The sequence below is a fragment of the Corvus hawaiiensis genome, chromosome 8 (genome assembly GCF_020740725.1).
Source record: "Corvus hawaiiensis isolate bCorHaw1 chromosome 8, bCorHaw1.pri.cur, whole genome shotgun sequence".
Taxonomy (NCBI): domain Eukaryota; kingdom Metazoa; phylum Chordata; class Aves; order Passeriformes; family Corvidae; genus Corvus; species Corvus hawaiiensis.
Window position 1 is genome coordinate 27,686,135 of NC_063220.1, and position 117,897 is coordinate 27,804,031.

The 117,897-nt window shown below is 43.0% G+C and overlaps 4 protein-coding genes and 1 long non-coding RNA gene across 9 annotated transcripts; 3 read left to right on the top strand and 2 right to left on the bottom strand.

The window, feature by feature from the left end:
• The first annotated feature begins 3,802 nt into the window (after positions 1–3,802).
• GHITM (growth hormone inducible transmembrane protein) lies at positions 3,803–14,050 on the top strand. 2 transcript variants are annotated; one of them, XM_048311464.1, is made up of 9 exons: positions 3,803–3,896; positions 5,268–5,427; positions 6,944–7,043; positions 7,270–7,381; positions 8,647–8,788; positions 9,833–9,941; positions 11,037–11,225; positions 11,795–11,966; positions 12,791–14,050. In XM_048311464.1, the coding sequence occupies exons 2-9, from the start codon at positions 5,299–5,301 to the stop codon at positions 12,876–12,878; spliced, it is 1,041 nt and encodes a 346-aa protein (XP_048167421.1). In that variant the 5' UTR covers positions 3,803–3,896; positions 5,268–5,298; the 3' UTR covers positions 12,879–14,050. The 2 variants fall into 2 exon arrangements, with proteins under 2 accessions (XP_048167421.1, XP_048167423.1); XM_048311466.1 differs by having other exon boundaries at positions 3,827–3,897; positions 5,264–5,427.
• An 8,592-nt stretch (positions 14,051–22,642) lies between these two features.
• LOC125329712 lies at positions 22,643–34,820 on the top strand. Its single transcript, XR_007205239.1, has 4 exons — positions 22,643–23,137; positions 25,219–25,278; positions 27,819–34,079; positions 34,604–34,820. It is a non-coding gene; the product is annotated as an uncharacterized LOC125329712 (long non-coding RNA).
• Positions 34,821–39,914: 5,094 nt separating this feature from the next.
• Positions 39,915–85,632, top strand: CDHR1 (cadherin related family member 1). Of its 4 annotated transcripts, none has more exons than XM_048311421.1 (18): positions 39,915–40,142; positions 40,427–40,429; positions 40,927–41,022; positions 49,186–49,331; positions 50,160–50,210; positions 51,026–51,115; positions 51,608–51,694; positions 53,383–53,499; positions 55,074–55,217; positions 57,543–57,621; positions 60,440–60,540; positions 62,270–62,473; positions 65,792–65,944; positions 70,084–70,248; positions 72,335–72,402; positions 74,899–75,127; positions 76,045–76,299; positions 82,861–85,632. In XM_048311421.1, exons 1-18 carry the CDS (start codon positions 40,052–40,054, stop codon positions 83,410–83,412), a joined length of 2,631 nt encoding a protein of 876 aa, XP_048167378.1. In that variant the 5' UTR covers positions 39,915–40,051; the 3' UTR covers positions 83,413–85,632. The 4 variants fall into 4 exon arrangements, with proteins under 4 accessions (XP_048167378.1, XP_048167381.1, XP_048167380.1 ...); XM_048311424.1 differs by having other exon boundaries at positions 82,078–82,952; XM_048311422.1 differs by lacking the exon at positions 40,427–40,429 and having other exon boundaries at positions 39,916–40,142.
• A 1,365-nt stretch (positions 85,633–86,997) lies between these two features.
• Positions 86,998–91,954, bottom strand: LRIT2 (leucine rich repeat, Ig-like and transmembrane domains 2). The gene is made up of 3 exons (XM_048311425.1): positions 91,762–91,954; positions 90,590–91,371; positions 86,998–89,157 (listed from the first exon to the last, which is right to left on the bottom strand). Exons 1-3 carry the CDS (start codon positions 91,869–91,871, stop codon positions 88,349–88,351), a joined length of 1,701 nt encoding a protein of 566 aa, XP_048167382.1. The 5' UTR covers positions 91,872–91,954; the 3' UTR covers positions 86,998–88,348.
• A 3,861-nt stretch (positions 91,955–95,815) lies between these two features.
• On the bottom strand, positions 95,816–108,421 carry LRIT1 (leucine rich repeat, Ig-like and transmembrane domains 1). Its single transcript, XM_048311820.1, has 4 exons — positions 108,144–108,421; positions 105,188–105,654; positions 101,558–101,863; positions 95,816–99,216 (listed from the first exon to the last, which is right to left on the bottom strand). Exons 1-4 carry the CDS (start codon positions 108,263–108,265, stop codon positions 98,231–98,233), a joined length of 1,881 nt encoding a protein of 626 aa, XP_048167777.1. The 5' UTR covers positions 108,266–108,421; the 3' UTR covers positions 95,816–98,230.
• Between the last annotated feature and the right edge of the window lie 9,476 nt (positions 108,422–117,897).

Sequence of the window (117,897 nt, forward strand, 5' to 3'; positions counted from 1 at the left end):
GAGTATCTCTTAGCAGGCAAATTTCTGTGAGAAGGCTTCAACTGCTGAGTTTGCTGCAGGGTGGGCCCTGTGTAGATTTGGGTTGCTTCTGACAAAATTATCTATTTAAGAAACAGTTTGGGGAAAAGCTAGGATAAGTATCTTATTTGAAAGTCTCAGGAGAGTTCTTTACATGATTATATGCTGTAGTAAAAGAGGTAAGTTTGATTCCTTGCATAAATTATTACTATTAATAACTTAATTATAAATTTAAATATTAATTATTATAATGAATCCTTTAGTACCTAACAATTATAGAGTGTTACAAACTCTGAAATAAGCACTACAAGTCTCTAAATAAACAACATATTCATGGCCTGAAGCTGACATTTTTTTTCTTGCATTGTAGGAGACCTCAATACAATAGACACCAAAGCTCTGGATTTTCACTTACTCCAATAGAAAGCAAACAAGTGTCAGAGTAAGAATCAGATCTCAAACCCCAGTAGGTTTGGCCCCCTCTGATGGAATTTTCACCCTTCTGTCATGTATTCTTCTGCTTCATTCTTCTGAATTCAAATTCTTCTTCAAGATCTTACATGCTGGTGCACTTTCAGACCTCTTCCGTATCTGATCTCTCTTATCTTGACTTTCATTTTGTGAACTAGCAGGTCACTGTATTTCCTTTCTTATAGTTTAAACAAGAAGGCTCTGAGATACAGAAAGGTTAATCTCACAATTCTCAAAACCATATCTGTCTTATTCTATTTCTGGCCTTAATTCTGTATTCAACACATCTTTTTTATTATATTTGTCTTTGATCCTGCTAAAGACTCTCACAGTCTGTTTTACTTGGCAGTGAAGAACCACGGCCATATTTAGCGTTAAGGCTGAAAGAAACTACAGAGCTGTGGCTGGAGTGGAGCTGGAAAAGGGCTCCCAAAGTAAAATTTGGTATAAATTTGAGGAATTGATAGTCCAGGGAAGTGCTGCTCTGTCCTTCCTAAGGCTCAGTTTAGGATTATTTTAAACTTGGAAAAAATCTCAGAGCTCTATTTGGAGAGAGGCTGGAAGGAAGCTGCCAGTAGAGAAATAGTTTAGGCCAAAGGGGAATTCTTAGCCCCAGGAAGGGCTGTGGAGCACCCCTGCAAGCCTGGGATTAGAGTCGGCATCATCCATTTCTGTAATTTATGTACACAGCCCTGTATTTTGTGCTCATCTGGCATGTGAGCGCCAGCGTTAGAGCATGTACTATATCCACAAGGAAGAGAAGTGTGTATCTCCAAGGAGAGGTTACAGAGGGGGAGATTTACCTCCCGCTTCTAGAGTGCTGTGCTGCAAGGGAAGGAAATGCCAAGGTCCTGAGCTTTCTGACACGCTGGGAAGGACAAATTCACACGCAGCGAGTGGCAGAGGTGGCGGAGGCCGTGAGCTGGGTGCAGGCAGTGTCAGCGAGCTGGCACTGTAGCACTCCTGAAACACTCACCTGCCGTGTCACACCAATCTACTGCTCCACTGCTCCTCTCACTGCCATGTCACACCGATACACTGCTCCACTGCTCCTCTCTCACTGCCGTGTCACACCCGTACATTGCTCCACTGCTCCTCTCTCACTGCCGTGTCACACCCGTACACTGCTCCTCTCTCACTGCCGTGTCACACCGATACACTGCTCCACTGCTCCTCACTGCCGTGTCACACCGATACACTGCTCCACTGCTTCTCTCTCACTGCCGTGTCACACCGATACACTGCTCCACTGCTCCTCACTGCCGTGTCACACCCATACACTGCTCCACTGCTCCTCACTGCCGTGTCACACCGATACACTGCTCCACTGCTCCTCACTGCCGTGTCACACCCATACACTGCTCCACTGCTCCTCACTGCCGTGTCACACCGATACACTGCTCCACTGCTCCTCACTGCCGTGTCACACCCATACACTGCTCCACTGCTCCTCACTGCCGTGTCACACCGATACACTGCTCCACTGCTCCTCTCACTGCCGTGTCACACCCATACACTGCTCCACTGCTCCTCACTGCCGTGTCACACCGATACACTGCTCCACTGCTCCTCTCACTGCCCTGTCACACCCATACACTGCTCCACTGCTCCTCACTGCCGTGTCACACCCATACACTGCTCCACTGCTCCTCTCACTGCCGTGTCACACCCGTACACTGCTCCTCTCACTGCCGTGTCACACCCATACACTGCTCCACTGCTCCTCACTGCCGTGTCACACCGATACACTGCTCCACTGCTCCTCTCACTGCCCTGTCACACCCATACACTGCTCCTCACTGCCGTGTCACACCGATACACTGCTCCACTGCTTCTCTCTCACTGCCGTGTCACACCCGTACACTGCTCCTCTCACTGCCGTGTCACACCCATACACTGCTCCTCTCACTGCCGTGTCACACCCATACACTGCTCCACTGCTCCTCACTGCCGTGTCACACCCATACACTGCTCCACTGCTTCTCTCTCACTGCCGTGTCACACCCATACGCTGCTCCACTGCTTCTCTCTCACTGCCGTGTCACACCCATACACTGCTCCACTGCTTCTCTCTCACTGCCGTGTCACGCCCATACGCTGCTCCTCTCACTGCCGTGTCACACCCATACACTGCTCCTCTCTCACTGCCGTGTCACACCCGTACACTGCTCCTCTCACTGCCATGTCACACCCATACACTGCTCCACTGCTTCTCTCTCACTGCCGTGTCACACCCGTACACTGCTCCTCTCACTGCCGTGTCACACCCGTACACTGCTCCTCTCACTGCCGTGTCACACCCATACACTGCTCCTCTCACTGCCATGTCACACCCATACACTGCTCCTCTCTCACTGCCGTGTCACACCCATACACTGCTCCTCTCACTGCCATGTCACACCCATACACTGCTCCTCTCTCACTGCCGTGTCACACCCATACACTGCTCCTCTCACTGCCATGTCACACCCATACACTGCTCCTCTCTCACTGCCGTGTCACACCCATACACTGCTCCACTGCTCCTCACTGCCGTGTCACACCCATACGCTGCTCCACTGCTTCTCTCTCACTGCCGTGTCACACCCATACGCTGCTCCTCTCACTGCCGTGTCACACCCATACACTGCTCCTCTCTCACTGCCGTGTCACACCCGTACACTGCTCCTCTCACTGCCATGTCACACCCATACACTGCTCCACTGCTTCTCTCTCACTGCCGTGTCACACCCGTACACTGCTCCTCTCACTGCCGTGTCACACCCGTACACTGCTCCTCTCACTGCCGTGTCACACCCATACACTGCTCCTCTCACTGCCATGTCACACCCATACACTGCTCCTCTCTCACTGCCGTGTCACACCCATACACTGCTCCTCTCACTGCCATGTCACACCCATACACTGCTCCTCTCTCACTGCCGTGTCACACCCATACACTGCTCCTCTCACTGCCATGTCACACCCGTACACTGCTCCACTGCTCCTCTCTCACTCTCTCACACCCGTACACTGCTCCACTGCTTCTCTCTCACTCTCTCACACCCATACACTGCTCCACTGCTCCTCTCTCACTCTCTCACACCCGTACACTGCTCCACTGCTCCTCTCCCACTGACCCCCCGTCCATCCCCGTACCCCCGGCCCCGCGCGCGCGCCCCCTGCCGGCCCGGCCAACCGCGGCCTTCCAGAACCTTCGCTGCCCTGGCCAAAGATGGCCGCCGCGCGCCGCGTCACCGCCCCCGCCGGCCAATGGCGCCCGCGGGCCCCGGGGTCACGTGGCGGAAGCGAGCCAGTCGCGGGGGCGCGCGGGGCGGCCTGGCGTCACTTCCGCTGCCGGGGACCGGGCGCAGCGGGGCCGAGCGCGCAGGAGGCTGCGGGGACTGCGCGGGGCCGGCCCGGGCCAGGTGCGGGGCTGGGGTGGGGCTGGAGCCGCTGGCCGGGCGTGGGCTGAAAACGGGAGAGGGCCTGGTCCGGGCTGAGGCGGGCACCGACCGTCGCCGCCGCCGCTCTGCCGGGGCTGGGAGGGGTTTCCGCGTGCTGTGGTGCGGCAGTGACTCTGCAGCGCTACGTTACGCATTTGCCAGTTAATATGTGGGAGTGTTGTTCTGTTTTTAGCTCTCGGGTCTCTGCCCTCCTTGCTCTTGACGAAGCGCTTGAAGTTACCTTGCTCTAAGTACTAGTTTCCAGACAGAAAAGTTAAAATCACTGAGTTGGCCCTGTCAGTTCCTGCAGGCCGTGTCATCCCAGTGGAAGAGCTGCGTTTAGTGGCACAATCAGGATGTACCTCCTAAACTACTTCCAGTTACAAAAGTAGCATTTCCTAACTGCGCCGCAGAGCAAAGTGACTTCTTAGCAGCCGGGTTATGTTCTCTGTCGCTCTTCTGTGATTAATGCGAGCTGAGCAGCGCTGTGCGTGCTTGTTTCTCACCCGTGCTTGAATCTGCTTTTCTTTAGAATACTCTTAGGTTCTATTGGACACTGCACACGTAAGGAATGATCGGTCGTTTGAAAAAAGGCACTGGTAGTTGGGGTGTTCTGTGAGATCAGGGGTTGTGTGTAATTGTAGTTAAAGTACACGTGCCTCCAAGGCCGTGGGGTTTTTCGTATTACGTGCACCATTTGTGGCAGTGAGCTGGCAGTTTTCGTGCTCCCAGTGGAACACACAGGCTGGTTCTGCTGGTGCTGCCCATTTACCCTTGAGTGATGTCACTGTTCTCTTTGCTCAGGACGACCTGAGCTTATGTTCTGGGCTGTGACCCTGACTGAATGCTGTGCCCATAAAGCTAACCGATTCTTTAAAGCATGGCTTACAATCTCTCTCCAAGTGTTTTTCCACCACGTATATTGTGCTGTTTGCTCATTTGGGTTTAGGCTTAGATAGAGTTTAAGTAAGTTTGGAGAGCAGAGTAGTCATGCAGTGTTGTGTCTCAAAAAGAAGGTTAGTTGCTAAAGTAACTCAAATGTAAGTATGTAAAGGGTGTTGATTTAATTCATATGTATGAAAAGTGGCATGTTCTCCTCTTTTTGAGTAAATTGTGAGAGAGGAGTCTCTGATGAAACTGGGAGACACACAGGTAAAGCAAGGTTAAATAGTGTATTTAAGAAGGTTCTGCCTTCTATTATAGTACTTTAGCGATAAAACTGATTTTACTACAAGTTTTTGTTTGTTTGGGATTTTTTAGTACTTTTATTGTAGTTGAGAATGAGTAGTAAGTGTACCTTGTCTGAAAACCCTGTAGCAAAACAGTAAACCACATTTTCTTGTGCCTTTGCAGGAACACAGTGTATTAAGTTATCTCAGCAACCATGCTGGCTGCCAGGCTGGTGTGCCTGAGGGCACTGCCATGCCAGACTATCCGCCCCACCATTACTCAGGCTCCCCCAGCCTTGAGGAGCTCCACTATAAAAGCATACAGGCTGTGGCAGCCTAGCCAGGTAAGGTAATTCTCTTTCTGATGGCCCTGACTGCACGTATTTTAAAGGGTTGAATGTATTGCCAAAAGAATCACTTTGCGTGGAGTACCTGCTTTGAATGAACATGAGCCTTCTGCTTGTTTGAGGTACCTGCTCTAATTTACTGAAGGAAGAATGTTGCTCAGGGGTTTTAGAGCAATTGAAGTGAAATCTTCTGTTCCAATGACTGACCTGTGTCTTGGAAATTAATGGGCAAAAGAGCTTAAAAGAGGTAGTTAGGGATGGACAGGCCTTACTAAGTAAGGTGGGAGGAACAGAAATTCTTGTCCTGTCTCCCTCTTCCCAAATTAGAGTCTTAACTATAACATTAAGATAAACACACTTCAATTGTTTTAGTCCCAGTGTGTGTTTAGAGCTGTAACCTAGGTTAGAGCAATTTCTGAGCTATGGCAGGACAATCACAGGTCTAACCAACTTTTTTAAAAACCAGACTGTCGTTATCCTGAGACACTGTTTATTCTTCATTGAGAGAGGAAGTCACAGACCTGCAACTCACAACTGTTAGGGGCTGTTGTTGCTCTTCTGTCTCTGTGATGGAAGTGCTAGTGGCAATTCTTCACCTCCTTTGTGTTTTCCTCTTAAGCATTTTAAGCTCGTAGGTGCATTGAGGGTTTTTTGTGTAAGTTTTCTAGCATTGGGCTGGATTTCATTAGTTGCTAAACACAACCAAACTGAAGGGCTCTGGTAAACCTCCTGAACTGTAGTGCTCTAATGGCTGATGAGAGTAATGCTTGTAGGTTTTGTGTTTTAGTGTTGAAACAAACTCACAGCTTGATGTGAGTCCTTGGCTGCTCAGATGCAATTTTAGTTTAAAAAATCCTGTAAAAAATTGTCAGAAGACTTCAAAAGTTGTTCTTGGAGTTAAATATGAGTGTATTCTGTGTTGCTCTTGCAACTCACTAAGACTTTGAGTAGAATACTATAATTACTTGGAGCTTGTCAGCCTTAAAAACCTTGAGTTTCTAGGCCTTTATTCAAGGTTTGTTCTATAAATCCATCTTAGACTTGAAAGCAAAAAAAATTGTGCTGCTTTTCCAGCTGTAGTGTCTGTAGAGCATAAGTATTGTGCAAGAATATTTTTTACATTAAAGTGTTTGCATGAAGAGTGTTTTAACATAGGAAACAAAATACTTTATTACAAACTAAAAAAGTAAACGTTATGTTTTCATATTTAACAAAAAGGCTTGTGGCAGTGTTTAGTATGGTGGGACTAGAGTAGAAGAAATGCAGGCTGAAAATTCCAGCTTCTGGAATTCACTACACTGGTTCTGTACTTCTAGAATATGTGGATGTTTTTCACTAAGATTCCTAAACTTGGATGTTCACTTGTTTTCCTTGGGCACAGTTGCTTCGTATATATGAAAGTAAGCACAGATTAATAAAAGATTAACAATTTTAAGTGTAGCAAGTAAGTTGATAAGAATATCTTCTATTTTATTTCATTATATATTTCTTAAGTTATTTCTGAATTTAACAGAGTTATGCCACCAGAGTAAGAACGGGTGCAAGGCGTGGAAAACTCGGCCAGGAAGTGAAAGAAGCAGCATTTGAGCCATCTGCAGAAACTGCACTTAAAGGTTGAGTAGCTCTGCTTTAAATATTGAGAATCTTTGAAACTTAAAACTTCCTCGAAGGCATGTTTCCTTCATACCGTTGAAACTGACTTGAAATTAAAGTGGAACTTTAAGAAAAAGACTAACATGGATCAGCTCTTGCAGATAGATCAAAATTCACATGAGGATGTTGTTAACTATCCAAGGAGGAGCCTAAATGAGAGTGTGTATTTTTTATTTCTTTATACAGCTGATCGCCTGGGGAAATTCATTGTTGCTGGAGGGGCTGCTGTTGGCCTGGGAGCCCTCTGCTACTATGGGATGGGCATGTCCAGTGAGATTGGAGCTATCGAAAGAGCTGCGTAAGTAAGATGGCTTACTTCTCTAATGAAGCAAATCTCCTCCTCTTTATCTGTCTCTTCTTTAGCTGCTATCACCCAGTGTACACTCAGCTTATGCTTTTCTAAGCTGTGAAGAGAAGACCCCCCACCTATGTTTCTGCAGGTTTTTAAAGCAAAATTAGAATTATTCGGCCTTAAATGGATAGTAACCTGAGTGAGTTTGTTTTGCTAAATCTTACACGAAGAGTATATGAATCTGTCTTACGAGGTGTGCTCTAGATAACTTAGGAAGTGTGGTCTTCTGAAAAGCATTGCTGAGACCAGTTTCCCCAGTGTTCCTGTAAGACTGCTCATTAAACTTTAATACAGCTGTTGGAAAAAGTTTTCATTAAACACAATATCTTGGCTTAAGCTTTGACAAACATGTTCTTCTTAAAATTTTGGTGAATTGCTTTTTGGTCAAAAAAAACCTGGCTGATGGCAAAACTATACTTAGACTTAAAAGATGGGTAGTAATAAGCATGGGCTTGGGAGAAATGTGTGTTGGAGACATTTTACTTTATTTTGCATTTGTATTTGGAAGTGGCTGTCTGCATTTATACTGTGTGTGCTATTTGTGTCTATGAGAAGCTTGTCATAGAGCTGTGTCTAATTTTTTTTCTCCACGAGGTTTGAATAACAGGTCAAAAGAGTGAAATGGGAAAAAATGTGTGCACTATGTTTAAATCTAGCATTAACAGAGAAGTTTTTTGTCTGTAGTGTGAGCAAATGATACTGCAGAAACTCACTTATGTCCAGGTCTATTGCTATTGTTAGAGCTCTCAAAATGACATTTGTGTCCTGTGGTGTCAGATAATCATGTGCACTGTGACTCAGCAATTTGTGAGCTGCTCAGCAGGCTGCCCGTACATATTCTGTAGACCTTTTTCCTGAAACCAGTTTGTTCTATTTAAACACCAGTCTCTTCTGGTGAGAAGAGATTTTTTCTGTAGTTAAAAGCATTCATTATTCTGTTTTCAATGCATGCTTCTTCCTTCAAATTGAATTATAGTTAGCATTATTTATCATTTTTAGTGTTTCTACTGAGTTAACATTAGACTAAACCAGCAAGATTGACAAGTTCAGTCCCCATTTTAAACTCATGGCAGAAGTTGCTAGACACACTATTATGAAATCTCCCTTATATCCATAGCTACAAATGCATTTAACAGCTTGATTGTGTTTTTAGCTGCTCTCCATCCTGAACCTGGTAACTGCACAGCTCTGTATGACTGCTTATTTTTCAGTATTTGGCCACAGTATGTGAAGGACAGAATTCAGTCTACGTACATGTACTTTGCGGGCAGCATTGGCATGACAGCTCTGTCTGCTGCAGCAGTGAGCAGATCTCCTGCACTCATGAACCTCATGACAAAGGGCTCCTGGCTGGTAAGCTTTGTTACAAAAACAAAAGTATTTATTGAGAAATGCCCCCTAATGTAATGGTTGGTATAAAAAAAATGCAAAATGTAAACTACTTGGTGGAAAGTAAGGCAAACTTTACCCTACATTAGCATCCTTATCCATAAAGACTATTCAGGTATCCTAATGATACTTTGTGATGTAAGAGTTGGATTCTAGTCACATTCTAACATCCTTTTTCTATACTACTTTGATGGTTTGTCAAAGACAAACTACATGAGAAAAAAACCGCTGTGCTATCCTTAACAGCTGTATATATGGAAGTAAGAACCTCTTAGAAATAGCTACCTAAAGCTAATGGCACAGTTTCTGTTGCTGTCTGTAAGTAGAAACGGAGGTCCCTGTGCATTCTTACTCCTCCCTGTGCTCTCCTATATAGCTCTTTGAAAGCTGTCTACTGTTTGCCAGGGATGAAACAACATTGGTGGGTTTAGTACATATTCAGTGTGTTAAGTGGAGTGAAACAGTAACAGTTAAATGCCAACACCTACATAACTTAGGGAGATTTATAAAGCATCATTGGTGATAAAAGTTGTACAATTCTGACCAGTTTGGTAGATGCTGGATGATTCTGCTTGAAATCATCAGTAAGAAGAGGCAGTGAGGTTAAAAAAATCATTGGTAGCAAAAGCCTGTAAACTAGGTGTTGGCCTTGGGTGGAGAAACATACAAGAAAAGAAGGAAGGCTAACACATTTTAGGTGCCTTCATGAGAGTGAGGGGCAGAACTATGGGTTTTCCTTCTCTTACTTTACACAGCCAAGAGATTGTTGCCAACTTAACCATTAAATTTGGATTTCTAGAAAACTGGGTAAAAATAAAATGAAAATTACTGCAAGCTAAGATCTGCAAAGATTTGACTGTAACCTTACAGGAATAAAATCAGTGAATACTCCCAACTGTGATTAGGTTGCTGTTTTCAGAATTCCAGTGTTGACTTTTACGCTAGGAGATTAGAATGGAGGCCATATGTCCATATGCCAACTTGAGCTCTGTAATGCTGTTTCTTCAGGCAATTGGTGCAACTTTTGCAGCTATGATTGGTGCTGGAATGTTGGTCAGGTCCATATCCTATGAAGATAATCCAGTAGCTAAACATGCAGCGTGGATGATGCATTCAGGTATGTGGCTTTAGTGTTTGTTGTAGAGTTGTCTGTGCTTCAGTGTGACCAGATGCTTGCTTTAACAAAACTTTGGCTTTAAAGTAAATTTTTATGTATTGCTATAGGAGAGTTGAGATTTTTCAGAGATCAACGAGAACTCCTGAATGTCAGGGAAAGATGTCTTAAGTGTCCTTAACAGAACTCTAATGTTTTTCATAATCTAAAAGTCATGCTCAAGTTAAATTTGAGGTATGTATACTCCACATTGGGTAGAACTAGATGTTTTCATAACTGCTTTGGTTTTGTGACTGCCTGCTAATACTACAGCTTCTGCAAGCACTCTTGCCTACAGTAACCATTCTTCAGCTGTGCAGGATAGGAAGTATTTGGAAACCTGACTAGAAAAAAAGATTTTAGTACCAGTTTACTTCTGATGTCTGTCCCTCAGGTATTTAAACTGTGAGCACAGATAAATTTCTCACTAACAATAGCTAATTCAGGTAACAGTGGCTCTCATTTTTCAAAACTTTTTTGCCAGAAATATTTTGTAGTTCAGAAAAGACATGTGGATGTTGGGCACTGGAATCATATTTGCCTCTCCAGAGCTAACATGTCTGGCAAGAAGAAGTTATGTTTATTGTAGTGATTGTTATTAAGTGAAACAACCTAATGTGATATTAATGACTAGATGGACATTTCCTACGAGACTCTAGCAAAAAACTACTTACTTGCCTAAGCAATTGTTGAATCAGAAATCTGTCCTGCTTTTCAGTGTTGCATGCTCCTAATGCCATTTTGTAGTTGATTAGTCTGTGCTAAGTATCTCTTCTTACCAGCTCTGTTTTGAAACAATCAGTACGTTGACTTTTGTTAGTCATTTTTTCCCAAGATGAGCTCCCTGAAGTATTCCAGTGCTAAATAAAAGTACATAGTGGAATTTAAGGTTGCTTATTTATTGTGCTCCCTTCTAGATAAGAGCACAATCAAGTGCATTGGTGTTTTGTCGTGCGTGGATCAGTTTGAGCCATGCCATCTGATTGGAGATGAAATAATCAAGTGGGTTTGGCATGTGGTGTTCCAAGTCTTATATGTGTTCTGTTTTCCTTTGCCTAGGTGTCCTAGGTGCAGTGGTGGCTCCTCTGGCCTTCCTTGGGGGTCCTCTGCTGATCAGAGCTGCCTGGTACACTGCTGGAATCGTCGGGGGGCTCTCAACTGTGGCCATGTGTGCTCCAAGTGAAAAATTCCTGAACATGGGAGGACCACTTGGCATAGGCTTAGGCTTTGTTATTGCCTCTTCAATCGGTAAGATACTGTTTCAATACTGTCATACAAAGTAGTTTTTACAGTTAAGCTACTAAGGTGCAATTCACAGTTAGTTGCAGGCTGGTCTGTATAGTTAAGATTTGCCTTAAATATAGTCCTTGCTACTCCAGCACCGCAGAAAATACTCTGTCATATTTGTTCTTGAAAACAAATGTGAAGTTACGGTTCTTGCAGATGTTAATCTGACAAACAGCCGATAGCGGTGCCTTGTATTTTAGTTACTGCCAGTCAGTATGGAAGGCAGTAAATGTGATCTTGGTTTTTGATCCACTTGTTTTCCTTCATGTGTTTTGAGGCATTGGTGTAGTCACAGGTTCTTTCACCTGAAGAAAAATACACAGTTCCCTAGGGTGTTCAAAATTACTGGATCACGTTGTGTATGTGACATCTTCAGTGTGCATGCTAAAACTCTTGGTATAAAAAACATACCACAAAGTGAGAATGGATTGCTTACTGAAAAATGTGTGCTCCAGTGACTGAAGTTTGACCTGACTCAGAGTAGCAGATACACACAGTTACCTTTAACACTACTGTGCATTCCTCTCCAGGATCCATGTTCTTGCCTCCCACCTCTGCTTTTGGCGCTGGCTTGTATTCGGTAGCAGTCTATGGTGGCCTGGTGCTCTTCAGCATGTTCCTGCTCTATGATACACAGCTGGTGGTCAAACGGGCAGAAACTCTGCCCTTTTACGGAGTGACTAAATACGACCCCATCAATGCGTAAGTGTTCTGTTAGCACAGCTGAGCTCAGAGTCTGGGTAAGAATTTCCCTCAAGTTAGATTGAAGTATGCTTTAAAAATAGCCTTTTGTTTATTGTTCAAAAGTGTATTGCTGTTAAATGTGAAAAATCACAGGGTTTGAAAACAACAATTAGAAAATAGCTACTAAAGTTAAAACTGAAATTGTTGTGAGAAACAGAATTGAGTGTGTGGTGTCACATGCCTCCAGCAGTACATTCTAAAAAGTATTTTTGTTTTCTAAAGCACTGCTGGCAGAATTTATAGCTGCTTTCTGAAAATAACTGTCAGCATCAGTTGAGACAAAAAAAAGTTAACCTTTCCATAGTCATTTAATATTTATTCGTCTTTGGCACTAAATAAAAAAGCTGCAATGGTGTGATAGATAGGGATGGAAGGATTGACTCTCAGTAAAGACCAACTCTAATAAGTAACTTTTTTATACATGTCTGTCTGATTCTAGGTGAATTCTTACCTCCTTGGTTCTGTTTTAGTCTAATTAATTTAGAATAATACCCACCTTCTTCAAAATTCTTGGAGATAAACAGATCAAAGTTCATTATAAGAGCAGAGGCTCCTGTATGAGAGCAGTATACTGTCTGTTAGGATTTCTGTAAATAGCTGTTGCTGGCAGAGGTGGTAGAAAAAAGTACAGGTGTTCTTTGACATACAAAGCACTGAGGACAGTCATAGCTGGTTTTTGTTACAGATGGTTCATGCAGGCTCTTAAAATGAAGTATAACGGTGTGAAACACCAAATAATTCTGTCTGTTGAACAGTACTAACTGTGATTTCTTGTTTCCTAGATGCATGGGTATCTACACCGATACACTGAACATCTTCATTCGTGTGGCCACCATGCTTGCAGGTGGTGGAGGTGGCAGGAAAAAGTAAACAGAGACTCACCTTTGCAACTGATTGACAACCTACCTAGTGCACATATTAAATAAACATTCATGGTTAAAGCAGTAATGCTCCAAGTGAGAATTTTAAAGCATTTCAGCATATTGGTTCAGTGCAATGTGATTCAGTCTTTAGTTTTTCTTGAAACACTTTCCAGCTCTGTGTTTAAAATAGTCTGAATTGCTTCTAATTGTTACATTATTTTGGGAAAGTAAATTATTTTTAATATATGAATAAAATAGTCCTATTTGCTTTTTAATGGGTTTGATGGCAGTTCAACTCTTACTTTTTTTTTTTTTTTTTTTTTTACTTTTGTTGCATAGTAAAGGAAGTCATTTTTGAGCTGGTATCCCATTGGCAGATAGGGGCACAAGCTACTTCATGGGATGTTGCTTAGATGCATCAATTTTCAGTTAAGTTTCATGAATTTTATTTCAGTGACATCTTCAGAAGAACTGAGTAAATTGCATATGGCACTAAATGCAATCATGACTTTGGCCTGGGCAGAAATTTCAGAAAGGTTTAAGTAGTTGTCGGAAATGCATTGGATTTGACAGGTTAGCTGACCAAAAAGTCTAAAGGAGACAAGATGTGGGAACTATGCAGCATTTGTCCCATATGAACTTCAGTCTCTTTCTGGAGAAAGACATGAGAATTCTTTGCTTTAATGTTGACTGGCTATAATAGCTAGCTTATTTTGATACTAGATGTATAAAACTGTTGAGTGGCAATATAGCTGTGTCTTTATTCTGGTGGCTTAATTTCTGTATTGTGGATGAAGGTCTCTCCTTCAAGAGAGCTCCTAATGGTCGTCTCTTGGAAGCTTGTACAATTGGCACAGAAACTGGGAACTGAGGATGGCATGCTGTAAACCCCAGGATCGTAAATTTGCCATATTGTTGTGTGCTTTAGTCTGTTTAACTCTTCTCCAAATTTATATGTTAAACTTGGTCTAAAAGATATGTTCCCTATCAGTGAAATTGGTTTAACAGTAAGAAATTTATACTTTACAAACTCTATTGCTGTATGTTGGAATAAAAGGTGAGTTCTTGGGCCAAGAAGATTTTGACCTAATGTCAACAGCTCAGATTTTCAGTTTCTGGTAAATATGCTATGTTTATGTATTGACCTATGAACAATAAAATTCTAGCCTCAGAAGCTGACTACTTTGACTTTCCCTGTGTTAACAGAAATATTTTTTTCTGCAACTAAAAACTTGGTGAAGAGTAGTACAAATATTTTCTTGGTTATGGTTACAATTTCCTTTGTAAGAGCGTATATATTCTTCTGTGAAAAAATCTGCAAAGATGATGCTCAGTTTCACTGGCTAGCACCTTTTTGGGGGCATTTCCCAGTTGGAGGATAGTGAGTATACTTGGAATTGTTCTGTTGGTGTAACCTGTTGGCCACTGTTGCAGCCAATGCTGCTTTTATGTCTGTCACACACTGTAGTATTTCTTGACTCTTGAAACAGAGGGAAGAAAGAGTGGATTGTGAAGAACCTTGTTGCAGCTCCTTTGTGCCCAAAGACTATAAACACAGTCTAGTTCCTGGCACTATTACAGCTGGAGGGACATCTTTAGTCCTTAGAAGGAAGAAATCTCTGGTGGATCATGTCAGTTGTAAGTAGCCTGTTCAGAGAGTTTTATCTTTTTAAGCAATTTGATACCCGTAATTTCTAAATACTGTTACTGTAGCTGAACACAGCAGTGTGCTTGTCCTCAAATTCTGAAATCTACAGGGAGCTCTCTTAAAATTTGAACATTTGTGCTTGTTACTAAAGACCTTTTGTCTATATTCTGAGGCTGAAGTTTTAGAGGTTGACTATGAACCAAGGGAGGGATTGTGGACTGTTTGGAATAGTGAGGTGTAGAAATCAACACACTGCTTACAGGAGGTGTTTGCATGGAAAGTGACCTGACCAACAGGAAATGTAATAACCTTTTGAGAAATAGTGCCTGAAGAAACATGAGCATCACTTGTGCTCAATCTTGTGGAAATGTGTGATTTGGCTTCTGTGGATGAGATGACAGCACTAGCAGTATTTTCCTAGTGTTGGTCTCCAAAAAAGGAAAAAAAGTGTTGTTCTTTTACGTTTGAAGTCTTAAGTCAAAAGTTAAGATTTATCTTAATTAAGGCAGCTCTGATTTGATGGAAGATGAAAATCTAAAGCCAGTACTACAGTCAGTGACACCTGGCACACCTTCTTACAGTCATAAAACTCTGTGGGTTTTCTTGCAGGTCCAGGCATGACTCATTGAGACATAAATTGATTCTGGCTAAAAATTCCCCACCTTTTACAGCAGTTCCTTACTGTGTGTGCCAAAGGACATTAAAGGCATAAACATTATGTTTAGTCCACAATTTAATTAAATTCTGATCCTTGCTACTGATTATAGCTGGTTTCTAAGGATTTTCATGATGTTTCAAGTAATTCTCCTTTTAAATCATCATCTAAATAAGCGGCTACATAATATTTAATCATTTACTTGAATTTTATTGGGAACATAAACCAGTTATTTTCATAAGAAAGTGTCCTTCACAGTCAGCTAGTATAATTAAGAATGCCAGATCTGACTGACACGTATTTTAAGTTTGCATAGCAGAATGCAACATGAAGTTTAGATCTCACCTCATTAAATTATTCAATGTAATTAGCTTTGCAATTTTCATCCAGTTTGCCCCACTTCTAATGCTGCCGAAGGCTGTCAGGCAATGCGCACTACCTTCATAAAACCTTTAGAACAGTTCACCTATAGCACAGTAACAGGGCATGCCTGGTGTCTTTATGCAACTCGAATTGGTCCCAAGAAGAAGATTATTCCTTCCTGTTCTTGCTGTCATTAAAGAGCAGAACAATTTTTTTTTTAACTCTTCAATATTTGAAAATAATTCAGTAATGCAGCGTAATTTTCCTTGAACTTCAGTTTATAGCAAACTTGGAATTTAGAAATTGTTGCCATAAGTTCACTTCAAATTTTGAAATAGACCATCTGGAAATAAAAAAGAGGAATGCGTTTAAATAACCCCTCAACATAGTATTTAAGAACTGGATTTTTATTTCAATATTCAGCCGTCTTGGTGACTTTTAGTCGTCGTGAGAAAGTGAGATGGGGAAAGCAAGACAGACTCTTGCAACACAGGAAATGATCCATCAGTCTGGCAGCCGCAGTGGGGGTGGCTGTTCAGGCCTGGCACCTGGCACTGGAGGGGCAGCTGAGGCATGTGACCTTGTGGCACAAGGTGTGACATCAGGCACCAGCCCAGCATTCACCTGCCCTGTTCTACCAAGTAAGACACAGAACTGATACTGTTGAAACACAAAACTAACATGTCTGAGAGTGCTGGCTGCTAGATCTAACCACCTCTCCTTTGCCAATGATGAATAGGAGTAGGTCCAGAAAATACCATCTTTGCTAATTCCTTCACTCAGTTTTGACACCATTAGGTGTGCTCCTGCAGACTTCATTAGGCTTCTGAATCAATCTTTAGTACTGCTGTAAGGCATTTCTTTTATGAGCTTGTACACAGGAGTTAAGCCTTTACTGCAATGTAGTGGTGTTTGTTTTTCCTTGTATGAATGAGCAACCATGTAATACATTATGTATTACATAATTATATTTTGTATTCTTGCTGGTGAAGAACACCAAAAAGAACTACTGAAACTGTATTTTTAATTATCACAGTTTCCTTTAAAGAAAAAGCATGACATCATGTTCTCGGAAAGTTGGCCAACAAAAAATTTAAGTGGGATAGGGAAGAAAACAAAAAGCTTCTAACCACTATCAGAGAAATTTAATTAAAATTTTAACTGGAAACATAACTCCCATGAAAAATACTAACTATCCCATTTTATAAATGGCGTGGGGGTCTGGGTATCAATGGATGTACCAGACTTCTTCTGAGACAGTAATGCAGCAGCACTGCAATGGTGAGATAGCAGAGGTATGATAATGTATCAAAGTAATGGCCTTGGAGTTACAGGTCTTCTTTTATTGAGTGCAAGTCTAAAATCATTGCATCATCCCACCTAGACTGGACACAGGGTGTTGCACATCTACTGACCCTACCAACTCACCTTATTCCTGACTGTAGTGATGGTCCATTCAAAGATGAGGATCACTTTTTTCTTCCCAGGCAGTGCAATACGTCCTCATCCATCATCATCTTTTCTAAGAAAAATGATGCCGTAAGTTTAAAAAGTCCAACGAACTGCAAAACCAAACATGAATTGCATGTCTTGTAGCACTACATTCCTTCAGGACTTCTGAAGAACTTGTAGGAGCAAGAGCCACTGATCAGATTTCCTCTTCCTGCCAAAGACAATGCAAGCAAACAAAATTCTACATGTTTACAAATTATATTTGAGTCCCAAGGGTTTGAGAAGAACTCCCAGCTAACCTGAAATGCAAAAATCTCACTCTTCTGTCATTTATGGCTTATAAACAGATGGATTCATGCAAAACTTGGTCTCTTAAAAGCTTCAGCAGAGTTCTCCTGTCCCATCAAACTTCTACCTAAAAGTAAGCCATTGCTGATGATGAAGTTTTTTTTCTTCTACTCCTTCCTAGTCACATTAAGTACAACTGAGGTAACCAAAAATGCTTTGGGAGACAGACTGTGTTCAATGCATTGAAATGATGCTCAGTAAACTGGATCATGGGATTAGCAAGCTGACACTGAATAAACAATAGAACGTTCTCCTCAAATACCTCTCTGTAGGAGGTGGCAGGAAGAAGAAAAGTTGAGATTCATACCCCTACAGAAATGGAAAGATCTTTAGCCTCTCCATTCCTTAGTTCAAGTTCTGGACATTATTACCAACTAATGTTGCTTGTATTAAATGATTAGCATATCTACAATGTACAGAATAACCAGAAGTGACATGGCCAGGTAACAGCATCAGGACAAAAGACTGTTATTTATTATCATTGTTATCTGTGCAACCACCTCCTATCAGATAGCAGAGACAGGGCTTATTCAAGTTTTTAAGAAAGAGATGAATTTTAAGAACAATCTCAAGATCTTTCCAAAAGCCTAGGGGCTGACATCTGCACAGTATTTTCTGTTCTGGAGGCTTGCCAGCTGAAGTAAACACCTTATCTATTCAGGAAGAAGAGTGAGATGCCTGCCCAGACATCTGTCAGTGTACCACTTCACTTCCTCTTACCAAGTTTTCTGGAACTAAGCATTGGGCAACCAGACTAGTTACTTTGTACAGAAGACCAGATAGACTGCATATCCTTTATCATCTTTCTGAAAGAGAAAGCAAAAAGTGCAGAGTGAAACAAGGACGAATCCTTTAGAGCCATGGTAAGTGGCAAGAGGGATAACCTTCCCTGCTTAGGTGCCTATCTTTTCCCTACTTTGGGGGAAGTAACATGCAGTGGGAACAGATCTGCCTCCATAATGAGAAGGTTACACTCCATAATGAGAAGGTTACACAGCTCCTCTCATCACCCCGTCATGGAAGTGTGAGCTCTGGCAGATTAACTGTCAAAAACAGTCTCTTAAATCACATCTTGCCTGAACTAGAAGACTGGGCTACCACAAGAAAGATATGTTTCCATCATGCATGGCACACTGAGCACTGCATCCAATGTAAATGTTTCTGGCCTGAACCCTTGCCTTGTTTCATTAGGCTGTTTAAGAGCCTACAGCAACCTCTATAAACCTCATCACATTTAAGACTTTGAAAAGCTAGAGAGAGACCACATTAAGTAAATAGGGGGAAAGGGGAAGCATGTGTTGTTCCACCTTTACCACATTGCCAGCAGGAGAAAAGTTAAAACTAAGCAAAATAAGAAGAGCTGCAAGTTCCACTTTAATAGGACTATCCAGGACAGTGACCTGTGAGGAGAATGGAGTGAACACAGAGAGCTTGACACCTGAACAACCCACGAGACTCACAGACACACCAGCTGGCAGCTCTGCAGAGGCTTTTACTTGCAGGCACAATCTGAGGAGTGTCAGGACACTTGCTGAAAAAGCTGTGTCAAAGATGCTATAAACCATGTTCCAGGACAGTCTTAAAAGTGTTTTATCAGCTCAGTATAAGCTGCTAGGAGAAATTATAACCTCGCTCTTCATTCTCTTTGTTAGTTAATGTATTGCAGATATTGTCATTACTGTCTTTCATATAGTGACTCCTAGTACAGCCTTCAGTTTCTGCACTATGTTCCCTCCTTCAAAAACAGTCCAGCACATGCTCCTGGATAACTAGCTTGGTTCATCATAACTTGTCTATGTTGGATTAAATTGACTTTGTATCCTGAAAGTTCTTAATGTTTCCTCCCTTCTCACAGCTCAAAAGTTAGTTTCATTTAGCTCTAAATTTAACAAGACCATTTGCTCCAACTGTGTTATTCTCCTTATGTTGCAAACAGCTGCTTCAACCTGGTTAAAAGAAATTTTCTTAAACAAAATGCAGATTCTTTTTAGAATGGCATGACCTTTAGAAAATATTAATGAATGTTATATTAACATACCAACTCCAGAAATAATGACTTTATGAAGATTGCAAATTTAAGAGTTTATCTAGTTTCTTTTTGGCAAGCACAAAAGGGGACTCTGGATTATGCCTTAATTTAATGTTAAGAAACCAAACTACTTTCTTTAAGATTTTTGAGAGCCTCTTATGTGGCTTTTGAACACCAGGTATTAATGCAAACATAATGCAAATCTCAGGATGCATCCCTTCTTTGCCTGGATGATTCAGAAATATCTCTGCACTCAGTTTCCTTCCCAGCCTTTTTTCCACTGAAGAGACGTACAGCAGCTATTGCTCCTTTCATAAAATCAATGCCTTAAAGAAGACTATCATACAGATGCCTCAGACTTCCAGCTGACAGCCTCTAAGGGCACAGGTTAGCAGGCTCTTTAGTAATCTGTGGTTTTATTCCATCTCCAGTCTCCAGCCACGCCGTTGACACAGTTCTGTCTTATTATTTTGTATATTCTGCAACCTTGTTTGGTAAAGACTTTTATCTCAGGACAAGTCTAAAGATTATGCTAGGTCATTGCTGCTAGTCTTCCATTTTCAGTTTGCTTAACGTTTCCTTTAACGTTAGCATTCATAGAAGCATATGAAACAGAGCATTAAGAATTAGAGGGTTCAGCCACAGCATTGATCAGCTTTTACAGTCTGAAATTTTAAGATATAAAGCACTTAAATTTCTTCTGAAAGTTTTCCATTTAGGAGAAAAAAAAATCTTCCTCAGCTGTGTTTGCTCTCAAAACTGCTAAGCAGGACATATTGCATGGACCCGAATACCTACTCAGAGAAATCTCTCGAGGTTTGCAACTAGACCTCTCACTTGGTGAAAATAAATAAATTGCTTACAATATCCTCACCCCAATAACTTCTACTGATAAATTCATACAGTATTTTAGTTTTAGAAAGTTTTCAGGTTTTCTTTTTGCGTTCCAAGACCAGCCTGCCAGTAAGCCAGCACAAACCCTCAAATAGATGCTGTCCTTGAAAAAATGGGCATCTGTTCTTGTTTCAGTGAAACCCCTCTCTGGGGTTTTTGGGTGCGCGGTGATGACTGTACAGGTGTGCCTCATTTCCCATCACAGTAGCTGGAAGGCTTGGATTGCTGTAACAGGAGACCAAGTAGGAGCCTGCCTCTTCCACACAGAAAACAAGTGGGGCATTCAGTTGGTACATGCTGTTCTCTTGCTTGGGGTGATTGGTAAAGTTACAGTGCGATTATGTATATTTAGAAAAACAAGTCTTTGTAAATACTTCAGTTGCCAATATTATGTTGTAAATACTGCAGAAGAAAGATGGGGAGATTTGAGGTAGGTGTTGGCAGCACCTGTAGTACATTTAACATTCCAGCACTTTTTTGTTTAAATGAGCATAGTTGGAAATGTCAGTAGCCATCATGTGATGAGGTTCTGTTTTGCGAGTCCATCTCCCATCATACCTGGTTACTTTTCTGTATTCATTTTTTTATTTCTTATCATGCACACAGGAAGAGAAGGTGATGCTTCTAGTTAAGGCTAAAAAGACATGAAAAATAATTTGGGTATTGTTGTGGTTTAACCCCAGCTGGCAACTAGGCCCCATACAGCCGTTCACTCACTTCCCCCAGTATGTGAGCTTGCCTAGAACTTTCTCAGAAAGTGTAATGAAGATAAAATACTGTAGTCACCAAGTGAGATACTTGCTTCAGTGCTACCACTACTCAGGCTGATTGAATGTTGCAGAAAAATTACTCTCCTACCAACCCTTTCATGTTCCTTATTGACATTTCAGATCTTCTGCAAACCTTTGTGAGTAGGCTGACCAGCTCCATTTTACATGCTCAGTTTATGTTGGGATTTATGTTATTTGATTCTGTGTTAACCAACAAAAGTGTTGACTTTAAAAGTACAAAATGAGGACTCACACATACATGTTTCAATATTCAAAAGAAGCCTGAGATTGATGCCATGAAGATTTTTTGCCTTTTCTTTTATACCCCTGTTATACCTTTTTACAACTTCTGTATTCCTAGTGCTTTTTGCCTACATTCTTAGACTTGTTTGTCAAGCTGAGAGACTCAACATTTTAGAAGCTTCATAGCTAGGGATCAGTGTGCCCCAGACCCCAAGGTCCTCTCCTGAACACATTCTGTAAACCAAGATAGAACCATCCAGGGGAAGGTTCCTTGGGGAGGGGGGCTCACTTGAGCCTCTCTTTGGGGAATCTTTGATAGATATGCTAATTAGTAAAATCTATAATGTTATACCCGATCTTTGGGGATACACTTGGCTGGGTGCATCTCGATGCACATGACCTGGACATGTGCACCTAAGGATCCTTAAAATAAATACCAAGGTAAAATCCCTTTTCCCCTTCTAACCATGTATGACTCTTGATTTTAAGACCAGGAAAAGGCATCGAGATCATAAAAACAACATTGCTGCTCTGTTGTCATTCATTTTTCTCTGCATTGACTGAACTGTAAAAAGTCCCTCCTGGCATGCTCAGCAGAGATGTGAACTGAAGGCCTTACTACAGGCTGAACAACTGAGGTGTGCCAGTGGTGAGGAAGGGCTTTCTTAAAGCACTTTGAATATAGTACTATCTTGTAGCAAATTTTGTTAGTGATCTGATTCTTGAACCTTGCTGATGCCAGCCTTGGCAAACAAGAAAGGCTGTCAGGCATTAGCAATCTTCACAACATATGGATATTGCCAGGTAGGGCTGCAGAAATAAGCTTTTGGAGTTAAATTTGGTTAGATAAAGGGGCGACCCAATTTGGAAGGCTGCTGATACAGTGCAAGAAACGAGCCAAATCCCAAACCTGAAATAGGAAACCTTTGAAATTGGGGGTGGGGGCAATATATGTGCACCAGAATTAAGCCTTCTATCCTGCTGTAATTCCAAGTCTGGATGGCTTGCAGATACTGCACCCACCTTTTAAGGCTACATATCTTATAACATATTCTGCTATTAGAGAATTAAAACTTACCAGATTAAGCTGTGAGAATTGGATGTAGCCAAACCTGAACTTTTTGCCTTTAAGAGACTCCGCTCTGTAGCTTTTCCCTCCTTGAAGAACTTTTTTTTTTTTTTCGAAGTACACTCTGTGAACCTTGATACTATGTTGAATTGATGACTTCTTAATCTTAACTGTTAGCTGGAATCTCCATAACTTAATTATTCAGATATAATAGATACTGAGAAGTTAATAATAAACTCAGAAATCTGCTGCTTAACCAGCTGTCTTGTTAATTATGTTAGCAGCACACTGGCAATTGCTTTGATTGAAACAGCCTGGGTTTGGTTTGCCTTTCAGGCCCCGATCACTGTCCATGCAGACTCAGTTCAGCTGTGCTCTCTGCCCTTCCAAGCATGCAGAGAAGCACACCAGGTCCCCTGGAGAGGCTGCTGTGAAGCACAGGACAAGGACTCTGCCTCAGAGCATCCCTGCATACTTTTAATACTCCAAGCTCCTCTGTAACTTGCAGGGGACTCGCTGTGCTGCCTGATTCTGAGTAAATTGCTTCTTGAAATAGGAAGTGCTGTTTCTTATCATCTATTGAAGTGCAATACAAAGGCCAAATCTCCACCCATTCTGAACATAACATTCCTTTTGCTCCATCTTATAAAAAGGTGAGGTTGGGCTGGAGGAGACCAGGACGCTCCTTCAGCTTCCTTGGAAACATCTCGTGACTAGTTGGAAGCATGAAGCTCCTGGCACTTTGTGGCTTTTTGTTTGTCTGTCTTTTGTGCCTCAATGTCTTTGCTGCAGAAGGTATGGTATATATAATCTTCTAACACAGGTTTCTCTTCTCCCATTCTTTCCATTTTTGATATAAAATGCTTATTTACTATGTTGATTTTAATTAAGAGAAACAAACAGAGCTTGACAATGAAAAGAAAGATTGAACTTATAAAAGGACTTGGACTGTAGAATGTGGTAGCATATCAGTGCTTTGGTTTGTATAGTAGCGCTTCGTCTGTTATTGCCTGTTGCCTGTAGTACAGAATGATTAACTTTTACCTTAATCTGTGTTCTGAAACCTGCTCTTCTGAAAATACTTTCTGTTATATTTTCCCAGTAGATAACCACCTACCAATCTAAGAATAATATAATTCTCTCAATAGTGGGGAATGTGTTAGTGGAAAAAGTTTCTACCCTAACTAAACAAGGCAACATGAATCAGGTCAACAGAGTATATGAGAAGTTCTTTTATATAAAACAGTGAAACAGGTGAGAGTAACTCTTCTGACCTTCAATCAGTCTAAGTTTTTTTTCCTTTGTTTTTTTGTTGTTTGGTTGAGTTTTTTAAAACTGATATTCCACACTTCAGTTGTACTACCTTGGGGCACTTAGTTACTTTTTGTAGTATTCCAAATTCACAGAGCAGTTAAAATCTTAAAAACAGATGATTTTCCATCTGTCTATAGCCACATCTTTGCAGATGTCTTTCTGCATTTGCAGGAGGACAGTTTAGTAGATTTTTTAAATTGAGAGGTCCAATCTAGAGTTACCTGTGCAGATTTGAGGTTTGATATTGTAAATCTCTGAGACTCACCATGATTTTTCACAGTGCGTATTTTATACAAGATTTAGAAAATAAATGTGAGATAAGGGAAAACAAATAAGCTAAGTGTCCAAAGGTCAGGAACAGCAGACTTGCCATGCTTGATATTTCCTAGAAACCTTCTAAGAATTGCTTTGTATGTAAATACAAACATGGAGAAACATGTGGAAGCTGTTTTGTGGCTGGTTGTCAGCTGCCCAGTTTTCTCATTTACTGGAGTCTGTTCTGAATGGTAGAGCAATTTGCCAGAGCTGTGGTAGCTGAAGTCCTTCTGCTCCCTTTGCCTTTTCTACTTTTTATTCAAGTTTTTCCATGACCCTTAAGGAAAACTTAAGGAACAGTGCAAAGGGAGATGGAGAATTTCTAGATGTGTCTTCAGGAGCATAAAGGAAGCCTTTCCAGGAAGGACAGGAGATGGCCATATCAATAAAACACATGAATACCTGCAAGATCCTGTAATAGTGTTCCCTTTTTGTTTATGTGCATGGTACTTCAGTGAATCAGAAGGTGGGGAGGAAGCATGCAAAGGACACTGTTCCTTATCTGTAAGCACTGATGTGAAAGTAAAAGTGTCTAGGTTTGCAAGATAAATGTACTTTGCATGTTAAACCTGTTACAGCAGAAGTAAATTATGATGACAAGACAGCTCAGCCTCCATCACCAGCCTTGGCTGTAAACTGTGCCTCAGTGATTTCCTGAAACATTAACCATATGTTAGATTTTGTTGATGAGAAATCACCTGCCTCTGTCCTTTCTGCTTCACCTCAGCTCCAGAGTAAACCTTTTTTTTTTCCCCTTTATTGTGTCCAGCACGTACTATGTCAACTGCAGTCAACAGCTCACTTATTTAGGTGTGGTAGGGAAGGAATATTTCAGTGCCTTGGTCCATCCAAAGTAATTTATTCTACACTCCTGTGCATCTGGACACAGAGATGCTCTTTTTTCCTGCTGGTAATTTTTTATATTTTCTTAAAGTGGTGTAACAGTAATTGTATTGCCTGCCAATGTGACATTTCAAAGGATAAAGAAATCTTCACAACGTATCTGATGTATCTATGAGTAATGATGGAAAAGAGCAAATAAGTTCCTGTTCCACACTAGGGACAAAGCTGTGCAGAGATCTAAAAATCAGTCATGATAATCCTTTGTTTTACAGATCTCTCCATACAAGAATGTCAGTGGTAAATACAGTAATCAAAACGTCTGTGGACTCTGACACATTTAATGTATATGTACAGTTATTTGCATTACCTGTCTCCACTGATAATGTATTATTTTTCACCCTTAGATCAGGTTAGAAAAATCTGCTGCTCAAAAGCATCCAAACTCAAGAAAAAAGCACATAAAGGTAAGCAGGTTTACGGTTTCATTACATGAATTAGGTAATCATTAGAGATAAATCACAGCACTCTGGGTTCTTTCCATCTGCAAACTTCACAAAATTTTCCATGCAGGTAAATATTATCTTCATTGTATCACTGAGAAATTTTTCTCTTTTTCTCAGGAAACTTACTGAGTATTTGGATCAGGAAGAAATAAAATTAGAAGAAATTAGAATCCATTTAATGCCCATAGTGTAAAACAATCAAGAGAAATATGATCAAGTCTGATTAAAGGAGTATCAATGTTCCTCATTGATAAGAACAGTTGCAAAAGTGAAATATTATCCTGGCTTTGCCTGGCTGTATTCCATCACCATCCATCTGTGGCTGCATTCATCCTCATGTATTGAGAGATGAACCAAAGTGTGATTCTGTAAATTCCCAAAAATCCAATTTTTGAACCCACAGCTCTACCAGGAACAAGAATTAACTGAGATTAAATTTGTCCTAAATATGTGTGTCTAAAGACTGCGAAAGTTAAAGTCCATAATATCCCTGGTTTCAGTAAGACCCCAGTGAAAAAAAATTAAACCATGAGCAAGTCTAGGATAAAAGGATTAGTATGCTCTTTAGAATCTTAACATCTTAAATCTTAATGTTTCTAAATGCAATAAAATGTCTAGCTGATAACTTTTGTTAAACTCTAAAGAATTTGATCTAAAATAGTCTATTTCCTATTTCTAATCTTTTAACCATAAAATTACTAATTTGAAGTTCCAAGAAAATTCATTCTAGCTGATAAAATATCTTAAATGCTTTATTACTTTTTATATTTAGATAACTTAGGTGGAAATCTTTGTGTTTCTCTACAGTTTTCCTTTAAGTGGAGCCTTTCCTTCCCGTCCAGTCTCCGAGTGCTGAATCGTGGGCTCTGTTTTATAGGCAGAATCCCATTGGTACCAGGAGGAGTGATCAAATTGCAGCATTATTATGGGTTAGGGGTTTATAGCTGTCTGGGGCTCCTCATTTAATCAGCACATGTCGTAGCAGCTGAGGGCTTGAGCAATAGCAGGTTCCCAGTTGGCCCACAAGGCCTGGGTAGTGCAGTGCCAGAGGCGGCTTCTGTCACTCCTGGCCTGACCCGGATCACACGTGCTGCTGCCTGCCTGATCCTGTCCCTTTTCCATGTTACTGAGACTTCGTGTGATAAGCACAGCTGTTACTTTTCAATCTGAGTACCTCCTGCTATCTGACAAAACAGGGGGTGTTTCAGGGTTTTTTACATGCAACAGGCATGAAATCTCTCTGATAAAAGTGCTTGCAAAGAGAATATTCCTTTGAAAGCAGGCTGCTGTTTCCTGTGGATGAATTCAGTACACTGATGCTGGTCTCACAGAGCAATGGAAGGTACTGTGCTGAAGGGGAGAAAGGAGTACAAAGAAGCACTCCATTAAAACCTGTAAATTCACCACAGAGATCTCCTACAAAGGGAATCTGAAATGCTTTCCTCTGTTGCAAGCACAGAAATACTTTACAGTCTTTGCTAGTCCCGTTACACTCTGCCCTGCTCCCCTGAGCAGTCCAATATGCTTACTGTAATCGTCTCCTGTCCTTACCGACAGCCAAACATTTTTTAGGTCAGGGATTGTTGTTTATTTGCTTCCATATAGGGTGCATCTTTCTGCTGCAAATGACTTCCTCAGAGCTGCTTGTGTCAAAATGCTTGATCTGAATTGGTTTCTGCTCTTACTGAGAGGCAGATGTGAAAGTTGGGCCTAATGCAGCAACTGCCCAAAGCTCAACTCTTCTGTTTAATGTGCGGTTCAGGACTGGAATTGTACAATGTTTGTTTTGTGTTGTTGCTATGAGATTTCTGGGTGACTTGTGCTGTCTTTTCTAGGGGGATGTTACTTGCTTTATATTCTGCAGGCAAAGCACAGGGACTGTTTCTCAGCATTGCTCTGCCCTGTTCTTTGTACTGGGCATGTGCCATGGGCAAGCTGCAAAGCCACTTGGAAGCCAACTCAGTGTAGCCTGAGGAGGGGGTTAATATAACCACACTGGTTACTTCTTTTGAAGCAAAACCACTGATTCTGTAGGATGTTGTCATTCCATCAGAAACAACTGCTGTCCCAGAAAGCAAATGCTTCAAGCCAATGTCAGTCTGTGGCTTCTGTCCAGGAAATAGGGAGAATGTGATGATGGTACAGGGAAGATACTGTTTAATGTGTCAGTTGCAGAATTCAAGCTCTGAAGAGACAGTAGCATCATTCTATGTGTATGAAGACCTTCACCTATGGAAACTTCCAGCAGCCGCAAACTTTCAGTGATTGTGTACCTTCACTAAGAGAAAATAGGCTGCTGGGAGTCAGTGACCTCCAGCAACCTAATGAAAAGAGAAAAAAATGCCATCACATCCATCTCTTTCTATTTTCAGATCACTGCTGATCTAAGCCTGCCCATACAAACATGGCTGAACTTCAGATATTAAAGTTCTGTGCTACTGTACACACTCCCAATTAAACAAATCTCTCCATTTTCTGTCTTTTCCATGTTTGTTTTACAGGTACAAGTTTTAAAATTACTCAACTGGTAAAAAGGAAATACTGCAAGCCTTGTCCTCGGCCAGTCCCTCTGGTGATTTCTGGACCACTTCCACAGCTAAAATGAGCAGACTGAGTGGAGGGTGAAAAGCATCTGCCCACATGCACAACTCACAGTGCTTTGCTTGAGGACCCTCCTTTCACAGATAGGACATGAGTGTATATTGCTGTTTTCTTTGGGGAAAGGCTTCAGTACTGTTTATTCATTCCTTCACTCAGGCACCTTTGTTAGTATTAACCTGGCAGAAAGAGCCAGGCAAAGCTGTCTGGCTGCCACCAGACTTTGTGTCAGTTGAATATGCCTCTGCACCAAACAGGGATTTAGCTCCTCAAGTAAGAGAATGAAGAGAGCTGGTTGAAGAGGTGGCTGAATTGTACTGGTTTGTATTTCTAGATTGCCTAAGAGGTGGCAAAGGGTTGATGCTTTGGTTTCTAGTTATCAGTATACATGCGTATTTAACCTTTTCTTTGAATGATTTATTTTATATTAACAAAGGTGTTTGTTTGTAGCCAGGCATCGATGATTTTTCCTGCAGCCTTTGTGCTTTGTGCCTGCAATCCACTTGGAAGTAGATTTCTACAAATGATAAAATTCTCATCATTTAGAAAGGGCTGAGAAACTAGATAAGCAGGTTGCTAAAAGAGTGGGGATGGGCCAGATTCAAGTAAGCTTTTCAATATGTCTTCCAAGGGGGCTAAATCTGACTTTAAAATCAAAGTGGCCTGGTTCTTAACTTCCTTAAGAGTGTCTTCAGGTGGTTATTAAAGAACATACTGAAAAGATATGAAACCTAATCAGATTTCATCTGTTCCTCTGAAGCCAGAAGACAGCTGTTCTTTCAAGACACCGGAGTTGTGTGATCACCTCAATAAACAAAGCTTACTGGAGCATGAAATAAATGCTAAGAATAATACCAAAGGGCTGAATAACAGAGAAACTGAAGCACCTGCTGATACTTTACTCATGTATCTTCTGTCCTTTCCTAACTGTCCTCTGCATTGCTGCTATTTCTCTGCCTGGGGGAGAGTCCTTAAAACTGAATTACTTTTGTTCATAAATTCAGTTTTCCTTCTAGTGAATGTGAGGAGGAGTAGAAACCTTTTCTGCTGCTGGGGAAATTGCAGATTACAAATAGTAATTTTTCCCTCAGTACTCATAGTACTACTCTTTCTCTTAACATAATTGTCAGTATGATAGAAATTATTTCAGTGCCCTTCACAATTTGGGGGAGTTGAATGGGAACACTCAGAGATCTGTTGTAACACACACCGGCAAATGCAATTCTGAAAGGTCAAGTTTATGGGCACTTATTCACTGTCCTGCTCTTACTGAGAATGTTTCTATTGTACTGAGCAATTCTGGGTCTTCTGTGTGCTTGCTTTTACATTATTTTCATATTGGTTTTGAGAGTAGGTAGATCTGACCCTCAGCTTCCTCTTTTTGATACCTGACCATGCATAGCACTTTTATATCAAAGATAAAGGAGTTGCCAGTCCTCCTTGCAAGACCTCTGAATCAGGAGGTTGGTGAAGGAACTGTGTTTCATTGTTCTGTTGCTGGTCAGGGGGCCAACATATTTTATTTCTATTGTTTTGTGGAGCTCACAGAAAGAATCTGTATAATATAAATGACAAGTAAATGTGAAAAGCATTTTTGGTATTGTTTGCAGCAGGGTTTTACTCTGTAAAATATGGCCATGTGTTTACAGCTCTGTACAAAGCACCACTAACAGATTTGAAGATTCTTTTCTCTAATGGGAGTTTAAGCCCTTCTCTTTTATATCTGAAAAATGGTGAATGATTTTCCTCTTTGCCTTACACCCTCCAAACAGCATTCTCCAACCTCTCCAACCCTCCTTCAGGAAAATTGTTCCCTCTGATAACAAAAGCATAAGCCCCAGAGACCATTAACACAATTATTACAGAAATACCCTGGATCTCTGGAGAGATCCCAGGAGATAATTTAATGCACTTAATTATTTTTACTCACCAAGTTTCCCAGGCTGGCCTCAATCCCTGGTTGGGGGCTATTCAAGTTAAAGATGCTACTTGTGTGAGGTCCTAGGCTTGGCTGAGTAGACTAAAGCAGGAATCTCCAAATTTTTTCAGCATGGATTGTGACTGCTGCCCAAATGATTTGTTGCTTCATATAGAGGTATCAGAATGTTGTGTGTCCTCTTGAAGGTAATTCCCCAACAGAGTTTGACTCTTATGTACCAGGCCATTTCCCCATGTGGTAGGACAGAGCTACCATCTGATCATAGCTTCACCTACAGGCATCTGTTCTTCCTTTTGTTTTCCTTTCACTTCTACATGTATTTGTCTGGCATTACCAGAAGAGAAACACATTTGCTCAATGGCTTTTCAAAATACACAAGCTGTATGCTTATATAAAGTAGTAAATTTATCTTGTCCAAGCTGACAAATGCATTTTTTGTGGTTTTGTGTGCATTCGGCTGTCAAGCAAGAAAATTGCCCAGCCCTTAAGTTGCAATAAGGATGTTTCTGAAGTGCCTCTATGCCTGACAGAACAGATGTTGAATCTTGGTCTGACCTTGTCAATTAAGTGAGCCAGGTGGCTCCTCACTTTGTTTACAGCTTAATACCACCAGCTAACACCAAATCAGTCTGTTTTATTTGGCACTATGACTGTGAATTGTCGGGAGCACAGGAGAAATGATCCCTGCTGACGGGGAGTATTGGTGTAGAGGTAAGTTTTGGGATTCCTTTTTTTCTAAGTGGGTAGTAGGAGAAATAAAAATATGTATTCTTTATACAAAATATTATCCCAAAAGTTGTAATGGGGGCTCTTGATGTTGGCTTTTCAGCTGTCTAGACTGTGTGGCTCACAGCTGATGCAGGGACCCAGGTAGCCTCGAGGAAATCAGGATTTTGGCTCTGGAGAAGTTCTCTTTATCCAAAGCATGGACTACAGCGGTGCAACTTCTTGTGATTCCATTTGCCAAGGAAAACTACAGTCCTCCATGAACAAGGTCATCTCAAACAATAAACTCAGCTGAAATATAAAAGCAGAAGGATAAATACTTCCTGTGTAGATACACCGCTAACTCTTGCCAAAGCTGAGTAGGAGACTCATGGTGGCTTCAGTATTCATTGGATCAAGTCTGATGACCTGTTGCCTGACTGTTTTGTCGGAAGTTATTGCTAACTACTCCCTCATGAGTAGCTTTAGGAAAATACTGACAGATTGTGGAGGCAGGTCAGGTGTATGTGGACATTTTACTGAAGTTTCTTCTGAGAAGAATTTATCGAAAGCTTGTCTCTTCTGTCCCTTGTTAGGTTGAGGGAAAAATCCACTTACACCGTCATTTTTTTACCTCAGTTGTTATTCGATGTAAGCAGTTATCTTGACCATAGCTAATTGCTCTGCAGGACTCATTTGTTTAATTGCTGTTGGTGAGCAGAGAGAGCTCCCTAATGGCAGGAGCAAGGGCATTGGTTCTGCTCCACATATGCCTGTGGTTCACAGTAGCCTTCAGTATTATAAGACTTACAGCAGCCATTGGATAATCTACCTTGGTTTTGAAAACATAACTGCTCTTTCATGCTTTGTCTTCTGATCTTAGGGCAGGGCTATTGGCTCAGAAGGAATTCTGTCTTCAATGGTGCATTGGTGGGATCTCTGCTAGAGTTCAGTGTCTGGATATGGATTTGTTCAAGTTGTCATTCAACATTTGTTTGTGTGTTTCAGATGTACTGACTGTGAATATCTTCCAAGTGTTAGGGATTTAATTCCACATTTTCAGGCTGATGCTCCACAAGGGAGCTAAGGACAGATTTCCTGTAGGATAAGCACCTTACACTCACAATGCCATCTGGTCAGGCTCTGAACACGTTATCAGGGAAATCAGGTCACTATGAGTGATCCTCAGATGAACGTGACTGGTCCGGCTTCTGCAGCCTGAGAGCCACAACCACCTCAGTTCTCCCAAGAAGCTCGTGTACCAGGCCCAGTTTCTGTCAGACACTCAGGCTGCAGCTGGGATGTTCCTTTAAGAGCTGATTGCTCCCAGCTGCTGGTACAGCACGGGTACTCAGGGCTGGTGATTTACACCTGGTCTAGGAGGCACTGGAGTCTGAGCATTCAAAGGTACCGCACACAAAAATGCCTGTTCCTTAACCGCCCACCAGGCACCTGTACAATCATTTAACCCCATTGCTGTGCACTCCATTTGTGATAAGCGTGGTGGAGTCACAGCAATGGATACATCCTGGCTAAAGGATCTCCAGGGGCAAAAGCCAAACAGCAGCAGGGTTTCCGTCAAGCATGTGACAAGCAAGATGCTGCTTAGTCAGTGAAGAAGAGTGCTTTTCTGCTGGGTTTTGTCATGTTGTTTGGTCTTCAGCGCTGATGTCAACCTCAGGGGGCAAAAAGACATATTCCTGAGGCACCCTTTGGTGTTTGCTTCATCTCTGAAAATCAAATCTCTGTAGAATGTGCTTCCAATTGTTTCCCAAAACTGAAGTGCGCTGGAAAATTCTGTCTTTGCTAGGTGGGTCCTCCACGCAAAGCTTCCCGTTTGCATTGTCCCAGAACCCTGTGTCACGGTCAGTGCCAGTTGTGCGGCCTGTTCACCAAGCAGTGCTAAAACCTATCTGCATCACAGATTTCTCCCCAAGAGATCAATATGCCTGTAAAGGAAGATGTCTTCATAGGAAAAAAAACATGTGAAGAAGTCTATCTGTTTATGAATGCTATCAGAGAAACAGTGAGGTGGTTAAAAACAAGATTCTGTGTGAGCTGAGATAATGCAACAGTGTCTTCAAGTCCCTCTTTAAAGAATTCTTTTTGACTCAGTGGCTTTCCAGTTGTTTAACTTCCATTACTTGGGAAACAATAAATGATGGCAATTGTCACTGAGCTCTTTAATGTTCTTTGAATGTACCAAGGTTAAACAATTCAGCATTTTCCTTTTACTTAGTTAAATATATACCAGTACTGCTGCTTTATTCTGCACACATCTTCAGGTGTGTGGTTGATGAAAAGAGAGAAAGCACTATGTGCATGTTGACCTTAACCTCGTAAGCTCCACCCTTGATAGTCTTTGAAAGGAACTCCTCTTAAATTTCCATTTAAATCAAGACTCAGCAGTTTTTAAAAAAGATCCTTGAGTCTGAGCAGTAAAGTCAACCTGCTCTTCATAATTTTATTATAAAATGTACTTTGCACTTTTTCCTGTCTCTTGAACAGAACTTTCTATTTCCTTCCTCAACATTGTTTCCATGCTTTCTTTTGTTCCTAAACATGTCAATTTTCCTCCTTGTTGGTTCTCACTGAATAGGAAATTAGTATTTTGTCTCTTGGCATGATGGTGCCCCACCCATTCTTTGTCTGTGTGGGATCTCAAAGAAATTATTCCGCTGTCTGAATTTCCTCAAGTGCTGCACTACATTAATTTGTCTCCTTTAATTTCTGTCCATGAGACTGACTGGAGTGTACATTTTCAACAAATATGTTATAAAATGGTGCTGCATTGCCTTGTTTGTTTTCAGACATTAATTTTGTACCAAGGACACTTACAGGATTTGAACATCTCCATTTAAGGCACCATATAATCATCTTAAAGCCACAGTATGAAAAGGGATTTTTCTGTCATTTAATTTGTATTTCAGCATTCACTGCAATAACTTTGGATTATGTAATCTTAGTTAGCCAATGTGGGAGTCTCTTCTCAGGTATTTTATTCATTCTTCAACTTAACATCTATTGCTGAGATTCTTGCTATGTAGTTTTCTTGATTTATCTTATTGATAGATTGTTTAAACAAAAAAGGTAAGTAAGTACAGCATTTTGAGATAAAGTACTGGAAATTGTGGAAGGAGACGGCGAGAGCACAGTGCTCACAGGTAGAGCTAGTAGAATGAAGAGACAATCTTTGGGCTCTAAACAGGTTAAACTACTTGATTTGAGAACCATCATACACACACTGATTGTAGAAATCTCTCCAGGCAAAGAGTAGATAGTTGATGTAAGTGGGAATAGAGCGATAGTCTCACATGTTTTGCAGGTAAATTACTTCAAAGCTGAGTATTTAATGTTCCTATAATAGAAAATTTGTTGACATATATCTTGTTTTATAGGTTAAGGACAAGCACTGCTTTAGTGTAAGGTTGCCTGGATACTCAGGTTTCCTCTGGACACAGCAATCCAAGGGAAAGGCTGGAGTATGTCCTGGCCAGTTGGATCTCAATGTCCTAACAAGGTAAGTACCTCGTCACTTAGTCCAGTGTGAGAGTTGCTGAGTTGTGGGATTCCCTTTTGAGAATGGTTTAAGGCACACCTCTGCATTCCCAAGAGAGGTCACAGGAAGAGCCACCTGTAGTTACAGTGTCGTACATTTACCTGAGTAAAATCCAGGGGCTGCATCAGCCCCTGTGGCCCAAGTGCTGGTGTGGTCCAGAGCTGATCTCTAGCTGTGTTTGCATTCGTGCCATTCCTGTACTGAACAGCTGAGTTTGGTTAGACATGGCAGTGCAAGGAGCATGTTTCATTTTCATACGTCCCCTGGTTCAACAAGTCGTGTTACAGTCTTGTAAGCAGGACATCCACACAGGGATGTCCATGGCCTGCACACCAGCCAGGAGATTTATGGGGAGGACACAAGTGTTTCTTTGCTCTGCCTAAACAAGCCTTGTTATTTTTCTCAGCCGCACTGAGTAAACTATAAAATTTTGATTTATTCATTATTCACACCCCAACTCTGAGTTATATGTATAATTTTTACAGGGAAAACAATGAACAATACTAGTTCTTCCATAAATAACTTGGACTGCTTGTCTGCTGCTAAATGGCATCCTTCACACAGATCTGTGTCATGCTCCATGGCACCACATCCATCAGAGATAATGCTGCTGAAGTGAATGTAGGTTATCTAAATATACCTGGATATTCTAAGGACTATTTGTTCATTTTCTATCCCTGTCAAAAGAAGACAAGGTGAGTTGTTGCAGTGAACTATGAGTGGTTCGTGGCTTCTAAAGAAGCAAAGTTACTGAATTGTAAATGGATTTTGCAGTGGTCTTTAAAAGCCTCTAAGCTAGTAAAATGGATATCAGGAACTTTAATTACTTAGCAGCTGCAGAAAATGTTCCCCTTTCTTCAGTTACCTGCAGCACCTGTTTTGCAAATGCTATAAAACACTTTTTGGCAGACTAAAACCAGAAGAAGCTGTATCTGAGATGAAGTTACTTCTTTTTCCCAGGAATTCCCCAAACCTCTGCTGCCACCCACAGTGAATGACAATAACTCATGATAAATCATGCAGGCAAATGCTCTGAGATTTTTGGTGTGTAAACTAGCATTTTTTTCTGCTGGGATGAAAGTGCCATATCTTTACCTGTGTGGAAAAAATTCCCACCACATTTTGTTTGGAAAGCACTTTGTTGTCTGTTTTAAAGCCACTGTGGAAATGCTAAAATTGCTGGATACTTGGTGTCTGCTCTCCCTCTGTTTTCCTGACATTGTAATTTCTTAATTCCTTTGGAGATAAGGAAATCATGGCTGAGTGTTTCTGTTCTTGTTATCCTAAAAAGGGGGGGTTCAAATCCAAGGGGTTTAAGGTGATGTAATTCTTGTAGTCACCTTTCTAAATCTTGGTTTTCCTTTCCAAGCATGAGGAATGTTTTCCTTCTTCTGCTTTGTGGGTGTATCTTCCTGAATCAGTTGAGTTACAAAGTCTTTTTCATGCTATGTCTTTTATCAGACTAACTTTTTTCTGATGAGGGTGGTGAAATACTGGCTGCCCTGAGAAGCTGTAGATGCCCTGTCCCTGGAAACATTCAGGAGCAACCTGATCTAGTTGAAGATGTCCCTGCCCATTGCAGGGATTTGGACCAGATGAGCTTTAAAGGTCCCTTCCAACACAAACCATTCTGTGATACTACCTAGGTTTCACCATTCTCCTGCACACTGCTGAGGTTTAGCATAGCTGCTTAGTGGAGCTGCAATATAAAAAAGGATGTGTAAACAGCTGAATTACAACTCATGTTGTTTGCTAAAGTCCTTAAACCAAACAGTACAGTGTCACTTTCAGCCTGGAATTACTAAGCTAGGAGTGGTTTATAAATTTAACCAAGATCACTAATGATCACATCACTATCTTTTGATTACTTTTATGTAAATTTAATGATCTTGGGCTGACTATTTATAGACTGACTGTGCTAGATATGAAAACTGAACTTAGACCTCCATGTGTCAGAACTGTAACAATGAGCTCATTTCCTTTAGAATGTTAAATTCATTCAATTAATAACAAGAGAATAACAGTGAGAGGGAGAAGGAAGTGTTTATTGGTTTGCATTTTAATCTGTCATGATTACCAAAAATTCCATGTCATTTTAACAAATTTGCATATCCCAAGTGATGAGAGTGGCCTCATTTTATTTTTCTCACTATTTTTAAATTGCAAATGCATGTAAGCATCCAAAAAACTGATTGAAATGCAACTCATGAAAACTGCCATTAATATGCCGAGCAGGCGTTCCCCAGGTGGGCAGCTCTAATGTGATCGGCCTGAGGTGGAAGGGCCACCCACGATGTGGGAAGAGTGATTTCTCTCCATGCCCCCTGCCAGCACGGGTGGCAGCAGGTGCCAGCTGGGATTCCAGCGACACAACAGGGCACTCAGTCCCTCAGCTGTGAACTGGGCTCCTCCCGCCCCCACCATGAGCTCCTGGTGGCATTGCTGTGTTGTGCGAGGGGCTGTGCTCCTGGGGCAGTTTGGGTGCCATTCTATGTTGGCATCTGCTGCCAGTTCTAGTCTGGCCAACATTTTAGGCTGTGCTTTGGGACTGGGCTCAAGAACAGCTGTCTTTGTGGGGCCCACAATTGCCCCATTCAGGGCTGTGTAAACAGAAAAAGTGGAACTCTTGGTACTGGTGAAAGCCCCTTTCTTGTCAGCCAAGAAAGGTTAAGGAAGACTGCTAGTCTTAGGCTTAAGGTTTAGGGCTAAATAAGTGAACATGGTGGGACCCAAGTTCTTCCAAGATTCTCAAAGGCTCAGAGAGATGAAAGATAACAGGGCAGGAGCTGGCAGGGCCTTGTGTGTGGCTGATCTTGTGTCTCGCCCCTGTGCCCAGCAATGATTTAGTTTCATGTTGGGAAGTAGCTTTGTCTTAGGGGAAGAAAAGTCTCCATGGCTCAGGGCATCCCAGGGGGCTTCACAAAAGCTCCAGCAGATATTGCTAATCAGTGACCCAAACCCAGAAATTCTGTTCTGAAGATACTCCATCTTTTCTGGAAGTTTTTCGTACTGAATACTAAACAAACAGCATCCTGGGAAACCAGTTGGTTCAGGTCAGGTGGGTATATTTGAGATCAGATGGGTATATTTCATTCTTCTTTTATGTTTCTTGCTACTTGATATATTAAAAATGTATTAAATAGAAAGTTTCTTCTACGTAGAGAGAGGGATCCTTCCATTCCCAAAAATGTTGGGACAGAAGGTACTGCTTTCCTGAAACCTCCTCCTTCCCCTTTTCTTCCAAAGGAGAAAATGCATCAAAATAAGCCTGGGTCCATGAGCTGTGTTGGTTTTGATCAAAGTATATTTTCTGACAGAAAAACATACTCTGTCGAATGTTGCTGTGTTAGGTATGGATCTGACTGTGCACAAACACATATTAGCTAGGTTTTCAAACTGTAAGGGGATTAAGAGCTCAAACTCATTGAAATTCAGGAGGGAGACATTTTGCTTCCTTGGAGATGCAGACCCTAGAGATTCAGATCCCCAGGGGATGCAACCAGGGGAACAGACAGCTATTAACTTTGACAAGAGCTCTCCATCACTTGTTCTAGGAAAATACTCTGTAGAAAAAAAAGCGTGTTTTTAGTTCTGGATTGAGGAGGCAGATGAGAGGACATTTAGGCGCTATTTATGTTTCCTTTTGGGCACCATGCAGGTCTATTTCTGTAATTTTATCAGTGGTTTAATGCTACTTTTGACAGAGGTGGGATGATTAAATCTGCGCCAGGGACTAAATTTATACCCATCTTCTATATATGTATCTGCTCCCACACAGTTTTCAGCTTTGGATCCCCACATCATGAATTTAAATGCACTAAAAATACATTTGTTTTTCCTAGTTGCCTGCTGCAGGTTTCTCTGAGCTTTACAGGCCACTGCTGCAGTCACAGATTGGTTCAACATGGAGCTTCTGTAAATAGTGCTCTACAGGAATAGTCATACAGAGCCAGAACAAAGGTCTGATCGCGTAGGAGATGGTTAGAAAGAGATCAAGATGACAAAGAGCCTTCCCCTGGTTTAACTTCCAAGCTTCTGGCAGGTGGTAATGCAGTGCTCTACTGAACCAGGTTTTGCATCTGTGTCATCACATTTGTTAGTCATCAGTGAACCCAGTCTTCATTAATTTGTCTGATCCATTTGCAGCCTTTTTTAGTCTTTTGCTCTCGGTCCCATTCTCTGGCAAGTTCCATTATGAGTGATGAGTTTTGTTAATATTGGCCCACGAGTTTTTCTTTTCTCCTTCTGAGAGCCTTACAGTTGCTTTGTTCTGCAGGCAGAGGTGTCCTTCCAGCAGCACTGTAGGTCCCAGGGGATCTGCAGGTGCAGACAAGCCCTGTGCACAGCATGGGAGCAGCACAGCACTGTGTCTGCAGCAAAGGCCTCTCCCATGGCCCCTCCAGCATTTGTTCCCTCTGCCAAGGTCACAGTAAGGTACACTAAAAATGTGGGACAGGATCTAACTGCCAGCTCCCTCTGTAGGAAAAATATATAGAAACTGCCCAGCCTGTCCCTCCCGTCCATGAGTGATGAAAGCTATCCCTGGAGCGCTGCCCATCTTCAGCTCTGCCCCTGCAGGCCAGGGCTGGGAGGGGAGACTCTGTCTGTGGGACTATGTCTAGGGAGCAATGACCTGCTCCCTTCTGAAACTTTAGCAAATAGTGATAAAACATGTGGTTGAATGAGGGAGCCAAAACCCTCCACTGTTGCCCTGTGTGAAGCTGCTTCCTGGCTCTGCACCTGCTTTCAGTGTCTCCACTGCATGTGCCCGCCTCACCTGTGCCACTGCAGCCACCCAGCGAGGGTCACTGCCAGGCAGCATGTGCAGCTTCTGCCGCTTCTTAAAGCACTGCAATGGGGAACTCTTTGACTGATTAATTTCTTAGACATTTCTTTCACTCTGACTGTTAATTAAATAACCCAGAAAACTCCATTAACACATCCTTAAAGGGCAAGTGCTTTGCTGCAGGTCAGGTTTAAACAGCTCAGCTCCAACGTAGACATCTCTGCGCTTGGCAGCCAAGTACTGCAGAATCACAGAATAGTCTGAGCTGGAAGGGACCACAAGGGTCATTGAGTCACATTTTGTCACTGATGGAGCTCCTTTCAAGCAGGTTTATCTGTGATCTTCCTCCCAGAGTGCCTGATTTTCAACCATATAGTGTATTGCATGATGTATATTTTAAGTTAGTGGAAACACCTTCTAAATGTCAAAACAAGCAATTAAAAAAAGCCACTCTGTTAACTTTTTCGATGTGTTGATGGTTAAACACGCTTTTTAGTATGTTGAAAATTGCCTGCTGAAAGTAAAAGATGCTTTCAGCAATTCATGCAGTTTAAGAATTAAATGATCAGGCCAACTCATAAAAAGAACACTTTTACCTGTGCATTTTTAATATGCAATGTTGTGTATTTTTTTGCTATCATAAGTGTTTTCTTCGAAATGGTAACACTCATTTCTATTGTTTTTGCTAATATTAGATTTTCTTCTGTTGTAGTTTCTTGAGATTACCAAAGCTAAAATAAAAATAAACTTCTTTTAGCTCTCATAAACAGAGAACTGGCTTAGAGAATTAAAGATAGAGTTCAGAAAGAAAACAAATTTCTACTTTATCTTCTCCCTGACTTGTGAGTTTGGACAGCAGAAATACAGTACCAACAGCAAAACATGAGAGTTACACTGATTCCTCCAAATCTTGTCTCAGAGATGAGTCCCACAGCTCCCTGCAAAGTAATTGGTCTAATTAGGTGGTAGGAAGGAGCTTCTTTAAATTCCTCAGAAATTAAGACGTGTCATCCGCTTAACATCTTAGCATCTGTTACTGCCTCTTCCACATTTCTCTGCTACATCAGTCTGAAGGCCACTTTCCTGCACATTTGAGAGAGATTAAAAAAAAAAAAAATAAAACCAACAAAAGCCAAGCCCTTAAAACATGGAAGAAGTTGGCTCTTTCTTCAGTGGGATGAAGCATGTAAGGCATTTCACCCCCTCCTTATTTCTCAGTTTGGTGCATGTTTGCCTGGGTGAGTACAATAATCACTTTGTTAAGTAAAAATATAGGAGAGTACAAGCATAACCTTGAATCCTGTAGTTATGCTTACTGATGTGGTAATGTTGTTCTGAAATATTTTCCTTGGCAACTGGTCCTTGTGTAAGTGTTATCCTCTGTGTTTAGGTACTTGCAGTTTTGCTTCAAGTGGGCTATTTTGAACCTCTAACAGTCAGTCAGTAGAATGACAACTAATTTGTTGTTTCTTGTTTTGTTTTTGTTTTTTTTTTTTTTTTTAACTTTGCTGTTGTCTGGCAGCAAGTAAGTAACTATTTAATTATGGCTAATTGCTCATATAGTAGGCATAATTTTACAGCAGGATGTGCTTAGAACACTGGGTAAGAATACTGGGTAAGGTACTGACGCACTGGGCAAGTTTCAGACCTGTATGTGTAGAGTAGGGGAGAGGTGTTCCATCATTGTGAGCTGAAAAGGTTAATTTTTCAGTGAAGCTGTCTGGAACTGGTTGAGATTTTTTAGGGAGATCTTGCTACTTGTTTTGTTTCTGTTGGTTTGGAGGTTTTTTATATACTCTCTCTATTTCCTGCAGTGTGAATGCTGGCACAGTGGCAAGTAATTTTATTAAAAATATCCATACAGATACAGTTCTGAGGGTCCATTGCAGCAACTGGGTGTGTTATGCACTCATAGTATTCCCAAAACAGCTCCTGTTTACTGAGAGTCAGGTAACTGAGCCAGCCAAATAACTGCCACCTACAAAATGCTTTTGTTTGGCTTCTGTTTTGTTTTAATTGCAGTTCAGGCAAATTATGCCCCCTATTTCTTTGATAATGGAGCCAGAAGCACAAACGGGAACATGGCACTTCTCAGCCTTTCGGAGGACACGCCTGTTGGTCAGTATTAAAATTTGTATGTTTAAACTGTGAAACTGAAGTTGCTTGCTCTTATGATTAACATATATATTTGCTTGTAGATTGTTGCTATATACTGTGATCTTACATGTTTTTCTCTCTAGCTTCTAATTGGCCTCAATTTAAAATGACATGTTTGAATTGTAGCTGCAATTTAAAACATCAATTCTAGCTCCCTTTATTTTTGGCCCACCAATCTATTCACAGCTTCAGAGCACAGACCTTTGGGGTCAGAAATAAATTCATGGTGAGAGGCTTCTTACCAATTCTGTAAATTCTTATGAGAAGAAAGCCTAGTTGCCAGTAATTCTATCAGCTTTGATAAAAGCAAGCTGTACATTGAAAAGTAAGAGGCATGATTTTCTTTGAACACATTTTTAATGTTTACGTTAAACTAGTAGAAAATGTTTTTCCACTTGCAGTGAAAATTGCTTTGTCTAAATAAGTGATGCTTTTTAAAAAGGTTTAGTTTTGTTTTATTGAAAATCCAAAAATTAATACAGTTTTCAGATCTCAGCACTCTGAGGCAGGTCTATTTATGCTTCTTTTAACTGTAGTCACACTAAGAAAAGTTAAATAAGAACAAAAGGTGATTTATAATCAATATTGTCTGTGGGGGAGAAATAATCTAACACCTAAACAATTATATAAAATACATATTAAGTGATGAACATCACCTTTTCTTTGAACTTGGCACTGAGATTTTATTTAGGATTTTCTTCTGTTCATCTGTAGCTTTCACAGGCTAAATCAGAAAAATATTTGATGCAAACTGGGTACTGAAGCACTCCTTTACTCATGCCTCATGCAGAGAGGAGCGATATGGCTGCACAGGGGGTGCACCCAAACACCCCCACCAGAGCTTAGACAGATGGAGAGAAGGCCAGGATGAGGGAGGGAGCAGAGGGCACAGCCTGCTCTGAAAGCCTGACATTGCCACCCACGACTTCTTAAACCTGACCAAGGTCACTCTGCTCTAGGAAGCAGCTGCCTGGGTTTGCTCAAAATCTCCATTCCTGACCCAGTGGTGTTAATGTCATCCAAGACCCATGCTGGACCTGCCAGAGGGCGGGGAGAGGGGTATTTGGAAGCAGCAAATTCTCCTTTACCTGCTCAGCATGAGAAGAGGAGGGGGAGAAGACAGCACATAGTGTAGAAGTGACACATCTCGACAACAAAAGGAGTTTGCTTGTGATGCAGCAGGAATTTGCTATAAGTTTGGTCATGCTCAAGTGGAAACCTCAGTTTGAAGGCCAACAGTAATGTAGGAATGTAGTGGCACTTGCAAAAGCCAGTGGCAGACCTAGGAGCTGTAATTTTTGCTGTACTTCTCCCTGGATTCTCATGGAAACTACATTTAGTTCAGTCTTGGCAATCCCTACCGTTCTGCTGATTGCTGGAGTTAGGTTAGCCAGTGGAATCACTTGTCCAAGTGTAGATAAGGCTTGTAATGCCAGACAGCCACAAAATGGGACCCCAACTCCGTTTGTTTGGGGTGGTGCTTGCCAACTCCACCAGTGACACCGCAGGCAGTACAACTCACTTGCCGTCCAACTCCCACTCCCTGGTGTGGTGCCAGCCCACAGACATTTCCAGAGAACCAGCCTCTCCTTGCCACCACTGGGAGCCTCCGGGCACCTGCATGGGGATGAGGAGCTAAAGATGGCACAGAGCCACAACATGGGCAAAAACATCCTTCCTGTCAGGGCTGCAGCACCACATGGTCTCTCCTCATATGACAGCACACCCTGCAGCAGTGAAGTACAGCAGCAATTTCCACTGCATCTGATCTGGTGCTCCAGCAGCCAAAAAAAGGACAGTGTGCCTCAACAGCAAAATAGCAGTGTGAGGGATCAGAACCTGTGTTAGTGCTCTCCTAATTAGCCTGAGTAAGAATAATGAGACATATGTGATGGGCTTACATATGTGCTTTTGTAACATTAGCAACCAGACTAGGTACACAGAGGTCTCTGGAGAGTTTGTGCTTTGCTTGCAGCAGTGATAAAGCTCAGGCTGCTCTGTCTTGAGTGCTGCTGTGCCTCCTGCCTACTAGCTTCATCCAGAATGTGCTTACATGTGTTGAAATTGGCTGGCTTGTATTTCTAATTTGATGTGTAAGTGTGGTTTAAAAGACAAGAGAGAAGCAGCCTCTCTCTGAAAGCTCCAAAAGACCTGTAGAAACCCTTGGGAAAGAGAGAGAAGACTTTTGAGAAGTCTAAATGTGGTTGCTTTGTCACACAGCTTCCAGTGCTCCTTTGTGCTAATTCCCAGAACACCTTGACAAACAGCTGTAAGTACTGCAAGGTCCTGTCTTCTGAAAGCACTTTTGGAAGTTCCATTGGAACGTGGTTGCTTTGGATTTGCTTAATGCAAACTGCTGCTGCCCATGTCAGCACAGCCACTCCTCGGGGAGGCTTTGGCACAGACTCACAGAGAAGGGCACAAGCAGCACTGACACTTCAGTGCTGGGTGCGCTTTCAGCTTTGTACAGGACAAGAGGACCAGAGTTCCCATTAGACCACATCAAGAACTTTGTGCCAGAGCTCAGTGCTAAATGGCTGCCAGGCTGGCCCTTTTCTGTGGCCCCAGTGATGGGTGCTGCACTGCAGAGGAGGCTGTTGTTCTTCATCACTTGCTCTGATCTCCTCCAGAAGCAGGAGCAGGAATCTGGTCTCCTATGTCCATGTGCAGTCCCAAGCATCCACACTCCAGCAGTCGTCTCTCAGGTTGAGCAGGATGATCAGTGACAAAACAGGGGAACCAAAACTTCCATACGTTTGATTCTGGATGGCTTCACTCAGGCTTATGTGCTGCAAAAATGGGCAGGTTGCTATTAGGTCTTCCCTGTCCTTACATAAAATTTGGAGTCATGGGCAGGATGGTTTTTTTGGCAGCAGCTGGTGTTTGATCTGTGCAATGCCACGGACAGCAGCTTTAATAAACCTCCAGAAATTTTACAGTTTTTGGCCCTGCTGAGATTGCAAGTGGTTGGCAGAGTAGTATGTGTTAGTTATATTCCCAGGCATCTGTAGGCAAGGGACATGCAACATTTGGGAACGCTGAAAGGAGATGATGGATTCTCTGTGTGGCTGTAGAAAGAGAAATTGCAGTGCTGCAGCTGTGAGAACACATCAAATTCATTGCCATTCTCCTATCATCCTTAACTTGATCTTCTTTTCCCTTGACCAGTTTTGCTTATTTATGGATAGTTGTAACTTGTCTACCAAGTTGCATACATTGTACCATAAGTTACCATAAAACCAGCAAATACTTTTTCTGTGTGAATGCTTCAAAGTATCTTTAGATTCCCAGATGCTATTTATTGCTGCAGGGCATGAGACCCCTCAAGGTTAAGAGGGGCCAGAACAGCAGCCCCTTTCAGTGCCAGATTTAAGAAGAATGGGTGAAGTTATAAACTGAAATAGCAGTTGGGGTTTGTGGTTTTGCAGGGCAGGTGGGTAATTAGCTCTTTGCATGTGTACATACAAAATGTGCATGTGCTCCTAATCAAGGTCTTAAGGCTGGAGTGGGGTGCTATTTCAGGTTGTTTGTTTCATCTTACCTCATAATCCCTATAAGCCTCATAGTGGGGACACAGTGGGGCTGGGAACAGCTGCAGAGCAGGGGATTGAAGCATACTTAGAAGGCCTAAGTTCATTACTCTCTCAAAGCCCAAATATCATCAATGCTCTGGAGATCTCTGCATCTTGCATTTTTCTTTCTGGTTTTTCACTTGCCCCCAAATAGGCACTCTTCCCATTAAAAGTCAGTTTGCAGTGGCAATTCTTTGATCAAAGCTACAGCTGCCAGCTACCCACCTGGTGACTAACCCCATTCAGATCCCTCCATCCTTCAAGCTTCCCCTGTTCCTACACACTCCTGGTCTCATTTCTTCCCATCATTCACAGGTGACTGTGGAGAACCTTCTTGTCTCCTGTGGTACCCATCATTCTTGCCTTGTTTCTGTCACCCTGGTCCACCTCTAGGAAAGCTGGGAGCTATCAGAAGCTGTGTTAAACACAGCTTGCCTTCTGCACCCCTGCAGCAGTGCCAGCAGTGCACAGAACAAAGCTCCCTGCAAAGCCAAGCACTGCACAGAGATGCTTTGAGGACTCACAGGTGTCACAGCCTTCAATTAATTTTTAATTTAATTCTTTAATTCTTCTGACAGAAACTGCAGATACATCAGAAAATTGCACTCAGATGGCTTCTCCTTGGAGTTGGTTGCTGTGGGTGCTGCTGTCCAAGGGGTGATGGTCCAGGCCCCGTGCTGAGCACTTGCTGCCGTATCCCGTCTCTCCACAACAGGCACTGGCAGCTGCAGGGCTTGTTTCGGCTGCTGCTGTAGCAGCCATGGCTTTTGGGCTGCTGATCCTGCCATGCCTGTGTTTTGCCAGCCAGCTGGTGCACCAGGGAGCAGGGAGGGAGCAGGAGTCGCCTGGGCATGGTCTGGAAGGAGCAGTAGCCAACAGTGAATGGGAAAGGAGCCGGCTTTGGGGTAGTCATGGTGTGTGATCCATGTCCCCCAGGAGCCTGAGCTCCCCTGTGCTTGGGGTGAGCTTGGAGTGAAAACAGCCATCTGTAGGCTTTGTGTTAACTGTCCATCTCCTTTTCTGCTCGGGAAATGGGCCCTTGGCTGAGACAGGTGGAGAGCAGGCACGTGACCCTGGGCAAGATAGTATTTGCTGTGACATTAGGAACAGAGGTGTCTCATCCTGGGAGCGTGGCCATGCATGGCTCTCTCAGCATCTTGTTAACAGATGCCAGCTGTTGGTGGCAAAGGGCAACGGCGGGACTGAGCATGAATCCAAAATGTGCTTGGCTTGTTTAACTGACAGGGAAGGGATCTGATTGCTGAGTGTTGCACAGCAGAGAGGGAGAGCGTGTCTTCAATGAGAAAGCAAAACCAGCCCCAGAGCCCAGGGCAGAGACTGGCTGGGATTAAATTTGAGTCAAAAATGAAGTAAAATGGAGCAATGGCATCATGAGGCAGCCATCAGCCCAAGTGGCAGGAGCCAAGAGCAAATGATTTTTAAGATGGAATAGGAAAACAGAGTGAAAAAGCCTGGCATGGCTCCTGGGAGGAAGCCATAGCAGGAAGCAGCAAGAAGCTCCCTAGGACTCCCCTGTCCCAGCCTGCTTCGTCATCCCCTGGGTACTCAGAGTATCCAGGTCTTCTAACTATGGCATTTGCCATATCCTCAAGTAAAGACTCTTCTATTCCCATATTTTTATGACAGGGAGAGGCTGTTTACTTGGTATCCTGTGATAAGATTTTAGCTGTCTTTTTCATTTATTTCCTTTTCAGCAAGTAGAGGCAGCACACTGAGAACAGATTTTTAATTGGCATTAACACTGTGCTGAGAAGTGTTCCTGGGGGTGTTAATGATATGGAGAGTACTGTGCAGTGAAATTACAGTTTGGAAAAAATAAGGAATTATAATGATTTAGAAAATAAATTTTGATCCACAATCTAATTTAAAAGGCATGCAAATGTTCTGTATTATGAAAAATGAAGTATCAGCTTTAGCTAAAAAGCAAACAGTCCAGTGTAAAGATCAATGAAGTCTGTCATTACTTGCTCAGAAAGCTCAGTAATCTCAGCCTGTACCAATATCAATGTTTCTTCTCACATTTAGCAGTGAGAAAGTTCCGGTCTTCCTTATAAGAAAATTCTAAGAAAATGTAGGAAAGAAAACTGTGAGCTTGAAAAAACAAGCCCAGGTTCAAATGGGTTCACATAAACTTTGCCAGTCTGTTCTTCTCCAGCCCTGTGCCCCTGAGGAGTGGTTTGCATTTGTGTACTGCTGGTATTGGTATTTCAGGGCAGCCACAGCCACAGCAGAGACCTTGTGCCTGGTGGTTGCTCTCAGGCTCCAAGAGAGCCCAGATGTGGTGTCCATCCTGTTTCTCCATGGCACAGAGAGCACCACTCAGCAGCTGCTGCAGACATCCACACAAGCTAGAAACAGGCAGGACAGCCAGCAGTATGGCAAGTGCTAGGGACAGGAAAAGTTAGTAAGAAGGGCAGAAAAGCAACTGAGAAGTAGAAACAACTAATGACCAAAAAAAGCAGTATATTTATAACGATGTCAGTGAAATGCTGACAATTTACACCTTAAGTCTCCAATTGGACCCAGCTGTGATATTAAGACAAAGCTTTTGAAAAACAAGAATAAATGAGTCAGTGCTGGTGCTGCAGAACCCTCCACAGTTTTCAGATTTCTGTCTCTTATATGGATAGTTGTATCAGGAAGCAGGTGTCCTCTCAGGATACTATTTTATATCAGTCCTAGTTAATCCCTCTCCTTTCATTTCCTTGTACTTAGAGAGTTGTTACAGTGTCTCATCATACCCTCATTGTCTTTCCCTAATAATTTTTGGGGTCACGGTTATAGATATGTTGTTATTTTCCACTCTGTTTTGTGGGAAAAGTGCAATAAAAATGTGGAAAATGTTTTGTAGTTTTGTGAACTGTTTTGCAAGTCTTGATTATCTGTTGGCTGGCTGAACCAGCTCGTAACAAGGTCTCTTGTTTGTGCTCTTGTGGGTGCATTGGTTTTTGCAACGTGAACATTTTTCTGAACAAAGTTGCCCAAATATTGCCCTGGTAATTATCATAAGAGAGTTTACTCATAAGTGAGCACAGATTCCACATGGTTTGGTATAATCTCTTGCTATGACAAGAAGACAGCCATGCTTTCCAAGTATCACCACTGATGGCTGGATGTCCCATGTCCATTAAGGCCCCTGAGCAGCTTCACAGTTGGCATGACACGGAAGAAGTAAATGAGGTCCAAAAGGTTGCCCTGCAAAACTGAGGAAACCTTCGATAAGCTGACCTGTCAGCGGTGTGGGCAAAGCTCTAGAATTAAACACAAACTTATAGATCTGGTCAGTGATCTCTGCTACTGAAGAGAGGAGATGAGAAAAACATTATCACTTTTGAGTACTGAATTAAAAATCTCTCAAACTCGGGGCCAGAGTAGTTCAAAACTGAGCGTCTTAGTGTTCTTTCTTAACTATATGCTAACTTTCTTAGCAGGGATCCTTCCATCCTGTATTTGGGTTGCGTGCACAAGCAAAACTCACTAGTAACTAGTGAGTCACTTAGCTACAGTATTTTCAGTGCAGAAGGCTTTAGATGTAAAGCACAGTTTCTGTCCTTAACCTCTGCAGCTTGAATATCTCAAGTAACTTACCCAAGGCACAGCGGATTGGAAAGAAACAACCACAGTGGTTTATATTTCAGGCTCAGTTAACTGGTGTTTGTGAACTGCTTGAAGTTTTTTGGATTAAGGTATTGAAGCAGAATGACATGTAAGTTTAAAAAATAATACTAATAAACACTCTCACCATGCTTTGAAAATATGGGTGTTATAACTCCCCCAGGAATTATCATTTATAATACACGAAGTCAGTTTACTGGAAAAACTGACACCAACTTCTCAATGTTTAAAAATAGAAATAACAGTCTTTCTCCAGCTTCTGAAGGAAATACATTGATGAATTTGAAAAATTTATTAATTGGTATGAGCATGAGTGGGTGTGTCAAGTAAGGAATTTAATGAGAGCGAGCTAATGAGTGGGAGTGAAGTAGGAAAGAAGATTTTGCATCGATTAATTCTGAAAGTGAGAAAGTATGAAAATGTCCTTGCACATCCTGAGTTCCAGAGCTTGGGTCCCATCCTGTGGGAGCTCTCCCTGAAGGGAGATTGCCAGATTCTCTGCCTGCTAGTTTGCAATTCTGTTGTTCCCACAAAGAAGAGGTCTGTGAGGGCCTTTTGGTACTGCTGAGATTGTCATGCAGTTGTACAACAGCATCACTTCTTGGCTGAGAGCTGGCCAGGAGCTAGTCACCTATGTAAACCCTTGGATATGAACAGTACTGACCTGGGTGCAGCTCCACTGCAAAGGGCCTGAAGTGACAGAAACCAGCACTGATAAACTCAATTTAACCAGTTGGCTAAAAATTTGCCATCAGGACTGTTGAACTATCTGCTTATCCTTATTCCCCAGTAAGTGGGTTTGATTGACAAAACCTTTTCCTGCTGCAGGGTAGCCAAGTTCCTAAGGAACAGACCAGTGAAATACTCACTGATTGAAGTAACCACAGGGAAATGGTGTTGAATATCAATTTTTCAGGTACCCATGTGTACACTCTGAATGGAACTGATCCAGAAGGAGATCCCGTGACATATGACCTGACCTATGAAGCTGGATCAAGACGCTACTTTTCTGTTGACAAGAACCTTGGAAATGTTACTCTGATCGAGGAGCTCGACAGAGAGGTACAATCAAATGGCACCACGCCAGGTGTTTGTGGAATTTATTCCAGTTTAATTTGATCTGAGGCTTTGAGGGACAATGCCAGTTTATTTGCTCCTGAAGCATGTAATATACTTTAGAACTCTAAGACATTATACTTCACTTGTCATGTTGAATTCCAGTTGACTCGTGCCACTAACATTGCTATCAAATTTTTCAGCTGCTGTCTATCCAGCTTTTTGCAAAAGATAAGTTTATTCTTTATTTCTATCTTTCCCACCCACACCCCATCAAGAGCTTAGGGGCAGCTACAGTCATCAAATCCTCAGACAGGGGACTCTCCTATCATTAGGAAGAAGCAGAGATATGTGTAAGCAGTGTTCCAGGACACTCCTCTAGTGCGTCACAGCCCTTTAGCCAATGTAACCATGTTGGTTAAAGATGCCTAAAGGCAGCCTTATTCTGGCAACACAGGCATTGAACCCTTCATATCTCCTCACAGAGAAGCTTACACAATATTTGGTAAACTCTTTAAAATTCTGTATACTGAGACAGAAGAATTTTGTATCAAAGTGCCACTTTAGGGAACATGTCTTGAAAAAGGTGACTGATTTTTATTAGCACTTTTAGAAGCAACAGGGATTACCAGAGCAACCATCTCCTGACAGTAGCCACAGAAGGTTCAAGGAGCCTGTGACTGGAGCTTCTGAGGAGTCTTCCTGGCCTCTGCTGGGATTGCTTTGTGGTATTGTTGCTTACATCTGCCTGCCTAGACATGTTTAAATCTGCAGCCCCTTTTCCAGTCAGGACAAACACCATCTCTCTAACAAAAGAATTTTCTTCATTTACAGAAGGAAGATGAGATTGAAGTTATTGTCAGTATTTCAGATGGCCTGAGTACAGTAAGTATTTAATTATGGTGTAGCTTGTCAAACTGTCTGTCCTCACATACCTACTCCTATTAAATTACCTTAAAGGGACCATCTCATTTGATCAGAAAACATAATCTCATTACTTCCTGTCCCAAGAGCCACTGAACTCACAGTTACTCAAGTCTCACTTCATCTCCTTGCTCAGCTATTTGAGGATAATTACAATGTAGTGTGAGCTGAAATAGTGACTTAGCAGCCTGCAGAATTACAGCAGCTTCCTATGAAGTTTCACTGCCAGCACAGTAGGATTCGTGCCTAAGATCTGGAGGCTTTTTGGAGAAATGTGTGACATTATAGGAACTAGTGCTGGGCACCCAAGAGCTGCCTGTCCTCCACCCCCACTGTTTCTCTAGCATGACGTTAAGAAGATCTTCTTAGGCTAATGTGGTGGGGGTTTTCTTGTCTGCTTCTAGATAAAGCTTTGTTCACATCTAATCATTAAGGACTTACCTGAGGCACTGGGCATCCAGTCCTACTTCCACAGATTTTCTTGGCATTTTCAATTTACAGACTGATGCTGTCACAGCCAGGATAGCAGTCTTCCAGTAGGATATGGGCTTCCTCACTAGAGATACCACAAAAGTGGGACCCTCTTCTTATCCACAAGACTGGATAAATCTAGAGCTCTTCCTCATCTCAAACAAATTAATTGAGATTATTACAAGAAATGTTTGGGAGGTTCCCGCATCCTACCGGCACAACTGCCCTAGAAACCTCTGTAAACAGGAAATAATGTGATTCATAAATAATGGGACTCATAATATGTTCTTCATATTCTACTCCAGGTTTCTGAAAAAGTCAGGATCCTTGTCATGGATGCCAATGATGAGAGCCCAGAGTTCATCAATACACCTTACATAGTCGAAGTCCCAGAGGTTGGTGAAGTTCCTTTGCATACTAGAAATACACTTCTGTGGGATGTAAGGAGGGGCTAATATGTTTTCAATAAAATAAAAAATAAATAAATAAAAAGTTAGGCAGGATAAACTTGCATTTTTTTGGTTTAGGGTTTGGGTAGATATATAATATTCACTGCAAACTTGGGGAATAAGTCTGTAGGTACTTAAGGCGTGCTATTTTTGGGGTAAGCTCCAAGATGTGAGTCGTCGTGAGTTTTTAGAATTGACTACAGTGGGAATAGGATACACCCTGTCTCAGCTAAAATTTTCTGTTACTTTTATTTCACAAAGTGTTTCTTTCTTCCTGTTTTCCAGTTTTAACCTCTTCCCTCTTTCCTTTCTGTTCTTCAGTTCCCTCTTTCTACCATCACTCTCTTTTTCTGCCTCCCTGCATGCTCATTTTTCACTTCTTTTAACTCACCTCGTTTTCTGCTTCTTTGTGACTCTGGTAACTCTTTCTGGTCACAGAACACTCCCTCCAGCAGCAGTATCTTTAAGATTGAGGCAATAGATAAAGACACAGGTTCTGGAGGAAGCATCACCTACTTCTTGCAGGTAAGGTATTGTCTGTACCTTCACAAATTGTCTCTCACTAAATGAGACTTCACAAAGCAGATTTTAAAAAGATTTGGGGGGTTGAGACTGCTGCTAGTGCCTATAGGACCAATTTTTTACCATGCACAAGAAACTAAGTATTGGCTGAAGGGATGTTGTCTGATTGCAAGCAGCCAGGAGTGGTCCAGCAGGCAGGAACGGGAACTGGAGTTGCCACTGACACTCCTGTGATTGCCAGCAGGACCCCTCATGGCAGGGCTCTTACTGGCCCTTCCTTTGGAATGATGGGGAGAGCAAGGTTAGCTCATAATCTGGTATGCTTATGGGATTTCTAACGCATGGAATAGCTTTCTTTAGGAAGCAAAACACACTGGAAATCCATATGTGGTCTTTAGTGTAGCAGGCTGGTGCATAATTGATACCTGGATCACAGTATGAAATGAGAGGTACTAAATCTTCTCCCAGACAAAGCAGTGACTGCCTGGAACCAGCCTTTCAGTTGCTGCCCACTGGTGAAGAACTGAAAGGGCTCCAGATTTAAAGCTGAACTTCTGTATTACAGATCTTCTGTATGCCACAAGGGCAATATTTTGCATTATGTCCTTCAAATTCCTTCTTCCTGCGGGCAGTTTCATCCAGATTATCTGCAGTTCCCCTTATTCAAGAGGAAGCATGAAAAAAAGCAAGCAAATTTGTTGCAATATTTAATTCTGGGTACAAATATGGAGACAAGTTAGAAGATATTTACATAGCACTAAAGCTAATCCTGTTAAGAGCTTGGGCATACCATGAAAGAACACTTGAGTGCCTTGTTTAGCTTTGTTTTCACAAATTGTGATCCATGTGCAGGATTCAATTTTGCACAGGGCTTTTTCCAGAGGGCTGATAGTCTATGAACCAAGGGACAGAAATTTCAAAATTCTATGTCTAGTTTGTAATATATTTGTGTGGCAAAAAGGATATAAAGTATGTGTACTGGTTGAAAAAATCTTGCCATGTCTTTGGGCACAGTCTCTGAGAATTCTCAAGTTGCACAGAAAAAAACCTCTCCACAAGTCTGATGTAGGCAGGTGGTGATGTCTTCTGGAATGGCCAAGATTATCTGACAGTGGCCATTGTTTCTGGATACAGGAACATAGGTGTTTGTACAGATCTCTCCAGTTCAGAAGAATGGAGGGAGGCATTTTTTAGGCCTCTTTTAAAATCAGATGTCTTTTAGATTTTGTTTGTACATTACAAAAATCACCAGACCACTACTGTGTTTGACAATAAGCTATACATGCAAATTTCCTGCTTTTTTTTAAACCAGTAAAACTTTGAAACACTAAGGGGTAACACCTTTTCTTTTTTTCTTCCTTTTCACTTCATCTTTTTTCTGTTAAGTCTCCCTATCTCTTTCCATGCAATTAACTGAGTTAACCAAAGTTTAAGTTTTCACAATGAAATATAAAAGATTAAAAATAACTACATTACAAGTTCATTACATTCTGCATAATGAGAGACTTGTGGTTGGTTCATGAATTGTTCATAAACACACAGAGGTGAAATTCATCAAATACATTATTCACCCAAACCGTATCATTATTCTAGTCTTCTCCCTTAGCAGATGAAATAAAAGATGAATCCCTATGGCAATCTTATTTCCATACCTGTAATCTCTGGCTGTTTCTTCTTTTCTTTTCTTCTAGAACATCCATGCTAATAAGTTTACAATAGACCGTCACAGTGGTGTCCTGCGCATCAAAACAGGGGTCACCCTGGACTATGAGAAATCAAGAACACATTTTGTTGTCGTCGTAGCCAAGGTAAAAGCCTTTTATGTGAGACTAGAGGAGGTGGGGTGTTGTGTTTGAGTGGGACCAATTAGTTCAAATACAAGTGCTGCTGAAACATGAAGGCAGCAGAGTAACTCCTGCTGTAACATCTGGAGGCATGGGGGGCAACATGGAAAAGTGAGGGAGGAAAGGTAGCTGGTGTCTGCTGCTGAGCAACATCTGCTCAGCAGATTTGGAGGATTTGGAATGGGGTTTCCTACATTTTGTTCATGTCAGCTGTGTCATGAGACTCACCTAGAAGTGAAGGGTTGGTGTATCCAGGCCTGGCTTCAAGAAGCATCAGCCTGTGAGCTCAGGGCTCCTCATGGTGCCCAGGGCACAGCCCTACCCCCACAAGGAAAAACCCCTGGCAGGCAGACGGGCCACAGTCATTACCCACAGTAAGGCACAGGGCACAGCTAGACCCAGCACAGCACAAGTGATGGATTTCTTTTCTGGAAATATCTGTGGATGTTTCTTTCTTTCACTTCTCTGCTACCTCATGGCAGTAGCTTATGTAAATCCTGCAAATATTGCTGCACATCGCTTCTTGCCTGACGTTCCCAGCAGTGCTGTGCCTGTGACTTGGCTGAGGATTCATAACAGGCATTAAAAGTTTAGAGATTCTCAAGTCTCTCACAATCCTGTGGGGACCTGTCACTCAGACGGACTCACGTGGGTGGAAAGAGGGCAGTTTTGCTGTAACTTATGGGGACTTCGAGTTTCTCATATTTTTTGCAGAATGTACTGACCTTTTCATGTATTTTTTAGCCAAGGTTCATTTGAGGAGAAGTAACAAAATTTGGCTTAAATTCTGTCTTTGGGGCAGTAAGGAAGAAAAAAAATTTTTCAAAAAAATTGGCATTTTTAGAATTGGTACTGCAGGCGTGTTGAACAATTCACACTCTTACACACCAGCATGACTGCTGACCTACAGCTGGTGCTCTGAGACTGAGCGTGTCTGAAATAGCGAGTCATCTTCCTACTTGGCTCTGCTGTATCAGTCATGCAGAGCTGGTTGTAGCCAAGTCCCCAGACTGTTTACACACACAGTGTGACTGTCTCGCAGGTTTTGGCTGCACAGCTCCTCTGTGCTTGCGCTTTATCACATAGGAGTTCCCAGGAGACTATGAGCATGTACACTGTTTATTTCCCCCTAGAGATGCACTACCATGCTGCTGGGCACTGTCTTGTGTTCATGACAAGACTATATGTGGCATGAAAAGGTCGCTAACATTTTGCATCAGTTTCTAGTGTTCTTTTTTCCCAAAAAAACCCCTTGAATTCCCTGTCCCCTCTCTAAAGATCATTTATGACTGCATATATTGGGTCAATCACTTTTAATATAAGAAATTACTTATGAGGCACTGCAAGCTGTCTTCCTAATCAGAGAGAGAGCAGGAAAAATGGAAAAGAGAAGGGAATAGGGCAGCACAGATTAATCAGTGTGTTGAGAGAGAGAAAGAATTCCTGGAATTGTGCTTCTGAAGGCTCATGAGGTCCATGCAATGCCTGATTGGCAGGCATGCTTCAGCAGAGGCATCTGACGATGACTTCTTTTTTAGGATGGTGGTGGGAAGCTCAGGGGAGACAACAAAGTGTTTTCAGCCACAACAACAGTTACTATCAATGTGGAGGATGTTCAGGACACTCCTCCTATGTTCATCGGGACTCCCTACTATGGATATGTCTATGAGGACACGCTCGCAGTAAGTTCTGGTTTTCATCTATGGGAGAACACGTGCAGCCTTTCCCATCTCAGTCAGGGTGGTCCGAAGGTTTCTAGCACAGGCTTTACTGGAAATGGGACCTAAACTCTGATTTGACTCCTAGGTGAAATGAGCTGACCAAATCTCAGACTTGTTCTTACTTATGTCTACTGTGAATTTGCCATAGAAGGCCTCCTGTTGTTTTCATTAAAATCAAAAAGGATTCTGCCCATTTACATTGGTCTAAGCCCAGACAGTGCCTAAGAGCTCTTCTGTAGCTCAGACTTCCAGAGGCACTTGGCTGAAGGCTTAAGCAGGCTGCCAGTCACCTCACCTGAACACGTTATGGTAGAAGCCTTCATGTGTTTGTCTGCTGAGCGGTTTCACAGTGCTTCTATTTTCTAGCTCTGGTCAGTCTGGTACCAACAGTTGGTTGTACAAGGTGTGGATAGAATTTATGCCCAAATACTTCAGACTCTCTGTGTTGTCCCATGGACATCACCTGGGGACAAACAACCCTGACATCCCCAAAATGCAGGACGCTTTCTGCTAAGTGATGGCCGGTTAGGCAGAATGGGCCAGGAAGACCTCCTAGGCCTAAACACCAACCACATTATCAGTCAAGCAGGGACATGGTTAGGAAAACTGGTTATTTTCAGCCACATATTGTTGAAGCTGCAAACTAGTAAGTTTTCTCTATATCTAGGCAGTGACATGATTGTGTATGGATCAGCTTTCGCCCTGATATATAAGATTTAATTAAAATTTTCTTCATATATTGGACAAGAAATGGTATCTACCCATGAAATTACCCAACATTAGGCTATTGATCAGTTTAGCAGTGTGATTGCACTCTGTTCATCTGACCTTCCCTTGAGTTTCAGGAAAGATTGCGTGTTACCTTTCTGTCCAGAAATGTACACTGCAGTCTGTGCATGAGTATGTACTGCAGTTCACTGCAGAGGCTGTTACATTTCAGCAGGGCAGAGAAATAATGCTCATGTACTTTGCAGGTGTTTCGAATGAATGATATTACGTATATTGATTTATTCTGCATCGTTACATATAGATCTTGAAATAACTATCAGGTGCACACAGGAGTTAGTGTTTACTATGGAAATGAGAATCAATAAATGTTAATTACATCCAGCTTGAGCTCATAACTTACACCATTATGATATAATGATGGAAGCACGAATCAGTCCTTCCCAGTGTGAGTTGTGCCATTAGAATGAACTCCACATAGAAAGAGGCAATAGCTGATTTTAGTGGTGTTTGAGAATTTGGTGTTAATTTTGTAAACTTGCTTCTTTTCTCCTTGGTGGAGTTGTCAGGATTTACAAGTACTCTGTCACCTTCAAAGGGGCTGCACTGCGTTTTGCCCAGTAGGCAGATTTTATTGCTACTTCCAGCATAAAGGATAATAAATACAGTTCTGTATTTCCTGTTGCTCTAACAGACCCTTGCTCTTGTTTGAAAAATTCACTCAAGGGTTGTCATGAAAATGTTCCTTGTTGCCATTTGTGATTCACTGACAGTTACTTCAGTGTTCCCTGGTTTTGCAGCCCCAAACAGTAACATTTTAGTTCAGAGGCCTGAATTGCACAGCTCACTGCCACTTGAGTGAGCATTTTAATGTGACACTCATCATCCCTCTGAGCTGATAGGAGCAGTCACATGAGCAAATGGTCCCCAGTACACGAATTCTGTACGTATGGCCCACAGCCACGTAACTTGTGCAGAAAGACAAACAGTGAAGGTTTAAGGGCAGCTAAATCACCACCATTTTCATCACAATTTTATGCCCTAAATGTTCTGTGGGCCAAGTTGCTTTGTGATCTCTGTTTGCTTCTACTGCCTGTCTGAATTTCATTAGGAAGGACCAGAGTGACCCAATGACTCCTTGGCAGCTGCCTGTGTCTCAGCACACTGTGTGGCCATGGGGCACAGAAGCCTACACAGAAGCAACCAGAGGGAATCTTGGTACCGCCCCAAACTAAACCTTGGGTTTCAGATTGGCTGCTCCAAATCCTCTGTCCATATCTGTGGCTCCAGGCAGGTGTCCTTTGCTACAACTTCCAACTATTCCTGCAACCAGTCAGCCCCCAGGGCTGAGGCACCCTTGGCCATGCAGGTCTGCAGCTATTTCACACCCAGAGCAGTGGGCACCAGCCCTTTTTGTGTTCCCCATACAGCACAAGCACAAGTACCCACTCTGCCCCCAGCACTTCACTGCAGAAAGACTTACAGGAGTTCAGTTTATTAATGTGCAATTTCACTGCTCTGATCTCAGCACACACACTGTGATTTCCCATTTCTCCCCAGGGCTCTGAGGTCCTTACTGTTGTTGCTCTTGATGGAGACAGAGGAAAGCCTAACAGTATTCATTACTGCATCGTGAATGGTGAGTAGGCTTGTCTTATATGAAATTTGAAGGGCACTCAAAACTAGATCTGGCATTAAATTAGAATAGAATATGCTAGAGTTTAATAAACCTGAGGCAAAACCTCAGGAATCTCAGGAAATAATGCCAGGTACCTCAAACAACTTCAGGGCCCTGTCTACCAGAGAATAGCCAAGATTGAATGCAGTGAGTTTTAGTATCTTCTTCACAGAACTGCGCTTGGAGCTGTTAGTGCTGCTGATTTGTTAGGCATCAGTAGCCTGCTTGTCATTTCAGAAAACATGAAGGGAGACGCATTCACTCTTCTGAGCATCTCTATCACTTAATCTGGGAGGTGAGATAATTCATTGGGAGACCCAGACATGGCATTTGGAGGGATATTTTTATTAATACAGTGGTTAAAGTGGCTAAACAGTCAAACCTCTGATTTCTTGGAAGAAATTATATTTACCAGTGAAGAGACACTGGCTGTACACTGAAGTGGAAGAAAACAGATGTTATCAGAAGATTAATGCTTTCCGTCAGCTATTCTGAGAGTGTCTGTTGCACGTCTTTTAATAGCATAAATGTGAAACTTAGCTGAATTGATGATTCATTAGGTGGTGAAGACAACAACTTAGAGCAACTAAACTCCAGGCTACAACTTAGGTTTTATGGTTTTTATACTCTCTTCCTCCAAAACAAGGCTTCCTAACTGGGCACCCCAGCTCACAGGTGTGAAAGCTCCCAAAACTTCCTAAGAGAAATCTGAGGTGTAGCTGCAGAGCTATGGAGTAAGTGCTTCATTGTGTTACATGATCTAAACAGCCAGAACAGAGAGATACTCACAGCTGAGTTTTTGTGTTGGTGTAGGATGAGACCCATGCTGAGCTTCCTTCTTAATATGAGGGAACAGACAGGTAAAAGAAAGGTAGAAATATTGAGGAAAAAAGGGTTGCAGAAGACAAGAGATAGAAAATGAGAAGAGGTAAAAAGAAAGGTGTAAAATGAGCAGCAAAAACAAGTAAGTGGGATAAAAATATGCTAAACAAGGGAGAAATTAAGTAAGGAGAATAAGTGAAGACAAAAGAACCACGGAAAATGTCAAAGGGAAGTAAGATTAATGAGGTAAGATATTGGATTTCCAAAGAAAATAGAGAAGGACCAAAAGGGCTCTCTGGGATAAAAAAAGGGTATGTTTTAGGAAAGACTGGGAAAGGAAGATGGAAGGGGATGACAGGTAAGTAGAACAAAATATGGCTTAATGGGGAGTAGGCCTTTCTCATGCACATTAACAAAGGGTTTTGTTTGTGTGAAATGGAAAAGACAGGAAAGGAATATGCTTCTAATGCACAGAAAGTTGAAAAACAGAGAACAAAAGATTGCAACAGGTTTCTGCCCCTGCACCTCAGACACTGGCATTAATTTTGACAAGCCATTATTCCAATAACTGCAGGCTGGGATTTCAAAGGACAAGAAAACACTTAACAGCAAATAGGAAATTGTTCTTAATAAGCATTTCTTATCCAGGGAGTGTAGGATAATAATAGGAAATGCTCCAATCCTCTGAGTGTGCTGTATGGAGGAACACATGTACTGCTACACATACTCCAGGTTACCAATTTACCTGGGATAACTAGACAATAACATGAAGTATAGTGGTTTGCAAACACTATTGACTTAAACTTCTTCTCAGGCAGAACATACCTTGCAGGCCAATATATCTTAATAATTGGGTATTGTGAGTCAATATCTGTTCAATGTTGTGTCTAGAGCGCTTTAATGAAGTTGCAGTTATTGTGGGTATTAGCAAAAGAGGATATTTAAAAATCAGTATTGGAAATGAGTTTGAGAAAAAGAAAAACAACTGGGCTTTCAGGTCATCATCCTTTATTTCTGAAGGCTTGATCTCCTACATTTAAAAGGATTTCCTCTCTTTTCCTTTCAATGGTAGACTCTGCCACGAAGCACAGGTTGTAGCCAATACTGTACATGAGGCAGCGTGCAGGGCTGCCCTTCCTGGGTACCAGCCTGCCCTTTGGTGTGATGTGAGATGGTTCCTGACATCCTGGTGAGATGCTGCTGCCTCTCTGCAAGCTGCCATTTGCTTCAGCACAAATTTGCCAATCTCAAGCAACTGCTGCCTGGAACTGGTATTCTTTCCAGACCAGTGGAAGTTGGGTGGTGGTAGCAAAGTCAGCCTGCAGCCCTGTCCTGCCTGTGTCAGACTCCGCCTCAGTGCAGAAACCTTGAGGTTTACCCCAGATACTCCAAAAAACCCTTTTTGTTCAGGACAACCTTAAAACAGGCAAAAAGCTTTTTTTAACAACTGAATGTTTAAGACCAGAAGACGCTTCTCTAGAGAAGTGACTATGTTTCTTTGAGGCAGATTGTCAGACTTCTCACCTTAGCTGATACTAGTGAGAGAAATGTTCTTGTTTCTCAGAGACCTAATTATGCATTTGCTAATTACAATGACAAATGTCTATTTTTGTCTAAACCAGCATATAAAGAAGACAGCATAATAAAAATTAATACCAAATTTACATGCCTGGATGCTGAGGCTTTAGGGGAGCCTGACCAGGATCGGAAGAGGAAAATGGTGATAGTTGCCCATAAGGGCAGAACTCCACTGAGATGTTCCTAGGGGAGGAAACCCTTTTTGGCCCTCATCTGTGTTTTCATCTCACATTTTTGAAGAGTGGCTTCAGATCTACTGATAGATATGGATACACATATGGGCAAGGACGTGCTTAATGAAGCGTATAGTTGATTTGCTCATGCTTGTTCAGAGAAAGAAAGTGTGGCATGTAACCAGAGCATCTTGGTTTTATTGCAGGAAGTGAAGGTTCCTTTGAAATCAGCAACACAACTGGAGCCATTTCTGTGATAAAGAGCCCAAATCAGCTCCAGAAAGAAGTGTATGAACTAAAAGTTAAGGTAGGTACTGTGGCCACTTTAAGATTATTGTTCTAAAATGCCATGAATAGGCATGATTGTCTAAAATTGTTCAATTTATAGCTGATTTTACCTGTTTCAGAAACTACCTCCTATATTTGAGCAGAGTATCAGATAGTATAAATCAGAACTAATTGCTTTTGTTGGGATGTTGGGGTATTGTTGTTGGGATATTTAGTATCTCAAATTACTTCTTTCAAATGAGATCATCTTGTCCTAATTTCATCTCTGAGACTAGAGAATCAATAGATACCTGTTCTCTACGTTTCCAGATTTTATTGCTAGGCTGGGAATGAATGTCTTGAAACCTCCATGTTATGAGATAGGTAACAGTCAATCTATGATTAGTAATAGGACTGGGACAGATCATGCAGTGGCATATCAGCATCCACTCCTGAGGCACTGATCAGCCACGTACAAATACATGCTTACACCTTGATGAGCTAACACCTCGATGAGCCAGTACTCATATGACAGGCTGCATTATTTCAAGCAGTTTATAAAGGAAAAGTTTTTTAAAATGTAGAATTAAATTGTGAAGACGGTATCAGTTTTCTTCAGCATATTGGAAATGCATATTATTGTTGTGGTAAGGACAATACCAGCTAAAGGCAGCTTTGAGGAATTGCACACTGCCAGAACCAGTGTGTAGCATCCCCAAGGGCACTTGCTCCTCCTGGGCTCAAGCAGTGTGCTGTACCTGGGAGAACACGGAGCTCTCATGGGCTGAGTTAAACTCAGGCACCATTTCTCCCTCTATCAGCTCTGCTTCACTGCAGTCTGCTACCGCTCCCCAGATGCAGAATGGGTTAAAGCCTTGCAAGTTTTCCTGATCTCCTCACTATGTATGTGGTGACCCAGAGCTCATGCAGGCTGAAAAATGTGCTAGAGGCACCAAAAGGGTGTTATATTACCCAGCGTACGTAGTGACAGGCACCTCAGTTGCCAGACTAGCATCTTCAGAGAAAGTGCCTTTGGTTTTGAGCCCTTTGAGCAAAAAGGCATGTTAGATATAGCTGTTGTTACCAGCCAGTTTCTGTCCTGGCAGAGGAAATGTCTTAGGTTCAATCCAGTGAATCAGGCTGCATGTTGCAGTTGTTGAAATCCAGACAGATCTGTTCTTTCGGTTCAGAAAAATACCAGCTAGGTTTGCCTGTCTGTCTAAACTATATCCACTTTAAATTAAGCTTATCTAAACATCACAGCAGAACTGTGAATCAGAGACTAAATCTCAAAAAAAAAATGTACCTTTTCGAATATTTACCTAAATGCCACAAGTACATTTTTTCTCACAGTATTCAAGGCTGCAGTCCTTGCAGCAATGAGACAATGAACTGCTTGTGGTACCACAGCAAATTTAAACATTGTCTTCCTTTTCTGTTCTATCAACACTTTAGACAAGCAATTACCTTGCCTCTATTGGATTATTTGTTTTTAGAGAACTGTTTTCACCTAGAGTGAGTAACTAGGATCACAAAATTAGAAGGAGAATCAACTGGGGTTTTGTTGGGACTGGTTTATTACCATAATTGTCTAATCATCATAAACTTCAGTGTGAAATGGACTGAGGTTTTAGGGAAATATAAGTCTGTGAATCTTCCTACAAGTTAGTGGGTTAGAGTGCTTTTTAAGTGTGGAATAATACCTGAACACAAATTCGAAGAAAGAGAAAACACCCTCATCATTCTTTTCTTCCTCCTGCCTGCTGCAGGCATCGGAAATCAGCCAGGAAGGTGACACCTCCGACCATGTATTTGCCATGGTGGTCATACGGGTGGTGGACCTCAACAACCATCCACCAACATTCTATGGAGAAAATGGTCCCCAGAACAGGTTTGAACTGACCATGTACGAGAATCCCCCGGAGGGTGAAATCTTAAGAGGATTGAAGATTACAGTCAATGATTCAGATCAGGTAAATGGAAACTATGAGGACTTTCAGTATTCCTGTCCTATTTTCCCAAAGACTAGAAAGAGCTGTCCAATGGGGAAATGTCCTTTTAGAAACTCACCTGTTTCACCTGCATTCCCTAAAAGCCTAGGGCAGACAAATGTTGCAGTGGGGATCCTGCAACACGCATATATCAAACCAGGAGTCCCGTGGAAAGGAAATATATATGGACAGACAGATTCTTGATAGCTGTTTCAGAGATGTTTATTTCTCCAGCCGCATGGCCGGGGCTCTGCTGAGGAACTGTTCCAGTCACGGGACCAAGGGTCCTTCTGCCCGCGCAGGGAACACAAACCAACCAATGGGAACGAGGCTGAGCAGGGACAGGGAAGCCCCGTGTCTGTGCCCTCAGGGCCCCTCTCCCAGGGCTACACGGCAGGGGAGGGACCCCAACAGACAAAGTAGTTGCAGGGTCCAATACCACAGAGAGCCTGGACCCAGGAGTACAGTTAGTCTGTCATATACTGTTATGTCAATGGGAAGGGTGGTCCTAAACCTCCAGCCCAGTTCTTTTGGCAACTGAAGTTGAACAGTCCTTATGAAATTCCCTAACTAATGGTTGTGTTCAGTTGTTACCAGTGTATTGTCCAAGAACATACTCCCTTTGAAGATTTTCTTGGAGATTCCAAGCCCTGTAGTAATTTCAGGTGCAATTGCTGTCTGTATCTTCTTCTGGCCCTTATGTTACAGTCAGGGTCTGCAGTGCATGCTTTGATAAGTCATTCCCACTGGAGTGATATTTTTAGGAAGCCTTAAAAATTATGCCAGAGCCAAACTAAGTCTAACCAGATAAAGGAAAAGGAAAGAAGACTCCATCCATCTCAGCCTGCTGTCTAACTGACCTGTGATGCCTGTAGGTACTATGGCAATGGTTGCTATAGGGACCCCTAAGCTAAATACTGTATGAATGACATCCATCTGAGTTAGCCTCAGGTTAGGTAGTGACAAGAAAAAAACTTAATGCATCTGAGAATTGTATTACTATTGGAAAGAGCTCTCTTTAGTAACTGTGCTCAGTATTGTGCTGGTTTCATAGTATTGTACTTTATCAAACCCACTGGCTTCTTCCCCCTCCTTCCTGCTGCTCTGCAGCAAGCAGATAAATGACTGCTTTCAAAGCAGTGCTACGTCTATCCTGCTATTGTCACAGGGGATGGTGCTGCAGAAGGGGAGAAACAAAACCCATCTCTTCCCTTTAGAGACAAAATATATATCTAGGCTGACAAAATATTCAGGCTGCAAGTTAGGCTATAAAATAAGCAGAAAACACTGATAAATACACTGTATAGATTTCTCAAGAAGCTTCCTAGTACAGTGTAAGGCATCACTCTAGGGGGGATGGGTTGCTTTTCTTTTAAGGCAAAGAATGCAATGTTTTCCCTTCCATGCAAGATGACTATGTAGAGAAGAAAATTAAACATGTCTCTGTCACAGCTACTAGAGACTCTTTCTTCTGGGGGAGTAGATGATACAAGTGAGGAGGAGGAAGCTGTGGTGAAGGTCTGGTTTAGGCCTACAGTTCGACGGAAATGCCATGCTTACTTGCAAGAAAATTATACAGAAACTTCTTCCCCAGACCTTTTTGACAGGGCTTAGGGCTCAGTGCTGCTATTCCTCCAGCCATTCCTGTGTCCCATGGCTGCCTGCTTGGAGACAGGTTCAATGGGCATCACTGGCAGCAATCACTCAGCTGTTGGAGGGAGGCAGTTCTCTCTCTATCCCATGCCACCCTTCTAGTCATGTACAGTCCCATGTGCAGAGGACTTTATATTGTCAGATTGTCCACTCTTCCCATCAGCACTATTTTCCACAGTCCAGCAGCTCTGGCTTTGTGTGTTTGGCTTTACTATCCAGCAAAAGAGAGCCTGTTATCATCTCTGTGGCTGGGGGGTGGGTTCATGTGACCAGACAACACAGACCACTGAGTTTGGATCCAAGGTCATTCTGTTTTCCTTAAGGGACTACTGCTGTAAACTTTTTCTCTTGACATGAGCTAGGGCTGCTCAAGAACTGCTCATAACAAGCTCTCCAGGGATACAGCTGAAAGTAAAGTTGTCCTGTTTGAAAGTTATTATTAGAAATTCATCATCTCAAGATTCATGCTACAGGGAGAACGTGGCACCAGGCAGGCAGTGAATCTGGCTTTTTGTCACAGTGTAAACATGACACTGAGAAATTAGTGAACCCGGGGAGTTTGGTGAGGTAGGCTCAGCTCATTTTCACATCTTCCCTGTAAGGCAGAAATATGAGAATCCCCCTTTCATCTTTTCTCTCACATGCTCTAGTTTGGTTTAAAATAATTAGCCTTGGCCAGTTGGCTCTGGCTCACTCTTCCCAACCTGCACACAAGTGGTGGTAACCTTTTAGATACTGCTGCTTCCTATGTACTCTCTGGCTAGAAGGTTTATCTGTGTAATTGGGATTTGCCTTCTCACTTCACCTGGAGCTGTCAAGTGTGTGTCGGATTTTATTCTCCACAAGTGGAGCTCCTCTCTTTCCACAAGTGCATCAACTTCCAAAAGATTTAGTGTTTGCATCTCTGGGTTGGCTTAATCCAGTCAGTGCAAAATGTGGAGTACCACCTCTGTTTGGAAATTGCATATCTTTGCGATTCTGCATCTTCATCATGCAGAATGCACGAAGAACAACTTACACAGCATTTGAGTTCTTAGAACACAAGCTGGACACTGGAAGTGTTCGAGGCCAGGCTGGATGGGGCTCTGAGCAACCTGGTCTAGCGGAAGGTGTCCCTGCCTGTGGCAGGGGGATTGAAATGTGGTGATCTTAAAGGTCCCTTCCAAGCAAACCATTCTGTGAGACGGGGTTTGTGAGTGTTGCGTTGTCCTTACTCGAGCAGTTAAGTTGTCTTTCTTTGGTAGGAAGCAGGAAGAGGCAGGACTTCGCTGCCAATATGCACGTGGTGTCATCTCTGTCTAGTTCCCAGTGTGTGGCACGAAGCCCAAGGCTGCTTGCCACAAGATTCCTCTCTTAGCCAGGCCTGCTGCAGGGTTTTTCCATTATGACTGAAAGAATAACCAAGCTTGTCAATCTATTTCAAGAAAAGCTGTGTCTGTCTTGTGACTAGGGCTGGAGGGATTATACAGCTAAGCTTCTTAGCAGTCTCCTGTCCAGGGGATGGAGAGCAGAGGGCTCTCAGTAAGACTCATTCTCATTTTATATAGTTTGAAAAAACAGAGCAATCTAGGCTGTAAGATGGCTGAAAACAATTCATGAAAACCATTCACTGAAAACAATCAGTGCCATATCTGCTTTTATTCACAGGGAGCCAATGCTAAATTCAACCTCCGTCTTGTTGGACCTGGTGGCATCTTCCGAGTGGTTCCTCAAACTGTCCTGAATGAGGCTCAGGTTACAATAATAGTGGAAAATTCTGCTGCTATTGACTACGAAAGCTCCAAGGTGTTAACCTTCAAGGTACTTCTGCTTTCCAGGTTCTCTTTTTCAGTGTATACACTATGTGTACGATGGCTTTTGTATCTGATCTGATTTAGCTTCTTAATCCACCTGGAGCTGCCTGATGCAGTATCAGTGACATGATATTCCATGTAAGGAAAACTCATTTCTGCCTCTGGTTCACCACCTTCAAAAAAGGTTTAATGGATGCATCAGTGGGCTGATTTAGTCCAGTCAGTGCAAAATGTTGATTTTTATCTCCCTCTGGAAACTGTACATGTTGGTGGCTCTGAATCATCCTAGACTGAACCCTGAGGGTTATTTCTGCACTCACAATGATAAATTCACAGGACTAAATCCTAATTTCTCTGCAGCTAGAACTTTACCTGCTTAGTGCTAAGTAATTTCATTCATGATCATGCTTTTGAATGTTGGCAGCCTGAAGACCCCAGCTGACTGGAAGATAATTCCCCAAAATTGCTCACTGCCTTTGTCAGAGTCTATCTATCTATATGGCCATTTGCAGGCTGACCTGAGGCTCACCCATGCTCTAAGCCAGCCGTGCAAGAACCAGTTTCATCCAAAAGCTGGAATTTTGCATTATCACCTTCTCTGATGGATTCTTTGGCTCATCAACAAGATAATTAAGTAGTCTGATTTTCTGTCAGCTGCCTCTGAACATGAGTGTAGATGTTTCAGTTCTGCAAAGAATTGCATAGACAATCTCTGTAATCGTTTTAAAAAAATTTGCCAAAACTGTCAAGATAAGTATTAACATATGCTAGTTTTGTAATGTACAGAGAGTGGCAATTTTTGCACAGTCCAAAAGCCACAATTCCAGAGTTTTGTTCTCCCCCTTGCCATATGGTTTGCTTTGTGTCTTTAGCAAGTTTCACTTCAGTATGTTTCAGGTCTCTTCTTGTAATGTTCCTAACACATTTTGAGCTTTATAGGTTATAGATGCTACAAAAATATGAGGCATCATTACTGTATTAAAGTGGAAGATTCTGAAAGGGCCATAAAGTGCTACTGAAACTAATTCTAATAAGCGCACATTTATTCAGGTTAAACTACCAAAAGACCAGTAAAGGAGTTACACATGGGCTTCTCATGAATACCAATAGAAATCAAAGTAGTTAATGTGATTGCCATGAATACCAAAAGAATTAATTACCAGGAAAAAGGGTATATATTTTTATAGCTTAAGGAGTTATTCACCTTTTTTTTTTCTTTTTGAAATTATTTCTACTGAAGAAAGACTTTCCAAAATTATTTCTACTGGAGACCATAAGACTTTGCTTTAAAAGTGCAGCCTTTGTCTGGATTCCAAATGGAGAAGGTGCAGCTGCATGATATGGTAGCAATATATGGCAGCAAATACTTTATAAAGACCTCATTGCTGGCTGCATTTCCCTGCAAAGTTCAAATTACTTTCTATCCAGTTTTAGTTGTCAGTATAGTCATTCTGGTTAGAATTTTGGACGAAATATATTTCTATTTAATGTGTATCTCACAGCAGTTTTGAGAGGTTATTTTCAGGTTTTTGGGGTTTTTTCTGTAAGCAATGATCCCTCTCCTCTAGTTTGTGTTTAAAGAGTAAAATGCCAAAGAGCAATTAAAGCTAATTTGACTGGCTGATGCACTGAAAAACTTTCTGAAGCAAAGGCTACTAGAGAAACCTATCTTCCATTTAGTGCTGGCTCTTAAATGTAGTTGGTAGTCAGGACTTCCTTCATTTTCAGCTGTCCACGAGCTCAAATGGGTTTCCCAAAGTATGGCAGCTATGGTAATTCACACATCTCCAGTGGCCAATTGAGAGATTGGCCAGATATTACTGTCCCACCTTGTTATGGGCTGCCATGCTTTGGGGGCAAACCTCCTGCCTCCATCTCCTTCGGCTCAGAGCACATCGTGCCCTGACAGGAGCCTGGACATGCTGCAGACGCTCACAGACTGGGACCAGGTAAGGCTGGAACTATCTTCAGTTGTCAAAATCTAACTCTACTTTAAAAATTTACCTACCACTTTTAAGATTACATGTCAGTTTGCTCTTCTGGCACTTAAGTATTAGTTGTTGATATGTAATCCTGTGAAGTAATAGTTTTATGATATTTTTTTTCTCTCTGCATAAAACAAAAATACAGGTCTGCATAAGACACCGCAGGCAAGTAAGCTGACGAAATTTCCTCCCTGAAGGAAGACATTGTCAGTAGATGTTGTTGACATAGCAGGACTATGGCTGCTAAAAGGAGAGGGAATAAAAAATGAGTGTAGAAAACAAAGTAAAAATACTAAGCTTTCATAAGATATACTAAGATGGGCTGATTGCAGCAGCAAAGGCAATTTAACTGCAAATGTTATAATTTAATTATAGCTCCATGTGTACAATCAGCACTAAGATTTTTACCTCTGTACTGCCTTAGGAGCTGAGATTTCTCATGAGGAGGTTTTTGCTGATGTCTGTATGGCTGTCCCTTCAAAAATTTCTTTTGCTGTAACACCACCTCAGACTCCCAAACACAAAAGTTAGCACAGCGATGTGGTGACCAGGCTCCCCTTTTAGAGCAGACGTGTCCTGCAGTAATTGCAAGCAATCCTTCGAGGTTCATTTCTTCTCTTTATTTGCAACCATTATAAATGTTCACACAGCCGGAGCAGCTCCAGGAGACAGCACTGAGATAGCCTTTTCCCTGTCTACTTGAACAGCTCCCCACCCTCCCCTTTCACCTCGAGGTGCTACAAATGTGTCCAAATCTGGCAGAGCAGAGGCTCGAGCACAGCCTGTGTCCCCCAGCCAGAGGGCAGTGCCACTGCTGATGAGCATCGCCCGGCTGCCCCGCGGGACCTGCGGCACGGAACAAGGAGCTCCCACAGCCGCGGCACCAGGGCAGCAGGGCGTGCTGTGGCAGCCCTGCTTCTCCTTCCGAAGTTCACTTAGGCACTCCCCCTCTTTGGGGGAGCTCCTGGAACACGTCTCCTGCGAATTAAAACCCACAGCCTGATTTTTCAGCTGAGCCTCTTATATCTCAGTTCACGTCCTGCTCGCTAGTCTGTGAGTGGTGTGCTGTCTTCCTAGAGCCCTCCTGCTTTGTGTTAACTAGGTTTCTGCCCAAGCATGAAAACCAAACATTATACCACTGTTAGCCATTTGGGCTCAGCCCCTACAGAGCCCAAGAATGATGTCTTAGTGCTGATCCTGTGTGATGCAGCCACCCGTGGAACAGACACCCAGGACAGACACTGTGAAGGTGCCACTGTCTCTCAGCACCCATCGCTGAAATTGGTCTCTCTTGCTCAGCCACACACCACCTGAGCTTGCTGCTCTACCAGCTGAGGCATCCTACTGATGCTCCCCAAATCCAATGGATTTTGCTCAGTAAGGAGCAAGTAGATACCATAGAGACACTCAGTTTGCTCTATGGGATTGCCTGTCCTTTCAGATGAGAAGTTACAAGAATGTGTGGTGTCAGAGAGCTCTGTTCTCATCAGAGACAGTGAGGCAATTCAAAAGCCCCCATGAGTATCTGATAAAGTCCTAATCAGCATGAGGCAATGAGGATAGAAGTCCCACGAAGTCAGTGGTAGGAGTCCTCACAATCTTTGGGAAATGGGATTCTGCTGTACATTCCTGATGCCTGACCATCCAGCATTTGGGGTGGGGTAATGCTGCTTAAAAACAACTGGTTCTCTCATCTTTTTACTGATGGTGTAAAAGTTTGGTGCACATTATTGCTCCTGGCTTCTTTCCTGATAAAGAACCTCCTCTACAAAAGATCACGATTAAATTTGTGTGGTTATTCCAAATAATTCAGTGCTTATGTTTCCCAAAGTTCTGGGAGCTGCCCAGGGATGATTGTTTGTAGGCTTCTATTATGGCTTTTGGATGTGTCTTGGTTAATTATGACTAGTCACATCTGTCACATGAAGTCTAATATGAATACACAGGTCTGAAGGCCTCTTCCCACAGCTTGACTGCCCATCACAACAAGCACGCACAAACAAGCCAAGGCCGCATGCTGACCTGGCTCTTCATCTCCCTGGTTCTGAGCTGCCTGGTCCAACCAGGCTAAAATGCACCAATGTGCCATGGGTGGTGGAGGAAGCTCCTTTAAGAAAACTAATAGCTGCTTTGTAGTGATCTCCTGTTTTTCTGTTCTTAGCTTCTTGCAATAGAGGTGAACACACCAGAGAAATTCAGCTCAACGGCTGACGTAGTGATTCACTTGCTGGATACCAATGACAATGTCCCGAAGTTCTCCTCTGACTACTACATTGCCAGGATCCCAGAGAACTCCCCAGGGGGCTCAAATGTAGTTGCTGTTACAGTAAGTTTCATTCACCTCTTAAGAAATGTTCTTTTTGCTGGGTGTCTGTGGAAACAGTTCAAGTACCTTAAAAATAGTGGACGGGGGCAAGTAGCAAATCTTCCTCTGCCATTTGACTTCCGGACCAAACTCCAATTCCTTTCCAGAATCAACAGCAAAAAAAAATCACTTGGGGGAAAAAAAAAAGTTTTAGACTTGTTAAAAATATAATTTAAATATTATTTAGAACAACAAGGGCCATCTGCTTTTAAGACAAATCACATGGCCTTTGAGTATTAAGAAAGCCCCAGCCAAATCAGTGTCCAGCGGGAAGATTCAGTTATAGCTAAGTGGAATTGGATTTACTGGATTTGCTTGCTTAAGTAGGAGTGAAAAGAAAACAAGACAGCTGCTTAGTCTCCTCCTCTTGGGAGGAACCTGGCTGCTAAAGGCATAATTAAAGAGTCAGTGAAGGCCAGGATATAAAATTAAAATGCTTAGGGCTGGGAAAAAGAAATCCCTATGTATATATCTTCTCACAGTGGGACAAGTATCCCTATAGATTTTCCAGTATCTCGCATTTTCATAGAAAGACACTCAAGGTATTAGATGGGCCCTGAGTGCTGGAGGGGCATTTCCAGCTGTCTCCCTCTAATGCAACTGCTGGGACTGGAAACAGCCCTCATGTCACAAAGCCAAGAAAGCTCCTGGCTACCTGGGGCTCAGTGGGTGATGCAAGTCACCTTGCAGAGGCCCCACAGGTAAGGATGATGGAGGCAGGTTGCCAGAGATCTCCAGCACAAGCTGGCAACAAGTAAGAAAGAAAATTAAATAATCAGAATAATAAAGTGCTGAAGGCAAATTTTAGCGATGGAAGAATCAAAGAAGTGAAGCATAAAAAATAGAGGAAAGGTTATTACATGAAACTACTAGGAAAGCTATTAGAGGCTCTTAAACATTAGTATATTTGAGGTAATAGAAATTTAAAAATTCTAGGAGGTGAACAGCATAAAAAAAAAGAGATTCAAAAAATGTTTGCAGAAGCAACAAGACTTCTGAGCCAAAGTGCACAGGACCGTGTAGCTGAGGAGCCCATGTAAAATTTAGTCATGTGCTGTCAACTCAGTACTTGACCCAGATTCACAACTATATGTGAGAAACTAAGATGTTTCAAGTACTCAGAATGGCAATTCTGGAGGAAGTCCCAGGTATGCAAATGTTTTAAGTAAAGTTAGACAGTACTAAAGTAGGCTGTGGTCAAAATCATGGGGTGAGAGAATCTGACAAGCTCATGCCAAAGAACAAAACAACACCTATCAGTAGGGCTGCAGGTGTGTTATGTTAATCATGCAGTAATCAAAAACATTGTTCCAGTTCTCAAATATTTAAACAGGAAGATGAATGAATCAACCAGTGCCACCATGAATTTTGATAGCCAGATGTAACAGTATAACACTCCTCAGAGCTATCAGAGAAGCAGGAGCTTATGGAAATAACTGCTACCAAATCAATAGCTTTCCTAATCCGTAGCTAAGAAAGGAAGCCAACAAGAGTATGAAACAAAGATATCATCTGGTGTAGTATTTGCATTATTAAAAGTCACACAGGCACAAGAGTGATTAAAATATAAACAAAGCTGAAATACAACGTATAGATTGAAACATTTGTTATTTATTACTTTAAATTGAATCAATTAAACAAGCAGAAGCTTAAAAATACTCTATATAAAGTAAATAATTTTGTCTAGGGAATATTCATTAATGTTTAACTGATAATTAGGAAGGTTTGAGAGCTGGCAGTGTTTTCATGTCATTGAGATTATCTCCATCTCTATCAAAGGAGCATGAGGTAACTGTGGATGGATGGGGCCATCTAGCGTCACTCTCCCTGCCAGAGCCTCCGGGCAGGGACAGCGTGCCTGGGGCTGGAAGTGACACTTCCTGTTGATAGGCTGTGCACTTTGTAGGTTCATATTTGCTCATGCAGTTTCCCACTAAAAATGTGACAGCAAAGGGAGTGAAAAGCATTTGGGCCTGTTGTTAAAAGAAAAATGAAACCTTTCTTCTTGCATTTTAGGAAAGTAAAACTCTTTTTTTCTTTTCTTAAGGCTACAGATCCCGATTCAGGGCTTTGGGGAGAAATCAAGTACTCTATCTATGGAACAGGAGCAGATCTGTAAGTAACAAGTAAATAAATAAAACTACATTAGCTCTAAGCAGAGTTCTACAAGAATTTCAAAAGAAATCTGGCAGGGTCACTCTTGATCTGCTCATTTCCAAGAGCATTCATGCCATGTTGTGAGTTCTGTGAACAGTAAAGCTAGTGTCATCATTAAACATCTGCTTCATGAACCCAAGGAATTCTACCCACAAACCCCCAAAGAGATATAAGGCAGCTGAAGTATCAATACACAGGATTTGTTCAATCAACATTTGAAAAGCACGTGTTAGAGAAAGAGAGGCTTTGGTCTAGTTGTGAAAAGCCAGTTCTATAGAAAAAGAATCTCTTGTTCTTTCCCCTTCCCTTTCCACATGGCTGTACAAATAGCTCTTGTCAAAATAAATCAAGGAAGACAAGATATTCAAGGATATAAACTTCAGCTTTGGAGGTCAGCTGCGTTGGGTGTTAAAAGCCTTTCATATATTTAAACATCATAGTCCTGCATCAGGAAAGAAGGGAATCCGATGCTTACTTGATTTGGTAATAATGCCTCCCTCCCTTTCCCTCTCTTTGGGGACAGTGCTGGGGGTAGAACATCTTGAAACACTGGTTTCTTCACACCATGTGCATCCCAGCTCCCAAACATGGCTGGGATCAGTGACACAGCTGCCACAGATATTCCTGCTGAAACCTGCAGCTGCTGGATGTGGCAGGGCTGCAGGGCAGAACGCTGGAAATGAATGAGTTTTTCGGGCACTCATCCCCAGAATCTGTTTTTCTCTGTACATTATCCACCTGGAGCTAAAGCTGAACTCTTCTTGTTAAGGTGAAAGCCGTTTAGGAGGCACAATCAAAGTCCAAAATCCAAGATGTTAAGGGTGAACCTCTTCTGTAGCCAGAAGGACACACATATTTCCACTATGGATTATTTTGAGCTCTTCACTAAGTCTTTAAGCTAGCTGCTAACTGCACAGAGAGAAGCAAGCAAAGGTCATGTCATGCAGGCAGACCTCTTAGGTTTAGAATGTAGCAGCTGGTGGAAAGAAACTTGAGAAGGTTGTTGACAAAGGATTTAGGGGAAAAAAAATGTAAGCACAACTTTATTCTGATTGGCACTATGGGGATGCTCAGACTCACTGTTCTTACACTGTTGAATGAAAAAATTATGATGTGAACTTTTTCCTTCTTAAGTATTTTTGTTTGTTTTCCTCGTGCCAGAATGGCATAGCTCTGCAAGGCTGGATTGATTTTCTAGCCCTGGCACCTCCAGATCTGCTGAACACACAGTTCAATGCAGATAGGAGAACTTCAATTAGAGGCACAATGATTCTGTCTTGCATATTACATCAGTGGGTGTGCAGTTGCATGGGCAGAAAGATGAGTTATACTGGAGTAAGAGAAATAGTGTTAACAGTTGAAGATGAAACCAATACGATGGTAATCCTCCTTTGGTAATCCAAGCTGCCAGTGGGAGCGCTTCTATTTTTCCATGAAAATGGGAATGATGAGAGTGCTGTTTGCATGGTTAGGCTGGGCTGTGTGCTGAGGGGACACTTAGCACGGGCACTGTCTCCTACACAGCTATTTCCACCTCCACATCTTGGATTTCATCAAAACTTTGTATTTAACAGGCTTATGAGAACAATTGAAGATTCTGGATTGCTAAATGCCTCTTTTATAATCACTCTCAATTGCATTCACAGTTGGAACACAGACAATATTTTGCTACCCTGTACATTGATCAAAGGGTATATAAAAACTTTCATCTGTTAAAAGCTCCACTGCTTGGAGCCTACACCGGCAGTCCATTTTAAAGACACTGTGTTGGTATCTTCTCTATAAATCCAGACTTTGGGCTGACACTTTTGACAGTGTCTCTGTAATTACAAATGTGTAAAATTGAACTTGCAACAGATAAATCTGAACACTCACTCTATCCCAGTGTCAGTCTATGAAAAAATGATTATTTTTGGAGAAGATAATTTGCCCTGTAGTTTGGGAGGTTTGAGAGCAGATTTTTTCCTACCCATTCTGAGAAGTGAAGAGCCTAAATATGATACATATCACACTTCTTTTAGCTATTTAGGTGATATTAATCAATCTTAATTTATGCAGGACATAATCTATTACACTGTACTTTTAAACTGAAAAAAAAGTAAAAATAGGTTCAATGTTTTTCCTTTTCATGCAAGGAAATCACTCTGGGCGAAGGCCATCCCACTGAGCATTTACTGAGGACAAAGACTTTTAATGGAAAATGCAGCTAAAATGGCTAAGGCACAAGAGAGAGAAAACTATGAGACACTAATAGTTCTCTGGTTTTCAAGCCTAAAGGAACTAGACAAAAACTAGGTAGAGTGAAGGATTTGGAAACAGCCAGAGAGGAATTAGGTGGAGAGTAGCAGTGTCTGGGCACAGGATTTCAGTGTTCACAGCCTGGAGCAAAGGTGGGCTCTAAACATACATTAAGTGACCGAAAAACCCAAAAGTCTTATATTGCTTCTTTTCCAGGTTCCTAATCCACCCATCAACAGGTATAATTTACACCCAGCCCTGGGCGGTACTAGATGCTGAAGTGAACTCAAAGTATAATTTCTATGTGAAAGCAGAGGACACAGACGGGAAATACAGCTTGGCTGAAGTGTTTATCACCGTGCTGGATGTCAATGACCACTCTCCAGAGTTCAATGAAAACATCCAGGAAAAGACGATGATCATTGGGTCACCAGTGAAGATAGAGGTGAGAGATGGCACCGTGTGTCACAAAGCAGGGGCACTGTGGGTCACAAAGCAGAGTGCTTTGGAAAAGCCCTGGCTCTGCTGTTTACTCTCAGGGGTCATGATGAATGTCTGAAAGATGCCTTTTCCTGCAGCGTTATTTTGCACATCCATTTGGATGTACCAAATGGATTAAAGTGTGAATTATAGTATTTACTGACTGCTGAGAAGGAGAAATAAATTCTATAGACAGAATATAAAGCCCTGTTACAATATTTGAATGATCAGCTGATGGACGATCCTGGATTATACAGTGATCACAAGAAGCCCAAATAAGTGAATGAAAGTACAGGGTTTTGAACACGTAACCTTCTTGACACCCCTTTGTGTTCAACCACACAACTTACTTCCCTTCATTTTGTAGAACTGTATTCATTGAGCCAGTGTGGAACAGGAGGTGAAAAAATGCAGTAACAATTCCCAGGCAAACGAGCAGAACATCCTATGTTACACACATTTGAATGCATATCATGAAGTCTGATCACACAGCACCTAATGTTAGTAGAATTAATACCACAGCACAAAAATTGAAGCAGCAATAGTTTATGGCATGGAGCTAATCCCATTGTTCTTTATCACTTCACATTTGTCCCCCACTCTGTGTGAGAAGCTCCCCAGCTGAGGACCATTTGCATTCTACAGATAGGTTACAGTTCAGTTTTTCCTCTGATTTTATTTCATTTCAAATAGAAATCACTTATAAAGAAAGAAGCCTAGTCCTGCTGTTTTTCACTAGAAAATGTAGCATCGCTTCCAAGATCAAATGAAAGCAGCCCAGTCATGGCACAGATACTATCACAAGTGAACACTCAGAAGGTTTCTGTCCTCAGGCAAAGATACAAACAGTAACACCTTTGTTTTTTACACTTCCCCTGCCAGGCTATAGACCAAGATGCAGAAGAACCCAACAACATTGTGGATTATTCCATCATGCAAGCAGATCCAGCCAACGTGTTTGACATAGACCAAAGCACTGGGGAAATCAAGCTGAAATCCTATATCCGTTCTCTGGACATCATCCACAACATCACAAAAAATAAAGACTGCATATGGTCATTGGTGGTCCAGGCCAAAGACCGAGGCTCCCCGTCCTTCAGTACCACGGCAGTTCTGAAGATTGATATCACAGAAGAGGTAAGCAAGTGTTTTAGAAAAATCCTTATGGGAGACAATCCCTGAGAGGCACAAAGGAGTAGACATCGCTTGCTCCATTTCCGAGACTTTCTCGCCAGCTCTGTTTTGTAGAGTGTTTCTAGAGCCTTGTGGTGAAGTTGGATTCTACAGCCACAAATGTGAAAGATAGTTTGATCAGAAATATTGCAAAGATAGAAAGGTAGGCGCATAATGTAATTGGGAGATGAGTTTTTTGTTAGAGATTGTTAGACATGAATTAAGGTCTATAGACTTCTGAGAGTAAAGGTAAATCCCAACTGCTAAATTTCTGCTTTTTTATTTTCATCCAGGAGAAGGAAAAAAATCTTTTTCCCTTACTAAAAATGGTGGAAAGTAGCTGGGGTCAGAGTGAAATAAATCAGATAAATCAACCTAAGTGACATAAGAAAAGTGAGAAAAAACTTTACAGAAATGCTTTAAAGTACATAGAACTTTGGATGTGAGTTTAATAATTGCAGTATTATTAGCAGATGAAACAAGAAGATTGTAAAAGAGTCTTGCACAACACATAAAAGGTTGAGATTTTCCTTAGTCCAGCTTTTACATCAGCTGAAGAACAAGCAGCGATTTATGGTGCGCAGCGCATGCTTGCATGATTCTTATTTATTGTAACTGCCTTGCCATGCCTTTAAGTAGGTACCAGCAGGGAGGAAATGGACTTTAAAGTAGATGAGAAACACATCATTAGCCTGACAGTCTCTGGACCACACACATACTGGGCAAAGATGTAAATCTCATCCTACAGACAGCAGCTGGCCTTCTCTTTGTTTGGTCACAATGCTCCCACTGCTCTTTTGTTTGTTATAATCTTTCTCTGTTTTCTCCGTTCCCTCTTATTCCACTGATACTCCTTATGAGGCACATTCGTATGATAGTTTTTGTACACAGTTCAGAGCCTGCTGGACTGCCAGGGCACTTGGGTCTGCCCTAGCAGGGCAGTGCCTGGCATGGGGCTGCCTGTGGGGGCCAGCCAGCCATGTGGGCGTGGGCTGGGCTTGCTGCTGCAAGGCTCTGACATGTGGAGTTGGGGGACTCTGCATGCTGGGTGTCTGTGGTAAGTGTAGAGATTTAGCTGTTCTTACAGATACAAAGGAAATGAACTGCTTAACACTTGGATTTCTCATGGTAACAAAGTTTTGGTGGGTTTTACACAAAAAACAAGAATTGCTGCCTGCAGCCAACAGTGGGAGTACTTGCCCTTCCTGCCTTGCTTCCATGCTTCTCAGAGGCTGCACGTTTCAGGAGTGTGTGGCACTGGGTGGACGCAGGCACTGTCCTCAGGCACTGTCCCTGCTGGTGGCTGCCAGCCTTTCCTTCCCTCCCAGGTGAGCTGGAAACCTCTCTGTCAGCGTGTGGGGCTGATGGGTGTGAGTGGCAGAGGGTGCCCCACACCTCCTCTGCTGGGGGACAACGTGTCCCTGGAACCAGCTGATGAAGGACAACTGGAAAGAAAACAAAAGTAGCTGATACTTTGGGATAAGGAGTTTCCTGAATTTCCTTCTAGTTCTTGAAGCAATAGCAGTACCTGGTGAAAGATGGTGTCTTGTAGGAAGTCACCTGTCTGCCTCCTTTTCTCCCCCTTCAGGAGTACCTATTTGGCACAAAGTGAGGGAGAGCCCTCCTCATAAAGTGCAAAGGGGAAGCAGAGAGGGCTGTGATGACACGGATTTATTTCCTCGCACACAGATTTTTCCTTCTTCCTCTTCTTGATGCCAAGTCCCAACAGAGAGTCTGAGATAGCAGAAGAGTAGGTCTCTTCAGCAAGATCTGGGCTACTAATCTGGTGTCACATCCTCTGTAACCTTTTGTACATCTCCATTACTTCTTCCATTGCTTGCAACAATTTGAGTTGGTTGGGTTGGGTTTTTTTATCCCATAGCACCACATCTTTTTTGCAGAAACAGATTTTAGTTTGCATGTATGTGAGATGCAGTGCCAGTGTCCAAAACCCTTGGTCACTCCCTGTGTCCCCAGGACAGCACAGTCACTGCTAACACTTTGTGAAGCAAACAATCTCTTCATGTAGGGATATTGCATACACACACCTTCTCTCTTTCTCTGAGGCTGCTACAAATGTGCATTTCATCCCTCTGTGCTCCAGCTGTACAAAGGCTCTTATTTCGCTGTTTGGTGGACATTCATGTATTACTGATTTTGATAAGGAGGATATTTTTGAATGCATCCTCTAGAGGTTTCCTGCAGTGTTAATCACAGTAAGTAATTAAACAGGCATATTTTCTGATTAAGGTTTACCATTGCAATTAGCACAAGTCTGTGCTCTTCAAGATGGATGGCTTGTGGCTAAGTTCAGCAGTATTGCACATCAAAAGGGCCTTCTTCTCTTGGAATAATACAGTGCTAAAAAAATCCAAAGGCCTTTTAATTTAACTGAGTCTGATTTTATGGAAATTGGTATTGAGGGGGATCTGTTAATATCCTATCCTTTCACAATAAATAAAACATATCTTTTCACAGAATAAAAAACATATGCTGGAAAAGCCAGTCTTTTCCATCCATATGTCTCACTCAGAAATCTATTCCTGCTGCCTGAGATTTTCAGAGAAGGCTGATTCCCACTCCTGACCCTGAAGGTTGGCCTGATGGGGGCATCCCTCGGCCTCTTGATGACTCCATTGAGGTTCTGCAAATGTAGAGGGGGGAGTTATTTACACCTCTTCATGGACTGAGGCTTAGGTCCATATTTAGACAGCATAATCTGTAGTTCTTGATAGCTTTGGCCACTCATTTAGACTTCTAAATATAGCTGGTGAGTCTCAGTTTTAGATTCTCCTAACTGAAAGGTTCGACAAAAATCTTTGAAGTAACATGGAGATCTTCTCCTCTCTCGTACTAACTGCAACCATGGGAACTGTTGTTGATGGTACTGAACAGCCCTTGCCACATTTGCAGAGCAGTAAGCCTCTTCTTTCCACAGTTCCATGGACTTAAAAAAAAGATGGGTTTGATTTGAGAACTCTTGCCTCGTGCTGGTGCCTGTATTGCAAAGTGATGCAAACACAGCCTTCATGTACAGTGATAGCACTGAGCTTTGGAATAAGCACTCCAGGGGCAGCTTGTGTTCTACCTCGGATCAGGAGTCACTTCTGCAGCAAATCTCCTCATCACCCCCACATACACATGTGGGATGGCCTGTGCCTCACATAGCTCCAAGCACACAAGGTGGACTTCTTTCAGAGGAAAATGTGTTTGAGGAGCACACCTGGTGTGCCTGCGCACTAACAGGCAGTCCCTCCCTGCAACCAGGCTAGAACAAAACCCCGGAAACACTGAATGTGGGGAAGTGGGCTCCTCAGAACCAGCTGGTTTATTTTACAGATGCACTTCCTCAAGTCCACGTAGCCCAAGTTGTCTGTGACACAACCATTGAATCATTTAAGATCGAGTCCATTACAAAACCATGTCCCTTAAGTGCCACATCTACAAATAATCTGCAATAGCTTGGGCTCTTAACAGGTTTGCCTAGGTAAACCTTAACAGGTTTACTTAGACTCCTAAATATAGCTGGTGAGCCTTAGCTGCTCTTGTGGTTGAACAGCTCAACCACATTCCTGTTGGGTCCAGCTTCTGGGTATTTGGCCCACGTGCTCTGCTCACTGCAGCCCATGCATTAGGAACGGCTCTTGAGAAGCTGCCAGAGCAAAAAAAAAAAAAAAAACAGCAGAGCATTATCTTCTGTGAGCAGTGGTATTTTAACTCCTTTGATGGCTGTTAAGAAAGAAAATGTTTCTTCCAGGTCCTGGCCTACAGAGATAGAACAGCTCTCATCATGTATCTGCTTTTATTTTATGTTTACCAGAAAAACCAGTACTCTTCAAAATGCAGCATGCCTTTTAGGAAAAAACAACAGCTTCAGCAATTGCAAAGTGGCACTATTTGTTGAGGCGCCTCTGTGGCACTGCTGGTAATCAACACAAGGACTTGAAGATGTTTTAAATGTGCACTTCCCTTAAGTCCCTCTGCAGCCTGGCTAAGATGATGACATTCCTGGCTTGTATTGCAAGTTATTCCTCCTATTTATCCTGTCAGTGTCATGGCCATGACAAACAGAAACTCCCGCTGTGTGCTTACCAAATGCCTGATGTTTTTATGCAGAACAGTTGTTGTCCAAGGCTAGTTCCAGGTAAAGCTTTGTATAGTAGAGGTCAAGTAACTAGAATAGAGGCTGAACCAGCTGTTAATGGGTTTAGTTTTGGTATTAATCATCTCTTCAGCATTGAAATCTCTGAACAGATGCCAGACTTGCTGAGACCATGGGATTGAACAAAGCCAAATGCCAAAACTCTCCATACAATTTTCATCTGTTCTTACCTCTGCAGCCATAGCACACGGATAACATGTACTTCTGTCTAATCTCATTTCTTCAAGGTTTGCAAATACCTAGTCAAATACTCTTCAGCCATCAGTGCCTTCCTATAAAATAGATTTTGACAAAACTCGTAGCAGGTGGACTCAGGTCATGTACTACTTAGCAGGGTTTATCTGACACTTAATTCATCTGACTTTCACATGAAGTTAAGTAAGCCAGGTTAGAATTTCTATCATCTGATGGGATTTAAGTACAAAAAAATCCATGTAGTGCAGAACAGCAAAGCTGATGTGGATCTAAGCTCCACCAGCATTATGGGCTGCTTTGCTTTTGGTTTCTAGTTCAGGTCCACTCCTAATTAAATACTGGAAGAACTCTCTGCACAGCAAAATTATGAAAATTCATCCCTACCTGCCCGATGACAAGGTCTGTGAGTTTCACTAACATTTCTTTGCCCCTTTCTTGTTAGCAATGGGACACATTCAGGGTAGGAGAAGAGTGGGCTTGATAATGTGTTTGAGATAGGTTGTGAAAACACAGAAATGAAGACAAGGAGGTGTTTATTAGTTAATTTACATGCCCCAAGTTTATGGATGTGACATTAATGACAAGAGGTACTCTAAAGCACACTCAGGGATACTTTCAGTCATCTTCCTCCAGAGACTGGGGAGGGCAAAGAGATGGGTGTCCTAGTTTAGAGTCATACAGGGAAATCCATCTGATCTACAAGTCAGAGGTTCAAGTTCAAGCTAGTCACAAGGCTCTCCTTATACACACTGTCTTTGATATCTATTTTAACATATGGTGACTACTGCTCCAGAGGTGTCCTTTTCTCCACATTGACCAAAAGCTTGGAGCTTAGACCTCTCACTAAAACACAGATCACCTGTTACTAGACATGCAAAGTTTGGGTGAGGATTCCCCCATGGAGCACAGTGGGTAGCCCTGTCTTTCTGCAGCCACATGTCACTTTATGACCAACCCTCAGTAAATAAACCTGCATGTGAATGTGCCATTTCTGAAGGATCTCCTGGCCTTGCATAGCACTACTGTCTCTTCAGATACCACCTGTATTCACAATGAACTTCTCTTGGAAATGTAGTCCAAGGATGGACTACCACGCCCTGAATAAGGGTGATCTATGTGCCATGCCTCTACCCTTTATTCCCAATCAGCCAGGTGCTTATATGTGCTTCCTAACTTCCTTTTACTGTTTCTGGATTCAGTTCAACATCATTGCAGCTGCCTCCTCTCCTGTGCCTAGTTCAACATGTAGCTCCCTTTATTTTATAGGCTCTCTATCCTGTACACATTTCAGCCTAGTTCCCCAGCTGTACTTATAATAGATACTGGCCTCTTTCAAATATAACCACGTGAGGGTTGACCATTTCTCTTATTTTTGATATTTCCAGATCAAGTCCAGGGTAAAATCCTATATTTTAGGCCTCAAGAAGCGTCCATGGACAATATATGGAATATGCATGAGTGGCGTCCTTTCCACCATTTCTGTTACAATGGTGATCTCCACCATCATGTACTGGAAAAGTGTGAAAAGATCCAAGCTCCATCCGCAGGGCAAAATCCGCAAAATTATACGGGGACCTCCAAGACGCACAGTGTGCTAAGCTGGGAAGTGAACTGGCCATTCATTTGTCCTTAATATGCCATATGTAGCTCATGTCATTGCTGATTTCTTTTCTTTCTACAAACAAAGCTCTTTAGCTCCACTTATCTCCCCTACCTCAAAGAGTTTTGTTATGTCTGTAAAAGAGTACTGGAAAACAGAATGCAGCACGTATCTGCTAACTACTCATTTGTACACTGACATTTTATAAACAGAAGTTTTCCCCTAATCCTTTTCAATGCCATGCTCAGTAATTGAGCCAATTATTTTCTTGCTCCATTCTTGCAAGTTAAACACTATGGTGACATGCAGGAATCTGTCCTAATTTGGTGGCAATACTTCTGTAAGCTTTTGTGTTCAAGTCATCTACCTCACAGTACTATAATGTTTGCCCAGTCTCCAGCCCCATCTAAATTCTCCACCCCTGCACTGGCTCTGTGACTCTCATATTTTTTTAGAGACAACTTCCACCCATCAGTTCTGCTTGTAACATATTTTGGACAAATGAAATTTCTGGGTCACTGTCTGTCCCTTAGAGTAAGTCATGTGTTTTCTTTGTACTCCTTTACAGACTCTTCACAAAGGGCCTATGGCCGCCTTTTTGATGCAAACTAAAGATAACCCCATGAAAGCCTTAGGATTGCTAGCTGGTGTCATGGGCATAATGGTGCTGATAACTATCATGATCTCTACTGCCATGTTCTGGCGCAACAAGCGGTCCAACAAAGTCATGCCAGTGAGAAGGATCATAAAAAAGAGGCAGATGCCGCCATCCCAGACAGTCAGGATGGAGTGGCTGAAGTTCAAGAGGCCCAGCAATGCTGCAGAGAAGTTTGTCATTGAAGAGGAGGTCAAGAGCCTACACAATGAGAACAGCAACAACAACATCCAGGTTGTCCCCGTGCCACCGGCATCCCCCCTGCCCCCGCCACCCCCCGCCCTGGCTCCCAGGAGCGATGCCCCAGGGTGGCGGGTGCCAACTGTGTCTGGCTCCCTCACTCCCAAGCATGTAATCAAGCCACAGAAGAACAAATGTCACGGCAGCACCCACAATGCCCTCGTGTCAGAGCTCAAAATGAGATTTGAGAAGAGAAATGCAGCTTTTGGGGAGCCCCACATCTAGGTGCTCTCTACAGCCCCCAGAGACTGCAGACTGTGGCTAGGCATTGATGTTTTTATGTGCTGTCTCTTTCCCGTGTGTGTCAGCACCCCGTGAACCAGAGCAGCTTCTCGCTGTGATAGCCACCCCTCACCCTCTGCAAGTACCACGTGCTACAGAGTCACCCCACCTGCAGAAGCGCTGCAGTCCGGGTCCAGTCGCGACTGCATTTCCTTCAGCCGTGCAGCTGTGCCTTGACCACAGTGCTGAGTGCACCAGCCACAGTCTCCCCAAGTGTACAGGGCTCCAAGTTGCCCCTGGTTTGGAGGTGTCTACCCAGAGTTTGGGTTTTCAAACAAGATGCTCTGCAGCCAAGGCCCTGGGGGATGCTGCTTCTGACCTGGTCTGGCAGGTGGGTTTGAGGTGTCCGGAAATCCATCACTTTAAACCCCAGGCCCACTTTTGAAGACATTGGCCTGGCTGTGGCAGTAGCACTGACTCGAGGTGCAGGTCTCCTACAGCAGTGACACTCTCCTGTCCCCAGAGCACAGTGTGCTTTGCAGCAGCTGGCGGAGCGATGTGCTCGTGGCCTGAGTACCTTCATTCCCAAAAGGTAAGCGGGCAGGCTTGGAGAAGTTCTTCATTTTCCTGCAGCTTATGCTGGGTTTTGCCAGAGCACATCGACATGATGCTGTGCTTTGCTTCTGCCCTGGACTGGCCTGCTGAGGAGGGACAGGAGGGACACTTCAGCCTTCCCTGGACCAGCGGGGGCAAGATTTGAGCACAGAAGTTCAATAGCAGCGCTCACTCAGCACTGCCTCCTTCTGACATGGCGCCCCAAAAAAGCGGGAGCCCAGCAGGAGAAGGACATGAATAAAAACACAGGGAAGACAAGGTAAAACTGAGAGGCAAATGATAACTGGAACGTAGAGACAAGTGCTAGAAAGTTGCATATGTTGGTCAGGGAAGTGTCTGGAAAGATCATGTGGTGTTGTACACTGCTAGCAGAAGGTGTCAAGGAATATATTCCATCACCTCTCCTGGCTTGTTTCAGGAACTGGTGTGTGCAAAAGGAGGTTTCCATAAAATATTCTGGTTTTCCTTATCAGTATTTTTGAGTGAATTACACAACAGTTAATGGGAGGGGATTGGGAGGGCAGCTGACAGGTTTTTTTCCTGTTACGTGACAGTAAAAAGGCACCGAGAGCAGAGCACTTTTTTCACTGGATCTATCCCACAGATTCCCCCTCATGTTTGTTTCTGAGGGGATGTTTTTCAGCTGGGCCTGGCTGTTTGCCATCCCCTGGGGAGAAGGCAGCACCGAACACGCTGGCTGGGGAGCAGCACCCTCTCTCTGAACCCGGCCCTGCAGAGAAGCTGTGCTGTCGTGGTACCAGGAACATCAAGATGGAGAGCAAACCTGACAGGACACACCGTGTTGATTCAAGGGGTTCATGAGACCTCTCCAGCTGTCATTTCAGTTGAACAGCAGACCTGGCCCTCAGGATCTCCTCTCCAGTAGCTGAAATAATTCCCTTTTTTGCACAAGGACTTCATCAGTTTAGGGGATAGCTGGTTGAACAAGAAATTACCCACTTACAAGGAAAATCTTGTCTTTTTTAACTTCAGTTCAATCTGCCTAGAAGCCAGAGGGCTCATGGCTCATGTCACCCGTGAGCTGAGCCAGCAGCTGTAGCCAAGAGGTGCAGCAGAGTCCCAGCTGGGGGCCGTGGTAGCAGCACTGCTCCCAGAGCCTCTCCTGTCACACCTCTCCTTTTCTCCACTGTTTTCTTGCTTATCCTTCCCCCTGGGGCACTGTGGTGGGAGGCCCAGGTTCTCAGCTGTCCAATCACCTCATCTTTGTCCTGTGGCTATAGTTGGCCGGAGGGAGGGGACATGCAGCCCCTGATCCCACTCCTGCTGCCCTGTGCAAGGACCCACCTTCTGCTGGCAGAGTGTCCACAGGTTCTGCAATGTTCCCCAAAGATTCATTCCCTGTACCACTGTCTTCCCAGTGTTGTGTTATTGCTGGTATTCAGTTTTCATTCTCTAATGAGGAAAGCCTATAAAGACCATTCAATTAAGTGAGATTTAACAGGAATTACAAGCTTATAGTTTTAGAGATTATATTTAAAAGGCAATAAAGATGTTTTATTACTATGTTGTGAGACTCTTTCCCAGTTACTCTGTATTTCAACTTCAAGGAGTTTTTTTAATAAATAAATTTTTTAAAAATCTGCAAAAGGTGCTTCTGTGCATGGTGTGCTTCTGCTGGCAACGATGCCTTGTCATTGCCTGTTACGTGACCAGACAGGCACAGGCAGCCTGGCAGCTTTATAGGACGACCAAATGGACCCTTCTGCAGGCTGCAGGTCAGCAGAGGGGCTGTGTGGATTTTGGACACCACCAGGCTGGAAAGAGAGGGGGTGAGAAGCGGGATGCCATTGGCACAGGCCATGGGCAGGGTCACAGAGAGCCTCTGGCCAAGTTCCCGTCATGCAGCCCACTGCAGCACAGCCCCGGGGGCAGGAAGGAGCAGGTTCAGTCTGATGCCAGTGTCCAGAGTCCGCGATTTGTTATGAACTACCTCCACGTGGTCCTCCAGGGGATGTTTTGTCTTTCCCTGGCTGTTTCCTCACAGTGATTCAGCAGCTCTCTCTGGTCTCTACAGTGTGCTGTTGTCCCTCCCTATTGACTAGGGTGGAAGAAGGTCGGTCATTACTGATGGTGCTTTGTTTTTTCCGCCCCCTCACCCACGGCCCCACACTGGTCTTCAAGCAGCATCAGCTCTTGCTTCACTGTTCACACTGCTTAACTGTGTCTGTGGGTGGCTTTCCCAGGACAAGGTTTTCCTGCTTGGCCAGCTGCTTCTGCCCCTTCCTCACCACTCTAGACCGCCGTGACCTGTGCTGTAGCTACCCGGCCCCCTCCATCCCTGCAGCCAAACCCCGGAGCTCCTTGGAATCCAGGTGTCCTGGGGTGACGTTATGAAGCCGCTTTATTCCTTACCCGTCCGCTCCGTGCCCAAGGCCGCTGTGCCTTTAAGCTGGGCCCGGGGCCGGGCGGAGCCAGGGCCGGGTGCGGGGCCTTTGAACGGCTCAGCCCAGCGGCTCGGGGGCTCCGGGGCTCGGCAGGGAGTGCCCGGGAGCGCTGTGCTGCTTTTCTGGGATTCCTTTGTGTTCCAGCCAGCTGGGAAAAGGTTCTGTTGGTTTTCTTCTTGTTCTTTTTTCCCCTTCCTTCCCCTTGCCTCACTGCCTCCCTTCCCTCCTCGCCGGTCCGGGGAGCCTGCAGGGGCGGCCCCAGCGGGCCCGCGGGATGGCCCCGGCTGGTCCGAGCCCGCGTGTCTGTTCCCTCTCTGGGAATTTGTTGTATTTTGAGGGGGTTTTTTATCCTGTTCTACTCTGTTTTGTTCGTGTGTTAATAAACAGTTTGGTTTCTTTTTCCCACTTTCACTCCTTGTGACCCATTTGTCTCATTGATGGAGAAAAAGGGGAGGAACACTCAGTCCGGAGTGTTTCCTCCTGAAGTTTTGTCTCAAAAACCGAGACACCAGGTTTCTTTGCAATTTGTAAGTGTAAAAGGCCAGAGATGAAGCAGAGGACCTCTGTGTATTCTGAAAATCTGTCATGTTTATTGCTTTGACACTAAAAGACTGACAAGACTACGAAGTCCTGTAAAGTATTAACAGCAAGAGTCAGCAGTGACAAAACAAAGCTCTGTTCAAAAGCTGGGCAGTACGGTACAGCAGAAGGAGGCGCTGGGGGAGGAATCATAGCCCTTGAGGAGAGACAGCATGGAAAACACACACCAAAACCCAAAATACAATTAGAAAGCCAAGCTACTACAGCACGAAGCTCACAATAGGCTCTATCTCTGCTTACAGCTGGGGTGTCTACTCTAGATTTTTCTTTTAAATCTGTAACACATATAACAAGAGCTGTGGATCTATGGGCCACATGCTTTGGTTGTGCTGGAAAGCATGAGGTCAAAAAAAGAAAAATAGTAAGTCACATGTCCTCAGACCCCTGAGAATCACAGCACTGAGCTGCTCCACAAGCAGGAGGCAGTCACTTTTACATGTGTCTTTGGGCTTTTTTGCCTCTGGCAAAGAGGAGAGCTTTGGTTTCAAAGCAGCAGGATGGGCAGGCACTTGTCTGCTTTTAGGGAATGTGCCTGGCTTGCATCTTCAGCTCCCAACCGCCTGCTCCACTGTGTTCTCTGCCTCTGCCCACTTGTCCCACCAGACTGCTTCAAGCACTTGCCCTTTTCCTGTTTGTGGTACAACCAAAGCCGTCAATCTCTTAGGGCTGCGTAAACCTTATGGAGGAGTAAGAAAAAAAAAAAAAAAAAGAAAATGCAAAACAAACAAAAAAAACCCACCCCCAAAACCAACACCTCTGGTCAAAATAATTTTTTCTCCAAGTAAAATAAAATCTCCCCATCATGTTGACCCAATCCTCCCCACCACTTGTTGTTGCTGGGCTGTGACCACAGCCGTGCCCAGCTCCCCTGTCCGTTCCCTGGAGCTGGCACACAGAGAAGCTGGCACCTGGCAGAGCTGCAGACACACATAAACAGCTAAAGACACACCTGTGTGGGTGAGTGAGGGGACACCTCTGGCCTTTGGCCACAAGCATTACTATTGGTTCGGGGGTTGTTTTTTTGTCAGTGCTGGTTTGCTTGGTGTGTCAGTGTGCGTTGCTCCACGACAGTCCTGCGGGGGAAGCCCGGGGCTACGGAGGCGCAGCTCCACACCTGTGGCCGGACAGCCCGGGCACCTCCATTCCCAGGGCTCCCCAAGCCTGCCGCAAATACTGGCGGTGCGCCCGCCGTGCCCCGAGCCCTCGCAGCCCAGAGCCGCCCAGGCGCGGCCCTTCGAGAACAGCAGCACCCGCTGCGACCCGAGCGGGCGTGTGGAAGGTGCCGCGGCGGCCGCGCCCTCAGGGCGGGCAGGGCCGAGCTAGTAGAGGTCGGCGCTGTTCCTGTGGGGCGGCCGCGCCTTGTCGGGCTCCTCGCGGGCCGGAGGCCGTCGTGCGCCGCGGCCGCCGTCGGGGCGGCAGAGCCCGTCCTCGCTGCCGGCGGGCAGGCTGTCCAGCGTGCTCTCCTTGCTGCCCGCGGCCTGCGCCGAGGCCCCGCGGCGGCGGCGCGGGCAGGCGCTGGGGCAGCGGGCTAGGCAGCCGGGCAGCGCCTCGGCCGTGCAGGCGTACATGCCGGCCGGCACGGCCAGCACCATGGCGCACACGATGACCACGATGTGGATGAGCTTCTCTCGCTGCTCCATCTGGCTGACGTCGCTGCCCGTGACGAAGACGACGCACTGGCCCTTGCGGGGAGCCTGGTTGCGCACGGCCACGCACACCTCGTACTTGGTGGCGGGCAGCAGGTCGGTCACCGAGTAGGTGTTGACCCCGGGCCCGATGTAGATGGTGTCCTTCTGGGCGGCGTCGTAGCGGCCCACCAGGAGGGTGTACCAGGTCTCCCCCGGCTCCGCCGCCGCCGCCGCCGCGAACCATTCCAGGGTGATGCCGTAGACCGTCTGCTTGGCGATGCGCACTTCCACGTGAGCACCCGGCTCCGCGGGGGCCATGGGCGCCCAGCCGCGGGGGGTGGTGGACGCCCACGGGGCCACCACGCGGAGGTTGATGGCCACCGAGGCGTTGCCCAGGAAGTTTGCGGCGGTGCAGGTGTAGTTGCCGGCGTCTGCTGGCCGTGCGGCCGGGATCAGCAGCTCCGAGCGCACGGTGTCCTCGCTGATGGGCTCCATGGTCACTGCGGGCAGAGGTGAGGGGGTCAGCAGGGGGCCACCGTGCCCTGGGGCAGCCCCAAGGCCGGTGTGGGATGGGGCCCCCTCAGGACCCGCCCTGCCCAGGGAGAAAGGAAGAGGGGCACAGGAATGTGCCAGACCCCACTGAGATGGCAGCGAAGTGTTGGCTTGTTGGCTGTCTGAAAGGCAAGAAACGCATTGGGACACCCAAGCATGGGAGACATGGAGTGTGTCTGACCTGTGTCCCAGTACAAGCAGCTGGGGAAGCTGCTGTGGGCAGAGGCCGAGCTGCCCATCTGCCCATCAGCATTCTTAGGTCAGGGCAAACCAGGAGAGGCATTGAGGAGATACAGCTACATTTTGGGCACACATTCCATCCTCTGTTAGGATTAAAAATGTCAGTCTCAAGAGGCTCTGCCCAACATAGGTGTATGAAGACAGGAAGTGTTGGGCTGGAAGTGAAACACAGTTTTAAGAACAGTATGAAACCCGGTCATCTACCCAAACAGAGGTGTGTGGCTGTGGTTGAGAAAAACTTGTATGTAATTAATCAGCATGTGCTTGTAGAAAGACACACAAGTGCTGCTACAGCGCTGCAACTGAAGCAAATATCAGCCCAGGATTAAGGGCTAATGCTATCCTAGTTAGCTTATTAGGAACACACAGAACCTGTGTGCTGGCTGCCTGTATGCCTTATTACCTTACCTGATGAAAATAGCAACTTGTCCTATTGAAGGCTCTTAGTAAAAATAAATGTGAGGGAGAACAGATTGGGAGGAAGAGGAAAAGGTGTCATATTACAACGCCTTTGCTAAAGTATATAAATAAGCGAGACTTCAGGAAAACAACCACCTCAGTTTCAGTTGGTAGAACATGAGTGGACACACAGGAAACAGGTCTGCACAGTTTTGTGTTTTGGGTGGTATTTCTTGAGGGAATACATGGGAATAGTATAGGAACATACAAGTCTGTGTTTATGTGTGTGGGCTCATACAAACCCACTTTAATGCAAATATAATTATACAGAGTGTTTCATATATATATGTAGAATATATACTACATATACATGCATATTTAGATAACTATGTATTTATTAAACATGTACAACTAATACAGGATTCGTAGCTCCTACATCATGTGTCATGAGGGAAGAGCTGCTACTTAAAATCCACAAGTAACATAATTGGGTAAAAATGAGGCCACGCTCCTTTCATCTTTGACTGATATCCTGCATGAAGCAGCTCTTCTTATGCTGGTCAGATGTGCTTAGATGCACAGGATGATTAAGATCACTTGGATTATTGCAACCACAATAACTGGTACTCTAAAGGGGCTGGGTTGCTGTGGTGACTGTGATGGCCTGCAGACCTACATAAGTAGAATAGCACAGCATAAATTTTTAATTTTAAAAAAAAGAAGAAAAAAAGCTTTGCTTACCATTAAATGCCCTTAAAAGTTTGAGTGCATAGGTCCACCAGACAGCTGGGGAAGGGCTGGCTCGCACAAAGCAGGTCAGGGTGATGTTTAACCCTGCTGGGACCGTCAGGTTGGTATCAAGGGCTGAGGTCAGGGGCTTTGTGCAGCTGTTAAGCTCCACTTCATGAAAAAACTTCCCTGACCTGAATTTCGGGCCTGAGCAAGTTAAATAGGAATTCATCAGAATAATAGGTGGGCCCACAGACTTGATAAACTGGACAAATCCCCGCAGGCGACAGTCACAAATCCAGGGGTTGTCATGGAGGGCCAGGACGGCATTGGAAATAGCTTCTAGCGGCCCCTCTGTCCTCTGGCTTCTCTGGTAGACGGGCCAGTTGTAGAAGACATCCCTGGATATGATGGTAAGCTGATTTGAAGATAGATCTAAGTAGGTCAGGTTGGGCAGATAGCGGAGTGCGTGTTCGGGAAGGACGTCCAGCCGGTTGTGCTTCAGATCCAGGATTTTCAGAGTCGGGGTGTCTTGAAATGCTGTCCATGGCACCGAACTTAATTTGTTCCCTTGCAAGCGCAGCTCCTTCAGAGCTGGCAGATATTCCAGGCTCTTGATGTGCATCACTGTGATGTTGTTAAAATTGAGCCAGAGATACTCCAAGGCACTAACGTTCTCAAAAGACCCCCGAGGCAATTCTGTTAGGTGAGAATTCTCTATTCTAATTCTCCGGATGTCCTGAGGGATGTTTGCAGGGATCTGCCTGAGCAGTGCAGACATGCAGAGCAAACTCCTAGGGAGGAAACCAGAAAATTTTCCAGGTCACACACCACGTTTGAGGCCAATAAACCAGTTCCCCTTGCAGGTCTACAGGCACTTGAATAATTATAAGGTATTGTATATAGGGCATGCATAAGCCATCCGTCCATCCTTCCCTGGGGTTTACACCAATTTTTCCATAAAGAATGCAATTAAGTCATAAAAATGGCTATGTGTGTAACTACATATCTCAGGGAAATAAGAGAAATCTCATTCTATGGTCAAGACAGTACAATTCAAGTATTAGAGGTGGCACTCCATGCATCAGTCTGCTTGGTTTTGGTGCTCACAGCATCCGCAAGCTCCTGTTGGGGCTGTCTGAGCCTCTTCACTGGTGCTACAACAGGGGTAACAGTGTTCTTACCTTCCAAAGCTGTCCTGAGAACAAGAACATCCTGTGATGCAAGATGAAACAGATGGGTTTATCTTGTGGAAGGCCAGAAGAAGAAGAAAAATATGACAGATAGGGTCCATATTCTCCTTTAAGAAAGCACTGTGCAGGGGTTTGCACCAAACACACCAACAGCCTCCAAGAAGCAAATCCTATTAGCTGTAATCTTCCTTGACGCAGAAATAAATCCTGCTGGGGACCCAGCCCTAAGGAAGACATGTACTGGGGCTCTCAGTCTGTGTCCAAGTGCTAAAAATCACCCCCAGGACCACTCTTGGCGTTTTTCCTCCAGCTGAGGGGATTGTGACAGACATATTTATTTGGTTGGGAATATGAAGATGGAGCTGAAACCACTTCTTTTGCCAAGCCCTTGCAAGTAATTAACCAGGCCAAGTTGGTTTTTTTTTCTTTTTAATTACAAGGGATCTGTCTCTATCTCCTGTATTTTAATGGCATTTATCAAGGCAGAAAGCCACAGTAAGGGCCAGATTTCACAGCTGTAATCTGCCATCGTGCCTAATGGCACAATCCATCCTCCTCCCAAATCCTGCCCACAGCACTGTGCAGGGTGTGTTCTGCTCGTGGTGAGCACAAAACCTGCTCTCCAGTCTAGGATGTTACGGCATGGAAGCATAATTATGATGCCTTTTTCCTCTGAAATGAGCTCAGTTCTTACACATTGGTAGTGAAAATGGCAACATAGCTGTGGCCAGTCCATGGGTTTCTCTGAGAAGAGTATCTCGGAAGCCAACCTCTTCCGTATAAATATAAAATTTCAGTGCTATTCTCTGGCTTCCCTCATAAGACTGCCTTTCAGTCCTCTTGAAAATTTAAGCTGTTCTGAGAAGGGGTTTTGGGTAACCAAATTTACTGATCTCTTTTAATCCAAAATAGCAGGTTTCAGCTATGCTTTCCAAGGAGTTTTGTGTTCTCCTGGGGCCATCTAGTGTGGATGGGCTTCACTACAGCCTGCACGGGAGCATGCCTGGGAAAAGGGCTGCACCTCACTGCCCGTGTGTGTGACACTGGGTCACAAAGCAAGATTAGCCTGAACCTACTTAACCTCCAACCTATGGGACCAGGATAGAAAAATATTTATAGTGTTGGGGCTTAGAGCTATATGTGGCTCTTAGGGTTGTGCTGCTGTCAGCCTGCAGAAGACATAGGCTAGATTCTGCAGTGTTTAAATTGACAGGAGCTTTTATTTCATGGCAGATCAGCGAAATGAACTGGTAGGGAAGCTTCTGGGGACTGGTACAGTGCTCTGTTTCTGTCCCCCATGTACAGGGAGCAGACCACAAGGACTGGGCCTGTGGGGATGCTGTTGCTGGCAGTGCCTCACATCTAACCAGAGGCATACGGGATTTTTATGGTTTGGGTTTTTTAACTGAAATATTCCTTATTTGTCCATGGTGCAATATTTGATTTTTCAAAAACTGCCCTACATTTAAACGTGTCAGTGAGCCAGGAGTGAAGGAAAGGCTGCTGCTGGTCTGTAGCACAGCAGATGCAGCGGCTGTAAATCCCCCAGTAGGAGGGTGGTGGCTGCTGAGGAGTTTCTTGGTGAAGCTGCTGCTCTTGCACTACAGCTCCTGTCACCTGGGACACTCACTCCTGCACTTTCCACGTAACCAAAGCAGTAGAGGGGACACCCATTAGCAGGGCTGGCTGGCTAAACTGAGGGTGTTGCAGGAGCAACAGTGGCAGCTGCCATGGGAGGGTGAGTCTTTCCCTGTCATCCATCAGCCACTGAAGCACTCAGGGGCCCCCCCCACTCCCACCCAGCAAATGCCACAGTCACCAGTGCCTTCTTCTGTGGTTTGCCATGAAAATATTCCCTAATAAAACAATTTTTTTATTACTTCATTATAATAATTTAATATTTTTACAGTTTACAATAATAATATAATTTTACAATGGCAAGATAATATAAAATAAAATAATATAAAACAAAATAATAAGTAACATAGTTCAGTATAATATATACTAGTATAAGTTAATAATAATACAATGAAGTAAATAATACAAAATAATTTTGCTATAATAAAGGTATGTAATTTTACCCATTATGATAGGCAATAACAGTAACAAACCATTTATGGTGTAGTTAGTTAGAAAATTCCTGGGTGACAGGAGCAAATGCTGGAGTTTGCCCATGCTTGAGCTGCAGGGCCTGGGAGAAGAAAGTTTTCAGCAGAGGCAGAAGAAAATCAGTGCCTTGCTGTGTTTGGCTTTAGAGGTGATGGGACACCTCCTCATGATGGGGGCTGAAGTCCCCCCAGATCGTTGGCTCGTTCAGTCATGCTGGACCGGTGGGATCCACAAGGGATGGAGACACCCATCAGTGCCTGGGATTTGAGGCAGATGGGATCGCAAACTGCACCCATGGCACCAGGGAGGCCCTGGGTTGGGATGCTTTGGCTGTCCCAATGGCACCAGAAGGTGCGGCAGAAGGGATTCACCACCTTTAAGGTCCAAAACCTCCTTTGCTTGAAAGGAAGGGGGCCTTCTTTGCCACCTTCACACCCCTCCTCCATGGCCCACAGGAAGGGTCTTAAAGTACATGGCAGCTGAGTCACATGTTCAAAAAATCTTTCATGAAAAGTGAAGTGTTATTTATTTACAGGTTTATGTGCAGAGTAAAAACTACTGGAGTTTCCCTCCATATACATCTTCAGGCACAGAATAGGTGCACAATGCCTCATGTCCTTTAAATAATTGATTTGCTTAGCATAAAAAATAATAAAAAAGAATTGCAGTTGTATTCTCACATGAGAATTCCTGCCAATCCCACCTATCTTCTATAGAGCTGGAAAACGGCCTTCAAAGAGTGATGTTAGTCAGTACCATGAGCCAATGCTTTGGCTGTTACAGCTGATACTTATTTGCTGCTTGAGAGGGCATTTATCTAAATATATCCAAACTCCAAGTGTACTCAGAAGGTTCAGTATTAACCTGAGAGTTCAGTGGTGAATTACTTATCAAAGTCGGAAAAATTAGGGTAGAGAGAAGGGGGAGGAGAAGGGAGGAGGCGAAAGTAAGGGAAATAAATCCCCCAGTGTTTGCCACAGGCATTATGCTTATGTTCCCTACTGGAGTGGGATTTTGCTGCCTTTTTAATTCAGCCTAGTTTCTGCCTACTTGTAAATTTAATGGTCACTATTGTGACAGCAGATGTCCCCTCAGTTCAGCTGCTCTTTAACATCATGTGGCATCCTGGCTGAAGCCAAAATGCAGAACAAGCTGTCTGAAACTCAAGCTGTCAAAATAAATCTCCACAGAGACAGTGTCTGCTAGTCTATGGGAAGTGCAGTTTCAGAGACTGCACTGATTGCCAAAGCACATGCCAAGAGATCACCCACTGTGTGCTCCCAGCTATGGCCAGAGTCAAACTCCATCTTGAAATGACATTTCTTCTTGTAAGAAATCAAGTCTGGGCTGATGCTTTTCAATTAGTCCCTTGGCCATGGCTTTCAGTGTTAGGAATCACTGCTGGGCAGGACATAAGTGTTGAAGGCTGCAGTTGGGTGTTTCAGAAAGTGCATGTATCAAAGTGTTTAAAAATGAGTTGATGGTTTAGTGGGTGTGGTGATATCAGTCCAAGCTTGTTAAAAGGGAGTGCAATAGCAGATGTTGGCTTTGGTTCTTACAGCACATCTTGAGAATTGACTTTAACCAAGAAAGGAATTGTTGGCAGGGATAAATATTCTCCTTACCCTGCTGAAACTAGGTGCCTAACAGCCCTGCCATGACAAGAAAACAGAAAATCCAGTGAGATATTTATCTTTACATGTCTGATACCACTGAAAATCTGACCCAGAGCTTTGAAGTCACATCAGCTTCCTTAATGGTTTGAAATTTCACTCACAGTTTAGCAAGTACACCAGATGAGACAGAGCTTGTACAGGTTTGTACCTATTGCCTACCCTGTATGAACCACAGTTCACAGAGAAAGACTTTTCTTGAACAGCAGCAGCTGATAAACTGCGATGCCTCATCTATGAGACAGTGAGAGCGGACACAGGAATAAGAAAAGAAGAATCACGTTTATTCTATTTGGGATTACCATTCAAAGTACAAAAAATACCCAGTAGAGTCTGTAAAATTGAACCCATTCACAGTGGATGTCCCAGGATGATCCCTCCATCCTTCCCTCCTCACAAGCAAAGAGTGCCAGTGCTGGCCCAGCTGGTGCCTTTTCCACAGCCAACTCACAGACCGAGGGTCTCAGCGGGTGAGAGCTGCTCCTCACCAGCGCTGGGTGCAGCAAATCACCCAGCTCATGTCTCCAGTCAGCTGAAAAGTGACTATTTCTGGTTCCCAGTCAGCTCCTGCAGACATGACTTACAGGAAAGTCCTCGAGCAGTAGGTGCCCTCCGTTCACCACAGGAAAACGTCAGGACAGCCTTGGTTCTTAGGAGCTTATCCATCCAGGGCCATGGCAGGCTGAGTTCTGCACAGCCCAGTGTTCCTGCTGCACATGTAGGCAGGACCCAGGCTTACATACAGCAATCCTTGCAACTCAGCACAAAAACTGCTACGGGAAGGACAGTTTTTTCCTGACTCTAGTAATCAGGCTGGGACAAATGAACTTTATAAATAAGGAACAGATGTATTATGTACCACATGTTTCATGAGTTAATTTGTTACATTAAAATACATAATTTTACAAAACTTTATTTGTAAACCTAAAAATCTACACAGTCCAGTAATAGCAGTAGCATGAATTATGGGGATAATTCAGGGATTGACGAATTCTCCCAATACAAGAGAATTTCCTTATCATTAATGTAAGGAATACAGGGAGTGCTTTCAGAAGCTATTGTGATGTACCCCCTGTTGCTGGTATTTATGTTGAGATCAGATGACTTGCTTTTTCCATCAGGCCAAGTAATCTGACATAACTGAAACCCTGCTGTACAAGGAAGACTTGCAGAACCCATACAGAGCTCCATTCCAACCAGTGAATTTTCTTAACCCACACTGTACATACACATCCAGAATGTGAGTGGAAGTTTTTCCAATAAATTTACAAACACACATTTCAGAACAATTCAGCAAGCTTTATCCGTTACCATTTCAACTTGGCTGGATCTTTCCCATTCAACATTTGGCAGAATATATATAATTTTCTTCATTAATAATGTTTATTACAAAGAGAAAAATGTTATTTACTACTACATGAGGACTTGAGTGGAAAATTACACGTCTGGGAATTACTTTGTAATAAGCACTCAGATCCAAATTCCAGTGAAGCTGCAGAACTTAAATGACATTTAGATTAATATTAGACAGGTTTTTTCCAGGGTGCTTGAACTTGTAAAATGTTTGAAACCCAAAAGTCTGTACTGAGCCACTGCCACCACTGAGACCATAATCAGGAATGGCTGATGTGTGCATGGCCAGTGGTCAGACACCACTTTCTGCTGCTCTGCACAGAGCAACTCCTTTCTGTGACCAAGTCACAAGTGCCTGGCTGATGGTGTGGGTCTTCACCATCAGTTTTGCCAGGAGCACAGGCAGCAATGACAGGGCTGGTTTGGGAGATTTTTACAAAACTGTGATGTAGGTTGTCCAGTATGGTTACAAAGCATTACACCACCACACACCATGTGCAAAGTAGGCTATTGTATGATTTTTATCTAGCACAGCTAGTATAAAACATACTCTACAAACTACAGTACAAAATGCCAGCTAGGACTGATACTTAAAGACCTTTGCTCTTGTTCGATACTATTTTAAGAATAGAGTTTAGGACCAAAATGCAATCAGAAAATGTTCTCTATTATGCATTCTTAGGAGCGGATTGGGTTTTGGTTCTTGATTTCTATCTCCTTTGCACATTTCTCTGAATTCAGAGCATAGAGTTGTGATTATGTTGGACGTATTAGAAGGGGTTTCTGCACATCTGTATTTAGTGATTTATTAAGCATCAAGCTGCACATTTCATGCAAACCTGGGGGATGTAAAAGGTGAGACTCTAAATATTCACCTTCTCAGATATTTGTATCAAAATTACTAAACCCTCCCATTTGTCAACCAAAAAAACCATAAAAAGAGCTGAGAATAATGTACTTTGCATATTTCAGAGCAGGTCCTAAACAACACCAAGCAGAGCACACTCAGAAATGCTGCTTAATGTCCTCACACACAGTGTGCACACTTCATTTTACAGGGAAAAAAACCAAAAAAGAAGTGGTCCAGGAGAATGAGGCCATTATCACAGAAGCTTTGACTGGGTACAAAGCAGCAAACCCCAAGTGGTGTGAGCAACATGTTTCTGTAAAGCTTGGGCACCATCTACCCTCTTGCATCCTGTTCCAGAACAAGTCAGAGACAGAAGCATGGACGGGGTGGCCTGCAGTGCTGGAGCAGAGTCACAGAGCCACAGATACAGCCACGTGTTTTCCACTGGGTGAGCTGGCAGTCAGCCTCAGTACTGTCAGCAGAAGTATTCATTAGGCTGTCCCTCAATCTTTGGTATGGCTTCCGAGTCCACGCTGGAGCGGGCAGACAGCAGCCTGTTCGACTCGTCAGGGGTGTGCCTGGTCAAGTATTCTCCTTCCACGCCTTTTGCCTTGGCCCCAGGAGACAGGCTTTCAAAGGTGACGTAGGATTCCTGAATTTCCTTGGGTTTTCGCACAAAGCATTTTTTGCAGCGCCGTTTCAGTGCTCCACAGCAGACCACCAGTGTCAGAGGAACAGCAATGACACAGGCCACGCTGATGACAACCACATTGATGAGCTTCTGCGTCCCTCCCGCACTGAAAACTTCATCTGTGGAAAATATGATGCACTGCTCCTTCCTGGGGATCAGCCCTTTCACACAGACACATACGATGTATTTGGTCTTTGGAAGCAGCCCATAGACAGTGACCTTGGTCTTCCCTGGCTCCACGTTGATCCGCCGCATGTCCCTCTCTCCAAAGACAGCATAAAGGACACTGAACACCGTGGTGTTCTTTGCCATAGGTGCCTTCCAGGCCAGGGTGATGCCCTGGTCGGTGTCCCCTATCACCCTGACAGACCTCACCATCCTCTCTGGCTCCTGCTGGCCCATGGTGGGGCTCACCAGCAGATTCTGGGGATTGCTGTCTTGTGCCATGTCCGGGAGGAGAAGCCCGTCTCCAGTGCCCACTCCAGCCCCCAGGGTGGGCACAGTGGAGGTGGTGATGATGTACCTTGCCACCAGTTCGTCATTGTAGGCAGCTGCCTGCATCCCACTCGCCTTCCCATTCCACGTGCCTTTGCCATTAGAGGTAGGGTCATCCGTGCTTTCTGAGTCTGTGATGATGAGTGAGATGAACGCCTCTGTTGCCCCCAGGAAATTCTTTGCTTTACAGATGTACTCTCCAGAGTCAAGGTAAGAGACTACAGGGAGGCCCAGGATAGACCAGCTCATCCCATCACTGGAAATCTCTTGGTGAACTGCAAGGCAGGAGAAATGTTAAATAAATAGGCAATAATAAATGGAATTAATACCATGTTTGTAAAATATTAAGACTCCATCACCAAATATCTGCTCAATAAAGTATATGATAAAGAGTCATCATTTCTGCTTGCCACCAAGAACATGACAAAATCAAAGTGAATCTAAGAAAAGGACAGTAACACTATAATTAGATTATGTCAGGATTTAAACTGCTTCCAAATGAACGTGAAATATTTGATACTATTTCCTCCAAATGGATATACAGCTTGAAAATAAAACAGGAAAGGATCTTCCATTAAAAATAAAAGATTGAAAATTCTTACGTAGGTACAATACTTAAAAGAGTGGAAGGAGCAGGCAGTAACATGATCTATTGGAGCATTAGATGCAGACCTTGGAGGCAAAGAAAATACAAACAGTGGAGATTTTATTGTAATAAACACACATGGACTAACCTAGAGTATATGGAAAAACAGTTGGAAGATAATATCCTTGTCTACTGCTTAATTATTGCAGGTGTTTATCTTTACACAGGTGTGATCACTTGCCACCAAATGATATGTACACAGCTGAGTACTGCTCACTTGATTCACTTGGAGGCTAAAACTAGGGGGCTTTTTGTCTTTTTCTATTGGTGCAGAGAAAAAAAAAAAAGAAGAGTTGGGATCTTGTGGAAGGGTAAAGCACCCTCTTCATTATTTAACCAACCTCCTTAGGATGGGCATACAGTGTCCCAGCCCTTTCCCACTAAAAGGTAAACCAGAGAGATATCTGAAAGGCAAAGGTAAGAGGATGCAGACTTCTCCCAAGCCCTCCTGGGGTCAGGATCCAGCCTTGGCTACCGGGACCCCTTCCAGTGGCAGCGAAATCAAGGTAGCAGAAGTTACTTTTGCAGTTTAAGTATTTACTGAATGTGTATATTAAAAAACATAAATCCATGGGTCTACCTATGGCAATTACCTGCACATACAGATTGTGGGCTATTTCTCACTCCTTTCTGTTCAGAACACCAGCATTTCAAATAGTCACATTATAGCATTGGCACAGAAGCTGCCATTGTTGAGAAATAACCTATCTTTTCAGCCAACTTTTTTCTGAAAGGTGCTAGCATCTGATTTAATGGGGCACAAAATACATCATTCTCAGTTGTAGCTCAAAGTAAACTCAACATAGGCTTTCAGGAAATCATCCCCTGTTGTATGTTTTGTGGCGGCTCTTTCAAGTGTGTGAGGGATGTTTGCAGCATGGTGGGTGCATGTTATCATTATGAGGAGCAGCTCTGCTACATCCTGCACATCGTGTACAACAGAGCAGTAACTTGTCCAGATCTCAAAAAATTACATTTATTCCAAATGGTTCTACTGCTGTGAAAGAAAATTGCTCTCTTCCCTGTTCTGTGCACTGAGGAGCCCTGTAACCCTTTGAAGATCAGACTCCATACTTTGCAATTTATCTGCTGAGTTTAGATCCTCTATGAAAGTCAGGGCAGGACTAGGATGCAGGAGTATTCAGGGCAGGTTGGAAGTAAGAAGGTTCAGATCCTGACTGAAAACTTGTAGGACAAAAAGCTAAGGACAACTGTCTTCAGTAGAGCAAAGGTTTCTTCCCTAAATTCCCCACACATTAAAGGACCAACATTGCAATTATAGCTCCAAACATTCTTGTGAATGGAAATGAAAACATGATCAGTCACAAAACCAGTGTCTGTTTGAAAGCTTCCCCCACAGGAGGGTTTAGCTCAGAAGAGGTGCTGAGACCAGGTGGTCAGGGTTTCTTCCACAGAGCATTTTCCCCAGGAGACCTTGTCAATCTGTCAGAAGGGGATGATTCCTTGGGGACATTCCCACTGAAGTGTTGTATCCTTCAGCAGTTTAGTGGCTTTTTGGTCTTAATATCAGTCGTGTTGTATGTTTGCAACCTTTTCTTGCTTCTACAGCAGATCAACTCCCAGTTGAATTCACATCAGACATCTCTCTGCCAGAGATGTTTGCTAATTGATTAGCAATAGAATAGATTAATAGAATATAGAATAATTTAGTGGGAAGCCTTCTCAGTGACTGAATAACTAACTGGAAACAGCTTATTGCTACAGTTGGAAATATTTCATTTCTTTAGTTCCAACAAATTTTCAGAAAATCCCTTGACTTATCTCACCACCACAACTGCTATGAAACAAAGCAAAACCAACTTCTTACACATGATAATATACATTTATCTGATAATATTTAGATCAGCATGTAAGTAGTTTTATAGTCTATAGAAAATCACAATGCAAGAGTGGATTACACCTGCTACAGGTCTGCCTCACTCATTCCACATGTGCAGAACCAAACCCACCTGTGCCGTTCAGCTGAGCCCCATCAGCTCTCCTCCAGCTGAGCTCGGGGATGGGCACGCCCGTGGTCCCGCACCGCAGCAGCACCGTGCTGCCCAGGATGGTCTTCACCTTGGCTACAGACGTGTGCACAACGGGGCTCTGACACTTCCTCAGCTCCACCTGGCTGAAGAAGACTCCTGTGAGGCTCCGGGGGGTGAAGCATTTCAGCCTGGGCTCAATGAAGGCTATGTTAGGAGACTGGAAATTTAGGAAATGGACCATTTCATACAGACTGCAGTCACACACCCAAGGATTGTCTTGCAAGCCTGTCAAAAAGAAATCGGGGCACTAAGTCACTCCAACAGCACCTTTTGTTTCTGTTTTTCAGCAAGACAAAGTGTGATAGGCTCCCAGTCTGCTCTGCAAGAGCTGTCTGTACAGGAATATGTGGGGTGGGGGTTTTCCCCCCCACTACTGTTGGCTGAGCCTGATGGATCCCACAGTTGCCAAAATGGAATAAATACGGCTTGCTAAAGTATCTCAAAATCTGGATCTGAAATAATATTCTTTCAAGTTCAAAGCAGGATTATTAATGTCATGAAAACATTGTGATTCGTGCATATAAAGAACCAAAACAAGTTGTTATTATAAACACATTTAGTTCCAGGATGAAAAAAACAAGTACTCATGGGAGAAGGGGTGTGGATTCTTTTGGCATGAGGAGACTATAAACTCCCTTTCTTAGACATGCCAGAAAATTATTCTCACTGGGCATTCTTAAAATATTAGCCAGATTGTCATGTCACTTTCACACCTGCAATAGCTGTAGCTGATTTTACTTGCCTGCCATAGTTCTCTTCCAGCCCTGTTATTCTAAGTTATTTTCATTGTTTTGGTAATCAATTGTTTTTCCTGAAATGCTAATTTATGCTGGATAAAATGAAAGAACTGTTTTAAGAATTAAACTGAAGAGTATGCCTGTTATGGTATATAAAAAGACATAGACCATAACTATATTAAGGCTATACACACGGAACAAGGTATATTGAAAAACACACTCCTGTTTAAGAGTCTTGGAATGTTTCTCTTCTTCTTTATTCTACTCTCCCAGTTTGCACCTATTGAATTCCAATTCTGAAAAAATTAGACATTATTAAAAATAGATCTGTGAAGATAGTACTGAAAAAGCAAACTTGGAACTAGAGTAATGCATACCCATGAACAGAAGTTGCTGTATTCTGATTAAATCTGTGTCATCCTACTTACAAGTGTTCGCATCCAGCTGTGCTGTGGACAGGTTGTGGTCTCTAATGATTTTAGCTAGCAGAACTGGCACTAGGGATATTAATGCCATCTAACCCCAGGCACACATTTGAAGCCTAAGCCAGGAGCATGGCTCCCAGGCCTCCTGCCTGCCACAGGAGTGAGCTTGCTCCCTCCAAGGGGGCTTTGCCTGCTCTGTTCCATGCACAGCCCAAGGACGTGCCTTGGGGCTGGCACCTGCCTGAAAGTGAAGAGTACCAATATTCCCTCAAACTGTTTTAAAGATGCTGCTGAAAAATTTCTTCTGAGTGCATTCCATATCTTCTTCCCTGGGCTTAGAAGAGGATCTGAAAATGATGAGTCTTGGCAGGAGGTCAATTCTTATCAATTAATATGTTAAAGTGAAAGGACTAAGTAAATAATGAACGTTCAGCTTGGCTTTGTTGTTTTATGGCATTTTTGCTAGCAGCTCACTTCTAGTTCATGCACTAGATAACCAATGATCCCAGATTCCTGGCAGGTGCCCCAGCTCCAGCTGAAGCTGCAGCACTCACAAAGCCCCAGTGAGGCCTTGGCTGCCCTGCACAGCACAGTTCTGTGGGCTCACATGGGCAGTTCTCACATGGAAAAGCTTGCACCCTCGGCACAGACTATTAGCCAGCAACTCAGCAGAGAATTACTTCTTCTTGAAGGAGTTTGCAAGCAGGGGCTCTGAAGAGGAGTCACAGTGATGCATTGCAGACAAAGGAATGGATTGGGCTGACTCTTTTTATTATTCATGATTTTTTATGCCTCCATGAGAAACAGTCATGAGCAGAGTGAAGCAGAAACACGCAGCTGTGTTTCCCAACTTGCTCCTTTGAGAGACATGCATTTTATCTACCTGGTTCCTATGGGTGTCCACAGGATAGGACCTAGAAGCTGTTGTGTCTATACATTACTGAGTTAATTTTAGCATTATACTCGTATGCCTACATGAATTTTTTAGGATCCTGACACAATCAACCTGTGCACAGCTGGATACTACTCAGTTTGGCCACGTGCATCAAGGCATGATCTGTTCTTCTTGATAAAATGGTCTCCTAATCTATATTGGATGGAATAACGTTTTTACACATAACTTGACTCTAAAAATAAAAAGGGAAAAGTAAGATATAGGCAGTCTTGCCACGAATGAAATGGGCAATCCCAAACTGCCAGTTTTGGCTTAAAGAACTTGTTACTATGTCTGGCAAAATGGGATAATGAAACACCTGCTCCTTTCTCTCCTGATGCTAGTGAAACCTTCAGCAACATCTGCTAAGGACACTAAAAGCTTTGTAGGTGGCATTTTGTTTCTTTTTAAAGTCTTCTTTCTCTTTCCACTGCAATCTGGTTTTAAAAACATTACCTCCCTAAATTTTTCAAGGGAACAAAGAGCAGCAGGTACTTGCCAGAGTGAGAGGAAACTTGCAGTGCCTCTGCTGAGATTATCAGCAGGTGGCTGAACTCGCACCCTTGGCTGCAGAGGCCGTACATGGAGATGCCCACACCTCAGTGACCAAACACAGTCAGTGGGGCTGGGTCAGCACATGGCAAGTGAAGATGGCAGATAGCAACAACTCTGAGCCATCATCAGCCTGCCATGGATTTGAACAGTGAACAATGGCTAAAAGACCGTGTAGTAACCCCCTGAACTAGGAAATGTGCTCAAAACCTCACCTGGGCATCCTACAGCTGAGAGTCAGCTGTGAAATACCCTGACACAAAAATGGATAATTGCCCCAAAGCCATACCTCTGAGGAGCCTACAACTGCCACAAAAAAAGGGTATTCTTGGAGCTTCATAGCTGCCCTTCAAGGCAGCACTATCTTGGTGGGTTTGGGTAGACTAGGGTTTAATTCTGTGTGAACAGTTAAACAAGGCTCTGGGAAGAGAGAAACTGGCAGCTCTGACCCAGATTTTATGCTCAGCCATGGCATTATTCCTCTTTAATTCGGGCATAATAAATTATCCATCCTTTTATTTAGTTCTGCTTAAAATGGGTCAATTCCATACACTGTTATTAGAAAAGAGCACACAAATGATGAAGAGCTGTAAACATATTTGTATTTCTATCCAAAATGGTGGTGGCAGTAACTAAAAAAGCCTTGACCAAGAGTCACCCATTTTGTGCTACAAAGATTCAAGAAATGATCAAATTTATGGCATAATAAGCTGGGTGTGATGAGCCTGAGGTGAGATTGTTAATATGCAAATAAATTTACACACATTATTTGGGGTATTAAATTGTATACATATAATAGCAGTGTACTTGCTATGGTAACCACAGTGGGTGAAAATGCTGCAATAAGATGAGGAACTCTTGACATTTGTGCCCCCTGAAAATTGGCAGGCACTTCTCTTACCTAGGATGATCTTGGAGTTATCATTGGGAAAGTAGGGAACAGCCTGGAGGTTGGCCCAGGTGGCAATGAGAGCCTGAGGAAGAGTCATCAGCTTGTTGCTAGACAGATCCAGGTATGTGATATTCTTGACATAACGAGCAGCATCTGGAGGGATTGAGGTGAGTTCGTTATTGTGTAAATCCAGAAGCCTCAGCTGCGGCATGCCAGCCAGGCTTTCCCAGGGGAATGATACTAAGTTGTTCCCATCCAGCCTCAGCTCCTGCAGACGACGAAGGCCCTTGAAGGGGATGCTACTGAGGCTGGCCAAGGAGTTATAGGGCATCCAGAGGTACTCGAGGTTGTGAAGCAGGTGGAAAGCCTCTCCTGGCACCCTGCGGATGGCTGTCTTTTCTATCCGAAGCTTGGTTGTATCGACAGGGATGTTCACAGGAGGGAGGGTCATCTCTGGATCATTACACAGCACTGTCCTGGTGGGGAAGGACACAGATAAGCAAAGATGTGACTTTCTTTTATTTTGAAAAGGTTTTGAAACCTTATTTTAATGCAAGATTTTGATCTGCCTTTCTTTTTTCCCAAGACTTACTGTCATTTCTTACTTGCTGCTGAACATCATCACCATAAATACATAAACTTGCAGTAATTCTGTACCTTCTGACTGCAGAGATCACAGTGTTTTGCCTCTCCTGGAGTGGTGTGTCTGAATCTGGTGTTCCTGTTGGTTTTTGCTTTCAGTTTTTTAGAGTACTTATGATAGGCAGCAGTGACAACATTCATGCACGACAGAAGATTCTAGTGCAAGTTAAACAAAGGGATCCATAAATTGAACTATAAAAGCCATACAAAAAGAAGCCTTACTGACATGAGGGAGAGCAAGAAGTTACACAGATTAAATATGACATGGGAACTCTGGTTTGAGAAATGAGGATAAGAAAGCCAGCTAACAACTCGTTGGAAATACTCTGGAGTAAGCTTTGCTTTACTATGGAAGGTGTGTAGAGATGGTAGCAGTCACTGCACCACAGGCACACATAGTCATGAGAGTGAAAGCACGGAAAATTAACTCTTTGGAAAATGCTATACTGAAAGCAAGGCAGATTTATGTGTTTTAATCATTTCTCCCTATTTCTAATCTCTAGAGGTCAAAACATGAAAAGCCTTTGCTGTGTTTTTGCAGCCTCCATACAAGAAATTGTGACTTGGGATCGTAGAGAGCCATGAGAAATGAAGGGAGACAAAACAGATCTCTCTGACTGAATTTTAATTTGCCTATCAGCAAGTAGGGGAAGGCAAGTTCTTAACAAAAGACCAAGCCACCTGCAAAAGGTGTCAGGTTAGATAGGCGTGTTCTGCTCCACATGCTGAACAAGACACCACAAGAAATGTAATGTGATCAGTCAAGTAACATTTTCTTATCACACTGCCTCTATAAACGGAATATTAAAAAGCTGTCAAAACCAGATTGGTTTTGGCAGAAAGCAATTATTCCTCCACTATCAACCAAAACATACAACATTGCTGAACTGCTCAGGCAGACTTCCCAGATTTAAATGCTATTTGAGCCTACAGTTAAATTGTTAATTTATAATCAAAAAACAGTACATTACTCTCACCAAACACTTTCATTGTGGCATTAAATCTTGCCCACCCTCTGCTGAAAGTTGAGATTTTGAGGAAGATAAAAATCTCTCAAATAAGGAAAATCCAGAAATCCTCTTTCAATAAAACTATTTTTTTTTGTGTAGTCATGTCACAAAATGTTTACTAACAGAAACATCATGGCAGTAAAGCAGAATGGTTCTCATAGCATCCCTAAGCTCTGTCAGTGAGCACTAAACAATCTATGGGATAATCTCCTTCTAGTGAGAAATATGAATCATAATGCAGAAAAAAGGTGGCATTATGCTCCTTAAGGGACTAATGGATATTTGCTTTATTATGTATCTTACTGAAATGCACAACAGCTTTTTCCAGTCACTGAGAGGAAATTCCCCTGGGAACCGTGACATTTATGGAGCAATAATTGGCTCTCATGCTATTGCACTCCCTTTTAAGAATTGCAGGCTACTTGTGTCTCTAGCATGCTTCTTCTTACTGGGAAAGTTTCTAGTATTAAATCTATAGCACCATAAAAGAGATAAGAAAGTAGAGATATTTCATGGGGTTCCAAAATACTTCATTTCAGTAATGAAAAAATATTTCAGTCTAGGAAAGTTCATTACAAAGGATTTTGCAAATACTGTATCTATCACAAAACCTCCTCTGCCGTGAACCACACCTTATGAAAATACGGCCTCTATTTTCTTTTAAGTCAGATACTTTGTGATTACCCCTTCAGAAGGACTCTTTTATAACAGTCCTCCAGAGGCATGTATGTACAATGGTTTTGCATTCAAAGATGGATGTCCTTCTGGTCTTCTCTTGTAATGGAAAGTTTCCAATCTGAGAATGAACTTCTTTTATTTTTTTTTTTTGTTACTGTCTGTTTTTTTAGTTCATTCTTGTCTAAAGTCTATTGCTATGCCTAAAATCTCCAGCTGAAGGGGTTTTTAAGTAAATTTCTGGGTTTGGTACCACAATGTTAATTAAATCTAATCACACTTTAGCAACAAACCAGCAGAGCAGAATAAATAAAACCTTTTAGAACCAGAACTTTCAGCATAAAGGGTAAAAAAAAAAAAAGTTGTTTAAATTTTATTCTTTTTTTGCCGTTACATCAGCAATAATTATGTCACTTCTGTTCTCACAGAGGAGATGGCCGAACACTTTCTCTGAAATCAGCTTACTGTGTTTTCAGAAGCTAATCCTCTGCAAATATAGCTAGAGCGCAGAGCAACTGGAAAAATAATGGCCACAAAGTCCAGACACAATATTTTCTCTGCGAGCATCCTTCCAGAGGAGCAGAAACACCCCCCGACCCCGCTGCGAGAGCGGCGGCCCCGCGGAGCGCCCGGCGTACCTGGCTTTGGTGCCCTCGCCGAGGCTGTGGAAGGAGCAGCTGCACTGCGAGGGGCAGGAGCCGCCCGCCCGGGGCAGCCCCGCCAGCGCCGAGCAGCACAGCAGAGCCACCGCCACCCACATGGCGACCTGGGCATGGAGCACACCTGGCTCTAGGCAGCGTGGAGGGCTTCGCCTATTGTTTTATCCATCGGCCGGTCACATCTTGTTAACTCCCTTTGTTTTCAGCCACACTGTGATCTTCCAGCCCGCGCTGAGTCCATCAGATAAAACGGGATAGACAGGGATTAAGGATGGGGACTTGAGTTATTTTCATGAAGGTGCTTATTGCTTCCTGGAACCATACTAACAGCATTTCTTCCTTCAGCAGCCCCTTCAAAACACCCTCCTCAGGCAGTCTGTGGCTCTCGTGCAAGAAAAAAACAAATGTATTTTGGGGGGACCTACATCAAAGGCAAGATAACTGTTATCTGACCAGGAATTAGCAATAATTTACTTCCTCACAGAGGTATTGGGAAGATTTAAAACAGTTATTTGTGCTAATGGAATGTAAGCCTTCTGTCTAAGAATACTAAAATATATATAGTGATACTATTAAAAGGCTGTATTTTCTTTTAAAAACTCCTAGTTTGATAAAGCAATTATTGAACTGTTGGCAACAAGCCTGATATTGATAAACAGTTAATAACCCAGTAAATATGTACATATTTCAGCTTATGCCAGGGCTAGCACACACCTGCAGGACTGACCACTGTGCTCTGACTCGCTGGCACAGCAAAGCTCAGATAAGGGACCCTTTTGGGGAGTGCCACCTGATGCAGGACTGTGTGGCAGCTTCAAGAATGCTAAGAAAAGCTCAGCTCTGTCTTAAGGTCAGCCGATGACTCATCTCACTTTTCCAGCATTCCTCCCTGTTGCAGACCTGTTGGTTCTGCTTTTCCTTTTGAAATATATAATCAGGAGTTACCACTCAGAAGTGCAGCAGTAACACACCTATCTACAAACAAACTACCTGAAGGTTAATGACTATGCTACATCAGTGTTGTTCTAACAAAGATTGCTCGCCAGGATTTCTGAGCTCTTCTCATGCACAATTCATCCTGTGTTCAGAATGAGATTACGCTGGCAATTTTTCAATAATTCTGGGTAAGGAACTTTCAAAGTTTCACGGTAATCTAGATGTGGTTTTGGGGCTAACTATTAAACAGACATTTTATGGTGCCATGGTTTCACATGAGCTTGTTTCACAAGTTACTCTGATAATTAATTAAGGCTTGCAGAAATCATTTATTGAGAGGATGACCCAAAGGATTACTTTTTCCCCTGCTAGTTTCACATTCTACATTTACTGTTGTTCAAAGAGAAATACAAGTATCTCATTATTTATTTCTGAAGAGATGAGAACATGATGCAGTGCTGCTCATTAAATATCCATAGTTGTTCTCTCATTGACTTCCATTAGGTCCCATTTCTACCTTTAACGATTTCTCAGTTCCCTTAATGATCTCCAAGCTAAGACCAAGCTTATTGGTTTTTTTAGTGTACTCATTGGTCAACTTGCCTTGCTGCCCAGAGTCTGCCTCAGTTCAATACTCACAACATTGACTGAAACATCTGAAGTTAAATTCTACTTGAGAAGGCAATGCAACATAATTAACCTCTTGCATCTATATTTTTTTCAATGCATCTGATTAAAGTAGTTTTCCTCCATTGGAGCTCTTGGATAATAAACTTGTAGAAAGCAGAACTGTATTGTAAGGTTTGCTTTTGTGAACCTCAGTTTTGCCTCACTAATGAAACATCTAAGTTACAACTAAATGCCAGGAGCAGTAGAAGTAAACTTAATTTGTAAAAATCAACAGCAATCAATAAAGCATGCCTTAGCAGCAGCAGCTAATGCTCTGCACTTTGTCAAGAAAGCTGCTATTTACTTAACATGACAGAGTCACTTCTGAACGAGAAGGACCAGAGTTAGGCTGAGAGATTAAAAAGCCAGATAAATAAAAGAGGTAACATTAACAGGTTTCACAACTTGGAGTGTATTCACAAGTATGTCTTTAAAAGGAGGAGAAGGGAGGGAAAAGGACCAGTCAACTAATAACCCAGTTATGTTTTATCAGCACTTACATGTTGGAGTTTTCCCTCCCTGTTGACTGTATTATCTTACAATCTGTCATCGATACATCACCACCAAATGATGCAAATGATGGGTTAAGTGTCAAGCCACAGATACAGCCATGTTAAGCTTGATCTGAGCAGTCAAGAGAGTGGGACTGCCCTCATCCTGAGGAAACTCGACAAAAGGTTCATCAGGAGGCATGGAAACCAGCTCAGGTAGGCTTTGGCCATAAGGAACTGGAGGAGAAAGAAGTGGAGGAGGACGGCCTTGGTGCACAGGGAGCAGATGTATTCCCCTGGTTCACAGGCTTCATAGACCATAGAATCACACAATGGTTTGATTTGGTTTGGAAGGGACCTTAAAGATAATGAGGTTCCAAACTTGCTGTAGTGGGCAAGGACAACTTCCACTAGAACCAGTTGCTCCAAGCCCCATCCAACCTGGCCTTGAACAGTTCCAGGGATGGGGCATCCACACCTTCTGTGGCCGTTCTGTTCCAGTGCTTCACTGCTTCAGAAACAGTAAAGAATTTCTTCCTAGTATATAATCTAAACCTGTCCTCTGCCAGTTTAAAGTGGTTCCCTCTTGTCCTGTCACTACATGCCCTTGTGCAAAAAGTCTCTCCAGGCTTTTTGTCGGCTCCCTTTAGGTACTGGAAGGCTGCTCCAAGACCTTCCAGAACCTTCTGTTCTCCAGGCTGAACAACACCAATTTTCTCATCTTGTCTTCATAGGAGAGGTGCTCCAGCCTCTGATCATCTTTATGACCCTGCTCTGGACGTGTTTCAGCAGGTCCAGGTGCTTCTTTTGTTGGGATTCCCTGAACTGGATGCAGTACTCAAGGTGAAGTCTCAGAATGGAGCAAGCAGAAGAGAACAGAGAGAATTAGTGGAAAGAAAAAGGAAATGAAATGAGATCCTTAAAACTGTAAGGGTAGATGTTTGTGCCAGTACCTGCACTTCAAGGAGTGCATGAGGCAGCATGGATGAGTGGGCTGCAAAAAAATGCTTCTTTTGCTTATATCCGTGCTTCCTCCTTAATTCAGGGAGATGGAAGAAATAAAACTGGAAGCAAAATCTGGTTACTGTGTTCAACAGACTATGAATTCACTTCTACACAAAATTCTGGTTTGTCCTGAAGCACTGTTTGCAGTACAACAGCTTTCTAGATTTTCATGGTATTTTTAAGGCGTAAGTGTATTACCTCCTCCCAACTACTGAACAGTTACTCACTCGTTATGCTATTTAATGTAAAATGAGCACTCATTAGATAATTTCCTTGTAAGTGCAGGTGATATTTATTTGAGACTTTAAAATTAATACTACCTTTTGCAGTGCAGAGTAAAAACATTTTTTTTTCATGACAGACAATTCCATTCCATAATGAAACTAGTGGGAGTTAGGCTCTTCACTTACATTCTGCACTCCAAATCATAAAAATTGTGCTCCGTGCTGTTTACTTAGGAAGGGAAGTAAACAGTTTCTTCTCTGCACCAAACTAAAAATATCAGTTGTAGGAAAAAACATACAAAGAAGCATTCAGCAAGTGTCATTCATCTGAAGTGTAAGAATTTGTTTTGCATTCCCTGAGAAGAACCAGATCTCCTGTTTATATTTTTGGTGTAAGTAAATGCAAAGCAAATGGGGTCAAAGTCTACTGTCAGCAAAGTTCAGCACATGGCAATTGTTCTTATCTTTCTTAGGTGGGGTTATAATTCAGAGAAAAAATTTTGCTTTGTATTTAATAAGATTAAGTTAATTATTTGACATTAGTTTCCATTTTTTTCCCCATATAGATATTTTGAAGCCAGAAATCACACAGAATCAGAAGATTCTCCTCATGAGCTCTAGAGCGAAACCTAAGTGACAAACACAGCATGCTCCACTAAGTCACTCATTTTTAATACGGCAATTGGACAGAATTTATTTTTACTTCTTTTCTCCATATACTTAGAAAAATATGGCATAAAGCAAATCAAACAGCATATATTAACATAAATGAAAGCCATAAAATACCTTATTATCATGATTTTGTATGAAAGATTTTATTAGCAGGCAACACAGACCAGACACTAAATCATTTTCATTAGGTAAACGCATCTCCAAGAAGCTTCTGGCAGGGCACATGTTGTAAAGTGGAAAAACCTTCCCACTGATGCAAGTCGAGAGCACGTTAATGCGTTACGTCATTCTAAATTGGATCTTGCACTTAATGCTGATGAAGGCAGCTCCTCCAGACCTGTAGGACCGAAGTCATTAACAGGCCTCTGGACATGCTGAAGAGATAAAACAAACCCACACAGCTTTTGGCATGCAACATTACAAGTGGTAATTCTTTTGTGCATATTTACCTTGGTTGTCACAGCCGGTGCAGAAGAGCAGACGTGAGGGCAGACCTCTGGCCCACGGGGGAGATAAACTCACACACCTCCCTCATGAATGCCACACTTGACCCATTTCTGTCCATGCAGCAGCAGCTGCCCCACAAGGCCCCACTGTGGTCAGCAGTGCCCAGTGAGGCAAAGCCTGGCAGAGGATGGAAGGGTGTAAACCAACCCACCTGGTGTGTCCCTGTCTGCTCCCTCTGGGCTCAGGCACTGAGAGAGGCCTTGTCTTCACAAATGTGAAGTGCTGGGCATCCATGACACTGCTGCAGAACCTACAGGTCCCATGGCACAAGGAGCTCCTCAGCAAACAGTAAGGTAAGCTGGACACTAACTGATTATCAAGGAGTTACCAAACATACACCTAGAATAGCATACATTCTGTCCAGCAGCATCATTCTCACTGAAAAAAAGTACTATTCTTCTCTGAGATGCCTCGGCCAAATACAAGTCCACTATAGTCCAGTTTACTGACTGGACATACCATGGTCATATCTGACATATTTTAAATGAGTGAAGCTTTCTTAGGTTTATATTCCTGGCCACATATCTCTATTGTACTTTCATTGCCTAAAATTCAGTACAACAGTTCCTTCAGTTCAACGAAATCAGCTAACTTTGGGCTTAGCATCCTTAGCATGACAGAAGGAGTCACGCAGCAATATTGCTGACTGCAACCACCTTTTCTGATTTGGACCTTAATAGGACTAGTCTAAGCCCTGCGGAATCACCTCTGCTTAGGAAACAGTGGCTGTTTTATTTTGCTTCTTCAGGCATGCAAGAAGAACTTCCAGCATTGTTTATCTGGCTCCTGAGTGCAGATGGAGCACAGTGTTTTACACAGCAACCCTCTGCCCCCTTGCCAGTCTGACAATCACCAGCTTTCCTACTCTGACTTACCTGAATACAGCCCCGAGATTTTGCAGGCTGAGTACATACCCTTGTGGCAGTTCTAGTAAATATCCTGGAAGCTGCAAGTCTTACAGGGACCACGAGAAAAGGAAAGCTTTTACCTTGTGTATTTTTATTCTCTTAAGGTTATTCTTCTTTGCCCATTCCATCCTGTAGCAGTAAAGAAAGCATAGCTTAGACTAGATAATTAACACATTTGGGTTTTATATGAGAAAAAATTTAGATGTGATTAATCCCTCTAAAAGTGAACACAGATCTTACACTGAAGTTGAGGAAAGCTATGCAGAATTCCGGCCTAGGTTATGTTTGTGAGGGAAATATCAGCAGGACATCTGGGGAAACCCTGGCACCCAGACACTGATAGAAGGCTGCTAAGATGAACAAGATATACAATACCACAGTGACAGGAAAAAAGACATGCTTATGTCATATGTGCTCTAGAAGTTCATTTACATACATGGTCAGTAGCATAGACTCATTGAGGAATGGTTCAGAGGGAATCACATTGCTTGAAAATCAATTGCTTTTTACAAAAGCACTAATAAACAGGAGAGCTGGTGTGCAAATCCTTTCTTAATACAAAGAAACATAAACCCTGCTTGAAAGCAGAGGGTTTCTTGATAACTGGGTACTGGTCTTTGAACTGCAATCCCTGGAGGAGTGATTCTTCTGCAGTGGAAAGGTCTCAACCCCAAGGGGGAACTACACTAACATTGTTAGGTATACCCTGCATTCTATAGGACTGCCTTCTCCTCCAAAGTCCTGAAATATGTCACTATTCAGCAGAGAGAGATAGAATATTTCATTATACTGTGAATATGTATAGGACCCTAAAACTAGTAGGCTGACTGAAAGCAAAACACATTTATAGGTGTCTAAAATGCATTTTGAGGGACGGGTAACAGATATGGGCAACAATTATATATATTTGATAACAATCATGATTGGTACATCCAGCAAAGACTAAGAAGTCTAGGATGCAATAAATGTTCTAGTAACTTCATTAATTTTCTAGCCTGGGTGGATATACATGTATTTATCAAATCTGTATTCAATTTACAGTGAATTAAGCTACCTGTCTCTAGAGAGGTAACTCAAACAGTAGAGGCAATGCTTCTCAGCTCTACAGCAAGCTCTCACTCTCTAAAGACTGAGGTGCAGCAGTGGGCAGGAAAGCCACTCCCAGTGCTGCTGGGTCCCAGGCCCTGCATGCTCACGGAGCCAATCACAGGGCTAATATGTGACATTTGGGGAGCACGTGATGGAGCTGTGTCCTTTTGTTGAAGAGCCTTTCACGCAGCATTGCTCTGCCTCTGCCGTTGCCCCTTCTGGCTTTCTCACTTCCCACTGAGTTTACAGCTCCTTCATTTTCGCTCAGCATGGCCAAGGAGCTTTCCTGGCTATTATCCCTGACCTTGAAGCTCTGTACTTGCAAGTAAGCCCTTTCCTCTACCTTCCTCTGCACAGACAGCACCTCCCACCCCTGGTCCCCATCCTGCTCTGGGTTCCTTGTACCCTCCCCACCACACCTGGGGCTGCCACCCTTGCTCCCTAAAAGCAGAGGCACTGGCTCCTGCCTGCCCCCAGCTTCCTTGGCCCTGCCCAGGCCTTCACCACTACATCTTCTCCAACAGCTCTGAGGCAGCTGCCGAGAAAATCAGATTGAGCAGAATGTTACACTGCTAGAGTGTTGAGAAGAAGGGTTTTTATGTGGGCTGCGGGCATTTCCTAAGGGCTGATGCCTGTCCACACACTGGTGTGATGATTTTTTCCATGCATCATCCGTCCTATGGCCAACATGAGGCACCTATTTACAATCTGGGTCACAGTCCCTATCACTCCTACAAAACTGAAACAAATTTACACAACTGCAACTGGAAGGTCTCCAGACAATACGCTTTCTGTTTCCTTTCCTTGGCAAGAAGCCTTTCCCATGAGGACCAAGATTACCACTCATTTCTGTGCTACCAAACTGCAGTTCTGGGTGGCTGCATTCCCAGCCTGCTTCTGCTGAAATGTTGCAGTTTTTCATTTAAAGGCATATTTCAACATTAAAAGTCAAATTTGGCTAAACCTGAATCAGAAGAAAGGATTAGGATGGCAGAGGAATAATAATACATCAATTTAGCAAAGTTCTTGCTGTGAATATAAATACTGCATCAGTAATCAGCATTGATTGCTTGAAGAAAATTCAGAGTGCATGAGCACTCTGTTATCTTTGCACTGCACCTTTTCTTGTTGTGCTTGTACCAATGCATATTTTACAAAGATTAATATGCTCTCACCAAATCCATACAGTTCTATGAAACCCATAGGGACATCTGGCAAGAACTGATCACATCTTTTTTCTGCATATTCCTTGCAAACAGATTAGTAACCAGTGAAATATTCTTAAGTGAGAGGGTAAAAGAAAATGGATGTGTTATTGATGCAGAAAGGAAATCAGTGGAATTCAGATTATGAAGTTACAACATAACATCAGGTTGAGCAAGAGACCTTTCCCCCTGAATTTGGAAAGAGCAAGTAGCTGTTGAAAGAGTGCATAAAGTAGAAAGGGATCACTAAAAACTTCATTGCTAAGGAGTTAATGAATGTCTTTGGCAAACCTGTTATCATTTGCATGTTTTCCCTGACTTCACAGGAATACACGATGTGAGGTTATGTCTTACATAAAAAGGACAGAAAGGAAATGAATGCAGCTTTGTTTTACCAACTGGAAAAAGAACTATCATCAGAAGATTCTATCAAAGTCAATAATTTATTCCTTATTTGCACCTCCTCTTTGCTTGAAGAAAACCATTTATAACCTGAACTTACAACTGAAGTTATACCTTGTATCATTCCATACTATCTCAACGTACCATTAGAAAGTCAGCTTAACACATCATCAGCAAAGGCATTAAGAGACCGATGCATATAGTTTCTGGTGACATGGATTTCACTTCAGTCAGATGCTGAACCACCCCTGGAAAGCTTGCCTATGACTGACTTGTGTAATTAGACTCTGCACTGATACATTAAATGAGATTTAGACATGAAAATTGTTAAGATACTTGAAGAAAAGCAGTCAACAAGTTAATAATAATCATTCTAATAAAGGTCTGTTAAATTCAAGGGGGCTGGAGGGTAGTAGCCTACTTCCATGGAAGAAATAGTTTTGGAATGAGCAAAGTCTGCCCCACAGACTTTAATACATGCCACAAAAACTACCAGCAGTGTAACACATTTGGGAGATTTGCTTGGGAGTGAAGTACAGTGGCAGGAAACCAAGAGTACCTGACAGCCCTCAGGAGGGCAGTTCAAACATCTGTGTCCTTTATCCCCAGTCTAGAAGAGCTGTGCAGCTTTATGTTGACAAGCATTACAATGATCCATCCATTTTCAGAACTATCACACTAGAAAGATTTACAGCACATTTAAAAAATCTAGCACTAATTTTTTGCAAGAACATACAATGGATCACTATTAAAACACAGGTTTGGATCACTCATTTGCCCTGCTAGGAGGCAGGACTGTCACCTTCTTTGTCATCAAGACATGTAGGTGAGTGAGAGGCAAACATAACAATGGATTTATGTGGTGCAATGTAATTGTACTCTGCTTAAACCACACATCTGTATAGCCTAACATATATCATGCCCTCCTGAATTCTACTTCAAAATCCAAGAGCATATCCATCAAGACAATTACCTACATCAAAAAGAGCTGTAAATTGAATACCAGAGATCAAAAAACACAGCAAGATGGTTTCACAACAGCCTTGAAGCTCTAATCAGTTCTCCTGGGCATCACAACCTGTAAAGTACAGATTTCAGGAAAACTGCAAAAACCCACCACTATTTCAACCAACAGCACTGACCACAAATGCACCTTCACCATGTAGTGAGGAGACCTGAACAAGCTCTGATGGCATCTGGAGCAAATTCACACTGCCTGAAACCTCAATCAACTGGGAGCCAGGTCAGCACAGTGTGGGGCCTGAGATGGGGGAAGCTAATACCCCCTGTGCTTCAGCTCCCTTTTTGCTCCCATTTTGCAGTAGGATTATCAGGATGAAGAAAGTTATGGATCAAGGAGGCAACGATCGTGCTAGTGGCACCTTGTTAAGTCAATGAGCTGGAGGCTGGACAGGCTGCACACTGCACATGCTCCAGAGCCACTGTACACCCAGACTCCAGTCCCCAAACATCTCCAAAAGGACAGTAAGGTGATTCCTGTGAGTGCTCACCACTGAGCAACTCACTCACATCCCTGTATGTTTAGGGCCCCAAATCAGTAATTTGTGTTTGCCTTTAAACAGGCTGTGCCAGTGTGCACATTAATTTAAGCCTCAGTTACAAAG

Coding starts and splice junctions, on each gene's coding strand:
- GHITM (XM_048311464.1), top strand. CDS start 5,299: ATGCTGGCTGCCAGGCTGGTGTGCCTGAGGGCACTGCCATGCCAGACT. Junction 7,044..7,269: donor TGCAGAAACTGCACTTAAAG/GTTGAGTAGCTC, acceptor TTCTTTATACAG/CTGATCGCCTGGGGAAATTC. Junction 9,942..11,036: donor AGCGTGGATGATGCATTCAG/GTATGTGGCTTT, acceptor TCCTTTGCCTAG/GTGTCCTAGGTGCAGTGGTG.
- CDHR1 (XM_048311421.1), top strand. CDS start 40,052: ATGGAAGAAGTTGGCTCTTTCTTCAGTGGGATGAAGCATGTAAGGCAT. Junction 41,023..49,185: donor TTCGGAGGACACGCCTGTTG/GTCAGTATTAAA, acceptor TCAATTTTTCAG/GTACCCATGTGTACACTCTG. Junction 51,116..51,607: donor ACATAGTCGAAGTCCCAGAG/GTTGGTGAAGTT, acceptor TTCTGGTCACAG/AACACTCCCTCCAGCAGCAG.
- LRIT2 (XM_048311425.1), bottom strand. CDS start 91,871: ATGGACCCTATCTGTCATATTTTTCTTCTTCTTCTGGCCTTCCACAAG. Junction 91,372..91,761: donor TCTCAGGACAGCTTTGGAAG/GTAAGAACACTG, acceptor TTTCCTCCCTAG/GAGTTTGCTCTGCATGTCTG. Junction 89,158..90,589: donor ACTTTTAAGGGCATTTAATG/GTAAGCAAAGCT, acceptor CTCTGCCCGCAG/TGACCATGGAGCCCATCAGC.
- LRIT1 (XM_048311820.1), bottom strand. CDS start 108,265: ATGTGGGTGGCGGTGGCTCTGCTGTGCTGCTCGGCGCTGGCGGGGCTG. Junction 105,655..108,143: donor GGCGAGGGCACCAAAGCCAG/GTACGCCGGGCG, acceptor CTTCCCCACCAG/GACAGTGCTGTGTAATGATC. Junction 99,217..101,557: donor GGCTCAGCTGAACGGCACAG/GTGGGTTTGGTT, acceptor CCTGCCTTGCAG/TTCACCAAGAGATTTCCAGT.